Consider the following 144179-nt stretch of genomic DNA (forward strand, 5'->3'; position numbering starts at 1 on the left):
ACAGTGCCAAGGGTGCATAGTAATTAATCACTTACATGCACACTCAGGACAACCCATTCTACAGTGTGACTGAATTCCAAATCTGATCATATACTACATTTAGACAAACTATTTTCAAAAGGAAAACAATCTGATACATTAACAGTAAAGCCAAACAATGAGGTTTCTTCATTGGCAATGTCATTAGCAATTTAAATACTGATGGTCCAAAATAATTGTAAAAAAGTGCATGCTCCACATTTGGTCCAAGTAGGATTTTTTAGTATTTATTTATTTTTACATCCATTAAAAGGTAACAGTCTGGTGTACCAGATGTACTTGGAGACCAGACATGATTCTGAGGTACTGAGGCCATAGGAGTGCTTCAAATTTGTTTAAAAAAAAAAAAAGACAAAAAAAAACACAATGTATGATGACTAGTGCTACACGAACAGATTAATCAATTCAAGCTGTCCACAAAAATCAGGTGCCGATAATTGGATGAGAGTCATTCCTATTGATCAGGCTAAATTGACCATTCCAAGTGAAGCAACAGCTGCTTGGGTTTGTGAGAACTGCTGCTTTGCTTAACTCTGTGGAGCACAGCAATCCACACAAACCCAAGCAGCTGTTTCTTCACTTGTTTCATTTGGAATGGTCAATTAACCCAGTCAAAACCAATGACCCACACCTGTGGAGAGCTTGCTCTGAATCAAATAGCCAGTTTGTGCAGCTTTAGTGATGACAGAAACAGAATAAAAACATTTAAAGTACAAACACACCAGTGGAAAGAAGCCAAATATTTCTCACCACTGGCAAGCTGTTCTATAAGTAATAGTCTGGGTGTGGAGATTCCAGCTTTGTTACTCTCCACAAAAAAAAAAAAAAAAATACTATTCCTCCCGAAAGGACTATGTTCATCCTACATTACTAGTGATCTTACATTTGCAGTTAACTCAAGTTTTTGTAATGCAGGCCTTTGGAGGAATTAGACAAGTCACATGCAGTGTCCCATACTGTTTAACCAAAAACACAAGCCAACAAATTCCTGTCTGGAGGGCACCAGATTTCAGTGTCTCACAAACTGTATTGTTGTGGGTTGAAACAATCTGCCTTCAGATCCACCCATTACAATATGCTGTACCCATTGGGTTTATGTGGCAAAAAGCATGCACTAAAACACAATTAGTTTTTGCTTGTTGAGTTAACAAAACAAAATCAATACCATAGCACTGGTCTGTGGTGCAGGATACCCCAATGGGGATAAGTCACTGAACTACTGAAGCTTATCATAGGAATACAAACCCATTTGATAGTTATATGATTTATATTCTTGCTTGCTAAATGTATTATCATCATGTGTGATCTGTATGATGCTCTATTGTTTCTCTAGATAATTGCTTTAGAAATGAAAATGTTAGATGCTTTCCCACCACGTCCTGTTGGAAGAGGGTTTTTTTTTGCTAGAATAGTTTAGAAGCATTTACGATTTTAGTAGCAACAGCAGAACACAGTACATGATATTAAAACAGGTAAAAAATTAGACCGTAGACAAAGACTCAAAACTGCCAAAACAAAACACCAAACTGGCTCATCTACAGTTTATACATTAACACAAACCCACTGGATTGGATAAACCTTACTAGATAAATGGAATCATAACTAGGACTTGAACATTTTGGTTTTCATTTTCTAAATCTCTACCTCCCTTTAAATGTGAATTAGTGGTTGCCAAGCTGTCTGCATCTAGTTGTCACTTGCTTACTGCTGGAAACCAATACAATCTTGCTTGTCTTCAGCTTCCACAACAGTATCTAATGAATGACAAATATGCTCACCAGTGGAGACAGCAAAAAACAAGAGAGAAACATTTAGCATACTAGGCTTTCATTTCCCCAAAACAGAGATTCAGTTTGTTTGAACAAAGGTTATTAACAGTCACCCTGCTCCTATTACAAGGCAAACATTTTTTGCAGCTACATTTGAGGAGAACTGTTTACTTAAATGTTTACAGATGTTGTGTCTTGTCTGGGCTCTCAAGGCTTTTTCCCTTCTGCTTAGGTATTCACATCTGTTCTTCAACAACAAACCTTGCAAATAGGAACCAAATCTAATCAAATTGTGTAACTGCACATGAAACTACAGGAAAAATAATTCCAAACATTAATACATCCATGCACAAGGACACAATTGAATTGGCACACATTTTCTGCATGTTGGAAAATTCAAAAGGCCCGTGACATTTTCAAATACTTTGCTTGTACTGCCACCTTCTGGATCTGTTGTGCGTTACAATCTGAAACCTAATCACTTTTTTTTTTTTTTAACTATTGAACTTTTTTTGTTAAATACAAATTTAAAATTCTAGGACCCTTATGATTAACATTGTTATATTATTTCTCTTTTTTTTTTTATTACAGACCAGTGCATTGATGCTGTTAATATCTTTGAGGTGCTTTCCTTGGGCTGTGTCAATAGCTCCCTCTTCACCTTCAAGCAGCTCCAAGGTCCTTACCTATTTTGACAGCTACTTCTTTACATGGGACCAGTTGGGTGATGTCAGACACTTCCATTTGGTGTTCTGGATCTTCCATTCCATCTTCACCGTTGCCCTTTCTGCCGTACAGACGACGACTAAACAGGCCAATGGTGTTGAACCTCCAACAGTTTGAAATGAAGAGAGACATTGGTATCCTACAATGTGGTTATCAAAAATACAAGGTGTCATTAACAAAGAAAACCAACACCACAGGTGTCCATAGGTCGCCATGTCCCACTTCTATACAACACGTACACAAATAGGTTAAAAGATTTAAAACACAAAAGGAGTTTCTTTTTTTATACATAATATGAATACATTACATTATGTATCGAGTTTTTTTATTCGGATAGCAGATCTAAAATACAGTGAATAGAGTCACCAAGGAAAACACAGGCGATACATACGAAATTAATGGAAATGGATTGAGCCGCAGGTTTAAAAAGTAACAGCAGCCTGCTGTTCATTTCAAGTTACAGAAGACCACAACTATTCAATTTACAAGCAGTCAGTACAGATTTTCCATTAACAGACAAGTCATCAGGATTAAAATTCGTCGATATAGTTATAAATTCAACTTAGTGCAAACTGCAATAAAGCGCTTAATACACCGATTAAGTATTTCTTATCTTTGTCGAAACACTGGTATTAGAATAAAACACACGCGATTTATGTGCAGGGGATGGGAATACCAGAGTGAAAAATGAGTATCACAATATCTTACTTCAGTGTTAATGCCGTAAATTCCGGTCGGATACAGACAGGTTAAACCCTTAATTTGCTGAGGTTCATCATTCAAACATTTATCAGGAAATTCCATTTATTGTCCGGTTTCACTTTCCTCTCTGTGTTCCAAACACCCCCCCCCCCCCCCCCCCCCCCAAAAAAAGACAGACAAAAAAAAAAACAGGATGGCTATCCAGTTTGTATGAAATGGGAGCTACTTATAATATTATATTGAGGCGCGTAAAACTATCAGTAATCAAATGAGTCAAACCAGTAAGGCATTTCAACTAAGGGGACGAAGTGAAGCAGCTACCAAAACATGATACAAATGATACAGCCAATAATATATAAAACGAGCACTAATCAATTCAACGTGTAATTATAATAAAACATGCACGTGAGATAAACATTTGAAAGATAACGTGGCATGTTTTTTTCCCGTTAGTGTCAATAAACAGTTTGATAAAAACCAGCAACCAGATATAGCTCTGACAACCTGGTGTGACAAAGGACTGTCGTCTTTTTTGTTGTTGCCATCTCCATCTTCTAGTAAAATATATCTAATACGGAGGCTTGTAATTTGCTTTAGCATGTACTTTAATTGTATCCACACCACCGCTACACAATACACTTCATGCCAAATGAATTAACTCTGCTTAAACACTGATTACAGGCTGTACTGGCATCCGGATCTCACACACACATAAAACAATTTATATGTTTGTATAAACAATTTGTGAATGTCGGTGTATCACTCTAGAATAAGTAGCTAATGAAGCAGCAGAACTCGTATATTTGTAACCATCACTTCTTAGATGTATAACTGTTCTAGTCGCAAAGGTATGCAAAAGCTCATTAACACAACTAAATAATGTATGTGCGTAACAGAAGCGCGTAGAAAATTACTGTACCTGCTTCATCAGCGTTGCAGGTGCAACGAAAAGTTAAGATAATTCACAATGTGGCAAAGAGAGCTGACACATAATTGCTGGAGTTTGGCACTGCTACGTTCTCTACTTTATCATCATTAGCACCCCCCTCCTCCACTCAGCAACTCCCAGGCTGCACCTGTGTACCACGACAACCTTTGGCGCTTGCACTTGGACGTCAGTAAGCAATGTTGCACATGTACACATGTATAAGTTTAATTTGTATTTTAATTACATCAGTCGCTGTGTTCACACTGGGTATTCAGAGGGTTTGGTCCGCACTCACTATGGTTCAGTACTTTTGGTGTAAAGTGTTAACAACAAAATCTGCTTGAGAAACTAACCTGACATAGTCCACCTAAAGAGGTCGTCTCGGTCCGTTTGGGAAACGCACCAAATCTGGGTTGCTTGCTAAACCTCGATGTGAACAACAGCTGGACTCGGTCCTTTTTCACATAGGAAACGAACTATACTGTACATGGTAACCGGACTAGGAAGTAAACACTTTGCAGTTGGATCCATATTCTGAGGAAACAAGTAGAGCAAATACAGCGTACCATGTGGAACACTTCTGGAGGCGCTGCAGTACAGTACCATTACGCCAAGGGAGTAAAGTAGATGGTGGTAACACCCTCAGACACACCCTCAGAGACCTTGGAACCATTCAACAAATCCCGTTTGGAGGCCAACTGCTGCTTCATTGAATACAGCTTGATAAATACAGCCCTGTTCTGATCCATACTGTCATGCGCTACTTATTTATTTTGTATATTGTATTCTAAAGTATGTATATTTTTTTTTTGGGGGGGGGGGGGGGGGGGGGGGTCATAATCCTAGGGCCTGTGCTGCAGCCCCTAACCACCCTGGCCATAGTGGAATAACAAAAACAAGAAATGTTTTAACATCCACTTTTATTGGTCAACGGTACGTCAGAATTCACTCCCTTTTCTTATAGAATAAACAATGATAACATTTATGACAATGCAATATGAATTGCCAGAATTTACTTCCTACTTTTCCCCACAATTTTTGACATCTTAATTGTCAGAAATTAGGGAGAGAATCTGGAGTAGAATAATTGAGCACACTAAAAAATAGGTCTCTCTTATCAGTGAGAGGGTCCTGCTGTTGGAGATGTTAGAGGTATGTTTTGTTGAAGCCTTTGATGTTTGAGACTGGAACTTGCCTCTTGTCTGTTTCACAGTGTAAACGTTGACTTGCAGTAAACATTTCTGAGGTCCCTTTGTCAGAGAATATTTAACTTTATAACAGACACTGGCTGATCTAGCCTTTTACACACTTACATATATATATATATATATATATATATATATATATATATATATATATATATATATATATATATATATATATGTACACACACACACACACACACACACACACACAGAACCAGTCAAAAGTTTGTGTACACTTGCTGGAAACTAGTTTTTTTCATGATTGACAATGTTTTACATCATATACGTTTCTGTAAATACTTGAAAATGAAAACAATATACAAAACAAAATATAAGGAGTATCAAAGCAATGTTCAAGAAAATTGAAGATTGTCTCTAAATCTTATATAGCCACCCTTTGCCTTAATAACAGCCTCACAAACATAAGTCATTCGGTTAACAAGTTTCAGCAGGAAATCACTGACATGTCTTCCCAGCTCTTCTGCAGCAATTCTCAGAGATGTAGGGCACTTATGGGTAGCTTTGCTTTGACTCTTCTGTCCAGTTCGTCCCATACAAGTTCTATGGGATTGAGGTCTAGAGACTGGGCAGGCCAGGTCATTAGATTGAGTTGTCCTTCACTTTCCTTCTTAGCCAGATAGTTCTTGCACAACTTGTGTTTCAGGTCATTATTTTGCTGAAGAATGAGGGATTACCCAACTAGCCATAATGCTGATGGAATGGCATGCCTCTGAAGTATGCTATGATAGCCATGTTGGTTGAGCTTGCCATGGACTTGGTAAAGATCACCAACCCCAGACCATGACACTGCCTCCTCCATGCTTGACAGTGGGAACCACACATGCAGAACTCATGCGCTCACCCTCTTTTCCCTCTTACAAATACTCGGCGGTTGGACCCAAATATTTCCAATTTTGACTCATCGGTCCATAAGACTGACTTCCACTCCTCAAACGTCCAGTTACTGTGTTTTTTGGCCCAGGCAAGTCCCTTCCTCTTACTCTGCACTCTTAACAATGGTTTCTTTGCAGCAATTCTTCCAGTTAGGCCAGCTTCATGCAATCTCCTCTGAACAGTTGATGTTGAAACATCTGTACTTCTAGTAGCATTTAGCTGAGCTTGTATTTCGGGGGCAGTTAATCGCCGGTTTCGCAGACTTGTGACTCGAATGAACTTGTTTTCTGCCTGACCTTGTTCGGTCCTCATGAGTGCCAGTTTCTTCAAATCATTTGATGGTCTTGGCCACAGCAGTTACAGACACTTGCAAAGTTCTTGCAATTTGTCTTAAAGATTGACCTTTATTTCTTAAAGTAATTACATTTTTTTTTCTTTGTTTAACTGAGCGTATTTTGTCATTTTCTGCTCCCTTACATTCAGGATTAACAAACTTGTGCCTATGTTACCTATATTTATAGTAATCATGGACCCTCACCTGTTAACAATAATTGGTGACAAAAGGTTAATTAGGTAACATGCTAGTTAACTCAGAGAACATCTAACAAAGACACTTTTATACTTAGGCCAGTGTTCTAACACCCTGTTGTACACATTTCAGACTTTTAACTGACTTGCTTTGGGTGGCCATTTCATAGAAATTGACAAGATTTACATTTTCATTTAAAAATTCAATTTTTGAATGCAATTCACTTATGATTATCAGCTTATATAAGTACATGTATCATATAATGAAATATTAAGTGTTTATAGGCAAGTTTATACAGTTAAAAGCATAGATAATCATGAAAAACCTGGTTTCAAGCAGGTGTACTCAAACTTTTGACGGGTACTGTGTATATATATATGAGTGAATGAATGAGTGCAACAGAAGTATCTACTGTTTAAGTGTAATGTGAAAGTTAGCTAAGGAGTGAGAACAGGAGAGGGGAGGAACCATAGGACTGTCCAAGGGTACAGAGCACGCTCTTAGAAAATTATAAAAAGTTATTGAGACGTGAAAAAAGCCAAGCCCTTGGCTTTCTCTATCCCAGTGCATGTGAGGCTTTGTCCCTTTAGTCAGGGATTTAGAAAAGCGGTGGTTGGCATTGGCTAACCTGGCTCTGTCCTATTATGAAGCCAGTGACTCGCAAGTAATACTTCTTCTGGGTGTTGTGTAAATTCAATGGGGCACACAGCATCTTTGTGTCACCGCTGACTGGTGAAGTTACCACACTGCATTGTTTCACTGTTAGATTATAGCTTACAGTTTATATATATATATATATATATATATATATATATATATATATATATATATATATATATATATATATATATATATATATATACACACACACACACATACACACACACACACTGTTAGGCTTAATTGTTGTTAATTAATTCCAAATAAACAGCCTGTGTTTCCCAAAGCTCAATAGGTTGAAGCTGAAGTACAAAACAGAAATACAGCACGTATACAAACATTACTAGAGAAACATTTTAAAGTCCCCTCTATAAATACCATATTCATAGTGTTGGACTGAAGTTTGCCTTGTTTTTTATTTACTCATCATAATTAATTATACATGAAAAGACACCGCATCAAATGACTCCTGTCAATAGAGCATTGCTTTGTTAAAATTCCTCTTATGCAAACTGATGCAGCTGATGACGTGTGTATCATGTTGTGCATTTTTCTTTCAGTTTCATATTGAAAGGTAATAGCTACATTTTTCTGGTGCATTAATTTCCTGTTTCCATGGTAACTAAGCGCTTTCAACAGCATATGAATGGATGGGGCTTAGAATGAAGTGTGATATCATCACGTTTGATAAAGTGAACAATGTAGAAACAAACTAATGAGAAAACGGCACTAAAGCCACTTATTATCATTGTATTGTTACAAACATCACTAAAAGGCTGGTGCCACACAAATGAACAACAGGAAAACTGTCTCCTGGATTAGTAATCCAGCCCAAAAAAACAAAGAAAACAGACAGGCAGTAGTCAGGGCACCTGTTTCCAAATTGACTGATGCAAGCATTAAAGAACTATGAGGAATTCAAACGTTTGACCACTTAGGGGCGACAATGGCTTAAAGTGTTGTTCATGAAGTTCATTTTACACCAGTGGCACTTATCCCAGGCCAGGACCTCATTCAAACCATGTCCTTAATTATTTAATTGAGCATTCCTGAGCCTTGTGCCAGCCAGCTCTGTAATTATGCCTGTAATTAACTTTTTGGAAGAAGTATTAACATACTAAGTATATACTAACCGTATGTGTTGTAAAATGATTGCCTCACACTTCACTTTCTCTCTGCCACCATCTCCACCCCCCCCCCCCCCACTCAATAAATACTAACTGTACATGGACTGTTATTTACATTAGTTTCTAAATAGGTTTTAATTCAAGTACATATAGACAAACATTTATTCATATATTTTTAAGAACGAAGCAAAATGCCTGGCTTTTCATTCTGTCTTTAATACAGGCAGAGTTACAGTTCTTTGCTTGAATATACTACAGAAAGGCTGGAATATTGACAGATATTATCTACAGATCTGCTAAAAAATGTATACAAACAAAATTATGATGTAATTTAATCTTCTACCCTTTCCCCCAGATTGTATACATTTCACCCGATTCTCAGTTAAGTAAAGAGCCTGCTGTCTTGCCAACTCATTGAAAAAATAAAAAAAATACATTCTGTTATTACAAGCTGGCATGATTCCATTCTGCCCACCATTGTACAAACAGTAAGATTCAGGGGGACATCATTGATACTGAATCTATTTGGTTGTACTATTCCCAACAGCGAACATGGTTTCTACAGTTGGTATAATAGTTTGTATTTTAGTAAAAATAAAACCAATAAAGCAGCACTTTTTTTATTGACATTTAAATAAATAAAATTATTTTCATCCTAGCAGTGTAGAACCGTAACAAAAACTCAGTTTGTAAGATTTACAAAAGACCTATGTAAGAGACACTACACACTAGATACATTTCAAGACACAGCAGTGCTTACTGTTTACAAAGATCTGGATAGCAATGAACGAGTAGTCAGCGTTTAGTGATCGTCATTCGTTTGTAATGTAACAGAGTATGCTAGATGTACTGATGTAGGGAGCTCAGTGGTTTTGGGTTACCAGAACCCTTTATTCGTATATCTCGCATGACTTGAACAGTAATGGAGAATGGGAGAGTTTAATGCAATGAGGACTGTGATAAAGAGTCTGATAGCCACAGGATTGAAGTGATGCAACTGACTGCATAAAAACTAATGTGCCCTTTTGCAGTTTAGTACTGTGCTTCCTTGATACATTTCAATGAACTCAAGTGGGTTTATTCTATGCAATAGTTTACAGTAATTGCTGAAGGTGTGAGTGTGGTCATTAATCTGCTGAACTGTCAGAACAGAGTTTATACTTCATTTAGCTAAATATGATTTCTGATGTTTAATACCACTACATGGCTATATTGAAAAGTATAAAATAAATATAAGGTACTAAAAAAAATAAATTGCACTAGGGGTGTTGTCACTTCAACATTCTGTTGTCCTTTCCGCCCCAGTCTACAAGGAACAATCTACACAGTACAATACACGCTTTACAGTACATCTTCTGTAAGCATAACTATGGAATTGTATAGATTTATCCACAATAAAAACTTTAAAATGATATTAATGACAAGCAGAACATTTCTGAGATGCTTTCTTTTTAATGCTTTACTTTTTTCCCATTTGTTCAAAAGCCTGTGAAAACAAACGTGATTAAATTAACAGCAAAGCAAACTTCAAAGGATTAGGTACTACTGGCTGCAGTATAACGCAGGAATTACAGTATTAATGACCCCAGTGTCTCAGTGACCAAGGTGTTAATAGCAGAGCCCACGTCTCCATAGTTAACATACTTTCTGCTACTGTGATTTGCTAGCTTTGTGCCCAGATGAGAAGAGCAGATCAATGAGCTCATGAATGGAAAGAGGGCTGTTAGGAAGTTGCAGTGAGCTGAAATGTTAATAGGCAGAGCAGGACTGCAGCTGTTTCAACCACCATGCAAGAGTCTTCTTATTTATCACTGAAGGATGGAAATGAGAAAAATACAAAGTAAGAAATTATGCTGAATACAATTTAAATATGATTTAAAAAAAAAAAACCCTGATGCTTTGTTAATGGTGACACCAGGAAGAAGTGTTAAAAATGCAGTAATGCGATCTGAAATGAAAAGGAAAACTAAAATGAAAGACGGAACCTCTTGTGCTGTAAGAGGCTGACGCTGTTCCAACATGACATTACTTTTATACTTAACACAATTCTCGTAATTACGTTTAGTATTGAAAAAGCCTCCCTCAAATCCCATTAAATAAACAATTTTAATGAAATTCACCTAAATGAAAGGACAGGCTTTTCTTTCCCATTTGTTCATTTCAGTAAAGCACTGGGTGTGAAATCAAGACAAGGAAGAGACATAAAAGCTAATGGAAGGAAGACATGCTTAATGGATGGACACAATGCAAACTGGATACCATGCATAAAGGACTTCTACAGCTTTTCTCCTTTAAATCTGAATCTGCACTGCTTTGGCAGCACAGATGTATTTTTAACTAGGACGCATAGGAATACTGTCTTATAGTGGTTATAGTGTTACAAAGGCATTGGACTGATTTATCTATTGTTATCACAGAGTACTTCTAATATGGCTATTTTTATTTTTCATTTTGTATGGGCGGGCAGGCAGGTGTATTTTTTTTTTTTTTTTCCTACAATACAAATTAGGGGTGTGCAGATACTCATATTCTCTTATTAACTACCTTTAAGAAATTTGAAGTTGTTGGGTATTAATTACATTGAGTCAAATATGTTAATTAGTCAAGACAAAACAATACTGTCTCCGTTTCCACGACAATGGAGTTTCACTCATTGACAATCTGACAGTGTTATTTAATAAATAGCTTGTCATGGTCAAGCTAACTAAAACTCATTTATATTCTTAAGCAATTATATGTCTTACCTTTGTTTTATACTTTGGATATGAAATCATTTTTATTTCACTTTCCTTAGAAATGCATAATTTCTGCTGTGAATTGCAAGATTGTAGTCCTGGGCAAGATGCAATCTCTTTTAAACAAAGAAATACACATCCCAGTTTTCACAGCGGTAGCTCCTGAGTTTAAGGAATGGTATCACTGACTTGACGAATCAGTTGCATTTGCTAACTTTGCAACATTATTTCATTGTTAGTTTACGGCCCAGGTATAGCAGTAAAAGGAGGATAGTTTGATTCCAATCGCCTTTCAAAGCACTAAATGCGGAAGTTAATTGCCATTCAATGGTATTCATTTGTAAAGGTGATGGAAGGTTTGAAATCAATACATTAATGAATTTATTTAATACCTGCTGACAAAGGTAATTACTCAGGAAATACGACTATCAGCCCAACCCTAGTAGAAATCATCATTGATTATCCTGCATCAGTTTATGGCATGTGGGAAACAGGGGTATTACCGTCATACAGTAATGCTACTGCTGTAGTGTCTGTGGCAGTGCTGCCCAATAGGGAATAAACTGAAGTAATGTCCAGCTAACTTGATGTTCCAGTGAAATGTAAATCTGCTCTATAAGCATTCAAGCGTGCACACACTACCATTAAAGGGGAACAGTCTAGCACAAACAATCTAATCCCTTCACCTTGCGACTTACAGTGTAAGCAGTTATGACAAAATGTCTTTGGGCGTGTTTTTTGATAAAAGATTTGCACACAAGCAACACCCGTTTGTTCTACAAACAGCAGAAGAAAAAAGCTAGTCAGAAACAAACAAATACACACTTGTACATATCAACATACAGATGACTGTCATCCAACAAACCCCTGAAGACGCCTAGCATTTGTTTTTTGTATTAAAAAAAAAAAAAAAATTGATCAGAAAGCTCAGGTCACAATAGTCAATTCAAGTAATATGGCGTGAAGAACAGGGATGGGAATAAACCACTGTGGAGACGCTGGGCTCACAGACAAGGAAGGTTTGCAGTGCCACTGGCTACACAGTACCAGACTGTGCAGGACGTTCTTTTAAAATCAGTAGTACTCAGAGCCCAGGGAGAGGCATGGGCAAATATCTAGTTCAGAACAGTTTTATTGATCCTTCAGAGCCTAAATACATATTCCAGCTCTGTTGGTAAAACAGTGCACACGGTTGTATTATGTATTTTAAAGGCTTAGGTAGTGAAGTCTTGGTTAAACTGAGGTTTCCAGGCTTGACCCATGGTCCGAGTGGCTCGCACTGGAGTTGTGAGGGCTATCAGAAAAGCCGAAGAAGGAGTTAAAAGTGCAATAATCAGTGTCCCCCCACTGGGTACACATCATGCTTTTGGTAAGACGACCAGACCTCATAGGCTGAGGGTTCCTGTGTTCACTGCTTTTGTTTTTTGAAGTCTTAAATGTGGAAAGAGGGCTAAACTCTGAGACACTGACCCTCTTGGACTGCTTTAAAGCACTCTGTCAGGAAAAAAGAGAAAAAAAGACATGAAAAAGCGTACAGTATAATGTATTATTATACATGCTAACACTGTTGTGTGCTCAATGACTGCAACCAGTTTCTTTTTTATTACATTCAGTGCATGCAGACATGCACACGCACACCTGTAAAACTGTTATTCTCAGACTGATCACTGTATGTGCTACTGTTGAAAAGGCAAGGAAACCACCTTGCCTAAGATAATGCAAGTGTTCTTGTAACCGTTGTTCTTGGCTCAAAGTACGATAGCTGGACTTGGACTATGGCAGCTTTCTATGTGTTATGTTAGCCACCAAGGAAGGCAGCTCCGTTGTGAGATTGCCTGTGCTGGTGAACGTTATATCCAAGCAGCAGCTTCTGCTGTGGCATAACTGCTTTTTGAAACGTTAATAGGACATGGCTCAGGCCAGGCTTCAATGTCAGCACCTCCTGATATGTTTAACAAGATCTCACATGGGGACTTCAGGATAACTGTAAGCCAGCTTGTTAAATTGGGCACACACAAAATACAACTTGTATAGTGTTATGTGATAAGTAGAATGTTGCAACTTTAGTCTCTTTTACCGTAGGACAGAAGGAGGGAAGGGCAATGTAGGGTTTTGGTGGAGTCCAATATTTTGTGCTGGAAAGGACATCACACCAGACTGGCAAAGCTGATGTTTGGTTATAAACTAGTGCAGTCGCAGATTCTAAAAACAACCCCACAACTCTAGGTGGAAACCATTAAGGGGCACCGTGGAGTGCCTGTCTTTTTTGAGAGCGAACACTAAGTTCTCTCCATTGCAGCTGAACTAGCACATCTCAATGTGTCCTGGTGATGTACTACAAGCTCTATAGGCAGTCATCCAATAATGCAAGACTGGTTTACTTCCGATAACATCATTCAGGCATCAGTCTGGGAATTCAATAATCAGTCTCTGTGTGCGTCAGCGCTGCAGTCTGTCCATTGTTAATTCAAAGTACAAGGGTTAATTCCTCACACCAGCAGCACCCTCATTTCACAGACCACCATCTGTAATTGTCAACAGACACAAAAAAAGAGCTAGACACATGCATGAAAGCTTTTTGTTACACTGGCAAGCAACTTACCTGAAGCAAGGTGCAAGTATATAAACGCATATCAAACATTATACATATTTTTTAAAGATTTTACATAATAAAACACATCCTTCTATAGAAAAGCACAACTTTGGAAGAAAGGTCTTTGCAGCCCCAGGTGTTTATAGCACAGCACAGCATTTGAAGAAACTCCACATAGGAACCAAATGCAAGCCATTTTCTTTTTTTTTTTTTTTTTTTTTTTTTTTTTTTTTTTTTTTTTTTTACCATTCTTATAGTTATGCTTCAGATGTCGACTGGGATTCTTCAAGAAGTGAATCGTGGCTGTATGTGAAAACCCTTTCAAAGGTTTTATCTGCCCGAATCCTCTGCAATGATGAGGGGAAATACAGAGAACCAAAATATCTTTTGAGGGAAATGTTAAACAGTTTCAGTAAAGGAGAGCCAAAAATAAACTATACAGCTTTGCCAAGCATTACAGCTCAATAGGCTTACCTGAAAGGAATTTAAACCCATTCGTGAAGCTCCCCCAAATGTTTTAGAATCAAAATCTTGTTGTTACTGAAATTTTAAACCAAATGTAATGCTTGTGATGAGGCCTATCATATTGCAAAGAAGTTTAGGACTATCTCAGAAAAAGAGTCACAGAGAAAAAGGAAAACAGTGAAAAATATGTACTTGAGGATAACATAAAACCAGAGTGACTGTAAATAGTGGCACTTTATGTAGTCTCAATGTTAACCAAAAAAAAAACACACAAAAAACTTGTGCTGGCTTATGGTGTTAGGGCAGGGGCATTGGTACCCCTCTTGGACATTGAATGTGGTACCAGTCTTGGATGTCATACATGGGTTTTCCATGTGTGTTTTATTTTAGCTTGAGACATTTGCTCGAGAAAAATGTCTTGTGTAAAATGCTTTTTTGAGTTTCCTTCGCTAGGTTTATTTTACTCGAGTAAACCAGGCTTTTCACGTCATCATGCAAATGAATGGGAAAGGTGGGGGTTGATATGTAAATTAGCTATGCATAAAGTCCTCATGCTGTTTTTGAAGATTACTAGTGAAATTTTGTGAAAATGTGGTTTCCATGCGCAGAGAACTGGTACACGAGTGAATCTAAGCTGCTGTAATAAAGCAAAGTAACTCATGCCTGGTTGGTTAATAATGTGTTTTACTGCTCTTGCCCAAATTGTTTTTCAAATGTTATTAGTACACAGCAAAAAACAATAATAAAAAAGCCGCCTGCATTATCATTAAGGTGAACTACACCTCCGCTAACCATAAAATCGCCCATCAGTCATTACTTTCTGCCATCTTGGAATCCACAGTAACAGCTGACCTGCTCCCTTGCAATATTAACAGTTAAGGATAAACACGCTCATTAACATTTACACGTGAAATGCAGGTTTGCATACGAAGCTGGGCGTGGATTTTCCTGTGTGTTCGCCATTTGCACGAGTAAATGAGACTTACCCTATCCTTCTCTTTGGCCGTGTTTTTCAGCCACAAACCTGATTCACACAGGTAATTCTCCCAAATGTGTAAATTGTCCCATATGGAAATGTCATGATAGTTGCAGCAGGTAATTGTAGGAGGCGTTACAACAACAACAACAACAACAACAACAACAACAACAAACACAGCACATTTGAGATGGCTTGCTCATTAAAACCATTTGCATAACATTGTGTGATTGCTAAGATTATCACAGGCAGACTCCCAGTAAACAACTTGCTGTTGGTGAGAGGGATGGTTTTAAGCACGAGCTCATGCAAACAAAACTCATGCCCTGTTCAACAGTATATTGATGGAACCAATCAATGGCATAAAAAAAAACCCTGCATATATTTAACTCTTTGATACAATAACGAGGAAAGGCAGCAACTAGGAACACACTGATGCCAAGTGAGACAACAGCAACCCATGTGTTAAACTGTATTGAACTGGACTCTCAATTACTCTCAAAAATAACAATGCATTTAACCACCTGTCCCTTTTAGTTAGGCTGTCTTTTAAAATGAAATGCTTAATGGGATCAAAGAAAGAGGGACTTGATTCTCTGACCCGAGTCACCTGGATGCAGTACAAAACATTGTCAGTCTAATAATGGTTCCAGATCAAACTGTATTTATAAAACGCCTTTCAAAAAAAGGCATCTCAAAGTACTGTACAAGACAAAACAAAGAGAATCACAATAAAATACATCTATATAGAAGTCCCAAAGTGTCTCACATGCAAAAAATGAACAATTAAACCATTAACGTAAAAACTGACTAATACAGAATTTGTTGAAAACAACAATTAAAAAAGGAGATTAAAAATGTGGTTTTAATTGTAAAAAAAAAGCTAGCTTGTATCAATACAACAATTAAAATTAGTTTAAAGGACTTTTTTTTTTTTTTTTTTTTTTTTTTTTTTTTACAAAAAATTAGCATTTAAAAAAGGACAAAAAGAAAATGCAGTAAAATAGAAAAACTAACAAGGAAAAGCTATTTTATAAAAAATAAGTTTTCAATCTTCCCTGACAGAAGGCAGAGCATTCCACAATTTACAAGCTTTATAAGAAAGGTCCCTTCCTCCCATCTTATTTGTATTCACCCTAGGAATAACCAGTAGCTCTGCATCCTGTCTGGCAAAGGCCAATGGGAAAGTGGGGTGCTTTCAGTCTTTTTTTTTTAGTTGCAGTAGCCCGCTTTCAAGATATCGTTCAAGGTGGTGACAGAGGCTGTCAATAAAAGGGTACAGCACAATGCATGCAGAATAACTCCACAGAACCTGAAGAGACATCAGGCATTCCATAGAAACCACAGGGTATGCTGCACTGTGACAAATTGACATGATTGGTTACTGCGCTATTTCATGATCTGCAGAGGTTGACTCCAACAGGACTGCAGTCACACTGACGACAAATTCTGTTTCTTTACCTGAAACCAGGTCTCGACAGTACCCTGTGGTGTCTAACAATGTCACGACACCATGCAAAAAGGAAGAAAAATCACCTCCTGTTTCCATTAGAAATTTATACTTCTTGAAGTCTGAGAAAGCATAAAGATGGTAGACGGTTCAACAGAAAGGCACTGACGCTTTGCCTATGATTTCCCCGGAGACAGCAGGAGGCACACGTGATCACCCGTTATTTACAAGTAACAGGGGGTCAGTGTAGTGGGATCAGCAGGCAGAAAGGGAAAGGGAAAGAAAGAAAGAAAGAAAGAAAGAAAGAAAGAAAGAAAGAAAGAAAGAAAGAAAGAGACATGGGGAACAAAACTAGTTAACAGTGGCATCCACACAGGTTTCTATGTTCAATCAAACCCAAAAATTGCCAGTTTGCACTATCCTTACTATTCTGATGCATAAATAACAATAATAATAATAATAATAATAGGTTAAGAACATAGAAAAGATTATTACCATCTTTTGAATGCAATACTATTAAAGTTTATAACTTGCATAAATGTTTTTTTTTAGAACTTCTGCTACTTTGTGTAATGTACTGTATATCTGGTGGCAATGGAAAAAAGTAAAAATTAAATGTTTTTTGCTTCTTGTATCTTCAGGGAGCATTTAATATTGTGAGCTATCATTTCTGTTGACTCCACCTTTACTGTATCTATAGAAATTTATATCATGTAGAGTACAGAGTCTTTAACATGAAGCAAAGATTGCAGAAACAGTACAAACATCAGACAAGGTAATGTCAAGGGGTATTTTTTAGTACGATTAATTTCTAGGTTTCAAATATAAATGTAATTTTGCAGAAACTACTGGTATACAAAACACTGAATGCATTGTTTTCAGATAATCTCACACACCAGCTCTAACTTCATGTTTTGTTAGTATGATTGGTTCCCCACCAATTATTCCACTTCAACAAAAGACGTTGTCAGAATTATGAATACGGTCTTATTCTTGATTTAACAACCACTAGGGGATCCAATATAAAAAGGGTTAACAGATCACGTGCACTGGCAATTTTTTTCTTTTGTTCTAAAATGTTAACATTCAGTTTTTAGAAGGGAAGAGGAATTGAACCTTAGCTTATTGAAAGATTACTTTACTTAATGAGGGAGGTGAGGGTAAGGAAACTATGAAGAATTTCTTTAGGGTTATGAAAGGGAAACAGCTTCAGGAGGTCCCATCCTGTAATCACTTCTCAAACAATGCTGTCATTTTTTTAATTTATTATCCCCCCCCCCCCCCCCCCCCCCCCCCCCGACATACTTTTTCTATACATATGTAGATATTCACCATGTTCTGATCACTTCTGATTTCCATACAGTAGCGATTTAGCAGCTCGTAAAATACAACCACACCAAACCGATGACAGGGAAGCAAAATCAGACAGATAATTGTTTTAAACAACTTACATCAAGCATGCACGGCAATAATCCGTGACTTATGAACATCTGTGGGCCAATTAATTATGTGTAACATAACGTCTATATTTTCTAAAATGTAATAGGTTTTGAATTTTTTATAACGTTTTCATTCTGATGGTTAATCAGTGCAATCAGTGTACTGTAACAAGACAGGCCCGTTATGTGTAATGCTAGCTGGGCTCACAAAGGAAAGATGTGTTTGTGCCTTTACCTGGATTCTTTCTGCTGATGTGGGCCACAGCTGCCTGCATATCACTTTTTTAAGCAGGTCTGGAATGAGGCTGATAGTGATGAGCAAAATGATGCCTAGCCATGCAGGACCACTAGAGAGCATCTGCATAAAGATGTAGTGCAGGAAAGTGTAGAGCTCTCCTCTGATAGTTCAGGAAAGGCACTGTGTGAGACCATTTTTTATTTATTATATATATAGATATATATATATATTATATATATATATATATATATATTATATATATATATATATATATATATATATATATATATATACAAAATTGTTTTTTACTAATGTCTCTGCTTTGTAACGTAACAGAGACGAAACATTGCATTACAGTCAATTATCTTCCAAAAACCCATGAGACTATTTTCCCTCTGGGTGCGAGGAATTATGGGAGAGTACTTCTCCACAGACAGAGACACTGCTTCAGTGTCTTAATGTTAACATCACATGCAAGGCGCAGTGTAGAATTGCCTTTGGTGTTTAGTTTCAGGGTGTTCTACATCTTTCCTGGAAAATCTCTTTTATATGGTATATATATATATATATATATATATATATATATATATACTTATATATATTATATATATATCGTTATATATGTGATGTTATGAAGCAACTGGTTTAAAAAAATTATATATATAGATATATATATATATATATATATATATATATATAATATATATATTATATATATAAAACCAGTTGCTTCATAACATCACATTCCCCAGAAAAACCTTTTTAGTGATTTCTACTGTATCCTCACATGATGTTTAAAACAGTTTTCTTCAGGGAACATTGCAAGTATTTTTATTAGATTTAAATGTCTTTGTATTATTATTTTAAAATGTAGCATTTTATGAATGCAGTTGTCTGTCTTACAATTTCCTCTTTCTGACTAAAACTGCAAAGTGAAAGAATTGCTTGGTACGAGGAGCAGAACCACATGATGAAGGAGCCACTGGCTGTCATCAGTGCAGCTAATAAAATTACCCAGGTCAAAAATGTAACGTACCAAATGATGCCTCCCCAGAGAAGAGAGAAAACAACGTAAAACAATAACGAACCCCAGATTACAAAGTGGTTTATCCATGTCCAGTACTGGGTGTCTAGTGCAAGCTGGAACAAACAAAAACAAACACAAATGGTTACAGCTGATTATTTAGCTATGACTTGAAAATGATTCACTGGTCACTGAACTGTATAAAGCAAAACAAAAACAGCAAAATCCAGGTTCAAACTGCCGATTTTCTAAAAAGATTACAGCATAGAAATAATTACCTTTAGTGTGACAGTAAAGACCAGCACAGTGAACACAAGAGTGCCAAATGTCCAGTTTCCAAACATCTACAGAAAGGAAGTGACAAATGTCAATTATGTCAAGTTTCAATGTAGATGGATTAGTTGGGCCTGCTATAGTTGAACCACATTTCTAAAATCAGGAACAATTTTTTAAAAAAGTACTATTTTTCTTTGTTAAAATGATCTACGCATATGACATAATTTAGACAGCTAAGAATAAAAACATATGCGTATGAGGAAGAAGCTCGATACAAATCGAAAAAAACTTTCCACACACATACACTTACACTGTGTTGGACTGCCGCATCTCTTCTTAAAAATGATTAAAGTAATTGCTGTAATTGACATTACCACTATGCATTGCTGTAGTAAAATTAACAAACAATGAAAACAGCTTAATAGAATCAATGGTTAAAGGGGAAGACTAATTCAGGTTTATCTTGCTGGATAAATGACAAACGTTTTGACTATAAGACTAAAGGCCTCATGCTGTAAACAGTTGTAACCAGTTTACCACACAGTAACAGGCTTACTGCATGGTAAACTGGTTACCACTGTTTAGTGCATTTAACACCTGCTATATTCACTAACCAGCAGCAAATGACTTTGCAGGCGAAATGAATCGCGTGGAAAAAAATACCGCGTGCGAGTCATTTACATACAATTAATAATGATAATCCATGCAAATATATTCAAATTCTCTCCCCTAATACCGTGAGGGAGGGGCTTGATATAAAAACCATGTTTACTTAATGATGCTCACTTTCCTAAGTGTCTCCGCACATGTTAAGTTTACCGCTTATTGAAACCAGTCTGACTACAATTTAAATAGAGCAGACCACAAGTAGTGCTGTGTGGGAAACATGATATGCATTGTAGGAATAGACAGTGCTGTATGAATCCCAAGAGGTACTGTATTTTTTCCATTATGACGTTATACTGCCGAAACGGCCTAGACAGTTGTGCTCTTTTAACAAATGAATTACACTGAATTATTTCGGCCCTGAAAATATTAGCATTTTGTGACTAGCCTGTGCAGCATGTCAAAATCGCCGGATAAGCAGCTGGAAGGTTAAAGTTTCTTAAAAGAAAAAAAAAATAAGCCGCGCACTTGCAATCCCTTTAAAAGAAACACATTTATATTTAGCCAACATTTCAGTACCGGAGTACCTTCAAAATAAACCAGAGGGGGATAAAGGTGAACAAACAAATATTTGTTTTCAGTTAATTATTTTCTGTTTCTCCACTTTGACTCAAAGCAAGACATCTCAAAACAAGACATTCCTGATGTTACGCAGAATTCTGTACCCCGCATGATTCCATGCCTATACAGATGCTGTTTTGCAAAGCTGGACGTGTGCTTGATATTCCTGTCCCAGAGTTCCGCTGTGTTCTTCTGTGTTCTTCTGTGATACACAAACAAGATCACCTTTAGAAATGCCGACTGTATTTAGAATACTATGTAGCTTGTTAACACAAAGGTTTGATGAATACCCTACTTGACAGTGACGTTTAAAGAAAATCACTGCTAAAAGGCCATATTTTAATTAAAAAAAAATCACCTGATGCTGAGCAGTGTTACCAGCAGATCATTTCAAAACAGCCAATTCGGCAAAGCAATATAATAGCGGAGATCGATTTCACTGAACTTTGTACACTTCCCTGATTTTCTTTAAGCAGAAATATATATGCACACAACACCAGCCTATATAAAATAGGTCTTTTGTGTTTTAAACTGTACCAGCTGTTTTAGAGTGGCAACAAAGAGAAAACTCTCAGCTTTCTGATCGATTGACAATGCATTCAGAAGCCTACCATTAGCTGGAAATGACGTCAAGGGATTTGAATAACCTGCCTCAGAATCAAAGTCCACACGAGCAGTATGTTAAACAAAAGGGCATTGTGGGATAAGCTATTATTAACAAACTAATGCACACAGCTTCAATCAATTGAATCCCATTTTTGTCTGTCAAATACTCTGCAACTAACTACTAGTTTCCTTAAAACAATTTAATACATTATGGTGATTGATAACATTAGCTTTAATTGCACTGCAGGTATAGGTAAGGTGCTGTGTGAGCTTTCTTTTACAGCTTCAGTTTATGATCAATATGTGAGGAAAAATCAACTGTGAGGGTGAACAGATGAACTATTTCATAAGAGTTATGTATGTAGAGTAGTAGCTTTCGAGCGGTCATAGAGGATTCCACATGTACGATGTGGTCGAATTGTGAACCAACAACTGCGTCATCTCCAATAAGCTATACAGCTGCACAGAATTAGAAACTGAATTGTTTAGACTTTCCGTATGAAAGTTACACCAGTTCTACAATTAACTACACTAAGTCAGTGACCAGCAATACTGTTCTGTGTGCAATACTGTACAACTATGTCTATTTTTTAAATGTTACAGACTTAAAACTGTGATGGAAATACATTCAATCTAACTATAGTAGTAGCTTCGGGTTTAGTTGGGCTGTGTCCAGGTAAACCTTAATGTATCTAGGATTACAGTTATGTTGGGTAAATTGAAATAGTCTATTGTTGAGTTTATGTTGAATGGTTGCATTGGAAAGAATAGGTATTATATGTGAAATGTTGCCTTGCTCCAACTTTTTACCACAAATGTTACTACAGGTATAATATTCCATTTGACTGAGCATTACTATCCACAAGAGACAACACAAAGTCCTAAATGATCTCTTTTACCACACTGAAATGATAAGACATATGGGTATCTATGGTCAGTTTGGGAAATATGGGTAAAAAAAATCAGAAATGTTAAATTATAGTAAAAAAGTTATGAGTTGCAGGGAAATGAGGGAGTAAACAGCAAAACAAGGACTAAAACAGAATGACAGACAGATGAACAGGGTAGGCTTACCATGTTTGTGTTGGCTGTCATTAGCTGAAGACAGGAAGAGAAGCAAATAGCAAAAGAAAAAAAAATAAGACAAAAAGGAAATCAAGATGTTAAAACTGAAAATAAAAACAAAATCAAAAAGTTATTAAGATGCAAATAAACAATATACAGGAAGATGTTTGCAACTTAGCTATTGTGTTATACGTGTGAATGGAATGTCCCATTAATGTCCATTAAGCGATCAGATTTATTGCCTTGTCAAATCATCTAATTAAATAAAAAGATCAGCAGGGCTGGACAGGGAATTTAAATGTTACCCAGGCTTTTCACTGCAAACTGGAGCACTGGGAGATTTATGCTAGTGAAATTGATAAGGGATAACAAACGAAATCTGAACTATTCTCGATGAACTCATGTGCAGTCGTCAGTTACACAAGAACCATTTCCCCTTTGTTTTGTGAATGAACAGTTTGTAGCATTTTCCTTACCTGTCCGTTGCTTGTGAAAGTGGTATTATCAAACAGGAAATAAGCACCAAAGAAAAATACCACTGCGTCAAAGAGCCCCAGGAATGTCCAGTAAATAAATATCCGCCAGCGCAGTAGAGAGTTCTTGGCTATATCCCTGTGTACAATGACAAACAAATCATTACCTTAAATTTGATAGTATGAGATGATTGCACTGATTCACAGTATTACTTGCAATGGGAGGAGGCTGGCTGAGTACCATAGACAGGGTGTTCTCTGGGGCCCAGTTTAATTAGCATCCTATAATTATCCTTCTTATTTCAAGCAGTTTCTCTGGAAGGACTTCTTAGTTTTTTTAGTGGAAACAACAGACTCTAAAACAATTCCCGGTACATTGGGAACTAGTTATATTGCATTAACTGAAAAAATCTAAGCTAGTAATACAATAAAAAATGGTTACCTGTACAGTGACGGGTCTCTTTTAAGTATATCCATATTTACATGTTGTTCAATTAGACTGTACAGCAGTATTGGAAGGGAAGTAAAGCTGATATTATACAATGTAAGATATGCAGCATCATACAATGGCTGAAAAAAGGCAAAAGAAGAAGAATATGTTTAAAACAAGCTGAAAATAACAGTTGGCCAATAAGTAAAACAAATAACTGCGTATACATTCCATGTCATATATTTAAAGGTATTTAAACAACCTCACATTACGTTGTTTCTAGTGGTGTGACTACCAACCTGCTGTGAAAATCCACAGAAGAACTGGTACAAAAACTGAGGAAAGATGAAGCAGACATTCTGAAAGAAAAAAGAGTATTTATAACAATCAGAATCCATTAGAAATATAAGACATCATTTTTCAGTTCTGTCAACTCATTACCTTAAATCAGCTAAAACAACTGGCTTGGTGATGTGATAAACTTCAGGTCCAAACATAGAACAGTTTCAACTGAGGGTCATTAAACATAACATATTATATGGCTTCAGTCAAATTGCATGAAGAATTGCATTTACAGTATTTATAATTTTATGATTTAACTATCTTTTATATCATTAAAGATACTTTTATATCATTAAAGATATGAAAAAGTGGTTACGCACCTTGTAAAAGAAGTATTGCACCAGTTCTGATATTCTAATGTAATAGTAATGACCGTGCACCAGGAGCATCTTTTTCAGGTGCTTAAATTTAGGAATTGCATAGTCGCTGTTTCTAGCCGCTTGACGGCCTTCTTTTCCCATGATACCTGAAAGAGCCAGGTGTGTCGTTAACACTGCGCAAACACTGATGCTTCAGAAAGAATGCAGCAATAGTGAGAGATTCGCACTCACAAGCAACTTTCTTTAAATGCAAATGGTAGATTTAATAGAGACATTATAACTGTTTGCTTTGAAAAACTTATATATACAACAAACTTTTGCTTATTACGTCCAGGTTGATATCAACCCCCCCCCCCCCCCCCCCCCCCCCCCCCCCCCCCCCCCCCCCCCCCGAATTATGTCATTGCTTTCACACCTTGGTAACCCGCATATCACTGACATCTCATAACAATTATAATGGTTTGGTGTAAAACACCCTGACCTTGGGCTCATTACTGACCTAATCCAGAGGTTAACCTCTGATAATTCCTTGTGCTGGGTACTACAACAAGCAATGCTGTACAAACTGTTTACTCTGTAGCGCTGTCTCCTTGAATACAGTGCATAGACACATTGGGCAGATTAACAAGAAAAAGTGAAATTTTCACTACTGTTTGTGAATGGAAAAACAAACCTGAGGATACTCCTTTAAGGATTCAATAGCATGCCTAAAATGTTTGTCACTACAGTTGTAGCATTATAGTTTGGTTTTGAACTTGATACATCTGGCCCAGTATTTCATTTAATGTATTTCATTTAATGAAGGGAGTCGGGACACCGAGGACTTACCTATTCCCACATGAGCCTCAAGAATCATGCTGACATCATTTGCTCCATCACCGATGGCTAATGTGATTGGGTGCTCCTTTGATGTTTTAATCATTTTTACAATCTGCAAAATACACGCCTAACATCAGCATGTGTCTAATTTGAACCACACATACAGTAATGTACAAGTCATTCAGATGATAGATAACAGTTTTCTAGAACCTGGTACGAGGTACCGTACACTTCCAAATTATTGACTGAACCTTTGCACAAATTAGCAGCTGTATATAAGTGTTGGTTTAGAGTGACTGAACACATTCCTCTTTCTATTACAGTGGGTTTACCTTCAATTACCAATGTGTTGAATATACTCCAAGACGTATTCAAGTGGGGAATGGCAATCAGAAACGCTTTGCTTAAAAATCACAAACTTCCATTACAGAGTTACTGCTTCCTCTCATTAAAAACCTGCTCATCAATTTTCCATTTAGTGCTGAAACAGATGTCTCTGCAATTATGATTAACTTCTGGCATTTAGGGCCCATACTGCACAGTATGTGCATATTTAGTTACTCAGCTGTCATTACTAGCACCAGCCTTTATCACTAATGTGACATCAGTGTGAGGCAGTGAAGTATTTTATTTTACCTTGGGGTGAGGGAGTTATGTTAGCTTAGGGAGAATTAATGTGCAACATCTTCACAGCCTTGCAGCATAAACCACTTTTCTTTAATTTACCTTTAAACTGCACCAAAAGTATCTAGAGTCTTAATGTTAAAAAACAATTCTCCACTATGAAGCTTATTTTTCCCCTATGAAAAAAAATGCTTTCAAGTTGTCAGCCAACTCTGAGCATAATGAACTTTATATGCTCAGTTCTAAATTATAGCAACTATTCCTAAAAACATAATTAATTTTGAATAGTTTCTTTCTCTTCATAGATAGCAAAATTAAAACATGCCCCTAGTTAGGGCTAACTTATTGTAGCTTGTGCAAAGTGAAAGGGGTAATGTTTGCATCGGCAAGAACATTTAAAAAAAATGTATACATACGTATTCCTGGCAAGATATGTAGAGCAGTTACTTTTGTTTCTTTAGCAGATTTTCACATCCATCTATTTCTTTTATTTTTATAGGAGTGATACGTAAGGTTGAGGATCGATTGGTTCTTTGCTAATTTAATGTACTTAAATCCACCCCTACATCTGTCTTTTTCCCCCCTTTAAGTGACCTGTGTTGCTCAGCCTAATGTGGTCTTTATGACAAATGCAGCTAGTTTATCAAACCTGTGCTTTCTGCAATGGAGCCATTCGACAGCAGAGTACGGCACTGCAGTTTCTGCAGATCTCAAGGAAAATTTCCTTGTAGTTGCCAGAGCTGCCCTCTTCTGTTGGCTTCATGACTGAAGACAGCGTCGCTCCATCAATAATTAAACCATAATCCGGCACATCATGGGAGAGCCTAAAACACAAACAACATGGGATGGATTTCATTGAACTGCAATGCTTGGAACTGGGCTATTAATTTGGTCACTTGGTGTTTTTTCATTCCAGGTAGTTTTAAGTGCTCTAAGAAAATACTTAAAAGTTGGGGTGATTGATACATCTGAGAATGACCTGTGGAAACAATGTGGAAACAGTGCACTGTATACTCTTGAAATGGCCAGGTGAAATGATGGACAGATACCCTGACAGAGTGTCCCTGGTTAGGCTGCCGCAGTGTCTCAGTACGGTCTTGCTCAAGTCGAAGAGCACATCGTGGAGACTCTGCTCCTCTGTTCTCTTAGTGGTGAGCTCCAGGATCTGCGTGTTCCTGTGGAACAGCCTGCAGGCGTAGCAGGTGGCCGCTGCCGTCTCCATCTTGTCCCCCGTCAGTACCCACACCTTCATGCCAGCTTTCTGTAAGGATTCTATAGTGTCAGCAGCTTTATCCTGGAGTCTGAGAAAGAGAAACACATCAAGGGCCTTGAATACTCACCTCATGCTTAATACCGGTCGCGATACACCTGTTACTACTGTAGGTGAAAATCCATAGTCTATACTCTCATTTTATTCTCACCTTTGGTTAACATAAACCAGGAGATGAAGTTTAACCAAATCCTACTGCAGCATGCAGACAAAAATTGTATTACTTGAATATTTATTTACTGTGGCTGTCAAGACATCCCAGAAGTGCAGTGGCAGCCCAAATGTTATTAATTTATTACCAATGCAAAATGGCGGGCTGGGATGTTTGTTCTTCATTTTACCCACAAAAATGAGTTATAGCAATGGTGACTGCCAAGACTGGTACAGCACTGAATTTTGCACCCCACCTTTGTAGTCACTAATGAATAATGTACAATCCAGGTTTCACCACAATTGGATAAGTGGCTTTCTCTCTACATATATATAATATATATATATATATATATATATATATATATATATATATATATATATATATATATATATATATATACACACACACCATACAAAATTCTAAATTCATTTCAAGGATACTCATTTCTCCAAGTCACATGTTTATGTATTTTATTTTTTCTTAACTGAACAATAGTATACAAACTATTGATATTACATTTTCTAGGTAATGGCTGTAGCATATAAAAAACTGTTATTGCCAGAATAATGCGTACTTAATAGGTGACCCGTTATCATCACGTTAATTCGTGCTTAAAGACCATGACACAATATCGTTTGATTGCTCTTCAAATTGTGTATTACATAATCTGTATGAACAGACAGTAACTAAATATCCTTAAGCCTAATGACATCATTGGCATAGTGCCAGCACAATGAGGTCTCCAATTTGCTTGCAAACACAGTCCAGCTGCTGGGGGCAGATCAAGCAAATGTCAACAAGATAAGACAAAGCTGAAACAGTGCACATTATGCTGAATGCATGGTACAGCACTAATTGTGTCATGTGTCACAGTGTTTAAGTTGCAGTGAAAATTCTTCTCAATGTCACATGTTCCCAATGTCCCTTACTTATCATTCTGCAATTTCCATTGCTTCTGACAAGAAGCCATTGGCTTTTTGCAAGACACCAGAAGGAAATCTCTTGGTCTTGTGATCAGAGTTAGATTAAAAAATAATAAGAAGAAAAATAGCTAGAACAAAGCTGGGCAGCTGAAGGACAGCTCAGAACAGGGAGCCTTGGCAGCACCACAGCATTCGGCAGTTTCCTTTGCAGTTTGTATAATGGTAGGAATTGTTGTCTTGTTGGCTGAAGTAGTTTGTTTGCCTGCAGAACAGTTTCAGCTAAGCAGTGATTATAATGCTACGCACATTTGGCCCAGAAGGGATCAACCTCTCAAGGGTGGAAAGGGGTAGTTCAGTCACCAAGGCTCTTCAATCAATGTTCCAACAAAGGAGCAAAGCTCTTTTTTCCCTATGGCTTGAGTTGAAATGTGTTTACATCTTCATACTGGTAGGGGAATTAAAAACAGACACACACACACAACTAAAGATTGTTATAACAAAGCACTCCCCCTAAACAAATACCCACTGGCGAATAGATCTGTGTGTAAAAGCAAAGAAGAATGCCAACCTGTCCTCCACAGCAGTTGCGCCGAGCAGAATCAGATCTCGCTCTATAACATCAAAAGCCTCAGCTAACTTTTTATCCCTGTCCTGCAAGGCTAGTTTCGCAGTGTTTATCTGTTTGCAGACACTCTCGTATTCATCTTGTGCGAGAGTTTTGTAGGCAACACACAGTGTTCTCAAGCCCTCCTGAAACAGAGTAATACAAACAGGTTTTAAATATGTTGATGGGCTGCCAACTGGTGCTCAAGATCATGCTACCGAAGAAAAACATAAATAGGAACACGACTAAGAAGGTAAACCAGTGACTTCCAAATAGTAGATTTGTTCTATATACTGTACTCCATACCAGCCATTTTATCTAGCATTACACTAGCATTTGTCTGCTTGACTAAATTTCTGTCACATTTTTGATTGAGTTTCACTGGGTCAACAGAAACACCACCTTGCATGAATATCTATTTGTATACAATCCCAAGCTCTATCTTACCACAGCGTTGTGCTCGACTCTGGCTCGAACTTGGTCGACTTTGCCAATGATAACTCTGGGAAAAATGGAAGAATCTGCTCCTTTACAAAAAAGATAATATTCTCCTGCAATGAAGAAAACAAAAACAAAAATAATGTTAACCAAACCTACCTTAAACTATTTTACCATACAATAACAATATGCAAACGTTGAAAGAGACTCTCTTATAGGTAAGATTTACTGCATTTATTCATTAGCTTTACAACAAACTGTTATCACATTTATTTGCCTTACATACTTTTAGCATACATAAACAGTGTTTTACTGTTTAAATTAAATTATTACCCTTTCATGGGTTTTGGTATTGTATATACTTTCTGAAAATGGTTGGTGTAAAACACAGAGGTGTAAGATGTACCTGTCGTACTTGTTACTTCTGTGCATATCTCACTGCTTGTACAAATACATGCATGTTTATGCGACAGTATGTCGCTATGCATTGCAGGAAATGAAGCAAAACATTAGACATACATTTGAATGCAAGTGCATTTACCTGTGCTTGACTTCACAATGACACTCATCCGCCGTCTAACTGAATCAAAACTCAGTACCTCCATCAACTCAAACCTGGTAATAGCAAATAAATTTGTTTTTAGCTCCACTGAATAACAAATGTTAGCACATTTTCAGGCTTTACTAGGTTTGCAGAACTGACCCTGAGCTCTGTTAGGGATACTTGCCTTTCAATATCGTCATCCCTGTTTAATATCTCCATATGGTTGTCTTTGAGTCTCAGATATGTGAAACCAAGTCTGAAAGAGAAAGAAAAAAATCTGAACGAAAACATATCAGAAAGTAGTTTCCAGCAGCACCAACTCTACCTTGGCATTTTGTAATGTTGTGCCAAGTGCTTGACACAGGTTTTTAGAATACATATACTGTAGGTCAGCAGCATTTAAAGGGCACATAAGGACAACTACATTCCTCGTCATCCTCCTGCTCACACATGTAACTGAGATGGATTTATCAGTGAGCAGGAGGATGATGGGAAATGTAGTTCTAAAAGGTCCATGTGGGTACATGAGAAGCCATCTAGGCAGAGAATGCAATTTCAAAGTTTAAAAAAGTGGTCAAAATGTTAAAAAATAATGAATGAAAAAACGTAACAAAAATACGCACACCTTACGTAAAAAAATGTAGCACACATGGGAACATGTAACACAATAAAATAAAAAGGTCCTTATGTGCCATTCAAGTGGGATATGTTTGTTGGAAAGTGATAAATGCAATGGGGCATTGTCTTTTGACCTTCCTGTTGGTGAAGTGCCTGGGTTGATTTAATTGGCCATTGCTACCCCCATGCAGACATTAAAACATATAAACTGAAACTGATCAAGATGTAAGGTGTACAAGCTGAAACTTTGACTTATCTTTGGAAACCTTGAAATCTAATCTATTTGCCTCGATTATAGTCCAGTTTCAGACAGCACCAGCAGCTTATCGTTACCTCTTCATCCCTTCGACCAAGGCCACTTCATCTGGGGAGGACGATATGTAAACAGAGGAGGATTTTCCACACGGATGAAGACCTTTCTTTATCCCATCCACACTTTCTTCCTCCTTCACCTGGACTGTATGGCAAAGGCAGAGGGCCCGGAAAAACAACTCCTCTTGCTCCTGTGGTTCAGACACCAGCACAGAGTTAATAATCAACAATTGTAACTGGAAATATCCTTTCATGTTTATCTTTACCAACAGCAAACAGAATTAAGTCATTCAGAGCTTTAAAAAAATACTACCCTACAAAAGAGTCAAGCCTGCCTTGGTAGTATTTTAGTTCCCATGGCAATGTAACCATATAAATAGGATAATGGTGATTAGGATACATGTCCTGGTTTGGGTTCATCATATCTTATTGAAAACGGAAGTCTAATTTGGATGTTTTTAAATCAATTATAAAAAATATACAGAGCCTTGAGTGATGAAATTGCTTTGCAGAGTGTAAAAAAAAGCCAGGAAAGCAGAAAGCAAGCACAGAGATTTTTTTCTTTTGTTTGTAAAACCTGTTCCAAAAGGTTATTTATTTATTTATTTATTTTACAACTACGTGGGATGCCAATGTTTTTGCAATGTGTTCAAACTGATTTCTTTTATCTAGTTTAGAACCCCTCTCTCAATTTCAGCTGGTGGTCAGTCACAGTTTGGGGGTACTGAATGCATTACGCACATATTAAGAACTCCAATTAAAAATGTTAGTTTACCTTGATAACTCATATCTATCAGATTTCAGCCTGCATCATAATGCAGGTGTGACTCTCATATACAGTGGCTCTCAAAAGTATTCACCCCCTTGGACTTTTCCACATTTTATTGTGTTACAACATGGAATCAAAATGGATTTAATTGGGAGTTTTTGCCACTGATCAACACAAAAAAAGTCCATAATGTCAAAGTGAAAAATAAAATCTACAAATTGTTCTAAATTAATTACAAATACAAAACAGAAAATAATTGATTGCATAAGTATGCACCCCCTCGAGTCAATATTTGGTAGAGACACCTTTGGCAACAATTACAGCCATGTCTATTTGGATAAGTCTCTACCAGCTTTGCACATCTGGGCACTGCAAAATTGCTCAAGCTCTGTCAAATTGGATGGGGACCTTTGGTGAACAGCAATTTTCAACTCTTTCCACATATTCTCAATTGGATTGAGGTCCAGGCTTTGACTGGGCCACTCCAGGACATTGACCTTTTTGTTTTTAAGCCACTCCAGCGTGGCTTTGGCTGTATGTTTGGGGTCATTGTCCTGCTGGAAGATGAATCTTCTCTCAAGTCCTAGGTCTCTTGCAGACTTCAGCGGGTTTTCCTCCAGGATTTCTCTGTACTTTGCTGCATCCATTTTGCCCTCTATCTTCACAAGCTTTCCAGGCCCTGACACAGAGAAGAATCCCCATAGCATGATGCTGCCACCACCATGTTTCACGGTAGGGACGGTGTTCTTAGGATGATGTGCGGTGTTAGGCTTGCGCTTTGCGTTGAGGCCAAAAAGCTCTATTTTGGTCTCATCAGACCATAGAATCTTCTTCCACTTGGTCTCAGAGTCTCCCACAAACTCTAGCCAAGATTTGATGCAAGTTTTTTTCAACAATGGCTTTCTTTTTGCCACTTTCCCATAAAGGCCAGTTTTGTGAAGCACCCAGGCTATTGTTGCCGTACGCGTACGTGTGTAACGCTACTTTTTTTTATTAGAAGACATTAAGTAAATATCAAATACATTAGACTTTATCTACTATTAATGTAAAGGTGGTGCACCAACAATCCTTTAACATACAGTTAAGATGAGCTCAAAAATAACGGGACAGCAACAAGCATTAACCATTTTTGGTACTGTTTCTGACAATGGAGTAATTATAGCCTTAATTGTATACAGTAGACACCTTATACTCTTGTTTTCTGTAAACTGCAGGACTAAGCAGTAATACACAAAAAAGTGGGGTGTACACACAATTCTGCAATCATGAGTGCTTGATTATCTCAAATGTGGCATATACCGCTTTGAAAAACATGTCAAACGAAGTAATAAGTAATTTATAGTACATAGTCCATACAATGACCCAGTACTAATTTACTATCCATTATTGGCTTAATATGCAAACATAAAAAACAGTAACTACTCACAACTCGCATTACATCCCTACAGGATACCCTGACAGTGCATAACCTGTACTGCTCTGTCTCTGTCCCGCTACATGTGTTTCAAATGAATTATGCTTCAATCTCTTTTATACAGTAGTCTAACATGTTTGGTTTGCACTTCACAATTCCAAGTCCAAATGCAATACCCCTTCAATCCTCCAAACAGTACAATGAGATCACACACTTCAGTTCTTGATACTGCTCTCCTGTCAATCTTACCTTTCCACCTGCTCCAGGGGAACAGTCAATCATGTCCATACCAACAGTACCGGTCAGAATCTGTCCGTTACAGATGGCGTCAGGTACATAGATGTGTCCATCAACACAGCACTCAATGAACTCCATGTTATTTTCTGTTAGGGTTCCCGTTTTGTCTGTAAAAACATATTCAATCTGCAAAAAGAGCAAATCCATTCTATTACTTTCATTTCACAGGGGTCAACACCAACAGTGCAACTGAGTTGTTGGCATGCTGTGCTCCAGCCCACAAGGGCAGTTTGTTAGCTTGGCATGAGGAGATTGTCAGCTCAGTGTGAAACGTCATACCTACATGCTTTGCAGATATTCAGCTTATCAAGGGTGTTGAGCTTTGTGTTCTGGGGCAGATTTAAACCAACAAGACACATGGTCAACAGTTATACCCTGCATAAATACATTCACACAGATTTATTTTACATTCAGATACCCCTTTTCAGAAATGTCTAAAGTTTGCTATTTAGACAGGCTTCAGGTGGGTATTTACTGCTATAACATCCCCTTTGTGCTATGGCTGTTTTCCTATTAACCTTCCAACCCATTCTCCCAGTGCAAAGGGGTTTTTAACTTTGAGAACCACTGGAAACTGACATATGATGAACTGCAGCCTTGTCACCAATCAGACTACCAGACATAAGCCAACTGATGTTACGACCAAAAGAAAGAAAATATTAAATAATACAAAACAAAGTGAAACAATAAATCCAAAGTCCAATACTGCTGGTGCAACTTAATGTTTTACTCATGGAAATGCATAGATTATTAACCACCACATGCATTAAAGCAACCATTTTTCTCAACCCTTTACTCCCCCCCATGACAAACATCTCCCTATGCAACACAATACTCGGTCCAAATGTTCTATCTATAACAGGAAAGTGGGTCACAATGGATACATTTCAGCAGTAATGAGAAGAACATTTATTTCGGAAAGACCCTTGTATCCAACATTCAATGTGCTGAGCTTTAACATACCTGTCCCAGCTCTTCATTTAGATCAGAGGTATTAACTAGAGCACCTTCTCCGAGTTCACTGTCAAACATGTCATCATCCCAGGTTATGAAATAGGAACCCAGGAACTTCTGCATCTCTACGGTGACGTACATCGACACAGGGATGATGTAGTTGAACAGAACCATGAAGGCCAGAAAATCTGTAATCACTTTGAGGATCTGCAACAGAAACAAAAAAGCGTGTGTGACGACAGCCCACGTCTGTTTAGATAATTTGAATACACCCCCCACCACCCCTTATGTCGCCTAGCCAAAATCGTTTGAACCAAGGCTAAACGAATTAACTAGATACTACATATAAACCTTTGGCATGGGAACATGCTTTTCATTAATCAAAATGCACAAAGATAAATTTATTTTTGGGTTAATTTACCATGTTCCTTTGCCTTTCTGAATCTGTTTTGTGGTTGTAAAAAGGTTCATCTCGGTTAGGGTCGCTCTGCCAAACATACTTCATTACTGTATTGATCACAGCTTTACTGATCAGAATACACAGGTAGACAATCAGGTAGGTATTCATAGACCTGTGTGGGCAAACACAATATTGAGAAATTACAACTGCACTTTCTCATTCAACGTCAAAACAAAAAGTCACTAGAAATACAATAAGAAATGAAGTTTAAGTAAATTGATCAACAAAGCAGCCAACATCATCATGGAAAACAGCACTTTACTGCAATTAAAATGTCAAGAAAGGAAATTCAGTATAGATCTCCTTGCTCATGTTACATACTAGAATATATATGTTATTACTCATCACCTCCCATTAAAAAAAAAAGTGTTTCTGACTGGCATATAAAATGACTCTTTCATAGAGTAAAATAAATAAAAAAAACAACATGAACACAACACTAACATTAATTAATTCATACATTTGCAATCTGTGGACTATCACTTTTTGAACATCTCCATCACATCTCTCTTAATACTGAATGAAATATATTTACTACAACATCAAATTCTTCAGAAGCAATGCTTCTAAATGTAAGCCCCCTACTGGAACTGAGGAGGTCAGACTAGTTCAGGGCATACCTTTCAACCCCCTAAGCAACTAATTAGGAACATCTGCCCTTCAGTGAGGGAATGAATAACAACATTGCTAGGCTATGTAAGTGAAAGCACCTGTTCCTTGCTGCAATAAAAAATTGACAATACCAAGAATGTTCTGTGAATGCAGTGAACAATTTCTCAATCTCAACATCAGCATACAAGAGGGTATTTGTAATATGCATTCCAGTAAAACCCTCCTTTGTATTTGTAGTACATTTGACAGCATTGCAGATAGCAATTTGGCAGGATTTCAGATATCTTGACTAAGAGTACATGGAATACTGCAATTCTAACTGGAATACAGTAGGATTTCTTTGTCTTTCTACTTGCATACAACACTGAGAATTGGAGGTCAAAATGGGTTTCTGTGGAATGCAGATCACTAGAGAGGCTGAAAGCCTCCCTGACAGCCAAGATCATGTGCAAGTCATGCAGTCAGGCACAAACTATTTGGCACCAATTTCTCAGTAATTCCCCTCTCTTTCTCTTTCCAGGACAGCTTTTAACCTCATCACTGAGCAGAGTGACTTTCTTGCCTGCAGCAGGAATGAGTTGCAAAGTCGTTGACTTGCTATCAAGTCTGTTTCCTATCACCACAAGATCAATTCATGCAAATTTCTATCTGACTGCAGGTCACATTTAAACAATGAGGCACTTGCTGTCAGCAAAATGTCTGGTTTGAAATATTTCAGTGCTGCATTATTAACAGAGACATTAATGAATACAGTATACGGAGCACATATCCTGCTTTTCAAGTTAGGGAAACAAAACTACTTTTAGAAGGTAACCTTACTTCTCCACAGCAGATCTTTTCTGTGACTTCGACTGGTAATTCAAAGCCATTTTTGTCTCCATGCCGGTGTATATGACGACAGCTAAAATGAGAGGAATGAGTTAGTCCAGACTGACCATGTTAATTAAAAACTAACAAGAGGAATACAGTAGCAGGTAAAACTAAGTAAATAATGACTAAGAACAAACTATAAAACTCTTACCAGCATCTGCACAACATTTTTTTAAACAAATTTTAATTATTATATTGCACTAGGTTATTACTATTTTAAAGCCATCTTATTGGAAAATACAGTATCATTCGTAATACTGCATTTAGACTAGAATTTCTTGTTAACTGTCTAGACTCTAGACAAAATTTCTGCATCATACAAAAATGAATGACATTTGTAATTAAACATCGTAAGCCAAAAAATAAAAAAATGATTTAAAATTACCAAAAATGTGTTCTGTGTTCTTTAAGGTAGCTCCTCTAAGAAGTAGATTTTCGGATCCCAAAGGCCTGTAAACATGTATCAAAACATAATAAAAGAATTATCCAGTTTCTTATGAAACAAATGAAATGCAAAATATTAGTTAGTGGATAGGGCTGAGCAGGGCATGCCGATTTTGCTTACAATTTGTGGTACATAAAAGCAATTTATAAGCAATTTATAAAGCAATTTATAAAGTACCACCACAAAACTGCAGAAACATTTCTATTTTGTAAACTGAACTAAGTTCATTATACCAATGCACTCTGAAGCTTTTAACAAAACCACATTGCTTTCCTTAAAGAAATACAGTTGTGTTCTTTTGATAAAAACAAGAAAACATGGCTTTCCACTCGATCTAGTCTAGAAACAAGACTGAGGAAGATAAAGTGATGTAAAATAAGATTAATTTGAATCATTATGCATCACTGGAAGATTAAGATTTTATTTAGAATTTTTTTTTTTTTGTAATTTTTGAACTGGACAAACTCGGAAAATGAACATAAAATAAGTGTGACATTTAACTTTCTTAACTTAACCATGAGACTAAAAATACCAAATTACCTGGCAATAGGCTCATCCCGGTCTTGATGAATATTTATGCGGCCAACGAATCTGCAGGCAACAAACAAACAAAAAGAGCTTAGTCTGGCTTCGCAGCAGCAGCAGCAGCAAACAACATCATTTATTGAACATCTGATACCTCATAGGGGAAAGCACAGGATCATATGCTACTCGGGAAACAGGGTTTTATAACAAGAAAATGCAATAAATATCCACGGTAGTCTTAATAAAGAAGACGGAAACTAATACTGTTGAGAAATACATATTTTTCGATATTCAATTACTTCTTCATTAAGCTTTCTATCTGATTCTACCCATCAAATGGCCCCTCTACTGCAGCTGCTTCATCCTTTGCAAATAGTATGAAGATCTGAGATACTCTCACATGGCCCAGGTGATAATTTGCCCGATCTGTGGAATTCAATAAAGTAACAGATATTTCCTTCAGTGCCTACCCTGATGTTACTGTTAATGCAAGCAATACAATATAATTCACTATCATATCTAATGGATGGAGCTTTTCTAGAAGCTTGACATCCACAGCAAAGCCATCAGACCTATAGTGCCAGAGGACAACACAGATCTGAATGGCTCCACTGCAGACCCACAGGCGTCCTATCAGCCTCAGGTGTCGCTCGTGCGCGATGAACCGTGGATTGCCCAGCCGACCTAAGACATTCCCTACCCGGGCGGAGCTCGGACAATTGTGTGCCGGCCCCCGGTCACGACTGGCAATGCCTGGATTCAAACCTGTGATCTCCAGGCTATAGGGCGCATTATATTATATTAATAATCTGGCAGAATATACGAAGGAAGAGGAATTTTTAGTGAAATTTAAAGTGTCAAAAATATGCAAAAATGCAGAAAATCAGACAGGGGGCAAATATTTTTTCACGGTACCGGGTGTATGTGTGTGTGTGTGTGTGTGTGTGTGTGTGTGTGTGTGTGTGTGTGTGTGTGTGTGTGTGTGTGTATATATATATATATATATATATATATATATATATATATATATATATATATATATATTAAAAAAATATGTGAAGGTCAAAATTACAATCTTTTTATTATTATTACATGTACATACAAATCACCTGATCGAAACTGGTTTAACTTTTTGCTGTGCACGATAAATTACGTATTGTTATGCTCGGGCTGTATCCTTTCAATCAAAACCAAAGCTTTCAAAAAGGAGTGTTTCTTGACAAGTCTTTCATACAAAACATTTCTCTATGTGCCTTTCTTATGAAGAACAACACGTTTAGATGTTTTGAATTTTTATAAATAATGTCTATAATATTAGGCTTCTTTGTTGTGAACCTCTTTTAAAAAATGTTGCATCTTAAGGTAGGGGGTGGCAACTCCACATTCACTGTTACATCTTTGAAAAGTCTCCAGGGCATTTTTGTACCGAAACGTTACATTGTAATAGCCAGAGCATAAAAAAATGGACAAATGACTTACTCATATGCACCTAAACAGACATAACAAATGGCAAGACATTTTCACAGATAAACCGAGCTGACAAATTACACTTTTGTCTTAAATCCTTCTCTAGACATTTTAGCTCCAGTAACTTCAGGACGAAGATTAAATTGTGTAATGTCTGATAAATTAAACAAACACTGCTCTATTAACAGGCTATTGTGCATTCATTGATGTTACAGCTTGCTGTGCTTTGAGGGGCTTTGTTACTTAAAAGCACTAGCTGGGATAGGCTAATTGGCAGACTTCTTATTGATCACAAAGGGTTTGCCAGGAAACTGCCTGAATTCCTTCCAGACTGCAAAAACTGTGAATGAGACGTATCAGTTCATTTATGATTCATACAAACTTTTATTTTTTCGTGTTGCTCTACAGGCTCTACAGCTTACATATTTGCTTATGACCCTCAGACTCAAGTATGTACCAAACTCAAGTGTTGTAATCTTACTTGTAAAGGTCAGACTGGGGCTGTTCACATTCAATGGTTGCGTTTATCATATCCACCTCTTGCTCTGTATGGAATGCCTTTGTGTCTTGTACAGCGTAGTAGGTCTTGGAAGAAACAGAAAAAGCAAACATTAACATGAGCTATAATAATCCCATATTGATGTAAGGGATTCCCAAATGCTAATAAATTCCCATGTTTTGTTATTGGAGGGAGAAGGTACGTTTTTAACGTAGGTCTATATTAGACTACTGAGTATAATTTGATGCTCATGCAGCTTCACAGACTCTTCCAACTTCTGTCTTCCTTCTCAGAGCCCCAGTGTTATCCCTTGCATTCTGAAGTGGTTAATAAAGTCTGTGTTTTCTTTCTTTTTTTTTTTTTAAAGCAGTAGGTATTGTCTGGAACTCCTACACCTATATAATTTGCAGCACAGTTTTGAGTGTTTAATCTTTTGGCAAGACGACTGCTGTGACGTGCATAGCATGAAAGATCCTGCATTGCTGTAATTCCTAGGTGAACTTCTCTAAATTTATGCTCCAAGGTCATTCTGGTTTCACTTCTCCCTCTAAAATGAACCAAAATAAATAAATAAATAAATAAAAATGTACCTGTGAAGCTAGTTAACATTTCCAAGTCATCAAATTATTTAATAGGATGTGGCAGGATATTCAGATTATGACCCAAACAGCCCACAAACATCCCGCGTGCTCTATTATAAAACCATTCAATGTTGTCATGCACTGTTTCTCATGCACTCATTCTTTCATGCTCTTGTGTATTTGGGTCTCTGTTTTAAGGTTTCTGTTAAACACAAACAGATGTATAACACACCTTGAAAAAGGTCAATATAGTGTAGATACAATAGACACCGGGCTGATTTAAAAAGTCTCAGGTTTTAACATTTTTTTTATTTTTTATGGAGATCTCTATTTTCCCTGGTCTTTTCACATTAAGCACATTTCTTTACCTTATGGCTGGATTCTCCATCCAGACTGGCAGTTGTTACAAAACACGTCCCATCCTCCCTGCTTGATGACAGGAAGATTAAATCACATGGGAAAGTTTCATCTTCTTTAACCAAGACGATGTCTCCAACCTGAGAGGAGAACAAACACAGCAGACTAACAGATTGGAGTGTGAAAATGACGACAAACAAGAGAGGCTGGAAATACTGTTAGTCTACCCAGAAATAAAACAGATGTTTCAACTTGTTGAAGGTATCTCAATGAAAACATCTTTAACAGAAGAAAAAACAAACAAAAAAAAAATCACAAAGTGTAACATAATGTGTAAAAAAACCTCCCTAGCTATTTATTTTGTGATGCACAACAACACACTGTACATTACATGGCATTATGTTGAAAAGGCAACAGAAATGGTTCACAGTGGGTACTTATTTTATTTAGTTTGCAAACATAGGGCATGAACCTAGCAGGTCAACCCGACTTGCACCACCTGCATCAGTAAATGAAAAACCATTCCAAAAGATACAGGAAAGCAGGACTCCCCCTTAGGTGGACAGCTGCTGATGCAGTGGGCTTATTCAGGGTCTTTGTGCTTATGGGGATTCTTAAATCAATTTACATAGGAAGCTTATCAGTCTCTACTGTAATTAGCTAATCTTAATGGCAGCATAAATAATACATTTCTTTACTTGTTAAAGTAAAAGGTGGAGCAATTAAGCTTTTCAATTTCATAGCTTAGATTCTAATTTATTGTTGATCTGGGCCATCACGTGGATGTGGCATGAGTCTAATGCACAGGCTGCATGGATTTAACTGCTTTTATATAGAAAGCTTAACAAGTTAAAAGTACTTCTACCAGGATTTGAATTCAACTGTCAATCAAAGGAAGATGATTAATTCCCTTTGCACCCTAGCCAAGAAACTCCATTTAAAAAAAAAAAATCTATAAGTGTCTTAGTGGACCAATTCTAGGGCTGTGCATAATAAGAACACAGAGGTCCCTAATGCCTAATATCCACTTACAAGCTGGACCAAGAACAGCTTGGGGATGGTGGATTGTAAGGGTTATTTTCAGTTTAGTACATAAGAACATAAGAACATAAGAAAGTTTACAAACGAGAGGAGGCCATTCGGCCCATCTTGCTCGTTTGGTTGTTAGTAGCTTATTGATCCCAGAATCTTATCAAGCAGCTTCATGAAGGATCCCAGGGTGTCAGCTTCAACAACATTACTGGGGAGTTGATTCCAGACCCTCACAATTCTCGGTGTAAAAAAGTGCCTGCTATTTTCTGTTCTGAATGCCCCTTTGTCTAATCTCCATTTGTGACCCCTGGTCCTTGTTTCTTTTTTCAGGCTGAAAAAGTCCCTTGGGTCGACACTGTGAATACCTTTTAGAATTTTGAATACTTGAATTAGGTCGCCACGTAGTCTTCTTTGTTCAAGACTGAACAGATTCAATTCTTTTAGCCTGTCTGCATATGACATGCCTTTTAAGCCCGGAATAATTCTGGTCGCTCTTCTTTGCACTCTTTCTCGAGCAGCAATATCTTTTTTTATAGCGAGGTGACCAGAACTGAACACAATATTCAAGATGAGGTCTTACTAGTGCATTGTGCAGTTTTAACATTACTTCCTTTGATTTAAATTCAACACTTTTCACAATGTATCAGAGCATGTTATTAGCCTTTTTTATAGCTTCCCCACATTGTCTAGATGAAGACATTTCTGAGTCAACAAAAACTCCTAGGTCTTTTTCATAGATTCCTTCTCCAATTTCAGTATCTCCCATATGATATTTATAATGTACATTTTTATTTCCTGCGTGCAGTACCTTACACTTTTCTCTATTAAATGTCATTTGCCATGTGTCTGCCCAGTTCTGAATCTTGTCTAGATCATTTTGAATGACCTTTGCTGCTGCAACAGTGTTTGCCACTCCTCCTACTTTTGTGTCGTCTGCAAATTTAACAAGTTTGCTTACTATACCAGAATCTAAATCATTAGTGTAGATTAGGAATAGCAGAGGACCTAATACTGATCCCTGTGGTACACCACTGGTTACCACACTCCATTCTGAGGTTTTTCCTCTAATCAGTACTTTCTGTTTTCTACATGTTAACCACTCCCTAATCCATGTACATGTGTTTCCTTGAATCCCAACTGCGTTCAGTTTGAGAATTAATCTTTTGTGCGGGACTTTGTCAAAAGCTTTCTGGAAATCTAAATAAACCATGTCATATTTGCAATTATCCATTATCGATGTTGCATCCTCAAAAAAATCAAGCAAGTTAGTTAGCACGATCTCCCTTTCCTAAAACCATGTTGACTGTCTCCCAGGACCCTGTTACCATATAGGTAATTTTCCATTTTGGATCTTATTATAGTTTCCATAAGTTTGCATATAATAGAAGTCAGGCTTACTGGTCTGTAGTTACCTGGTTCAGTTTTGTTTCCCTTTTTGTGGATCGGTATTACGTTTGCAATTTTCCAGTCTGTCGGTACCACCCCTGTGTCAAGAGACTGCTGCATGATCTTGGTTAGCGGTTTGTAAATTACTTCTTTCATTTCTTTGAGTACTACTGGGAGGATCTCATCCGGCCCAGGGGATTTGTTTATTTTAAGAGCTCCTAGTCCCTTTAACACTTCTGCTTCAGTTATGCTAAAGTTATTTAAAACTGGATAGGAACTGGATGACATGTGGGGCATGTTGTCAGTATCTTCCTTTGTAAAAACTTGTGAAAAGTAATCATTTAATATATTTGCTTTTTTTTCTTCATCTACGATTTTGCCATTTGTATCTCTTAAACATTTAATCTCCTCTTTGAATGTTCGCTTGCTGTTGTAATATTGGAAAAACATTTTGGAATTGGTTTTAGCTCCCTTAGCAATGTTCATTTCTATTTCTCTCTTGGCCTTTCTAACTTCCTTTTTGACTTGCGTTTGCAGTTCTGTGTACTCTTTCTGCGTACTTTCTTTTTGGTCCTTTTTTAATGCTCTGTAAAGTGCCTTTTTTCGCTGAATATTTTTTTTAATTGATCTATTAAACCATTTTGGCAATTTAGTTTTACATTTAGATTTGTCTACTTTAGGGATGTAATTGTTTTGCGCCTCTAGTACTACATTTTTGAAGAACAACCATCCTTCTTCTGTGGGTGTTTTCTCTATTTTACTCCAATCTACTTCTGTTAGTCTCTGTTTCATACCTTCATAGTTTGCTTTTCTAAAATTGTAAACCTTAGCTTTAGTCATTACTTTTGGGGTTTTAAAAAACACTTCAAATGAGACCATGTTGTGGTCTGAGTTTACCGGTGGTTCTCTGACCTCTGTTTTAGTTATTCTATCTTTGTTATTTGAAAAGACTAAATCAAGGCATGCCTCCCCTCTAGTCAGTGCCTTGACAAATTGTGTTAGGAAGCAGTCATTTGTCATTTCCACCATTTCTATTTCATCCTTCGGCAAAGCACTCCTTGCAACAGCATGAATGCAAATACCCCTTCAAAATTATTACCATGTAGTGGTCAGTATTGTCTTAATAATAATAATAATAATAATAATAATATATAATAATAATAATAATAATAATAATAATAATAATAATAATAATAATTTGTGAGGAATTAAGCTGATGTAATTAAATCAATGTGGATGTTGATGTGATAGTGATATTACAACTGTATTATCCACAGCTCCATAGAACAGCATAAGATAGTCTTCTTGCTGAATACATTTTGATTTTGAAATGACTACACTTAAAATTGAACTGAACAGGGATCTATATTAACTGAGGAGTCCAGGGTGCTGCATCCTCTCTTGTCTCTTCCAGGCAGTGGTGATTCTGGATGTCTGACATGTGGTGTCATGTTCCTGCAGATGGTGCAGCGTAAACTGCAAAACCCCTTGGCTGAACAATGGTATGAGACGGTTCTGAAGGACAGCAATGTAACATGCCAAATTGAGATGCCCCTCAATGAACACCAACTCAGTCTTTCCACTGAACCAAATCACACCACAGACCATGACGTTGCTGCCCTGTGCTTTCTGCACTGTACATTTGTATGGGTGTTTCTGCTGGCCACTCACCCATTGCAGCCCACCCTATGCAGAACCCTTTGTGCCATGCATGGGCTCATATTTGCAGAGTTGCCAATGTCCACAAGGCTGTCGTGGGGTTGGAATGAACCTGGTGAACAAGTGCTCATTGTGCACGGTTTTTGAGGGCCGGCAGGCTGACGTTGTGCAGCGGTAAGACTCTACTGATGATACGTCACAATAACGTTATGCACACAGCCATTAGAAAGCCCTTCACTCCAGACAGAATGCCCAATCACATGACCTTGTGTAAAAGGTGAAATATCACGAGCACCTACTCTCCAGGGCATACTGTATACTTCTGAGCTCAACAATGCAGGTGACTGATATTTATACCACAGGTGTGAAGGTACTGTGAATATTTTGGATGCTCATTTTAATACACATACATACATACATACATATATTTTAGAAATGACCCAACCCTAAATATAAATTGATGCACAAGGTTAACATGTTTCAGTATTGTTACCACATCTGCCAGGGAACTTATTTTCATCCTCTGTTTTGCTCACAGGCCTAAGCCCTGTGTTGATTAAGTAAGGCCATGGGGGTAGCATACATTCACAAGTAATATAAACATAAAACACAAATTCAAACAGCTACACTCGATTGGCATTGGTGTGTGACCATCTTTCTTGTTTGAAGTACTACTCACCTGCAATTTTCTGCTTTGTTTCCTCACCACTTTGCCATGCTGAATGATGTGGACAGGACACTGGTTCAATGCATTGTCTGCTTTGTGTCTGAGCCAGTCTTCATAGCCCTGGAAAATAGTGGAATCAGCACAGAGCAAGATGCATTTGGATACTTTTTTTTTTTTTTTAATTCTTTGGGTACAGTATCTATTTGAACAATCAAAACTCTTACAAAGCTTGATTGTATGCATTAAACAGAAACGTGGCTTTGGGCTCTTAGCTGATCGCTGTGCAAGACTACACACGTTTACACTGATGCTCCAAGCTAGTAAAGATAAAAACAAAAGATGCTTCTTTAGAAGGTACTTACTAGATCTTATCTTTGCACAGGAGTTAAAATGCTAATCTGTGTTCAAACCTGACAGCTTCACCACAGGCTAAACCAATTGATGAAACATTTTGTCACAAGTTATGAATACGCTTTGTGAATCATAAACGCAACAAATACTCCTTGCATTACATATATAGTTTTACTTTATCACAGTTCCAATTTTGTTTATTAATATCATTATTCATATTTTGACTACTAATTATATGACTGTTACTGGAATTACTACCATTTTTAATATTGTTGTTACTATACTATACTTCAAAACAATGTTATTATTAACTTCACTTTTTTTAAAAGTTATTATATGCTAAAGGTGAACACTAAATAGGGAATTAAATAAAGGTGTATATAGCACAGGTGTTGCTTAACAGTTCTATGACAACATAAAGCCACGGTATACATGTGTTTCAAATTAAATGCTTTTAGAATCGGGGATCGTCCTCTTAGGTCATGAAGTGTCATTAAACAGCACCACAGGGAAATAACGTGGCTTGTAAAGGGATGTTGTTATTTTGACGGCATCTACACCATAAGTAGTAAATATTAGCTTAATGAAATATGCATATTTTCTGATTGAACTGTTACACTGTTTAATGTATTACATATTTGTAGAAAGTTAATAGACAAAGGTTTCAGCTAATGCTTTCATCAAGCTTCTCAGCAGTTTTACCATAAATAATACAACAACTGGACACTTCTATCCCATTGTCTTCTATGGAGGTCAGTCATTCTGATATTACTCAATAAAGGAAAAAAGGACACTAATTAACACCTGTTCTAAAACCACTGCTTCCTGATGAAACGCTTCCCAGGGACGCTTGAGCCCTTCTCTCAGACAGTGAACTCTTTTAGTGGACTATATTACAGACAGAGGTAAAGAAATAAATACGTTTAGACAGTTCTGGTATAACACTGACAAAAGCATTCCTCAGTAATAATGAAACTCCCTCTTTCAAATAATGACTCAGTTATATTATTATCTTGTAACATGCCACACTAATGCCATTATCCCTTAATCATATGATAAAATGTTTGGATGTTTTTGTATCATATTTGTATACAGTGTTATTCTTAAATTCCAATATACAGTATCGGGGTCTCTTTTAACGATGTGGTGGATTTTAATACCACCCCTCTTTAATCCTATATTAATTCTGCAGGTGTTTCCCCCAGGGCTGATTTACTGAAACACTTAATAATTATTAATATAATGTAGGGGAGCAGTATTTAGATCTACCTCTGTTTCGATCAGTAAAATAGAACCCATTACCTTTTTGTACATTCTAACCAAAGGAATTGTCTTTGATAAGTATTTTATATTCCCGTTGTTTCACTCTGTTGGCCACTTCCTCTGCTGTGAGCTACATATTTACAGTACTGCAGCTTCAGCTTAAGCTCAAGCTAATGCAAGTGTCAATATAATGAATACTTCAGAAAAAAAAACTGCATAAAAACTCCTCCTAAGCATAATCTCACTGGAAGTACAATTTGAAATTCACACTCCAAAGCATTACAAGACATAGCTCATTGCTTCATGGCTTTGTAATATGCCTGTTCCAGTCATATCTGCATAACAGAGGTCTATTACAACACTATGCATCCATGAACTCTCTCAGGACCACACCACATTGGAACACAGAAACGAACCACACCTTCCTCACTACTTTTTATATACTTTTTTTTTATTGTATTCAAGCAAGTGATCTGCTGTGACGATACATTGAAAGGTTTCTTTAAATCCATGTATTCTTTCCTGAAGTATGAATTTTAACAATGTTGCTTGTCCCAAACAATTGCATGGGGCTTTTGTCAGATTTAAACAGTATAAATCACATTTCACTGGCTTGTTTGTGCACGAGTCATTCAGCCTATTGTAATGTAATGCTTACAGCATCCTGACAGTTCAAACCCCAGCTGTAGCCACTTAGAAGAAACTTGCACACAACAATATGCAGCATCTTTGTTGTTATGACAGTACTTCTATATGAAGATGTTATCTCTGACATACTCTGCAGTAAGAGAGGAGAACAGAACTGTTTATGAAGAATGAAAGAAAAAAAGAAAAAAGAAAGAAACCAATCTTCATTAGTTTGTGAAAAACACAGCTTCCCTCTCAATTAAATCTCTGAAACCCACCAGTATCAAAGGCATGAGTGAGTTATTTATAACCTGGGCTCTCAGACTGCTGAAACACAATCACCTGGCTCTGCAGCTGCTGTGCCAAACCATTTTATTTTCATATTGAACCATCTGATTCCACCAAATCATTTTGTCCCAGAAGGCAGGGATGTCAAACACCGCACTATCAGTAACAGATGTGGCACAGATGTGGCATGTTTCAGATTAGAGGCAAGACAGTAGAGGACAGGTGTGTGGAAATGTGCCTTTCTCTTGCACAGCAGTGCTCCCCTTTCAGTTCATCATAAAGAACACCCCAAAATCTCTGCTTTGACTCACCTGTTTAACAGCTGTTACTGTGATTACAAAGAAAAGTGGGAGTCCACTTGTAACTGGACTGGTTGGGGTATCAATTATTAACTGAAACAATAAGAAAAAAAAGATTGCATAATAAATTATTAAGTTTAAAAAAAAAAAGATACTTTAATAGTGAAAAAATGACACTGTTTCAAACATATTTAAAGGTCAATAGAGGAACTTCAATAAAAAAGTCATACTATTAAAAAGGTGCAGTGTTCCATAATCACATTTTATAACATCACAAAACACATTGTAATATAATATAGAGCAAATCAGGTATTGCTTACATCCTTTATATGAACTTAAAGATAAAAAAATAATGATAATAAAAAAAAAGATTACTGTATACCTTACCTGTACTAGAAAAATGATTAGGAAATAAAAATTGGCAATTCTTCTAAATTGTTCAAACATGTTTTTGGGCACAAAGTTCCAAAAAGTGTACTAGAAAAAAAGAGGAAGAAAAAAAAAAGATTGGTTATTATAAACTTGCAAGATAATGAAACTTTACATATACCAATATAGATATTTTCAGACCAACTGGAATGTTCAATCTGTTTTTGCAGAGTACAATTCTAAATGAGTGATTTTCTAGTTCTTGGCTGAAGTTAAAACATTTGTTTAGAGGCTTGCAATGCATGTTTGCCAATGTACTGACATTTTCCACTTTGACAAAAGTCCCGCAGGCAAACTAGACAGTCTACACATGCTTAATAAAGCCTGACATGAAGAAAAGTGCACTTAACTTTGGTGTACTCAGCCAAGAAACATTCCCAAATATGCTGAAACACATTGATACACTTAATGCTTGAACCAGCTGTCTACCATATCTGTGTATATTTTACACTTGTATTTTATGTTATTGGCTACAAGGACAGTATTTAATGTATTACTAGCTTTAATCTGGATATTGCTTACTGAGACAGTCCAATTCTCAGAGAGGCTCTGAGAGTGACCTAATTTTACAAAACTGGTATAATTAATATGTAATTCCAGAGGCTGGCATCTGAACTATGACTTTAATAACAATAAAAACACCACAAAATGAAATGTGTCTATTGCTTTGTTTTTATATAACCAGGCTCAATTGCCTATACAGCATATAAGAGATTATGTAGACAAGCAAATTAATTAGTCAGCCTTCCCCCACCCCTACTTCTAAATCGTTCACTAAATGGCAGTCTAGCCAACCTAACTGATAGATTTGGGTGGATGGTAAACATCCCTTAAAATAGAACTGTCAAATGTTACACAGTTTTGCAGAGAGCGCAGCTGGTCAAACAATGAAGCTTTTTCCCCTTACATTTATTTTGCTTTTATGAAGGTCTAGAGCAACGTTTCTCAAATGCAGCCACCAGCTGGGTTTTGAACTGTGCTTTCATTCAACGAAGTTCATGCTGCTCGAATTCTGATTCCTCATATAGCTTCAGTTTCTGTTAGCTGCTATTGGCCAGCATTAATGTCAATTTAATCACTGCATGTTGATTGGCCAAGCTTTCAGTCTGATCACATTTCATTTTGGCATGCATCACAAATCTCTGCCCATTTTGCTTTGTGTCAGTGCTCATTAATTGATCAGTGAGAGAAGACTTTAGTAGCGAGACGTGAAAACAACAGTATGGAGTAATATTATTTTCTTTAGTGCACAGAACAAAATAGTGCTACACATGAATTCAAAGGCAAAAATCCATGTCTGTCTAAATGACATACAGTACCTGTAGCTGATAGATATTAGAAATACGTATCACAATGTATTTTGCCTTGTACTGATTTACCATTTTGCCAGAATTTGCGCAACAGTTTTTGAAATGGCAAGTGGTGTGTGGGATTAGCATAAAAAACAGTGCAGCCTCAGATTTGGCGAGTCAGAGGATATAGATGCTGTTACAGTGCATCACTCGAAAACGCTTTGCATGCTCCAAACACTGGCCAAACTTGCAAGGTAAATATTACATATAGTTAGCAGCATTTTCCACCTTTTCCACAATTATTTTATGAAGAGTTTATTTGTTTGAGATACTAGAGAATATCAATTTTGTACAAACAGAATCAATGAATGTGGCACTGGTGGTATTAGTATTTCCTTTGTTATATGATATACATCAGGCCTAGTCTGCACACTTCATACACGATGTATTTACACAGCTCAGTGTATATTGTTTATTACAATATCTCTAATTAAGAACTCATATTTACCTCAGAATAATAGGACAGAAAGTGAAGTATGGCCTTCATTTTTCAATAACCAATAGTATGGTACGTAATTTTATGCATGCAGGATATAGGGTCCTTAAAAAGACAGAATTGCCTGCAACTTGACACTATGATTCTCCGATCCAATTCTTACTGCTTACTAAAACTGCAGTTGAACAGATTTTTAAAAAATTAAATGTAGTGACAAGTTTATACTTACATTGTCAAAAGCTAGCTAGCTATAAATAACTTTATAACTGAATTAAATAATCACTAGGCATTATCAACAGAACTGGCACCATCAGATGTTTCCTCCTTAACTCTGCAGAGGCTCAAAGGCTGATGCAGCACTCTATGGGTTCCCAGTCAGACCAGCAACATAGCATGGGTGGGATGCATGACTCACCCTGAACTCCAAACTGAGCTTTTACTAGCTGAACTACAGGGGACCCCAAAAGACAATTTCAATAGCAAATAATAATGACCTTGATTTACATAGACTAATGACTTTTTGAGAAATACATAATTACAGCTGCCTGTAAAATATTCATGGGATTGATCAACACTCTTTCTGAAAAGGGAATATTAAGAGAGATCAGAACGACAGAACGACAGCAATGTGATTCCATAATTGTTCGGTGCAATAAAAATGATTTGTCTGATCCCATGTTAAATGTATTCAATTATTGATTGCTGGGGGAAAGGGAGGTCAGATCTTAGGTGAATCTATATATACTGATATATGTTCATAATACCTGTGATCCTCCTTACCTTTGAAGAAACAATCCTGTTGTCTGGATATCTCTGTGGTATGTAAACATCTGCGCCTGAAGGGGGTTCCCGGTGCCCAATGTATATTGTCCGACTGTCCACCCAATTCTCTTCTCCTGCACACTACAAGACAAAAGACATCACCTCAGTTTAGTGAACCGTATTGCCTGCTCCCATAGCTATTGCAAAGCTGCATGGCTCGCTGAAGGCACCTATGTCAATTTTTTTTTTTTTTATTGTTCCAGAGAAACCACATTTGTTTCCTACTGTATAATAATATAAATATATATATATATATATATATATATATATATATATATATATATATATATATATATATATATATATATATATATATAAAATCAATCTTCTATTTTTGCTCATACCTACATTCTTAATACCCAAGCTTCTTCAAATCAATATCCCTTTAATGAGCTTTGCAGTATTAAAGAGCTACTTATAATAAATAAACAACCAGACAGGTGAATAAATGTGTCCCACAGGTAATAAGTGAAATGAGCAAGCAAAGACTGCCATGCATGACATATACTGTATTGCAGTTGTGACATCAGAACCGAAAACAACAACTAATTTAAAAGTGCATGCACAGTAACCCAGTCTGTCACTTCTAATAGACAATGCACAATTGTATTTGCAAAAAACAAAACAAAACAAAAAAACTTTATTTTTACCCAAACAACCCTAAACAATGCACTTCTTCAACTACAGTACAGCAGACAAGAGACACTAACAAAAGCCAATGCTTCTCTAACGTGCTGCAGTACAGCACATCGGTTTAGGGAGTCAGAACACTAACAGCTGGTATAATATAGTTTGGCATTATTGAATCCCAGAAATTGTCTGTAATCCTATCCGCTTAGAGTGCAGAAGGCTCCACAGCACCATTTCTCTGTGAAGAAGAACATAAAATATTTCTGTACAGTACAGTACGAGGACCTGCGACTGCATCAGCAACAGTTTGTCAGTTTATTTGATTATTTTTGTCTTAAGTAAGAATTTGTAACAAATTGCCTAAAAAGTGAAGACTGTTCCAAAGATGTCCCATCTCATCTAATCAATACTGACAGTAATGTATTACTGTACAAGGGCCTACTTCAAACACTGCTCTGCCCCAGTTTTAAATCTGTCTCTAGGGTTAATTGTTAAGCTCAGTCATTTTACAGGTTTAGCATTCCTTAACCCAACATACTGTATGCTATAGTACCACAAAAAAAGGTTACGTAAGACCATTCATCTGTCAAGAAGATATGGATTTAAACAGTAATGAAATCAGACACGACAGACCTTATACCTAATTGACTGCTTTATAGACAGTCAAAAATAAATCACATGTTATATGTGAATTGGTCAATAATTCAATTACTTATATTATATAAGCCCCTAGATTATTTTGTTGTTTCAAACAATCAAAACCCACATACATATACACATACTGTCTCATTATACCCTAGTACTTCTTGCCAAATATTAAGAATAAGTAAAGAAACTAACACAGTCAATTATTTAATGCAATAATTGATTAACCTCCCGCTGAACTTACTCTAGTTTAAGAACAACCAAATAGTAATGAGAATTGTTTCCATTGTGCCCGACTTGGTAGGAAACATAAGGCAGAGGCCACTACTGCTTTAAGTTCTAACTTTCCAAAGAGAGTGTACTGTCAAAACACAGTACAGAAAGCATTTTGGTTTGTATTTACAGATCTCGTCAGCCTACATACTGTCATCCTTATCTTATGATCTACAACATTTACATTGGGCTACATTTCACAGTGAAATGAGCAGGAGGAGTAGATCCCCCTTCACATCAGGATTCAAAAATCAGCATTTTGAAGTAAAATTCGGTGTTTGTTTTTCTCCCGTAACATTCCTACCATTCTAGCGTGCAAGACAGCACCGACCACATGCTCACATCAGCAGGTACAACCAAGGATACAGTAGCAACAGTGAAGCCTCGTCAAACAAGAATGTTAGCAGCATGCATCCCCCACCACAGCTGTGAAGTCACAGTTAGAGCTGTTATCAGTATTTATGAAAAAGCTAATGACCATGAAAAATATCAACAGTAGTTACAGAATAGTATAAAATAAGCTTTAGCGTCTTTCAAGAAAATTTGATAAGCGATTATCCAGACATTTGCAAAATGTAAGTGTGACAGAGACGTACGTATGGATGAACGGGCAGACAGATAGACGCATTGCTAGGCAACCAATTGAACAGTTAGACTGGCCCGACGCCGAGCTGATCGGGAGGTCCTGATTGGCTGGGGGGGGGGCATGCCTGAGAAGGCTGCGCGCAGCCCAAAAGGCATCTGTGCCACAGCTCAAGGTGGCTGCACTGCCTCGCTACACAGAGGGGAACTTTGTTTACATCCAGGAGGAGAGTGTCGGCTCTGCAGGATAACTACTATAGAACCCTCCAACTGCAAGAGGCTGCCTGTGAAGGCTCTGCTCAGCCAGAACCGGCACAACGACCCACAGTCGCTGGGAGTCCAGGACTTCGGGAACAACAGCAGTAGGTTAGTTTAGGGGATGTTGATCCCAAACAGGGTTGTTATAGTGTAGTAGGTTCCTGGAGTGGGACCTCTCTTTTAAAGAGGCTAGTGCTTGCCTTTCGTGTCAAACTTTTATTTTTAGCTGTTTTGTTTTCTTTATTAAATCTGACATTAGGGCTACCATTGTTGGTACCCTATTGGTAGCATATGTGTGTGTTGAATAAAATCTGCGCACCTGTGCGGCATGTTAACACTCAATGCTCTATCTGCCTCATTATTATTCAGTGACGACCCACATATCTAACGCTTCCCCCTGTTAAAGTGACTATCATCTTAGCATGAATAATGAGGTCCCTCTTTATATAGCTTCCCTTGTTGCAAGCCTACAGATGGAAGTCTCAATTTTTTATTACTAGTCCCTATTTTAGTGCTCCTTTAGGACTGGTGCCTTACCTAAGGCGTTACTCCTGACTTAAATGCTGAAACACTGAGAAGGTGATCAGTTTGAATGGTTAGGACCTGGGCTGCCACCATTATTGTTCTTACAATACAAATCTCGACTCACTTCCTGTTTCCCTCACAGACTCCAGAAGAGACACCCTTTTGCCACGCCCTTGCACATTCTGTACTGTAGTGCACTGAACAGACTTACTTTGGATTCTAAATGCAAGTACATACGCATATCCTTTGAAAGCAATTATCTCCCTGTAGCTATTACATATATGTTCCGTTTTGTAACTGCACACATAAAAAAAGCAGCATAGTGGGGGGTTGACAAAATAACTCACAGCATGGTAATATGGGAAAGGGAAACACAAACTATGCTTTCACAAATCAATCTCTCGAAACTGCTGTTATGAACCATCATCAAAGTATCTTTCCTTATTTTCTTGTTTCAAATGCTGAGTTGGGGGGGCAGCTAATTAGGTTTTTGGAAAGTTGTGTGGATTTAAACAGCAATGGCAACTGCTGTTGAATGCAATTCAATTACAGTTCAAACTGTGCTGGTGCATTTCTTGAACATACTAGACTATCATTATTATATAATGGTATGCCAGCTATTATTCTTCAGAATTATCCTGTAAATGTAAAGCTGGCTGCATCAGAAACTTTGACAATCCCATTAAAGTCCATTTATAGACACAAGGCCAGACCCCTATGAGCAAGGAAATCAATAGTTCTGCCTTGCATTAACCAATGTTACAGTTTTGTATTGTGCTTTTTGTAGTAACATCCTGCTTTTTACAGTCTGCTTTCCGGTGACATCATGTCTTTCCGTTCAAAATACTACTGTACACCACAATTCTTTTGTTTCCCCTGGGAAAGCTAACCATATTACATGACTTAAGAGGAGCTTAAGCCCACATGTAGTATTGAGATTCCTTCCCCTGACACTAGTCTCAGCACCCATTCTTAATTGCAATTGCGTGAACAATGAATGAATATTTTATATAAAATACTATATGAGGAATAGGGCAATGTTACCAACTGTGGTAGGTACACAGGGAAGTGAAGATTAGATTTCACGAACACTCTTGAATTTTCTGGCTCAGCTGTTTTTGTGTAATATAATCAAGTTGGCGGCAAAAGGTGATTATCAAATACCCAATCCTCTAATGAGGCTTGGGACAGATAGGGGTGGTACAGATGTGACAAGGTATTCTAAGTATCATCAACATGTTGTCATTGCAGGACAACTGCATTGATATTGGAAATTAAATCTACCACATCCCGCCAAAAAAAATAAAAATAAATAAATGTATGTGTGTGTGGCAAAGTGCCCCGCCCCTGTGTGTATTTTGTGATTATGTGTTGTGTGTTAATGTTGGTGTATAGTCATTGGTACACAGGATATAAACGGCTCTGTGTAACACAAGTGTTTAAAATGTATATTTGTATCTAGGCACAAGGATTGCACAGCACTTCACGTGCAAGAAAAATGTAATAATAGGTGAGCACAGGGAATTGTACTTTATTAATTCATATGCAGTTGTACCGCGACTCCAATTGAATGACTGATTCGCAATCGAGTCTCAGTACAGCTGCATAAAAGCAGCATGTTTTCACTCACTCGGGGTTGTGTGTTGGGTGAGTGGAGAATGGGATTGGAGACGGAGGTTATAATAATAATAATAATAATAATAATAATAAATAATAATAATAATAATAATAATAATATCAGCTCACCGTGTTTGTCTGTGTAGTGCGTTTTGTTTGTCTCTTTGTTAAATGCTGAGCGAAACCAATCGCTCAGCTCCACCTCTCTGTTGTTTATTTCCTGGTTCCTGTTTCTGGCCTGACGTCACCCACTACAGCCGTCTTTGTGACAGTGTGTAATTCCAATACTGTGATGAAATTAATTTCGGTCTATGATTTTCAAAGATTGCTAGTGTACCAGTATTTGTATGCGACTCTTTTGTACCGGTGTTTGTGACTTTACTATTATCAAATGTAAAACCCATTCATTGTTCTTTGTAATACAAGTGCACTATACTGTTCAGTCCTGCTAGCTTTGCAGATCAGTCTAAACATCTGGTCTTGAAAACATGATGTGATTTAAAATGGCAATATATGATTCTACACAGACAACAAAAATGGTTGAATAAAACCTTTTTTCAAAATCCTATTTTTCTTGTTGGTAGTATACAGTAAGAAAACGACACCTTTAAATGTTGTTGTGTTGTTTAATAAAATAACTTACAATATAGAAAATGACTCCCTGTCTCCATCATCTTAAAACAAAGTATGCATGTTTAGCTCTTGGCAGCCATTTAACTGTCAGCTCATTTATTGTATTAAAGCTTTGACTTATATACATTTTTTTTGACTGATAATTGGATATGGCAAAGTTCTACTGTATTAACTCAGATGAAGCTACACCATTCAATGTTTTCTTCTTAAACACCAAGAAAAGATTCTAACTCTCCATCCCAGCTCCCACTATTTCATTCTGGACTATTAAAACACAAATCTGTGTCAGCACAGAGATAGAAATAATAACACAAAAGAGGTCTGTGCACTCCACCTGACACATAATGGCTCTGGAAGATAAGAGCAATCGCCACATCCAGATGTCTGAGGGGAACGGTGATAAATTAGGCATGGCTTAAACAAACTGAAAAACTGTCCCAGCCCTAGATGAGGAAAATAGAGGAACAGATTTTCCCATAATTTGCCGAAAAAAACCTTTTCAATGGCTCCAGCTTAAGAACAATAAAGAAAGAAATATACATCTGTCGAAATGTACAATACAAAGCAAATCTGCTGTCACTATCAATTACAATGAGTGCTGTAGCTGTATTCTATGGATAAAGAAGACAGGTATGTCGGCAAGAGGTTCTTCTGTTAGAAACAATTTGATATTAGGGTTACTAATATCTGTACTTATGGCCGTAACTAGATAGGACGACACAGAGGTCATGTCCTCGGTTGTTTTTTTCCATCATCAATGCTGATGCTTATGTAAAAAGTCTGGTAAAGTACAAAAGACTCTGTTGGTTTGCCTTGTAACACAGATTTGGAGGTTGAATAGTAAATACCAAGCAGTCATATAAATACTGCCAGCTATAGCTTGAAACCTGAGTATGACCTTGGTAGAATGCCAGCTCTGGTTACGATGCTGTCTGTACTATATTCTTATGCTACAGTACATTTTGTGAATAAAAATAAAATGCATCTTTTTATTTGGTACGTTTAGCAAACTATATATGTTGAATTAATGTATTTTATGCACCTGTTTTTTGATTTCCAACCTTAAGCTCCTTGTCCATTGACTTTCCTGTAAATCAATACCAAAGAGATCAGCATGTCGTAAATAATTCCACACCTGTAGACTCCATTTGTAAACTGTTTACACTTACAAAAATAAAGACACTGGTGGCTGATGCACACATATTGATCCATCATTTCGAAAATGGGCTTTCCATTTTCTTGTGCTGCACGTACTTACTTTGTACCGAACATGATACAGCACCTGTATAGTATCTGGTTAAGCACATTCACCTTTATGGCTGATCTGTTATAAACAAAACAAACATTGCGTTTGAGATCATGTTTTAGGTAAGTGAGAAACAGGTTTTCCTCACAATACTTTCACACAAAAACATTTTCCACAATAGTTCCAAAGCGGTTCTGTGTACTTTATATCTTCTGCTTGTCCAAAAGTAATACATGGGTGTATTGAGGTACCTGCTATACATCTGCTGCCAACAAAAGCTTCTTTATAGTACTGATTGGCTGCATCTGGTCCCTCTGGATATTTTTTTTATTCTAAGGAAAGGGGGAGCCAGTTCGCCTCTGAGAGAACATTTAACAACTTAACTGTGGCTGTCATGCATGACGAGTAACAGTATTAGAGCCACAGTCTAAACCAATGTACCAAGGTTAACCTTCATTCCATTTGGATAATTGGTCAGCATTAGCCTAATGAAGAAGCTGTTCTCATACAAACTTCTAAAACTATAAGTATGCTGTCCTTGCAAATTAAACTCCTTCTACTTGACACTTTAACCTGAAATATTACTGTTTTGGCAGTCACTGAATAGCCACCATTAGTTACCTACTGTGTATACGCGCACACACACACACACACACACACACACACACACACAATAGGCCTATGTTATTTGAGGAGTAAAGTTTTTGCCATATAACACCAGATATATTGCTTTGCAACAGTATGTTGGTACTTTGTGTGGAATTGTGACAGCAATCTTAGGATACCAGTTAGATACCAAAGTTGCAAAGGAGAAGGGCACAAGACACTATTTATAAGGAACCTTTATTCATCTATAAATGCTAAGTGCTTAAAACCAGTAGTGTATACTGTAGACTGTAGGTCCTCTGCACATCCCACTAGGTGTCATGTTGTACACCAGACAACACACCATAAGCAGCCAATAAGTGTCTAATGTATTATGTTTGTGAGGTCTTAGTTGTTAAAGCAAGGAGCCAGGAGAATTTGGGTTTCAATTCAAACACAGCCCCAGACAGACGTTGACCTTTGGCCAGTCATTTGTCTCAATCCCACCCTCCACCTCTGTGTAAAACAGCATGTTTAATCTCATTTAGTCTATTCTGGGTAATATTGTATTTAATGCACAGTAAATTTGCTGCAGTCCAGGAGAACTACTCATCCTATGTGTAATTGGTTTGATCTTTGAGTACTCAACTGCCTGCTTATCTTTCATCGACAGCCATTCATGTGAATCTTCCCATGCGTTTTTGACTAAAGCTTGTAATGAAGCAGGGGTTACTACTATAGTACTTGCATGTTTCTTTTGTTAAGGGGCCATGTCCTTGGACTGCCTAACAGCCAATGGGTGTTGTCCTCTCATTTACATGTAAAGCATGTCAAAACCTGATGCTAAAAAACGCACTTTTTTTTTTTTTCAGCTGTTGTCCTTGCTGTGTTTGAACTGTGTGTTAATAAACTAATATGGGGCAAAATATAAATCATATATGATGGTGTCTTTTTTTTTTTAACACCCGATAATTGGATATTTCCACTCTCAGTTTTCTCACAGAACTGAGGTTATAGTTTACAATAATCAGCTGCCATTCTACCTTTTTGTATTCTCATGAAAACACTGGCTCTGTTCAAAGACCTCAAGTTTATTTTTTGTTTTGTTTTGATGGATCACATAAAACTCAGTTATGATTCTAGACAGTTATATATTATTACACTGTAAACCTACTAAATCCTAATTTGTTTTATTTCAACAAAGGAGAAAGAAAAGTGTAATGAAACCCATAATTTATCTGTTTTACATTAATACAATTCTTCAGTTATCCTGTTGTGCTCTATACATTGCAATCTAAATTTCTGTTCTAGATTATCTTATGTAACATTTGCTTTCAAAACAATAGACAAGGCAGATTCATCATTTTCTTCACTGACTTGTATTTGCTGTGCTGCTGTTTATTGCCATTTACAAGGACTGTTCTTCTGCTTCTCCACTTTCTCAGGCGAGAATTCAGGCACATGTAAAATATCTTCTCCTGGTAACAATGCGTCTAAGAAACATAGATACTGGAGTATATAATATGCATTTTAATGCTGATCTTCCAGTGTAAAGTTTAATCTAGGATACAACTATATCACATCACAGCATCTCCCCCATAGTATGTCCTTGTCACTGGGACCTACTGTATATATATAGTGAAAATGATTTCCAATAGGAAGTAACTAAGAGGTTTATGATAATGTGTATTTCTTTCAAACCACAAGATTTGCATATAGAATTCCTGGGCACTAAAGATAAGAAGCACAGAAATAATGTATTAGCTCTGTGAATTACAATAACGTAAGCCTGTGACATGTGTTAATGCTCCCCTTGTGAAAGTGAATCTATCATCAGGCACACTAGCATAACACACACAGGAGAAGTAAAGTGTTTTAATGTTTTCAACAGGATTTATGAAACAACCACTGTTCTTTTTAAGAAAACTCTAGGAATTACAGGTATCAAAATGTTAAAATGGGTGCAGAGATGTTTCAAAATATCTCAGGAAATGGGCTGTCAAAGATTTACTGCAAGCTGAAAAATCAGCTGCGAGATAAGGAACTTGGCTAAACACAGAACAATGTTCAATACAGCATACACAATTCAAAGTTACCCATTTCCAGTTTGGCAGTGAGTCAGTTTGCCTGCCAGCAATCTAAGGCATTTAAAATTGTTCAGTAGTTTCATGAATATTAGTTTTTTCCAATTTGCGTTGCTCAGTTACCAATTGCTATTCCACAGGTAGAAATAATACTCCCACTGCATAGCAGTTTCACCCACTCCAGGTTTTAAGTCAATCTTGATTAGCCACAGTGTATAAGAACATAAGAAAAGTTACAAACGAGAGGAGGCCATTCGGACCATTTTGCTCGTTTGCCATAAGAATATAAGAACATAAGAACATAAGAAAGTTTACAAACGAGAGGAGGCCATTCGGCCCATCTTGCTCGTTTGGTTGTTAGTAGCTTATTGATCCCAAAATCTCATCAAGCAGCTTCTTGAAGGATCCCAGGGTGTCAGCTTCAACAACATTACTGGGGAGTTGATTCCAGACCCTCACAATTCTCTATGTAAAAAAGTGTCTCCTATTTTCTGTTCTGAATGCCCCTTTTTCTAAACTCCATTTGTGACCCCTGGTCCTTGTTTCTTTTTTCAGGCTGAAAAAGTCCCTTTTTGTGTCTTAGTATGCTTAGTATACAGAATCTAAGTCATTAATGTAGATTAGGAAGAGCAGAAGACCTAACATTTATCCCAGTGGTACACCACTGGTTACCTCGCTCCATTTTGAGGTTTCTCCTCCAATCAATACTTTCTGTTTTCTACATGTTAACCACTCCCTAATCCATATGCATGCATTTCCTTAAAGCCTGAGTTGTCAGTGCTGTCTTCACTAGACCAGCACCCTAATGCACCTGGCTTTCCAAACACAAGAGACACACACAGAACAGTTAGGGTGTAAAATGACATTCAGTAAACTGTTAAGCATGACTGTACAAGTTCCACAGTTCAACTTGACAAAAAAGCATAATCATATAGAAGACTTAATCGCTACAACTAGAGTTTTATTAAAATAGCTGGAATTGTAGAAGAGGAGCAAAAGTCATTTTTTCTTAAACAAAGGTTACTGCATTCTGCATGGGAAAATAATTAAATAGAGGGAACGCAAAATAATTTTGAGAAATTATGTCAGGAGTTAATAAAGGAATACTCCCCTTTTTCAAACCCAGGTGTAGGTCTAACTAAGACTTACAACATGAAAGTAGGGAAAAGGAAAATCCTCGTGATTTTTTACGATGAGCTTAAGCGCACATACCAAGCTGGTTGTGGTCCAGGTGAGGATCCTGGTAAAATGATACAATTTAGACAGTTGTATTTGAATAGCTTGCATCCAGTGATAGGAGAGTTAGCAAGTTTGGTTGTGAACTCTGCATCCCCAATGCATGCGACAGTGGATAAGGCACAAGAAATCGGGTCCTGTAAAATAGGGAGTTTCCATAGGAAAGGCACAGCAGCTGCAGATATGATTTATGTAGTAGCAAGCGAGGAGCAGTCCCTGCAGACAGAGGGATCAGTACTGCCGGCCACTAAAACAAATAAACAACAGTACCAAGTAAAGGAGGCAAGACCTCAGCAGTCCAAGAATAATTAATTATAGTAACATTTCAGCCGGGAGGAACCAAGCTAGCCAGCGCTGGAGTAATAACAGAGAACACCATAAGAATAGAAATAACGGGGGTAAGTTTAAAACCACTTTGTATCAGGAAGAGTACCCCCAGGCTAAATCAGAGATTAAAGAACAAAGGGAATCGCTTAAGCAGATACAGAAAACTTTGAAGTAGCTGACTACTATGCAGCCCTTAAGTGACACGGGTGTCAGCACTACCCAAAGACAGAACACAGGCTACAGCACCAACAGCTACCTCCACATGACTAGACAGGGAACAAACACAGCTTCCCCAGATTAATACAGTCAGGCAGAGAAGAGCCACTGAAACAGAAAGTGAGGTGGGAAGCATGGAAATGCATAGTGTCAGACCAGGACGGTGTTACAATACTGGGAATAAAGTTGGGAGACATCATAATCAAAGGTAATCGACCATATTTTTCAGTTGTGATTGAAGGAGCTGTAACTTGCGAGGCGTTACTGGATTTAGGTGTGGATGTTACACTAATGAGTAAAGAGATGTTTGATCATTTCAATCAGGTAATAGGAGATTCAAATAGACAGGTGAGACTGACACCCAGCACGGAGTTTCACAGCTATATCCACCCCCTTGGAATTAGCTGGGTCTGTCTTGAGTTTGGGAAACTCTGAGTTACCCATCCGGTGTATATTACAAGCGCAGCTGCAGAAAACTTGTTGATTGGGGCGAATCTATTGATGAGAGTCTGACCTTTGATTGACTGTATTGCTAAGGTGTTGTGGGCTGGTGTAAAGAAACCAATATCCTACAAGAAAACTCAATTTCAATACGAGCAGAGTCCGTGGACCTGATAAGAAAACAGCTCAAGCAAACCCCCCTCCCCCAAACCTAAACAAACAGAGCCCGCAGGGGCAATTAAAGTCTCCAGTATACATAGCTGAAAGGACTGAAGGCAGTCGTGGGGTTGAAGGAGGCTCGATGCAAATGCATGTCCTTCGTGACCTTAGAGCCGAAAGGATGTGTGTGTGTGTGAAAGTAGAAACCACTGAAGTGGCTGGTGCTGTTGTAACTCCACAGTATGAGAACACTTTGGTCAGTGACTATCTGTTTGATCAGATTGAAGAGAGTAACCCACAGCTGGTATAGGTAAACAAAAGAGATATGTTAAATGATGTCCCCTACAGTAAGCACCCCTTCCTAAGCATAGGTACTAGTGCTATTTGTGTTGGGATTGGAGATGTTTACACATTATGTAAGGATAGGGGCACAGATTGACTTTAGATCATTGTAGGACCTTGCCCTGAATACTTGGAAAGGGGGATGAAAAGGTTAATTATACTAAACCCTGTCAATGGACTTAAGTACAGTATATTAATGAGAATCAGTCAAAACCAGGTCCTGTTCTCTCCCCACAGAACAGGATCCCGTGATGACTCTCACAGCCATACAGCAAGCACCACAAGAAATTGTACAGCCCTTGCAAGTGCATTTAGCGTAAGGTTTAGGAAGTACCGTCCCAGAAGTTGCCTTTTTGGTTAATTTGCTGGTGGTGAAATCCACAAATATCTGTCGATTGAAAGCTGTCTTGAACGTTGGGTTCTGGCAGGGTGATAAGCATGTGCAGTTAGTCACATCACCTGTGGTTGCATATAAGATAGCAGTCCTAATCTCTATCTGGTGCCTAACTAAGAAATGTACAGCACTATTCGGGACATTCACTGGCTCTGCCCTAGCAAACCCTTTATTAGGGATACAGCTCAGATATTGTGTGGTTTGAGGAAAGATGCTACTGTTGAGAAATGAAAAGTTACTGTGACAATGCTGAGGGGAAAGGCGAAAGCCTAAGCAGAAAAAGCTAATGCTCAGTGGCTCATGAGCACCCTGGAACAAGAGCTTATACTGTGACATGACCAGCACGATACTGTTATTAAGCTACTGGCAGTCCCTGTGTTACCCACAGTGCTGAGGGGGACGATTGCCCACATTGGAGATTTAGCCCTTTATTACTTGGAGACTAATTTTCATGAGGCAGAAGTTGAAATACTGGATGTCTTTAGAGGACATGAGTTTCAAATGGATTCTGCTATAGAGCAGCTCCTGAATCAAAAGGAGCTCCACACAGTGAAAATTACCGTCACTCCAACTGGCCTTCAAGTCTTGGATTTGAGACTGGGACCCAGAGACAACTTAGTTATCCGTAGGAAAGAGTTTGGAGTTATATTCTCTCTGAGCATACTGTTTGGGTTAGTGACTGCCTTGTTCATAAGAGTGTGGTTAATTGTCCAAAAATATCTGGTGGTAAGGAGAGAGGTGATATTTCTGGTTTTGCCTCTTGTGGATGGTAACTGGTGATCTAAGACAATTCATTTAATGAAAAATGAAACTGCTGTGTCTTGAGAAGAGGGTCTCCCTCTTGCAGACATACTGAACTATGTAACCTACTGAATGAGGTGACTGGGGCTAGGAGGTGCCTGAACTGGATTATGCTGAAAGGACAGGTGAATTATGCATAGAAAATTCTCACATGCAACAACAATCGTTTTGATGCAAGGAAGACATAAACTAGCGATGTCCCAGTGGAAACGGACATTGAAACATCAAAGGACTGGGAGTTTAAAAAGACTATAAAAATCAAAGCGGAACTGAACATGTTGCGCTCCACATCGAATGCTAATGAGGACCAACGTAAAACTTACAGTGACTGTTATCAGACAAACCAGTCTAGGTGTGCTGTACACCTAAAACCACAGTATCCAAAAGAAACCGTGCCCTGCCACCTGCATAGCTACAATATTCAGTGAAGAGGACACAGCAGACAACCGCTGTCGTGGATCCTATACCGAGGACTGAAAACTTTGCAAACCAGCGGACCAAAAGTCTAAGCTTCAAGGAAGCGTTCAGTTTAATTCCAGTTGCATTTTCCTTTCATTGAACTAAATTAATTGTAACACATTCACATAGAACTGAACTGTTAATTATTTAGTTTGCAGTTTGTGTGTGAAATAGCTTTTAGTGAAACTTGATGTAGCTATAAGTAATCTACCTCATATTGTTGTATGAAGAAGGGTAAAAAATTGGCAACAACTAAATTTATAAAAAATAAAAGTAAACTTGCCACCTCCTTAATCTATATTCCATTAATAAGCTTAATGTGATATATTCTAAGATTGTCTGCATCGTTTCAGTTGAGGCTGTGCTTGTATGTGTGCGTGTGTGAGTGCTGGCAATTTACTAGCTACATCACAGCTTGCTTGAGCTACTGCAGTGGCTGCTGTGTGTGTGTGAGAAGACAGGCGCTGTCATATTTCAATTGCCTGCTAACCAGAATGAGTGCAGTGAGAGTTTTTGACTTGGTGCTTAGAGACTAAGAGACTTACTTTCTGACTTTTCTGATTTCTGTTTAATATTTGTGTACTTAATAAAATACTACTATTGATTAAACATTCCTTGTGTCTGCGCATGTATGTGCGTTCACAGTAAATCCTTGATCTTTGTAACATATCAATTAAATTTTATTAATAAAAGAAATAATCAACCCAGATAAACATTAAATGATCAATTATTGAATTGTTCCTACACACAGATATAACGGATAGGCTGTGTTTACTGTGTAGGCCATAAGTAGCCTAGCTACTGCACACATAGACAGGTAGATGACATCCAGTATGTAATGAGTAGCCTATGTATTTACATAGAATGCACTCGCCTCACAACATATCCTACTGCAGGCTGACCTTTCCAGCTGCAGGCCTACGAATAAGATTATAATTTTTCACGGATTGCGCAACCAGCTTCATCAAGGGACGATAACTAAGTCCACCCAGGTCCAGGAATAACTAAAGAAATAATCAGAATGAAAACATTTTTTTCTCCTGAGTTTGGTTACCTATTAGTTTTCATTCTGATTATCTGTTTAGGCTACAGTGCGTCCGTCAGCTCAACAAAGCCTCACCAAAGGCTAGCGAATGTCAGTGCAGTGTGATACCATAAAAATGAGTGGCTGGATTTACTGTCAATCAACCCATGCTTTTTTTTTTTTTGTTAGATCAGCTGTTCGTACATTAAAAAAAAGGCACTGAAGTTATACAATGTAGTTAATGCAACTGCGCGCCCGACTCCTTCCTTCCCCGAACCTCCAGAAGAGTGGTGTCTTTTTGACTAATCACAATAAACTAATGCAGGAAGAGTATCACTCGGTGTGAAATATCACTGCGTCCGTTCCTCTATCGATCCTATAAACCAGACTTTATTATCACATTGAAATATTTGCGCCGTTTCAATGTAAATGCAAATCCACTTGCCGTGCCAGTGTGAATGAGCCTTTACCAAGAAACAAATGTATATTCACTATACCAGAAGTAGTTTAAAAAAAGGTCTTGAGAAATGAAACGCATGCTCATATGTCTTGCAGGGCTAAAGTTGAATTCATTTTCAATTGCTACAATTCCAATCTGAGACCTGTATGTAAATCAGTGTTTTTGACGGATTAAAGATTGACGGCAGTGATTTTAGACCTACAGTATATTTGTGCTATGTAGGTGCAAAATCTTAATGCAAGCTTCCCAACATATTCTTTCATATGTAACTAATAACTGTCACTTTCGGTGTGTCAGAAGCTTCTCAAACACTGCTGAAGTTAAAGTAAACAGAACTACTCAAGTGTTTATCAACCTGTACCCCAAGATAAGCCACAGACAGATTTTTTTTCCAGCATTTTACAGTAACCAGTAATCCACCTGGAGTGCATCCAAACAGGTGGCTGATGAAATCCAGGCAGATTCCCCAGTGCTGTAAAATGCTTGAAAGAAATCCATCTCTGGCTTATCCCAGTGAGGAAAAGGTTAATCAAATTTACCCCTAAGTAATACGGACAAGTATACAGTATGTACTGGAAGAAGTGGAGTGGCTCTAGACATATTGTATGACGGCATATTACATACAAGTAGTGGCCTTTGAGTTTGTTTGCATGGGTTTCTTGCACATACAGTACTTGTGAATGCCTCATGCATGCGCCATGCAAGCAGACTCCAGCTCTGTCAGACCAGCATGTGCTGTGTGTAATAGAAGCCAGCTATTTTTAAAACAGATGTCACAAAGATTCTCAAGGCTCAATATTCTCTTCGCCAACACCCTCACTCCCTGTGCTCTAAGTTAGTTGGAACTGAAGTCTCTCTGTTGCTTGGCTGGGATGGAGGAAAGCAGATCAAACTGAAGGGAAGAGGTGGGGAGGAAGCATCTTTTAGTGATCCTTTAATGCAGTTAAACCAGCATGAAAACACTAGAGAAAGAAGACAGTAAAAAACAACAAAAAACACCTACAATTTCTGACATTAAATCTCAAGAGTTTTCAATCCATACCTTGAGTTTTCAATCCATACCTTGGTACCATTTAAATGTCAGTATCATTCCAAATGAGTTTCCCGTCAGGAAATCTTAACTTTACCACAGTATAGTCTTTTAATTAAACCTATCACTAACATAGTCAGATGGCATATACTGTTAATCGAAGGGCAATTGGAGACATTTCAATGGGTAAAAACAAATGGCTTACCTTGATGGAACAGGTCGATTTGTTTAACCTGAAAAAGTCTTGACGCAGTCTAAAAGAAGTGACTTTTCTAAAACACAGTAAATGTTAAAAAAAAAAATACGATAAGAGGTTTGTTTGTTTACGTGCAAGTTTTGCACAAATGAAGGCTGACTAAAGCATCTGTTTTGTAAAGAACAGAAGTTCTCTTTTTTTCCTTTTTGTTTAAAAAAAAAAAGTGTTTGCCTGTACATATTCAACGAATGCTAAGCTTAAATTGCTTTGTGAAATAAATAGATAGCATCGTTCAATGGGGGCTAGTGTCCAGCAGGTTTACAGTCGTGCCGCAAAAAGTAAAGTTCAAATGACCAGTACAGTAAAATGTCACCATACAATAATTGATTCTGAGTTTCAGTGTTTAAAAATAAAATATCAAACAGAACGAAATTTCAATATACCATTTGTAATTCAGTAATATGAGAGAATTGGTCAGGGGTCTGAATACTTTTGCAAGGCACTGTATATATATATATATATATATATATATATTATATATATATATATATATATATATATATATATATATAGAGAGAGAGAGAGAGAGAGAGAGAGAGAGAGAGAGAGAGAGAGAGAGAGAGAGAGAGAGAGAGAGAGAGAGTTGTCTTCAAAAGTTTACATACCCTCTATTTGCAACAATGTGTTATAAATATTGTTCGATACATGATACTTGCACGGCAATGATGCCTCTTGTGAATGCGTTGAACACTCATTCGTCTTACCAAGTAGTTAAACATCTGGTGAATTAACTGAGTTAAGGCACAGGGTATCAATATTTATGACTCCAACTCCAACTATGAAACTCAATGTTTGTATGGAAATAAACAGAAGTGCCATAATGGTATGGAAATAAACAGAAGTGCCCCTAAACTTCTTCTAAAATGGCTAATAATAAACACTTTTCCCTTTGTAGCATGCTGTGGTTGATCACGTAGAGTGGAAGCGACAGCGTGGGAGAAGTACAGGCGTGGAAAAATGCAGAGCAGTTTAGAAGCAGTAAGGAGAAATTGCATCTTTAATTGCTTTAATCAGAAAACACAGGACATTGGGGAAACACTTGCAGCTCAAAGGCAAACAGCAGCGTGTGTTTTTCTGATAACAAACAAGCTGAAACTTGGAGCAGCTGATTCAAATTCAGCGCCGTTCTGAGACACGGGCGAGGGGAGGAGCCAACAGCACAGCAGAACAACGCAGCTAATAGCGAGGCAGTCTTCCCAGTGACAGCGAGTGGAAGTGACAGCGTGGGAGAAGTACAGGCGTGGAAAAGTGCAGAGTAGTTTAGAAGCAGTTTCAAAGCAGGTTGACGGCTGCAGAAGAAACTAAACTTCAAAAAAAAAAAAAAAACATCAACATGGTCTTCAAGCCAGTAATCTGTGACACCTGCATGATGTGGGAAATCCAAGAAAACCCAGCAGAGCTAAACCAAGTGTGCTTAAAGTGCCGCGCGATCCAGGACTTGCATAAACTAGTAAGTATGCTAGAAATGAAGCTGGAAGAAATTAGTCAGCAACAGGATCTTGAGGAGCTGGCACACCCACAATTCATGGAAGTCTGCATCACCCCTAACAGAATGAAAGCCACCAGGATGATAGAAGGTCAGAACAGCTGGGTTCAGGTAGGCAGAAGCAGGGAAAAAAAGAAACTTTGTCAAACATAACCACCAGAAATCAAAACAACCAACAAATTTGAGTCACTTCAAAATTCTGATGAGCAAAACCAACAACAAGAGAACGAAAGGAACAACATCCAGGACCCTATTGACAGTGGTGACCAGACAGCAAAAAGAAGGGAGGTCATGATTGTTGGGGACTCCATATTGAGAAACACAGCAAGTTCAATTCGCAGTTTGGACCCCCTTACTACAACAGTGTGCTGCCTTCCAGGAGCCTGGGTCAAGCACACCACTGAGAACGTGGTCAGGCTCCTAGAACGAACAGGAGACGACCCGGTAGTAGTCGTCCACATCGGTACAAACAACATTGGAAGAGACAGACCAAAATCCCTGCAAAACAAATTCAGAGAGCTAGGAAGGAAATTAAAAGAGAAAACCAAAACTGTGGTATTTTCTGGTATACTACCGGCACCTTGCAAAGGACCATATGGACAGCTGGAAATAATTAATCTAAACACATGGCTGAAGACGTGGTGCACACGGGAAGGCTTCACCTATCTTGATCATTGGACCACATTCTACAACGAGGACTATCTGTATAGACGAGACAGACTGCACTTAAATAACAAGGGAACCAGTCTACTTGGAGAAAAGATCCTCGAACAGGTTCAGAAGCATTTAAACTAGAAAGGAAGGGGGGAGAAATCAACAAAAAAACAGAAGGGAGACCGCATCAAAACAAGGACAACAACTCAGGTAAGACAACCATTAAATGTATTTATCTAAATGCTAGAAGTATCAGAAACAAAAGTTTAGAACTTGAAGCTACTGCACTAACAAGTAACTATGATGTGATAGGTGTTAAAGAAACTTGGTTGTCTGAGAGTGATGGGGACGAATATAATATTTGTGGGTATACACTGTATAGGAAAGACAGGCAGGACAGAAGAGGAGGAGGGGTAGCGCTATACATAAGAAACGGTCTATTAGCCCAGGTGTTAAACCTGGACAAAGAAAACAAAGCCGAATCAATATGGGTCAGAATAACTGACAAAAATTCAAAGGGCATAATAATAGGAGCATGCTATACACCGCCAGATTCAGACAGTGAGCAAAATAATCTGTTATACAATGACACTAGAAATGCGTGTAGCAAAGGAGAAGCCATGCTAATGGGGGATTTCAACTTCCCCCATATAAAATGGGAAAACCCGGTGGGTAGCACGACGGATGAAATTGAAATGGTGGAAATGACAAATGACTGCTTCCTAACACAATTTGTCAAGGCACCGAATAGAGGGGAGGCATGCCTTGATTTAGTCTTATCAAATAACGAAGACAGAATAACTAAAACAGAGGTCAGAGAACCACTAGCAAACTCAGACCACAACATGGTCTCATTTGAAGTGTTTTTTAAAACCCCAAAAGTAATGACTAAAGCTAAGGTTTACAATTTTAGAAAAGCAAACTATGAAGGTATGAAACAGAGACTAACAGAAGTAGATTGGAGTAAAATAGAGAAAACACCCACCCGAAGAAGGATGGTTGTTCTTCAAAAATGTAGTACTAGAGGCGCAAAGCAATTACATTCCTAAAGTAGGAAGTACATCTAAATGTAAAACTAAATTGCCCAAATGGTTTAATAGATAAATTTAAAAAAATATTCAGCGAAAAAAGGAACTTTACAGAGCGTTAAAAAGGGACCAAAAAGAAAGTACACAGAACGAGTACACGGAACTACAAACGCAAGTCAAAGAGGAAATTAGAAAGGCCAAGAAAGAAATAGAAATGAACATTGCAAAGGGGGCTAAAACCAATTCCGAAATGTTTTTCCAATATTACAACAGCAAGAGAACGTTCAAAGAGGAGGTTAAATGTCTAAGAGATACAAAATGGCAAAATCGTAGATGAAGAAAAAAAAGCAAATATATTAAATGATTACTTTTCACAAGTTTTTACAAAGGAAGATACGGACAACATGCCCCACATGTCATCCGGTTCCTATCTAGTTTTAAATAACTTTATCATAACCGAGGCAGAAGTGTTAAAGGGACTAGGAGCGCTTAAAATAAACAAATCCCCTGGGCTGGATGAGATCCTCCCAATAGTACTCAAAGAAATGAAATAAGTTATTTACAAACCGCTAACCAAGATCATGCAGCAGTCTCTTGACACAGGGGTGGTACCGACAGACTGGAAAATTGCAAACGTAATACCGATCCACAAAAAGGAAAACAAAACTGAACCAGGTAACTACAGACCACTAAGCCTGACTTCTATTATATGCAAACTTATGGAAAATATAATCAGATCCAAAATGGAAAATTACCTATATGGTAACAGGGTCCTGGGAGACAGTCAACATGGTTTTAGGAAAGGGAGATCGTGTCTAACTAACTTGCTTGATTTTTTTGAGGATGCAAAATCGATAACACCGTGTAACAATTTTTTTTTTTTTTTTGTGGTTCCTGGGTAGTAAGTGTTATTTCCTAATTGCTTATGCCTCAAAAGTATAGAAAATGGCTATTATTCCCCACAAACTTTGCTTTTGTGACCAGGACAGTGACATTTTGAAATTTACCTATTTTCCAGAACATTCCAGATAGATTCAGTGCTGAGTAAACTTGGAGTAACTTCTAGAACTTTCTAGAACTTTCCAGTAATATAAATAGCAATATAAATACAGGGGCCTTAAGCCCACCATTTCATAGTTCCAGCTGCCTAAGTGGATACATATCTGCATTTTTCTGAGATGGCATCAAGAGGCTGCAATGGTGGCATTCCTCATGAGTCTACAAGGCGGTTTTACCAAGTTTCCCTGCTATCTTTGCCTTTGGGACAGCAGGGACACCAAGGCGCACTACCTCTGTGGGGAGGAACAACTTCAAGTGGAAGCCACTGGTGGACCCTCGGAAGGTGCTGATGCCACCACTGCACATCAAATTGGGCCTTATGAAACAATTTGTCAGAGCTCTAGATAAGGAGTTAGCAGCCTTCAAGTACCTGCAAGACTTCTTCCCTAAGCTGTCTGAGGCAAAGGTCAAAGCTGGTGTCTTCGTCGGACCACAGATAAAAAAGATCCTGGAGTGCAATGAATTCCCCAAGAGGCTCACTAGTAAGGAGAAAGCGGCTTGGAACAGCTTTGTCGCAGTGGCTTCCTGGGCAATCACAAGGCCGAAAACTATGTGGAACTGATTGAGACTCTGGTGAAGAACTACGGCACAATGGGCTGCAGGATGTCCCTCAAAGTCCATATCCTTGACGTTCATCTTGATAAATTCAAGGAGAACATGGGAGCGTACTTGGAGGAGCAAGACTACGCGGCAGCCTAATTCAAGCATTCAAAATTCTAAAAGGTATTGACAATGTCGACCCAATGGACTTTTTCGACCTGAAAAAAGAAACAAGGACCAGGGGTCACAAATGGAGATTAGACAAAGGGGCATTCAGAACAGAAAATAGGAGGCACTTTTTTTACACAGAGAATCGTGAGGGTCTGGAATCAACTCCCCAGTAATGTTGTTAAAGCTGATACCCTGGGATCCTTCAAGAAGCTGCTTGATGAGATTCTGGGATCAATAAGCTACTAACAACCAAACGAACAAGATGGGCCAAATGGCCTCCTCTTGTTTGTAAACTTTCTTATGTTCTTATGTTCTTAACATACACTTCCAAACCATGCATTTGCAGTATGTTCAGACAACAGCTTCCTAAGATATAGCCCCTTCATTAGCACCAATCACAACCCACGTGTTTTGTGATATCACATTAAGAACTTGTGCATTATAATAAGTTTATAATTTCTCGTACAATAGAGAACCTCAACTGCAGTAAATGTATAACTGGACTCCTTCATCTTATCCACAAGTTTGGAAAGCTCAATCACAAGGATATCGTGTGACCAGGCCTGGAGTTATGTACTATAATCTCCAACCCTGGTCCTTGAGACCACAATCAGTATTGTAGCCATATGATGAACAAGAATGAAACACATTCCAGTGCATGCTTAGTTCAGTCTATTTATTCTTTGAAATACAGAACATGCTGTGCTTAGTCCAAGGGATCTCTGATGAGAACAACAACAAAAAAAAAGAGTGCAGCCACTATCAGCCATCAGCCCCTTTGAAAGCAATGCCTGTGACATTCTTGTGTCAGATATAACAGCTGGCTGGTATAAGAACCCACTGAAAAGAACTGGCTTCCACCTTTCAGCTATTCAATCTCTCTGAAACAGAGACCGGGGTAAGCCAAACTGAAATGAATATTTCAAATGGGGAGAAGGGGGGAAAACTGAGAAAAATATTCAAAAAAACAAAAAAGAGAATATAATAATGGAGAAATTGTATCTCAGATGTATGCATTCCCCCAATGATGAATAATTGGTAACTGTATTAAAATTCCCCACCAGCTGTGTCAATGCAGCCACCAGCTCGTACCAGAAGAATTTTGCTGAGGGGCAATTAGGTTGCAATCTTCTGTCCTTTCTTTATTTCATGTGCTAATTATTGGAAAAACAATACCATGCAAAAATACCTAGTTGTGTACTTCTGTAGCAGTTGTGCTGGTATAGTTTACTGGCTTTTATTGTTAGTTTGCCTAGCTGTAGAGTTCTAGAACATCAGATGATTGTCATTGTTGTGCAGTGCGATAGCACTGATTAACTAAGGAGGGACCGTGCCTGTGACCAAAAAACACTGCACAGTATTTGAATCAGCCATCTGCATGTCCAAGCACTGTACAAGTATACTGCTTTATCAGAAGCACATGTGCAAATAACTTTTTCTAACGTGACAGATGGTTTATTTATCCAATCCATTATTGTTAGATAATGATTTCTTTTTTTCAACTTATTTTAATTGGGTATATACTTTGAGCCTGTGGGTCATTTCCATTACGCTTACTGCACTTTTTAAAAATATATGTTTACAAAAATACACATAAATGCGACAGCCTTGATGCTTAGATAGCTAATGACTTTCCACATGGAAAAAAGGAAAACATTTTTTTTTTTAAATGACAAGTATGAAAAACAACTTTGAGAATTTAAAATAAAATAGAAAAGTTTGTAAGATTATTATTTTTATTATTAATCAGCACTGAATTTCTTTATTGTAACTTTTAATTAATATTTGGAAATATTAAACTAAACTAAAAGTAATTTTTTCATATTACTGCTATGGCAATGAACATGCTTTCTCTGGCAGATATTGTTCATTTAACAGTAAGTGTGAAAAACAATCAGCCTAGCAGTGGTATACTTGCTTTCTACTTTCCATTGGTGCAGCCCTACTCCTGGCTTCTCACTGTCACAACGTTATCAGAGCAAAAGTAATCTGGCCTTGTCGTGATGACTGTAAATCAAATGTTTTTACATAAGAGTCATTCTATGCTCCAGTTATTTTGCAAAAGCAATGATGAACACAAATCCAACTGACCTTGGATGAAACAGGGGCCTTTTATTAGAAGTTTCACCTTTGATGTTGTCACACTGGGTAAAATACTGGCCCACCCTTTTGCCCTTCATTAACGTCACCGTCAACCATGAAACAAGTTAGCTCAATGAGTGGATCAGGGATCAAGACTTCTTTGTAGCCACAGGATGTAAATTGTTCGTGTTGGTGTCTCTATGCCGCATGGGTTCTTGCATAGCAATGAGGTTAGCTCGCATTTGAACAAGAGTTAAAGGTTAGGATCCTCCTTTAATATTCTGCAAATACTCCAGCAGGGTGACTGTTTTAGGGTGCCAGTTATGATGTTAGCACTTGTTGTGGTCCATGGTGCTGAGCCTAATGCAAGTTACGTTATTGGCAGCACTGATTCAGAGATTCATAAAGCATTTTAAGCCACACTGCACTGCAAGCATGCCCCATGTATGTGACAGAGACACACCAATCCTGTACTCTGGCTGTCAAAAAGGTACCTGGAGACAAATTATCAGTGTTAACCCAGACTAAACTACTTAACATTTTAGTCCCTTACTGGAAGTCAACCCATTTAAAACCTATTTACCACAAGCAGCAGCATGTCTAAATGAAATGTACTGCTCTATGGTAAACTATGCTGCTTCAAGGCCAACAACTGTATTACGCCTTTAATTTGTCAATAATTTAGGAAGACATAGTAACTTCCTTTTGATCTTCAATACTCCCCTTTTAAGTACAATGTTTAGAGCATTAAATATTAACCACATTGTAGCCACAGCACAAGCAAAACAGCAGACTGTAAATGCAAAAGAAGTCGATGCAGCACAACCTTTATAGATTTCACCTTAAATACAATTTTATGTCTTCCTGAAAAAAATATTGGGTGAACAAAAAATATATACAGTGATGAGAAAAAGTCTCTGAACCCCTTAGGGTTTTTCACATATTTCAAACCTAAAATGTTATTAGATCTTAATCTAAGTCCTAGCAATAGATAAAGACAACCTGATTAAACAAATGACACAGACATATGATACTTTTTCAACATTTATTTATCCACAAATGATTCAACATTCAATATCCATGTGTGAAAAAATAAGTAAACCTTTAGATTCAGTAACCGGTGGCACCCCCTTGAGCAGCAATGACTTCAACTAAGCGTTTCCTGTAACTGTTGGTCAGTCTGTCACATTACATTCTTCTTCTGCAGCCATTCTTTTGTAGATCTGTTTGTATGTTTAGGATCATTGTCTTGCTGCATCTTCTGATACAATGCAGAATTCATGGTTGTGTCAATGATGGCAAGCTGTCCAGGTCCTGAGGCAGCAAAGCAACCCCAAACCATCACACTCCCACCACCATGCTTGACAGTTGGGATGAGGTTCTTCTGTCCGAATGCAGTGTTTAGTTTTCACCAAACATAACGTTTCTTATTGAGGCCAAAAAGATCTTCCTTTGGCTTGTCTGTCCAGAGAACATTGCTCTAGAAGTCTTGTGGATCATCTATGTGCTCTTTGGCAAACTTCAGACGGACAGCATTGTTCTTTTTACAGAGTAGTGGTTTCCTCCTGGCTATCCTTCCATGAACACCATTTTTGTTCAGTCTTTTTCTGATAGTTGAGTCAAAAACACTCACATTAGCCAATGTGAGAGTGGCCTGCAGATCCTTGGATGTAACTCTGGGGTTCTTTGTGACTTCCTTGATCATTTTCCAGTTTGTTCTTGGAGAGATTTTGGTAGGACGACCGCTCCTGGGTAGAGTGACTGTGGTCTTGAACTTTCTCCATTTGTAGACTATCTGTCTGACAGTGGATTGGTGGAGCCCCAAATCCTTAGAAATGATTTTGTAACCCTTTCTAGACTGACAAGCATCAATGACTCCTTTTCTGAGGTCCTCTTTTGATTGTGGCATGATGTGTTTCCACACACCTGTATGGTGAAGACTAAACTCACAAAGTTTCTGATCTTTATATCAGGTGGGGCCTCCCAAACTCACCCCTAAAGATCTACCTAATTATTTAAACACCTGATTCTAATTATCCCCTTAATTTAGCTGATAAAACCAGGGATTCACTTACTTTTTCACATACCCTGAATCTTAATTACTCGGCGTTTGTCTAATTCATACATCATTTTGTTTCATATATATTCCTGTTGGATATTTAAGAAAAGGTTTTGATTCAAGAAGGCTATTATGGTAAAACTATGGAATTTCCATAATTATCACTGGCGTTCACAAACTTTTTATCGGCACTGTATGTATATGATTCAAATATGATAGACAGGAAAGGAAAATATACTACTACACACACAACTGTTGTGTTTATGGTAATGGCAGTGGACAGCTCCAATTTAATTTAAATAACATTTCAACATTAAGCAAATATTAACGGTATTGCAACTTAAAGTGATATAGATAATGGAATAATTCCTTAAATATATCATGCACTGCCATTCACTATAAACTGTACTAGGGTTCACCTGTTCAATCGGTCTCTTACTTTCAGGTAGTGTGATATTGTTTCACCTCACTGGTCACTTAACCTCAACAGTCTCTTTGGGGTCAAAGCATGTTACTAGCTGCAAAAATGTCTGTCAATTCGTAGTTCATTGTATTCTGTCACATGTTAACATTGAAATGAATGCCACCCTCACTGGTCTCCAGAAGTAAGGATAAAGGCTGTTCTACTCCCACCCCTCACCACCCCTTCTTTGAAATTAAAAAAGAAGGTCTCACTTTTAAAATGTCTGGGACTTGCAAGATAACAAGGGTTAGTTTTACCTCAAGACCAGCCTTTCAAAGTGGCTCTACAATGATCAGGCAATTGTCTAGTTTCAGTTCCATGAGACAGTTCTCTCTCATTGTATAATGTAACAGGGATGACAGGGCTACAATTCCACAACCTGAGACTCACATAGCAACCTGCATTAGAGTGGTAAGCAGATACATGGGCTACAATTAGACAACCTCTGACTCACATAGCAAACTGCATTAGAGTGGTAAGCAGATACATTGGTTAAACAAAAGCACAGTACACTTTGAAGTGAAGGCAAACACAACAATCACTGGGTGCATTCTCCCACTTATATTTGAAGTGCAGTAAATATTGTTCAGGTCGTGTTTTACAAACAGAACCTATTATTATAAGAGAAACTTTATAACACAATAAACAAGGTATGCAAATAAAATACACCTCCCTACCAAGTATTGATAGAGGACACTCACCCGCTGAGCAATGTGGCGTGATCTGGAACAGTGCGATTGTCAAGGTCATTGGGTTGTTAAATTTGAATGAATGCAAAAAATATTTCAAAATCAGATCGGGTACACTGTATATATTGTAGATGCCACAAACAAAGTTACTCATAAATGCCCCTGTATAACCTTCCATGTATCAACAACCATGTCTTACATTTTCAAAATAAAGAATTTCTTAATAAGACTACCCAAGTTTCCAAGTTAGCACCAGTTCCCAGGCTTCATTAGCCCAACCAATGAGAAGAAAAAAACTCCTGATCAAGATTTTGATCTTGACTTAATTCAGACACTGTCAAAAACCGGTGTTCAGATAACGTATATATATTGCTGGGCATATGTCACCGTTTCATGTTCATTTGGTTTTTTTTTTTTCTGTTAAGGTTCTTGATGTGAAGCATCCTTGAATAAATGTACTAAAACTCCACAGACTGAGACTCCAAGGGCAGACACTGATTAGTCAGATTCAAGACTGATTAGCAGACAGCTAGTCTGAAAACCACAGAAAGAAAGCTTAGTTTAAAAAAAACAATTATTCACACTTGGTTGCAGTCTTTAAAACGGTTTGCCATGGTTCTGAAATTACACTGGGTGTATTCTTTTCATTTAAGCTATACTTATATTTCACAACTGATTTACAGGTATTCAGGGTCACTGTATAATCAGCTTTCGTTTGTCACATATTATAGTTATTGAAAAGCAATTACTGGTAATCACTGAACCGTTCACAGTATAATTACCTTTAACTTTGTTACTTCAGCAAAAGCTAACAAGTCCTTATACAAAGAAACGGACATTATAAATCTTGAGGGTTTCATGCTTGAGCAAGGTTTTGTTCTTCATTTATGTTCCTTGCACATGAGGGACTGAATTGATCAACTTATATCCTCAGCCGGGAAAAGGGACAGCTGGAAACACACTTGTTACCGATAAAAAGCATTTACATTTTACTAATGTGAATACAAGTTAAGCAGTTGGGACCCACCATACATTTTGCCTCAAAGCATCAGTGTCACACTGTACCTCTGATTTTAAGCATTTTATGATGCCTACTGCAATGGGGGATATTCATGTTGCAAAGTGTAATGGGATAAAACATCATTGTTGCATCACTGCCTACAAAAAAAAAAAAAAAAAAAACACAATAGATCTATACTTAAAACGGTTGGGTACAGTAGGTTCTGTAAGTAGAAATGTTATTATCCCCACCCCTTGTTTAGCAACATGACATTTACTGAAGTATCTAGTCCAGCCTTCTTGTATCTTAAAATCTTCTGTGTGTGCTTACAAAATTATTTTTACAGTAGAAAGGTTTTGGGGCCATATTTTTTCAGTATATTTTTAGAAATAGAAAAATTATGGATTTATTGTATATAATTTTAAAATCATCCAATGCCACTTTATTACAGGTCACAATTTATATTCTTACGTGTTGAAAGTTTAAATGTTTACATTCAGATAATGCCCTCATGAGGAAGTTTACTGTTTTAAGCACATGCACATTACTGTTTTTATTGTTATTTATTTCTTAGCAGACATCACATGAAGCGCAAACAAACTTCTCATCCTGCTATGCCATGTGAAGAGCATTGAGCTGGCATGATTTTTTTTATCAGAAACCAGACGCTGTAATTAAAACCGTGAAGTTTTAAAAATAGTTTTTGCATAAGAATGTCGTTACATTATAAGGGGGTGTTGAAAATAGCACCTCTGTTTTCAATATCAGTATACAGCCAACCACCACTTTGAAAAAAGGGGCATAGCAGAATTCATGCATATAAATCAGACTATAAATGATATAGTTATCAGAAATTATATTTTAGATGAACATCATCATCAGCTTCAAGACCTTCTAAAATACATCTAAAATAAAAACACTTTTAAGCAAATGAAGGACCAAATACATAATTTGTTTGACAATACACTCAAACAGAGTTACCAACACTTTTCCTCCTGTGCAGTTTACATAGAACTGCTAAAACTAAAAACTGGAACTAAATGCTTCTTCCTTTTTGATAAATCTGCAGAAAGTTATAGCTCTAGAGGAAAATACTGACACAGCACACGATGTAAATGAATAAATATTGAATATACTGCACAGAACAGGCTCCATTTGCCTTAATTACAACTTGTGTGTGCCTGCAAATCTGATTAATCTCTCAAAACAATTAAGCCCATTTGTATGAGATTGCAACAGCATCTAATTTAGCTGAGAATACCGGTTACATGTTTTCTCATGTGACTGTTGGACACTGCTTTCTGATATAGTGCACAAAAGGTTAAGCTTAGATAAACTCTAGCAAACATACACCAAGGAATTGCATCTTAGCACACTGAGAAACAGCAGCGTTAAGTGGGCTCATTGAATGCCTGATACAATTTGAATTTCAATCAAAGAACTGATACTATACTGTACACTTTCCATTTATTGTATTGCAAAAAACAAGCTTTTAAAAGGGCTATAAACTGTGTAGCCACAAAAGGCAATGTTAGCAGTACGAAGATTACAAAATATTAAGGCTTACATTCAAAATCTCAAAAGCAGGGTATGTGTGTGCGTACTAATAGGGTAACAACAAAGCCATTTCCACTGTCACAGCAACAGAATGTTACACAACCGTTGAACACATTAAACATTATGAGTGTGAGCTCATGTTATGCTCCTTTGGAATCATTTTATAACAATAACGTTGTCATCAGACTTTCACTAAGGCTGACATGTATTACAGATTGGCGATGACAGAAACTGAACAGGCAACTTTGTTCTCAGAAAATAAAGTTGCACTGGAGGTGAAAGAGGTGCCTCCTTGCCAATAAAAAAAGTCATTCAGTGCCTTTCTTCACCACTGTGTTACCTTCTATTTGCCTGACATAATAACATATAGAATGCAGTGCCCGGTCAGTGTTGATGGGCTCACTCTGCAGCCGCCAAATGTGTTGGCCTGAAAACCACTGTTACTGGACTAATTTAAAGAAGCGAAAGAAAATAAAAATGATCTTGCTAAACTAATCGAAAACTAACCATCATTTAGTGCAGCGACAGTGAAGGGACAAACATTCACGTGGGTTTGATGTAAAGGGAATGGTATCTCTGATGGAACAGTTTGTAAGTATAAAGAACAAATGGTAAAGTGATTGTTTATACATTGCTGCATTATCTCCATGCACACTGCAACATACTGCAATACCCAACACGCTGAAACAAAACACATGGATACTTTATACAATTCAGTGGCAAACTTACAGTTTTAAAAATTACGCTATTGCTTTAAAAATCTAAAAATATTTTTTACAAACCGGTTTTTAATTTGAGTAATGTGTGAACCGGTAATGTGCATCAGGAAATGGCTGGTGCTTTGTTCCGCAGTGCCTTGATTAACACTATCTTGCCCTCTTAAAATGCCCTCAGCTACTGTACCATACAATCATCAGCTTAACAAATACTGATGCAGGTCGTTTTTAGATGTCCGTTTCACATTGTCTTCATGTGATAAGCATTACTAGTCATCTCCCCAAGTGTCAGAAAGGGCTAATTAAATCCGAGGACATGACTGTACAGTACATGTGCAAGTCCCTTCTGCAGAACATTGTGGCAAATCACTCAATGCCCTGCTAGTCAGCCTGGCTGCCATGTACTAAAACAGATTAGATCAGTGCTTACAATTGCACATTTCCAGAGCAGTTATTTTTATTACCATCTCTACAGATCAACATTTTCCAAGCAGTTGCTTACAGTTCATTGGACTTAAAATGGCCACTCTCAACTCTCCCTACACTTCACACTAGGATTCACCTATATAATAGCATAGAGTCCCACAGGGCCATACACAATAGAGCTGAGTTGAGCTAATACCCCCAAAGTGTACTGCTGTAGAGCTACAATAAATATTTGATGAATGATATATCAGCTTGAGATTTCAGAAGACTGGTCTGTGGGATTCTCAAAACTGTCTTACAGAAACCATTGTACCATGCTGTTTTTAAGAGCCAAAACAATACAAATATTTATTGATGACCATAAGTGGAGCTGAATTTATCAGACGCTCACTAAACCTTACAAAATCAGGGCGATTAAACACAAAAACTGTTGATAGCCCAATTATGCCTATTTTACTGTGTTCATATCCAAGGACAGTTAGCTAATTAGAGCATGTATTAGTTTATTAATCGGTCAATAGGCTATATTTTTTCGTACTGACAGTGTTATTGTGTATGTGTACATTGTACATTGCTTATTAAATATCATAAAACTTTAAAACCAGACCTTTTCAGTTCTACACATCTATGTCTTATACTAACGTGACAATATTTCAATACAGGTATCAGCTTAAGTAACTGTACTAGCTGTGGGTTGAAGTTTTAATAAATGGGGTGAACATCCCCGAAAGTTTGATTGATATTATCTGGAGTGTCACAATAATCAAAGTGATGCAATGAACTGATCATCTGACCATTCTGGTCGGTACATTTCATTTTTATAATAAGCAGAGGATGGCACTGATGGGATAGTAAGCAATTGTTTTAAAAAATGTTTAGCAAAGCAGTTACACAATCCACTCCATACACTTCTCTATAACCAGACAGAAAGACTCTTCCTGGCACTTCATCTACTATTGCACTCCATATCAAACTAATGTCTGTTCATGGATCCTCAACCGTTGAGTGCCTGATTAAACATAAAACTACTAGGTTAGAAAATGTCATTTAATTATAAAATAAATTGTGATTTGATTTTAATAAATGGTAATTAGAGAATAAAATGAGTTAATCTAACCACAGTTAAATACAAGCAAACTTCAGGCTTGAAAAAGTAGAAAATCTCTTCTCACAGGTGCTGAGAGGGAAAATATTTTGGTATTCCCCGCAAACAGCAAAAACGCCTTCAAGTTATTTTTTACAAGTTAGCTGGCAGCATGTCGAAAATTTTAAAAAATTCTGTAAAAACGGGTTGGATCCTCAATAGATCAGGTTGGGTATTTTTTATTATCTCCAGACAGTGACATCATACTTTCAAACAGCTTTCAGATTGTCAGGTGTAATAAAAAAACAAATGCTACAAATGTAAATGTTGACAAACGAGCTGTGCACTTCAGCACTGCCTGGTGAGTTTGGTAGTACAATTGCCACAGAGTCCCTGAGTGGCTCACCTGGTAGAAGCACAGCCCCGTGGTGCGCAGGGCAAGTCATACAGCACAGGCTTGTGTCCTGGCTGTGCAAAGTAGGCTGGTCTTTGCTGGGGACTCTGAAGGGAGCGTAGCATTGGCTGTGGTGCTCCCATGGGTTAGGGAGGCAAAACTGGCAGGGACTGTTTATCCTCATCACACTACAGCGAAGAACCCTCCTGGCCAGGCGGCCAGTGAGCTCAAAGGCGGACACCTGAGGTCAATTGACATCCACTCTTAAGTTCAGGGGTGAAAAAGGAAGCTGGCAGGGTCGTAAGTTCAGAACACACCCACTGAACCTTCAGGTCTCCTGAGCCATTTGGGGAATTGCTGTGGTGCGGGGAAAAGCGACTGGGCAATCCAAATCGGGGGGGGGGGGGGGGGATAATAATTGAACACACTAAATTAAAAAAAAAAAAAAACAATTGTGACAGATAGAATTCTAATTTATTTCTTAATATAATGCATAGCAATTTTTTTTTCTTTTCAATGCACAGTATTTTACTGTATGCCTCTGTCAGTCCTTTTTGAAATGAGCAACATTCTATAGAGTTATTCAGGGCAACTCTGATCCTGCAGGGTAAAATCCAGTTTTCAAATCTATTTTAAGTACTGTCAGATTTACCCCAGGGATCACACTTACCCCAAATAAACCCTACATCCTATGGTTAAGACTGTTTAATGTACAGATCATGATTCTACTGTGAAAAAGCAAAATGGTCCTTAAGCAAAATGATAAGGGAGGAAAAATGTTTTTCCAATGAGAAATCTGGTATGTTTTTACAGTTGTAGTTATTACCCCCTTTAAAACAATATTGTCCTTCCTCTCCGTTTTTCAGTCAAGATTGAAAGCATATTTTTATAAAATAACATTCCTGTTTTAGTCCTCCTATTTTACAATCTAAACTGCATTTTTAAATTCTAATATTATTACATTTTTGTGTTAAACTCTTTTTATTGTTATAGTGATACAAACCAGTTGTTTTTACAACTAAAACCACATTTTGAATTGCTATTTTCAACATATTGACAGTTTTTTTTAATGTAATGGTCTACTTGATGGCAGTTTTGTGTATGTTGCACGCCTTGGGATCCTAATATTTTGTGATTTTCTTTGCTTTGTATTGTATAGTTCTTTGAGATACTTTTTGTATGAAAGGTGCAATAGAAATAAGAGTTGATTTGAATTATGTTTTTTAATGCAGAAAATCTCATCACAGGAAAAATCCAAACGGTGGAGTGGTTCAAGCTTCCAGACCAATTCTAGAATGGAGTGGGTTCCCCTCAACCATTCTGGAACAGGTATGAAGCCTTCTTTAACTGGCCACATTCTCAATTTGCGCTAAACAAACACACCTGCCGACTATTACATTTAATTTACTTCTCTATTTTAATTTTCCTGAATGAATGTCCAGGATTCCACCACTGAACTGTTCATCTTTTGGAGGGTTTTATATTCTTAGAGTTATTTGATAGAGGCACACACTTGTTTTACACCTTTTACAAAACAATGCTACCTTATATTACATCGCATATTTCTAAAAAAAACACATCGATGTAAATCTTGCAATAAATTACACAGTAATAGGTTCAGGTTGACTTTCTGCTGAATGATGACATAAAATTGGCTTAATTGTGCTCTTCGTTGAATAAAACAAACAAACAAACAAACAAAAAAAACTTAGTTCAAAAACTAATAATTGAGCTGTTTAGTATATCATATACTGCACACGTTAAGCGATAAATCTGGAATCCAGGTAAACTCGTAGCTTTAACCCTCCTATTAGATTTCGAGTCTATTTGACCCGACTCTAGTTTCCAATTAGCTTAAATGCTATTTTTCTTTTCATTTTCTGTATAATATTTTATGACTTTTCCTAAGTTGGGGTTATGAACTTATATACAGAAAATAGAACCTTTCACATGTTGATTTGTTTTATAACTGGTCATGTATACAAATAAGATGTTTCTTATCTCCGGAAATGGCTGCACCTGTCTGAATCTATTTCTAAAGAAAAAACAATCTCTCTCTCTCTCTCTCTCTCTCTCTCTCTCTCTCTCTCTCTCTCTCTCTCTCTCTCTCTCTCTCTATATATATATATATATATATATATATATATACATACCACACACACACACACACACACACACGGCAGAGCCTAATTTTCTCTGTCAGTATTGCAACAGCATCCCACTGGTAAAGACACTTCAAAATGAGGTGCTCCCTTGTTGTCAGTCAAACAAGTTTTATTGCAGTTCCTGGACTAAAAGAGCATAAAAGAGTAACACATTTGCAAATAAAAACATTGCATTGGGTCAATATGAACCAAAACATAACAGCTGTACCTCAAGTCCTTCTTAATAAACCTTCTCGGAACTACAGGTTCATCGTGTAATCCGCTTTACGAGGCTAGTCTGCACGATGCTGTGTTGTTGACACCTACTTAAAATGCTGTGTTTTCTTACTTGCAGTTAAATATGGCCACCATTTGATGTTTATAAACACAATTACTATTTTACACACCAACCAGTTTAAATTAAAAAAAAAAAAAAGATTAAAATAAAAGAAAATATTTTTTTAAAGAAAATATCTGCCATTGGTAGCCTACGCTTACAAACTGGACCGTTATCATTAAACTAAAATGTAGGATACAATACCCAGGTTAGGAATATCAACATGTGGGTAATACAACATAGTAGACCAACAACTTTGACATGATCTACTGCAACACAGAAGCAACAGATGCATGTGCATTATACTTACATATCTATTAATAAGACTCCGCAACAGGCTGCAATCCATTCTTATTTGACAGATCCCACTGATTTCTATAAATATATATTTTCCAAATGTTCTTCAAACGCTGAAACGCTGAAACGCTAGCTATCTTTTCTTTGTTCTAAGATCCATGAGGCTAATGTGGCTGGCAGTACACCGGTATCAATGTGAAGGAGGAGAGACTTTACAATTTTCTTTCTCAAATCTTTTTTTTTTTTTTAACTGTGGGTGCTGGATAGGTAATAAGTCTACTCATAGTTTTCTCTCGTATTTTGTCGTGCGTAAAACCCGCACTGTTTTCGCGTGTTGTCTTTTTTTTCTTTCTCTGTCTCTGTTGCTTTTCTTTCCTTGTGTTTTTCTCTTCTCTTCTTTTTATTTTTATTTTTCGAGTCCTGCCCTCCCTCTCATCTTCCCCGTGCCTGTGTTATCCTGTCTTGTCGCTCCGCTCTGGGAGCTTTTCTTCCAGCTCACGTCAAAGGAGGCGTGAGCGCTTGCGCACTTGCGCATTTGTCAGATCCACTGTCCACGGGAGTACTGTACTGAATACGCGTAACAGCATCGACTTAAAATACTCGGCGGAGTTAATACTATGTATCGATTACATCTTGCAGGAATTAAATTTAATGCTGATGTTTTGTTACCACAGTCGGGAAAACAAGAGGCAGATAGACTGGATGACGTACTTTGTGTGCTATAAACCTGTAATTCGAAACGACCGATTTTTTAAATGTTTTGGAATCTAAATATAATATATATATATATATATATATATATATATATATATATATATATATATATATATATATATATATATATATATATATATATATATATATATATATATATATATATATATATATATATATATATATGCATTAGTTCATTAGACTATATGGTCTCAGCAAGTGCAAACTATAAAAACGTTTAGTTAATGTACACAGTTGATGTAACAGATCATGATTAAGTACAATTTAGATCAATCAATAAAAACAATTGAAATGTTTTGGAAGTTACATTTTAGAAATATCATAAATACATTATTAATTTAAAAAAATAATATACATCGGTATTGGATATATTATAGTTACACACATATTCACGCATTTTGTAGAATATACATTTTCATATAGCTCGTAATATTATAAACCACCATTGATTCGTCCATTTAAAAGTGTATTAAAGCACACCAAAGCATGCTAAGTACAAGTAATTGTAGTACAGAGAAACGACGATATAGTAAAAACACAGTAAATGTATAGCAAAATTGGAAAAGCAATGCTAAATGCCATGTCATCTTGTCCTGGTAAGCTGGAAGCTAGGCCTGTGTCTTATATTTTCACAAGGTTCACTCACACCGCGTTATGATTGTTTCCAACTTGTTTCAATGTTACTAATTTACACCGTTGTATAAGATTGTTCGCAAAATATAAATCACGTCTTTTCAGTGTTTTCATGTTTGCTCTCTGTACTACACAGCTTATTCACTAGTGATGTACTGCATCATTAGTGAATAAACTGTATTGCACAAAGCTTATTAACTAGGTACTTTTGAAGAAAGTAAAGGCACAGTATTAGAAATAAACTGCGGTGTTACTGGGGTCAGTAAGGTTTGGGTTCTGCACTTTTTAACTGCATAGTTTGGCACTTTTACACTGGCATTCTAGCACTGCTAGTCTAGTGTAGCACAGTGAATGTAGTAGCCTAAGTGAAGTACATAATGGTATTTATAAACTGCGATTATATTTATAAACTGACGTGTACAACCACTGCAAATATCAGAGGTGGTGAGCGGTTGCTGTTTCCTCTAATTTTTTTTTTTTAACTGTTCTGTAAGGTGGCATTAAAAAAATAAATAAATAACAAAAAAAAAACAAACAAACAAACAAACAAAAAACTCCCCCGACTGCTTACTTACTGTCAGAGTAACATTTGCTTTGCACTTGCGTCCTGAAAAAAAAAAAAGAAGAAAAAGTTTGGCAATGAGATGAAGAAAACGTTGCTCTGTGTGGAACAGTGTGCCTGCTTTTTAAATATGCTTAAATGCTGTGATAGACCAATAGAAGGAGATGTGATACGTTTTATTGGACTAAATAAACACAAATTACTCACAAACTTTCAAGGCCTCAAAAGTCAATTCTTCGGGTGAACGTAGGAAAGCGAGATTGATGTTTACATTCTAAGGTGGCATCAGAACTTTAACAGAAATAACCCATTTTGAATCACAACAATTCAATGCTGTGAATTATATACATTGTTCACATAATCTTATTTCTACCTGTATTATTGACAGTAGGTTTTTATAGGCTGACTTAGCTCCTGTTTACTGCCAGATCAATATTGGTTTATAAGATTATTATAATCAGGCTGTCTGGATGTGCTACTGCTGTTTACACAGCACGTTTTTGTATTTTTGCTACACCTTTCTACATCAAATATGTTTATGTAACATGTTTAAAAATAAATAAATACAATTTAAAAAAAAATAAAAAATACAAAAACACACACAAAACTCTGGAATGGATCTCAGTCTCTTTTTTTGCAAGCACATCCGTTTAATGTATTAGCCTTATAAGAGTCTGGGCCATCGGTTTAACAAGTTATATAGAAAACAAATGTTAAACTTTGCATACTTTGGTGACTCGTGGACACACGCCACCTTGGCAGATTGCTATTTTTGATACCAAGTAAAACAATCTATACAAATAGAACATAACCATTTATTTACTGAAAACAACCACCAGTATATCAATGCTTCTGCGCGTGCAGTCAAAGTAAAGTAGGAACTGTTCTCCCCTCGGAACCTCTAGTGCGCTCTTTGTTCGCTGGAAGGCAGTGTTTTCATTATGTTTGCCCGTGTCTTTTCGGAGGATTGTGGGTCCACTTTCGGCGGGTTAAGTTAAAATGGCGTCGTTGCTAAGAGCGGATAGTGAAAGCATGAATAACGGCTGCAGGTAGATTTGGACACCGAACCGTAACGGTATTGCACATAGCAGCGCAATGGCAGGCCTGGATCAGAAATCACCTAATGTCTTGCTTCAGAGCCTGTGTTGTCGGATCATGGGCAAGAGCGAAGGTAAAAAAAAACCAGCAAGTATATGTGATCTGATGACACACTATGTTTAGCATAGTGTGTCATCATGGCTGTGTTTACTCTTCTACACAGTGTAGAATGAGGGTAGGCCTTGCATAGGCCAAACTGTCACTAGTCTCTTCTTTTTTCATATCAGAACTCGTACGGTGTTGCTTTGTAATGCATAGCAAAAGTGCTCGCTCGGTCAGGCTGACAAGTAAAAGTGGAATGTACTGCACACAAAAAGAGACTACAGTACACTTAACTGTATTTTTACAAACAATGGTATAGAAGATATATTTCAAATACGTTGTTACACTTTTGCCAATATGGCAATATTCCTGTACATTTTAACGATATTATCATTACCTTCAGTGGTTTTTACGACTGATGGGGTGCGCGAAGTACACTGTATTGGATGTCAAGGCAGCAGGACAGAAGTCGCTACTATAACTAATCAAATTAAAATGGTAAAGTGATTTGCTGATCCTGAGTGACAGAAATCTATAGGAATCCTTGCACAAGTTTGTTCTTTACTGATCTGTGGCAAGTAGCACAAGGATAGATTGGGCACTAGCTGTAAATCACCTTTCTCAAAACCAAATACAATGCCTGCATTAATCCAACTCAATTCATAATTTACAGCTGTGTAGTAGTCAAACTATATAATCTACTTTTTATTTTGCACTTGTCAATATATTTATACTAACTTCTATGAGTACGTTTCAAAATGTAGAAATACGTCTGCAAGGAATACTAATCATTTAAATAAATTTTTGAATTGGTACGGTATATTCCCCTTTGTAGTCTGTAATCTTCACGGTGTTATTAATTATATTAGCTGTGAAGTGGTTAGACGCAAAGGTTTCCTTCTACTTGGATGGAATGGCACACTTGCCAGCAGACGATTTGTTTTACTTGTGGAGGTGGCATGTGACACCTGAAGGGGTCAGACAATGTGCACAGTAACCCCAACATTGACTGCAGGCAGTGAGCCATTGGTATTGACCGGAAACGTCTGCAGTTTGTTTTGATACCACACCCTACACCCATAGATCATAATGCAAATAGCAATAATGAAACACCCCTTACAATGACATTCCCACAACACAGTGTTTGGTTTTGTTAGTTTAATCACTTCAATTTAGAATTCGTATAATTTCGATAACAAAAAAAAATACATCCAGTTAGTAAAATCTAAACAGTTTAATTTCTTAGTTATGTCAGTGTTTGTTGCTGCAATATCACTGTGGTATGTGACCTGACCACTCAAGTGTCACTCCTGACTCCTGGTACTAGTTGCAATGACTTAATTATGGAGCCTAATTTCTTAGTCTCAGCCAAGGTAATATAAGGTAGTCCACGATAAGTGCTTACTGTATACCAGTTACAGTAATAATCCTCTAAAGTATGTCATTGTTTTGAAATTCTAAGTATTGAGCGATATCATGAGTGAATATTTTAGTATTCATACTTTTTTTTGGTTTGAATTTGTTTTTTAGTTGATGTTGCACACCAGTTCCAATATGCTGTTCGAGTTGTTGGAAGTAATTACGCTCCTACAATTGAACGGGATGAGTTTCTTGTTGCCGAAAAGATAAAAAAAGAACGTAAGTTAACATTTTTTTGATGTTTTTAATGTTTATTTTTGGCAGATTAGCTGAAACTGATGTGTTTCGCTTTTTTTTAATGCAGATTTGATTCCCCATTGCAGAATTTATATTTAAACCTTCCTAGTATTTAGTAATTTATCTTATGTCATTAAGCATCTTCAGGACAAAAACACATCAATTGTACATTTTTGTGTGTGTGTTTTTTTTTTAGTCTGTGACGTTAAGTTAAAAAAGCCTATTCTTTCAGTTGTAAAGCAGAGAAGAGAAGCAGATGCTGCACTTTTATCGGAGCTTCACAGAAAACTTCAGTCACAGGTTTGTTTTTAAAATTCATCTTTTCTAATGCTGCAGTACACAGCTAATTTAACCTGCCACAGTTTCACTTTTACATTCTGGGCTGATTATGTATAATGTAATGCTCTGGTGTATACCAGTATTGTAATCATCTGGTTGGATGCAGTAAAACATTTTGTAGATGTATACGTAAAGTATAATCCGTATACTGTAGCTGAATAACTTTATACAGGGTGGCTCAAAAGTCATTGAACAGTGTATCATTAACTGTGACTTCTACTGTAAATCACCCTCTATACTGTAGCAGTATGAGGGTGGGGAGAGGACGTGTGCCTTAGAAATGCATTCACAATTTAGGACCCCAAGGCACTTATTATCCAATTAAACACATTTTAGCTAAATTCAAGACAAAAACAAAATTAAGTTGGCTTTGGTCAGAAATTAATTTTGTGACCTCATAATGCTGTTTGGCTGGTCATTAAACATATTTGTATTACATTGTAAAATGTAGTATTTAACTTTTGTTTCCCACACAGGGGGTGTTAAAGAACAGGTGGTCCATACTCTACCTCTTGCTCAGCCTTTGTGAGGATCCACGTAAACCACCCGCCAGGGTAATAGCAGGATTTAATTTATGCGTTTATTAAGTCTGTGGAGTCTGATCAACTGTGCTAGTTCATATACAGTACAAAATGTACAGCAATGATTACTTTTGGTAATATATGTTAATGACCACAAAGTTTTCTTCTTCAGGTGAAGAGTGGAAACTTTATGAAAACTATATTTTGTTAGATTAATCAAGGATGGAAATAAGACTCCCATTGCATAGCAGTTGAATCCATTTCTGGTTTTACCATGAGTTTAATAAGACACACCTGAGCTTGTTACCTGTACACAGTGGCTAATCGGACGTGTAGTAAAAACCTGGAATGGATGAAACTGTAATACAATAGGGGTCTTGTTTCTGTCCCTGTTAACTGTTTAAAAAGTATCTGCCCAGTAACTGGTATTAGATTATATTTTGCATGTTAGTTTTAAATATAGTAGTCCTTTTGCAATTTAGATCTACACATCTCTCTTAAATTATTGATGTATGTAATATTTAAAGTCGTCCCTGCAGCGGTAGAAAATTCCCCAAATCTTAACATGCCCGATCAGGCATGTAGCTCTAAATTCTACATGCCCAACACAAAATTTTGCACGCCCAGGTGTAAAACTGAAAAACACTTTTCTGCCGCCTGTGATTCCACACCGATAGAGGACTCTAGGACTGCATGTCCTGCGGTGTTTCTAGTGCCAACAGTCTCAGACATCCAATGTTCCACTGCTGCATCCTCTTAGTTGACATTTTTTATCATCAAATAAGCATACCAAGTGCTTAATTTGTCATATTCCCGGTACCTCTAGTTAAAAAGGGGTCAGCAGAATAGCTTAACCAATAGCAGCTCAAAACATTCGAGCATCAAATTCATGCAGGTGCACAGGGATGCAACACTACAACACATGCGATGCTGGCTGGAAGGGAGGTAGTTAAAACAAGAAGGTGATGTGGAAGCAAATCTGAAAGTTTAAATCTGTAATAAACTAATCGCTTGCTTTTGTTTTAGGGCATTGAAAAATTGTAGGTGCCCGACTCGGGCATCTAAGCAATTTTTTTTACATGCGCCACCGAAAATTGTACATGCCCCGAGCATGTCGGGCAATATAATTTTCGAACACTGCCCTGTAATGAGGAGGCCTTTTTAGGTTTGCATCCGCCTTTTCTTCAGCCCTATTTGCTGATTTTGCAGGCTGTGCAGATTATATAAAAGATGCAGTCGAGTGGAAAAAGTGAAATTGTTTCCTGCTTTGTTTTATTACAGAAGATTAACCACACTGAAGCTGTTTGCTATAATGCGAAGTGCGAGATACTGGTGTTTAATTAGGATAGTTATTTTCTAATTTTGAAGTGGATGTAATGGTGACCTGTGTGGTATAGTATTGTTAGAACAGAAACCAATTTAGAGATAGTCGTAGTTTCACACTAAATTAATTCCTCATGGAAGACTTCTAATTTTCGGCCTTAACACAGTTAACTTTTAAAACATTAGTAAGTGCAAACTTGTCACTGAAGAAAAGCTTAGAAAATACAGTAGGACTTGCAAGAGTAGTCTGTTAAATGTGTTTTTTTTGTTTTTTGTTTTTATTTTAAATCTAGAAGATTCAACTAGATTTTCTTCTTTTGTTATTCTAGGTTGGCAATTATGCAGCACTATTTGCTCAGGCTTTGCCGAGAGATGCTCAATCTACCCCACAATACTACGGTGCCAGGCCACAGAGCCTCCCGCTAAGCTATCCTGATAGGACCCAGTCTGCACAGAGCTCTGGTAGTATGGGCAGCAGTTGGGTCAGCAGTCTCAGTGTATATGCAACGAATGGGCCAACACCTACCCCACAGTCTCTGCTTCAAGGGTGAGTTCATGGTGTTTTTGCTATATGTATTAAGTATGTATAAAATATGTATCAAGTCCTAAAGGATTTAGAAGGGAACTTGCGCTTGAATGAGGTTGGACAGTTTGCATTTGACAAATGCAGGCATCATTTGTGTGCTGTAAATTTCCATACACAATTAGACAGTGATTCATCCATTATGTCAAACTCTCAATCATAAAAAAAAAAAAATGTTATGGCTTGTGCCTTCACAATAATGAACTAAGACTAAACATTGTAATAAAAAAGTACACTTGACCTGGTGTTTTCAGTAGTTTAGTATTTATTATATTTACTTGTTTTTTTTTTCAGTTTAAATTACAGTGGTGTACAGTGTGTACAGATTTAATATTTATGCAAGTATTAAAAACCCAGCATAACATTGAAAATTATGTTTTTAGTGGTATTCTGGGATTAAGATAGTTATATAAAAATCAAATACCAGACTTCAATAAAAGTGACTTGTATTAGAATCCAAGCCTCATTTTTATATTTTGTTCTGCCACAGTTTGCCACAGTTTGTGTACAGGTACTACATTGATTAGATAGATACACCTTGAGCTCTGCGAAATGGGATAAATAGATTGTTTGTTCTGGGCAGTGGTGTACAAGATACCTTGAGCTCTGGGCAAAACAATTGAATGTAGTCCAGATAAATAGGTTGTGTGTACTGTCTCTATGATAATGGCAACATGGAAACAAAGGGAGCTGTAACTATGCCATCGTATTCCAGACAAAGTGTTCCGAAAACAAAGTGAAAATGTGTTCCACTTTCTTATTAGTTTTTTTCTGCCCAAGTTGCCGATCATCGTGGATTTTAATATGAAAAACCGGAGTGTTTGTTTTTATTTTATTGAAAACAAAACATTAAAATTCAATAACAAAACAGTTTTATGAAAAGCTGGCTGGTGTTGTGAAAAAGTGTACAATATAATGAGGATAGGCAGGGGCAGTCTATCTTATCCAGAAACTTCAACTTAATGTTGCTGGAATCTGGAGTGATGTTGATTTTACACTATAATTAAATATGGATGTGTCAATGGACAAAGCATTTAAGTATTGCGTTTACGAGCAAAATATATATTACTGTTTGTGTTGATGCTACACTCTAGTACTAGCATGTGGACAGTAAATTGTAGAATGTGAGGATTTTACACATCATTAAGTTTTAAAGAAGCACTCTGGTTTCACTTGCGGCTGTTTGAAGCTGACATTTTCCATCATGCAGTTAGGAGGCTGTTGCTTAAAGTTTAACAAAAACATTAATTAGGCTTTTATGTTTGTGAACTGGCTAACATTAAACTGTCGGCCTTGAAAAATATTCCCTTCATGCACCAAGTTGTTTTTGGTTTTGAGGGTTATGCAGTTGAATTGTCTTTTGCCAAAATTCCATTTAAACAGAGGGGTATGTAGATGTTCAAGTATAAATCTAATGACAAATTAGGATAAAGTGTACCTTATTGCCACATTAGATTTCATATTGCTGTAAGATCCCAGTATCTTTTTTTGGAACTTTAAAGTGAGCTTTTACAGGTGTGCAAGTTTGTCGAAACAGAGCTTACCTTTGTTTTGTTTAATATTCCTATTACTTTGATTAGGCCTAGTTTCTTTAGAGTCGTATTTGCAGTTTTAGCATAAAAATATTTTAAGCATCTTCTCAAAAACTGTTATAAAAAATCCCCATGAATAATGTGCGATGCTGGTTACTCCAATGTAATTTTTTTTCTGACTAGTAAAGCCATGGTGGTCAATTATAAATTGACCCCTTAGCGAACAGGTGGGCATGCTCAAAACACTGGTGCCATAGAGGTAGAGTTTTGACACACAGGTAGGCTAAACATTCCATCAGTCATGTATCATGTAAGGGCCTTCAGCAAAGCCTGTGCTACTTATATATATTTTAAGTTACTAAAGCACATTTTACTTTTTTTTTTTAAGGACACTTGAGTTCATTGTTTAACAGGAGAGTTTGAATATACTTTATGAACACACGGAACAAGACAAGTTACACAGAACAAACAGCATGATTTTGCAGTAAGATGTGAAGGCTAGAAAATTAATTTAGAGAATATATCTATATATATATATATATATATATATATATATATATATATATATATATATATATATTCTATTATATATATATAGATATAGATATATATATATAGATAATATTTCCCGCAGTGGTTGGAAAAAGAAGTATATTTATAGTATATATACTCTAAATATATAACATTCAATTATTAATTTTTAACATTCATGAATAATTTCTTATCCGAACAAAAAAGTCACCAACCATGATAATTATTGTGTACGAGATCAAACTCCTCCATGTAAGTGGAATTAGAATATTTCTCTTGGTACTGTATTGAGGTTTTTATTGGAAATAGGCTACCCACTGAAATTGTCTACCACTGACACCTGAATCTTCCGGATCATGGAATTTTGAGAACTGCCTATTACTCATATATTGAGGTAAATGTTTGTATTCATTAATAACATTGAAAAAAAATCAGGAAAAATTAAACTCCAGAAAAACTTATTTTTTTAATGTAGTGCCTGCTCTGCAGCCATGTAACGGTATATTTTTCAAAAGCTTGGTTACATGTCAATGTTTTTAACACTAAAGATCATGATCACATTTAATTTTAACGTTTAAAAAAAAAAAAAAGTCATGGGTGCTGAGCATCAAGTAGTATTTAAAATGTTTTATGAGGAACCGAGTTATGCAGTGTGACAGCCAGATCATTTGAAATGTGTAAAAAAAAAGTTAAACTGGAGATAGACAGGAGAAACATTTCATTTTCATATAACTAAAAATGTCTTGTTTGCTGCATTTTTTGTTATCAAAAAAACACTGCATTGATTAGGGATGGGAAGTTTAAACGTATACAGTCTAAAGAAGTGGTAAAATGTCTAATAATGTGCTAGACATATAATCGGTCATGTGACAGATGTCACCAAATGCATATTTTTTTTATAGGCATTAATTTTAGTAATTTATCATCAGTAGTCTGTCGCGAATCAGACTGCTCTAGTGCCACAGTAAGGGCTGACATTATAAAAAGGAAGGGGTTTGGCAATTGGCCCCAAGTAGCTTTTCTAATTGGTGCAACAGAAAGATTGACACTGGGGCGGGTTTTATTCTCAGTCGATCTGGCGCTTTTTTGGTGCACTGTGTGTGTGCCTGTAGTAGGCGTGTTGTAGCATAAATTCCACAATGGGGTTAAATAACATTAATGAAAAGTGTTTTTTCTGAGTTTGTTCTATATTTAAAATGGATTCTCTAAACAAAGGAAGCCACTTTTTTTTTTATTTTGAAGAACCGGACGAGAAAACCGTGGTATGTAAATAATTATGCCAAACAAAACTGCAGTACCATAAAAACACAAGTTCAGTGCTTCACAGTTTGAAATGAAAACATTCAGATATATTGTGGATGGAGCTACTGATGGCAATAAAAAGCACACATCCATAACAACATTTGCTGTAGATTTGGCCGAACAGGGTGTTCACATTATCCCCTATGAGGACAGTGCGTGTGAATCGTGAATGCAGCAGTTTTGAAATCAATGTAAGATTATCCCAATACTGTGCCGAGCCATAAAACAACATCAGCGAGGCTGGAAAAAGTTAAAGAAAATTGTGCTGCAGCTGTTCATACAAAACTTTCAAAGAGCGAAAAAGTTGAAATTACCACAGGCTCCCCTTCCCCAATCTTCCCATAGGTGCAAGGCTTTTTTCACTTGAATTTGTTCTTTAAGCTTTGGATTAAACGGCCATTTAAGTTTAGTACAATTTTTATTTGTATGTTGGAACTGCACTAAAGTAAAGGACCCCTGAGACACACTTCAAACAAGTAGACAAGGCTTCTCTTTTTACAACTTAATGTAAAGTTACGTGGATACAGGAATTTGAATACTTTAGTAATACTTGACCATATGCAATTAACTGCACAAGAAGGCAAACATTATATTAATTAGGCCTTCATAAATGTTTACGTTGTCTGAGCATTAATGCAGTGTTCTTGTTTCAGACAAACTCAAGGCATGGGAGACTCTCTTCGCCAGCAGTTGAGCTCACGGCTCGCGTGGAATCTCTCTGCCGCAGCGCCTTCAGTACCAACTTCTACCTCAAGAGGCCTTGCAAACTGTGTGACACGCAGTGTGCCAAGATCTAGAAGGGAAGGGGACACAGGAAGCGGTGTGTAGTCTGTTGACGGCTGAAAAACTAGTTCACTGCCAATCGAAAACATTCCTTTTATTGTGCTATTCAAAGAAGGGTTTTGAATCATTCCCTTTCTGTTATTCTTGTTCACATCGGACTGTCTGGTCTGTTGTGGATTGATTAAAAGTATCTATGCTTGTACTTGCCAACTCGGGGTTGCAGGCTGCTGATATATCTGTCTTATCTCTCCTTGCAAGTGAAAAATAGTAAATACATAACATACGTTCTGTGAGGTAGCACAGAAAGCCTGCCAGTTTCACGTATTGCCCTTCAGTTTCCCCAAATTGAAACATTTACTGGTACTTAAGCTTTCAGCCTTTAAAAGAGCATGGTCCATTTTAACTATTGACCATTTCCAAATTGTAAATTTTAATGTTCCAGTGAAACATTGTGTTTTTTCTTTTTCTCCAGGATCTGTTGAAATAAGTGAGTCTGCCCTCGTAAGAGACATTTTATACGTCTTCCAGGGAATTGATGGAAAATGCATCAAAATGTGCAGTTCTGAAAGCTGCTATAAAATAGATGGAAAGGTAAGTCTTCTGTGAAATATAGTGTAGTGATGTCTTTCTTATACATGTTGCATTTTTCTTAGAACATGTTTTTAATGTATTGTTAAAAAAAAAAAGTTATTTGTGTAACTTTGACAGATTGTTCTTTTAAGAGGGGCCACTAACACATATCATGTGCTTTGCCAATTTTGCATAAGTAGAATGTGTCTGTCTAGACTCTCCAGTTCTAATGAAGTGCTCTGATGAAGGCATAATGATCTAACATATGTTACCTGAAAATGTAACAAAAGATTAGCCAGGAACAGTTTTAAGATTAAAAAAAAAAAAAAAAAACTGATCCAGTATTCACAATATACAGCACAGGAAGGAAATCCACCTCCATGACTTATTTCTTCAAATTAACCTAGTTTTATCAAAATTCTACAACTATGGAGCCTCTGTACTGAATTCTTTTTATAGTATGTTCAGCATTTTTTTTCTTGATTGCCTCCAAACACTGCGTGTAAGATTGGTATACTTAAATGAGAGGCTATCCAATGTATGCAGGAGCCATATCATATGTTAAGTTTGTATATATTACTATTGTCTAGCATTTTCCCTCAAAAGTTACTCAATGTTAAACAATCTTTTCGCTACCTTAATGGAAATAATTTATTCGATGTAAACTCATTTGAAAATAACCTAGGTTTAAGCCAGTGACCTTCAGTTTGAACAGTTAATACTTCTAGTATACCAAATTTGCCATGTCCTTCCTTGATTCAGATTTGGAGGACAAGATAAGAGAAAGGCAGTCAGTAATTTGCAGAAATTGTTTTCACCAGCTGACATGGTTCACACTGGGCATACGATTCATATGAATGTTACGAATGCATCACCTTGCGTTCAAATCGTAGACGCTGCGGACGAGTTAGTAGATTTCAACTTCTCAGCGTCAAGTTGGTGACGTCACTCGTGTTCAACCAATCACACACCTTTCTCTTTAATAATTCCATTAAATAAGTTAAATGCGGCTGTGTGCACGACTCCCCGAACCTCCAGAAGAGTGTTGTCTTTTTTAAACCAATCAGAATGAACTAACGCAGGGAGAAGATCGCTCAGTGTGAACTACAGCCTGCGTCTGTCTGAATCGTATGCCCAGCGTGAACCAGCCTTAATAATCAATATACTCAGGCAGACCTTGATTTTTGATAGAGTTTCATATTTGAGCTCCTCAAATTCTTTTGCCACCTACAATGTTTTGTTTTCAGACTACATTGCAAGAAATGGCCTAAATGTACATATTACAGTTTTCTATGCTTTTTATGATAAATAATATATTATTTTAGGGTTTCGGATTTCAGTATTTGTTTTTTCAAAATTTGTCGTTTCGATTGAAGCAGAAACAACTCCATTTATATTTATATACTATTTATATTACATTACAGTAATGACATTGCACTAAACAGATTATATAATACATTGTTACAATTAACTACATTTTCTGAAGTGATATTCTGCTTGGTTTCCTCTAGCATTTGTACCTGGTGGTGTCACTGCACTTTATACTACTGCCTGTTCCGTGCTACTGTGCTATTATCTGAAAATGAATAAAACTGTCACTGCAAATATTTAGACTAGTACCTTTATTAGCTTACTTCTAGAAAATGTCATTTACCAAGTCAGCTTTCAATCAAACAGTAACATGTATACAGTAGACTGAGTAGAGAGAACTTCTATTTATAGTTACTGTTCCAGCATATTCCCATATTGCATTGGTTGTATTGAATAGATAATTGTCTCTAAAAGTAGAGACCAAGGCCAAATCTGCTGATGTCCTTCTAACCATTTTACTTTCACCTTTCTAATTGGCACCAATCTTCCTAAAAAGGACAACACCGTTTCAAGGTGAGGGCACATTTATAATTGTGCTTCAAGGCTTTCATTAGTCTCCTTCCTGAAAAGCAAATATTGAAATGACCCTGAAGTGTTGTGTTGCAGCATGTTCCCTTGGAATTATTATTGTTGATGATGCAGCTAATAAAGGGGATGGCCATGGATGTTTTAGCACGAGTGAAAGTTACATTTCATGTTCTTTGTGCCTAAGTGCAGGTGTTGATAATGTATTTTGCTATGTCTTGTAGATTGCAATATCTAAGTCGCTGAGAGACATCACAAGCAGGCTAGCAGAATTGGGGTGGTTACATAACAAAGTGAGAAAATACACAGATCAGAGGAGCCTAGACCGGGCATTTGGACTTGTTGGACAGGTAACATGCTGAGATTCTCAGGTTTTATTATTGCGTGTTAGTTATTGATTAATTTAAGGGGGAAAAAAATCATGCCAGTTTTCTGTATCTGGCGAAGCTCCGTATTGCAGTAGCAATTGCAGGTCATGAGTATTCGTTAATAAATGAGAAATGCCAATAGGTCGGCCACTATAGAAATGAAGTTCAGTAAGTGCTTTGTCAAAAACAAGAAAACCTAATGAAACAGTAACACAATCATTGTGGAAAAGCAATACACACAACTATTGTTAAAGAAGAAAATGCCCAACTTGAAAGGATAAATATTAGTCACTGCAAAAGTGAAGAAAGATGCACTGTTACTGCTGTGTGGTATTGTATTCATTTCATTGTACTTGTTTCAGAGTTTTTGTGCTGCTTTACATCAGGAACTCAAGGAGTACTACAGACTACTCTCTGTTTTGCATTCCCAGGTAAGAATTTATGGAGGAAATTAAATCAATTACCTGCTTGCTAGTATATATCTTAGATCTGCCTTTTAGGAAATCTGAAGTAACTGAATTTTATTTTAAGGAAGGTATTTAGGTACTGAGGAACCTATTGTGTGTGTTTTATCTCATTCAAAATGTGGTCCCTTATGCACTGAATGATCCTGTTCATCTTCAGACTTTCATCATAGACACGTAACCTCCAATAGATTTTCTGGATTTCATTGGGGGTATAATCCAGTAAACTGTCAGTTTTTGTTATACGTAGATTTAAAAAAAAAAAAAAAAAAAAAAAAAAAAAAGTTTGATTGTATTTACACAATAGTGAGGGGTGGATGCACCACTGTTTGTGTTTTTAGTGAGTTAGAAATGACAGCGAGTCTAGTCTACAGTATGTATGTATGTATTTATTTATTTATTTATAATCATCAGCTGCAGGTTGAAGATGACCAAGGTGTGAACCTGGGGGTTGAAAACAGTTTGACACTCAGGCGCCTTCTTGTTTGGACTTACGATCCAAAGATCAGACTGAAAACCCTTGCAGCACTTGTGGATCACTGTCAAGGTTGGGATATTTTACATAGCTTTCAAATGTACTGTACATTTTCATTGAGTTTTTCTTTTAAAACTTTTCATTTAAAGATACTATTTTGTGTCAAACAATGTAAATATGACTAAGCAAAACTAGCAGCTGCTGTTGCATAACTTGACCCCAAAGAAAGCAATAGATGATCACCAGGTAACTGTATCCTGTTTGTGTGCTTACATGCACAGCTAGGACATTGTTTGTCTGGGATAATCAGTTTATTACAAATAGACAAATGATTTATTCCCCATGTATTGTCATACTCACAACTTTTCGTTCTAATTTTGAAATATTTTACGGTTTAAAAATTTTACATGTAGACAATTTATTTATAAATCCACCCCTCGATATATTGCCCCTCGCTATACTGCGGATTCGGATATATTGCAGTCCTGGCGTTGGCTCCCCATTTTAACAATCTAACTGTGCATGCCCTAGTTCCAATATGCATAGAAAGTTTCACTTAGAATTACTGTTCATTTTATTTCATACTGCACATCACAAACAAAAATATACAAAACAATTAAGAACAAAGCATTAATATCATACTGTCGCATTGCACAATAACAGAAAGCAAATTAAATATCTACTTGCTGACACGGTTTGTATTTTAGCCAACAAGGTGTTCTTGTGGCAGCAATGCACTAGCAAAAGTCACAGGGCAATGACGTCAGCTCCCTAGCAACAAGCCTCCTGTGTTGGGAATGGATTCTTTCAATGCAGCGGGTTTGTACATTTGAGAAAGGAGAGGAAGTCTCATGAAATTAATTGGAGACTTAAGTTGATGAGAAGCAATTACCCACCACAGTACAAATTAAAACAGTGTGCTGCTTGCTATATGAAAAATGAGTTAAAGCTGGTTTACATAGAGGATTTATATTGGACCCTGACGCCCCTGATAAAACGAGGGAGTGGTTGTGCAGTATTTGTTAGCCTATTTGTTTTTCTGTGGGTCTCTCCCTGTATCGTTGCCCTTGATATATAGCGGATTTATATTGGACCCCGACACCCGAGATATATCAAGTGGGTGGTGTATTTATAGGACAGTTTTACTACCCCTCCCTATGAGCTGTCTTTAGGGACGATTCTTGAGGTGCCATTCCTATTTTATCTTTAATTTTCTTGTAACTAGTGACATTTTGTTTTATATAGCCTATGGTGATTTACAAAATGAAAGAGAAACGGTCAGTTTGTTGGGCCTGAATAGATTTTTGTCCTCTTGCTTACCCTGGTTAACGATGTTAAGTGGCACAGAGTAGACAGCAGCATTAGCAACAGGTACATTTCCCCTCTCTCTTTCTTTTACATATAAACTATGTATTGGTGTTTAATGTATATACTTTGTTGTTTCAGGGAGAAAAGGGGGAGAGCTGTCGTCAGCTGTCCATGCTTATGGAAAAACAGGGGACCCGTACATGAGGGCACTAGTGCAACACATTCTCAGCCTAGTGTCCCATCCCATCCTAAATTTTTTGTACCGCTGGATTTATGATGGGGAGCTGGAGGACACGTACCACGAGGTAAGCGCTTTTTGTTATATCCTTTTTTAATGGGTATTGATTAAAACAGGAGTGGGATATTAGTAAAAATGCAGATAAGTGTACTGTATCTGTAGTGAACCTGGTTATTAATGTGTAAAATTTTTATTATTTTCTCCATCTATTTAAATGGAAAGGGACACAGGAAACTGTTTTGTTCTGAATACTGAAAAATAACCTTTGCTTTTATTGCAGTTTTTTGTAGCCTCTGACCCAACAGTGAAGACTGACCGACTCTGGCATGATAAGTATACTCTTAGAAAATCGATGATCCCTTCCTTTATAGCTATGGATCAGGCCAGAAAGGTATGTCATTTGTTTGATATTCTGAGTGTTCACAATATCGAAGGCCTCTTTGCTTTGGATCATTTTTTTTTATGATTCCCAAGCAAACTTTAGAAATTAAAGAAGGTAAACTTGAGGCATCCACCACAATGCTGTATTTTTCACAACACATTTTTAGATAATCCTTGTTCATCCTATGTAGTATTATTACTATAGTAATACTGAAACCAGTCCTGACATGCAGTGACAGAACTATGCATACAGCACTTCTCCAATTGTGATGAGCCTGGATAAGGACATTCTTTAGGACAATTAATGGGGGATTAGAATGCAGAGATCTAAGGAGATGCCTGTCTTTTATCTATGCCACATCTACATGTTTAACCTGTATCTAGAAAACAGCTTATCCAGCTGTGAAAAGTCTTACATCACAATTTTAAGCACTCATTCAGTAATGCTGTTTACAGTAGGACTGTTGGCTGAAAAAAGCTTTTTAGCTTGGATTCAGGCTTCCAGTATAATTTAAGTAAATGTGCAATGTTTTTCATCACAGGTGCTTCTAATTGGAAAATCTATTAACTTCTTGCATCAAGTTTGCCATGACCGAACTCCTCCTGGTAAAATAATAGCTGCGTCAAAATCTGCAGATTCTCCCAAAGATGGTACGACTCAGTTGTGTTTTTATTTGTTTGTTTAAACTGGGAGGTTTTAACTGTTCTTTATTTGAGTTAATGTGTTGGTGGTGGTAGTAGTAGTCGTAATGGTAGCAGTGCATGTTTTACTTCTGAAAGCAAATAAATATTTACCATTATTTTGCATTAAGTAAACAATGTTGACTGACTGCATTCCATTACATTTTGCACACATACCTGCAAACGACTTAAAATACCACATAAATGACCCCCAAGTACTACAAGTGGCTTTGGAAAAGATAAGGAAGTTAAAATAACATGCATATTAAAATGCAAATTGAATTTTTTTTCTTCAGTTTTTGGCATTCATCACTGTTTTCCATTTGTCTCCAATGAAGTAAACTATTGCTGTTGCTGATTTTGTCACAAATCGATAAAACATGGAGAATGGTACTTCAGTTATTGAAATGTTTGGCCTTGCATAGATAGTATGCTATTTCATTTTTTAAATGTCAGTGGTCAATTTTGTTGTTTCTAGCTGCCGAGTTGTTTACTGATTTGGAAGGTTCCTTCCAAGGCAATATTGATGCAGCCTATTTTGAGACAAGTAAATACCTGCTTGATGTTCTAAACAAGAATTACCACCTGCTGGATCACATGCAGGCCATGAGAAGATACTTGCTCCTGGGTCAAGGAGATTTTATACGCCACTTAATGGACCTGCTAAAGTAAGTGTCCCAGGGAACCGCAAAACCCCTTTTATTTTAACAGTGTTCATGTTAATACATTGTGCATGTCTTTTATAATAAGACTTCCTACACTAACGTTTAAACTTACTATAAATACAACATTTGTATTTTCTATTCATGGGATGTCCTTTGTACACAAGATAAGCTGTTGTGGAACAGGTTAACAATGATTGGTTGATTTTTTTTTTTATTTTTTTTTTTTGTGTGTGTGTGTGTAAATAGTCCATGCAGTAGAATCTATCCTATATTTAATCTGAGTTTGTAGTTGGCATGGCTTGTTGAACTCAAATGCACTTCCATTACAGTTTGCCTGAAGACAATTTACTGTGAACCAGAATCGTCTCTTTTTTACCTTCTTGTTTTATGCCGATTTGAAATAGAAACCCTATTGTCATTACAAATTTAGTTTTTTGGTACAGTAGGCTATTATTTGTTCAACCATACAATGATCTAATATAAAAATGTTTTGTGCTTTTAAAGTACCTTTTGTATTAAATCAGAAATCGCATATCTTCTTTTTTTCTGTCGTCTTAAACACCCTCCTCAGCGCTGTGCTGTCTTAACCTGGTGAAAGTGTTTCCACTTCATAGTAAAAAGCTTATTTGTACAGCAACATTGGATTAGAACTTTGGATTCAGTTTTGAATTAGAAGTGGTTTTCAGTTAAACGCACATTTTTGGCTTCTTGCTGTTTTATTTTTGGTTTGCATATTGTCACAGATGCAAAATTTTCCCTGTACATCAAAACACACATTCAGGTTAATTTACGTCTTACTGTACTAGTTAATTCATGACTCGCTCTACTGTATATTAAGTGGCATTTAGAATTGAAGCCATCTGTGCACAGTCAGTACATGTCATCTGCAGTTATCAAAGTCTTGCAAGCAAGTGCCACTGAAGTTACATGTGTCAAGTTGTCAAACCCCTCTGAACAGTATTTATTCTTCCAAGTCTGATCAAGATCCTGTTTAATTCATTACAATTTAAAATGTGATTATCTCCAAAAGCTTAATACTAATGCCACATAGTTTAAATAGAGATATACTTATTTTAGACTCAAAGGTAGTAACCTTGATCTAATTTTGATGTATAAGATGGACTGACTATTCTACACTGCTTAGCTAGTATTAGGCTTCCAGACCATAAGTTATGGTTCTGTTTGGTGAATGTTTGTTCTTAACTTGCAGGCCTGAATTGGTGAGGCCGGCCACTACCTTGTATCAGCATAATCTAACAGGAATCCTTGAGACGGCAGTCAGAGCAACCAATGCCCAGTTTGACAGTCCTGAGATTCTCAAACGACTTGATGTCCGACTTTTGGAGGTACCATTTCAGATATTGTTGTGAACATGTACAAAAAGCATGTTGTTGCAGAATCTATTTAATGAGAGCTTCATAAAGCATTGTAAAGTACTAACAAAACTGTCTTCTGCTAGGTATCCCCAGGTGATACAGGCTGGGATGTGTTCAGTATGGACTACCACGTCGACGGGCCAATTGCAACGGTATGTTTTACAGGAGATTTGTGAGAGTGTCTGAGTTTCTTTAAATAATGAAGGTACTAAGCACTTGGATAACACATTCTTGACTCTTTAATCTCACTAGGTTTTAATTATTGACATGAATGAAAAGGTTTCTTCAGTTAAGTGGCTTTAAATATTACATGTGCAGACCGAATCCTAATTTAGTTGTTAAGTAGCCCAGTTAGTAAAATAACATCATGTACGACAAGCTAACATATATAATGTAGTCAGATTTTAGTCTGACAGTTCTGCAATTGATAAATCCTTAAACTCTTGTCCATTATGTAGATTATTTAAGTGTTTCTCAAGTGAGTTATACAGGGCCTTTCTAGAGAGTAGGGCTTTCGCTTGTTTCAGAAGGACTTTGTTTTTATTTCTTGTTGCAGTCCTGTCCTATTATGTTAAACAATTTTTCTTCATCACATAGGTTAGTTTTCATTTTAAATATATTTTCATCTTGTGTGATATCAAGCCTTTAAAAAATAATTAAAAAAATATATATATATTTTACAATTTTATAGATTAAGAATACAATATACCATTGCGGTTAAATACAGAGCCACTCTTTGTTTTATTTATTTATTTAAAAATGTTTACACAGTCAAACGTCATTTCCCAGAGAGGTGTGTGGTCATTCTGAGTCTCCAAGACTCAAGGGTAATGAAAATATATCTTGACTGTTGTATCTGTAACCACCTTGTTTTTGCCTTTTTATTTTATGTTTTAAGTTTCTTTTTTCAGTGTATACTGTCGTTTGAAGCTGTCTTTTCACAGATTAACAACAGTAAAACTAAAGTATTACAGATTTGTAATGTATTTTTTTTCGGTTTTCACTAAATGTGACTCCGTACATTAGCAGTTTGTAATTATTTGACGAGGGAGTCAATGTTTTGATTTAACTTGGGCCCTTCTGCTAAGTATTAAACAGAAATAATGAAACTCCTTTAACTTACGTTAGATAAGACATATGGCTTTAATGTCACTTTGTAAATAAGTAAATCGTAAATAAAATAACACCGGAAACGAAGGACCATCTTTGTATAGAGCTGTAATAATAAATGTATTCAAGCATGACTTCATGGTTATTTTTTTATTATCATTCTTACTAATTTTAATCTAGAAAGTTCATATTTCATGCAAATGTTTGAACAACAAAGCATGAGGAAAAAAATGACCTTTTTTGTCATACGCCTGCTCTCTATCCTCTGTCACTTGGCATATTCATTACGTGTGACGTCATTCGGTCGGCTGGGCACTTAAGTGTAAAAGCAACTCAAGGTACCCTAATCATACCAAGCTGGCTGGGCTTGGATATGCCAGTATAAAAAGGGCAAATGGAACAGGAGAGAGTTCTCAGGGTGTCTGGATGGTGTATTTTAAAAACTTTCTTGTCATATGATCCCTAATATGTATCTTGCCGGGAGACTTTTTTTTGTTCACTTTTGAATATTGATTGTATTTGTAGGTATTCACTCGGGAGTGCATGAGTCATTACTTGCGGGTGTTCAACTTCCTCTGGAGAGCTAAACGGATGGAATATATTCTTACTGACATTTGGAAAGGCCAAATGTGTAATGCCAAACTCCTCAAGAGCATGCCAGGTAAGCAGCTGAAAATACATAGAAAAAGATTTAAATCTTAAATGGACTTTTTCACCTTTTTTCAGAATGTGTAGTTGTGCACATCATCTAGCATTTGACCCACAAAACAAAACAAAACAAACAACACCACCACCAAAAAACTAACTTAACTTTTGCTGATGCAAAGCTAGTTCTGAGTGGATCCTGTTCATTACTATGATTTTAACATTTTATTCCACTAGGTGGCGGTATTATACTTGCGTAAATCGTTACTTTTGTTTGTCAGTGTAGCAAGACGTAACTTCACTACAGTTAAGCAGAGATCATGGATATGGGATGAAATATGCTTGTATACGCAGGCATCTGGTTGCAGGTTCAGAGCTTCTCATGTTAGGAAAGAACGCACAGTAAAGTTGCCCCGTTGTCCTAAGAGCCGAACCAATGATATGTTTCTGACTGATTATGTAGGATCATATGTGAAGTGTCAAAATAGTTTCCAAGTACACCACTTGGCTTTGCATGCTTTAATTGAACTCCTGACCAATACATTAGTTTTAAACAATAAAAAATGCAAAAAGCAAGATTAATAGATGTATTTGAAATGTTTTGTGTTTTACATTCAGAAACCTTTGGTTTTCTTCACAATCTACATATGACCATTACTGTGTGTTTGTTTTATTTATTTATTTTATTTATTACTTATTATTTCAGTACAGATGTAGCCTAGTTATTTTCCAATCTCCCACCTGTGGTGACTAATTAGTAAGGTGTAAAAACAGCAAGTATTGGGTCTTGAAGGATTCAATGACCACCCCTGTTAATAATCCCACATTCATTTACAAAGGTTTGATAAGCTGCAATGAGCCTGGTATTAATAATGCATTGAACAGTACTTTCTATTTTTAGCACACAATATAGTCTGTGTAGGCTTTGTAGCAGGATATCAGGGTGAAGGTCAAGAGCTGATAATTGGGTAAAGTCTACAACCTCTGAAGGTTTGATGTTTCCTTCTTTAAGGGGAGGCTAGAGACGAAAGGGCTTTGAAACAAGTGATGTGGGGTCCCAGGGTTACCCAAATTAAATATCGGTTTGCTTTATCTTTTAAATGTTTCATGTGCTCTGGACAAATGGCGGTAGACTCTGTAAAAACACCAATTGTTTGCAGAAGGAGTCTAGGTTGAAGACATACAGTGTAAGATTTGAATGTCTAAATATTGAATGTAAAAGCGCTAAGTTTCATTTGCTATGCTATAGACATAATAGTCGGTACTTTATGTGCTGTGATAGCTCTTGTAACGCTAACCAATTACTTTGCTTACATGATGGATCACAGCAAAATACACTTGCAAATGGCTGCTTCATACAGTAATAATATCAAGTGAACAGCGGCAACCTGCCAGCCCTCTAATGTCATGTGTTTGCCTTTTACTTTGTTATTATTGTAAACCATTTCCATTAGCTATAGATGTCACTTTACTAATTAGGTTAAGGGTTCCTTCATTATGACTTTGCATTCTTTACAGAACTCTCTGGAGTGCTGCATCAGTGTCACATCCTGGCATCTGAAATGGTCCACTTTATTCACCAAATGCAGTATTACATTACCTTTGAGGTATGTTCCGTAGTTTGTATTCAGTAATGACGCTTGCACTTGTGCATTTATCCATGTTGATTAGCGATCACTGGGTTTGTAGGTGCTGGAATGCTCTTGGGATGAACTCTGGAACAAGGTGCAACAAGCGCAAGATTTGGACCACATCATTGCAGCTCACGAAGTGTTCCTTGATACCATCATTTCACGGTGTCTCCTAGACAGTAACTCGCGAGTAAGTCTTTTTAACCCAAAAATTGTATTGTTTATTACGGTTTCCGGTAAGATGCTTTTGCTTCCCTTATTCTTCCTATCTTATTTTTCTCTCCTATAAATATAAGTTTCTTCAGTATTCTGATGCACAATGACTGAAAGTGTAAATGTAAATAAATATATTTGTATACAGCGTTTTAAAGCTGGCCAAAAATTCAACCCTGTCCAAGGATAAACGTTTTCACATGAACACCTGTATTGTATTATTTAAACAACCTTTAGAATTTATTTGACTAAAGTTAAAAACATGTGGTGTATATCTTGGGATTGCATTTCTGTTTCCTAGTAAACCGTTTCTTGTTCTTGTGCTCCAACAGTGCACATTTCTTTTTTTGTTTTTATTCTTGAAATTTTTTTTTTTTTTAAATAAATAAATAAATAATAATTAATAATACTAAAGTGTTGATAGAATGCCAGAATATGACCGTCATGTGGAATTCACAGATTGTCATCTGGGGCAGATCATGAAATTTGATCGATTTGACTGCATTATTTAGTTTTGTTATCTTAACCTACATTTATGCTATTTAAATTAGATTGTCTTCTGGCTTGCCCCAGGACCAGCAAAACATGTTTGTAGTAGTATATATTTTATTTTAACTGAGATATTTCTGAACCTACACGCGCACAAGAATCCACACTGAAACAGTTAATACAAGTAATAACTAAGGTAACCTCTCCTGAAATTGAAACGGTACTTGGAATGTTTCTTTTTATTAGGCTCTTCTGAATCAGCTTCGAGCCATCTTTGATCAAATTATTGAGTTCCAGAATGCACAGGACACCTTGTACCGGGCTGCACTGGAGGAGCTCCAGCTCAGACTGCAGTTTGAAGAAAAGAAGAAACGGCTCCAATCTGAGGTATCCTTTACAGCTGCATTTTATATTGTAATCTATCGATGATCCCTAGGGCCAGTGATACTCTCCCAATCAAGAAGTATAAATATGATTCAGGGATATTGTGCAAGGGTTTAAAAAACCCGTCAAGGTGCCAGTGTATCCTCTCTGTCTTGCCCTCTTCAGAAAACTTTAATCCACATACTGTACACACAGCTCCTGTTACATTAGACGTCATAGAAGAACTTAATAGGAAGCAAGTCATTCAGGCAGACATTGTTAAAAATATGTTTTTGCTATTTGAGCAAAGGTAAAACAAATCAAGTGTTTTTATTTTGTACTCTGCATTGCTGTACTGTACTTTAAAGATTTATTATTTACACGGAATGGGAAAACAAGTATTTTGTAGAGCAATTCACACTTTAAAACAAAAATGCAATTGCTGAAAAAGGTTTTTAAATAGCCATTTATCACTGTATTTAGAGGGGAAAACCCCTTCCACATTTAAATTAGATTTAACTGAAGCTATAAAGGAAAAATAAATACAATTCAAGTAATTTATCCCCATAAAGTTGAAGTGGTATATGGTTCTCATATACCATTCAAACGACTGCAGATTCTTCTTTAATACTGCAGTAATACAAATGCAATGCTGGACCTGCTCATGTATTTCAGGGGGAATGGGGAGTAACAGCAGCAGATGAAGAGGTGGAAAACAAACGAGTTCAAGACTTTTGTGAAACTGTACCAAAAATGCGCTCTCAGCTACGAATACTTACACATTTCTACCAGGTATGTCACTACTTTGCAGTAAGTGTGTCTTTCTTGTTAGCCTTTTTTTCTTCTAAGACCTTTCATTAGCTTTGAGTCTGTCTGAAGAATTGTAAGTCCTGAAACTCAGTTACTTAGAATAGCAGAAACCAGCAAACATGACATTTTAAAACTGCTTAATTATACTGAAGAATGTGTACTATATTATTTTGACAAATACCTTTTAAAGGGAATAATCAAATAATCTGTACCCCTTATGATAAACGGTTGGTAGCACAAGTTCCTGATCTGCAGTTTTTTTTCTTCTTTATTGTAAATATTTCTCTTTTGTTATGCATTATGTATTCTAGTTTTAAAATAATATCAACTGCCAGATTCTCATTCTAGCCGATTGGATAACTGTGTTATATTTCAGGGTATTGTGCAGCAGTTCTTGGTGTTGCTGATGACGAGTACGGATGAAAGTCTCCAGTTTCTTAGCTTCAGACTCGATTTCAACGAGCACTACAAAGCAAGAGAACCTCGGCTGCGGATGTCCTTGGGGACCACTAGGGGGCGACGAAGCAGCAACATGTAAAACAGCCAGCAGCATTTTATACAACAACTCAATAGGGCTACATGAACATTTTAAGTGTGTCAGATGCTGGGTTTCTGTGTTGTTGCCAAACAAAACCTAGCACCCCAAAACTTCTCCATTTAAACCATGTGGCTAAATGATGTGTCATTTAATTGCACAAGGTCAATTTCATTTTTTTTGGTTTTGTTTTTATAGCTGACTTTTAGAAACTAAAAATGGCAATTAATTCTCTTAACTAGATGACATCACATCAGTGCTAGTGACTTGCATACATTATGCTAGTATACATTGTTTGCTAGTAGTTTTTTCTTAATCATTGTGTAAAAAGTTGCTTTTTTTCTCCCACTGTAAATTCCCACATTCTGCTACTGTTGCACTTGGTTTGTGTACACATTATTTTATTGTGCTTATGTTTACAAAGGATTGGAGACTACAATTGCAGAGACATTTTTCTTGTATTACAAAAACTTTATTATTCTGTCAGGACAGGAATAGACAGATGGACTCTTAACATCTTAAAAGCAATGACAACATTTTAACATCACCATCACTTGTCAGTTTAAAAAATAAATAAAGAATAATCTGTAAGTATACATTTGGACAATCAGCAGCATGTAGCAATGCTGACTACTAGCTGATGTCTTGAGTATTTGCTATTATGACGGTCTTGCAGTGTCTCATCTACCAAGACTACTAATCAGCACTTTGCCTTCGCTGTTGATGATTAGAGGAATTCAAGTTTTATAATTTCAGATTTATTTATTTTGGCACCATATTACTATCTAGCATCAACAGAACAATGGTGTTAAACATAACTTGAACCAAGAGATATGCTTAACTTTGGGACAGTCAACTTGCTAACCTAATTGAGGCTCCACTAGCAGTCAAATTTCAAATGACATTGTCTTTTTGGACTGAATAATGTCTTTCTTGTTGCAGCTTTTGATAACCCAGTATCACACATAGTGTAATTCACTTATCTGTTAATGTCTTAGCAATTGACACACCACAAGCCCAGGCTTACTGAGCACCTTCACTTGGGGGTGAAGTTGTGTTTAACAGCCTGAATGAATGTATGGCTCAACTATGATTTATTCCCTTTTAAGTTCTGCAATAGTGTATTTATTCAGTGTGACCGCAGATCTCTCCTCCTTACACCATACCTCTCCACTTGGATCAGATGCTGTTTCTCGACTATAGCATTATGGAGCAACACATCAGGAGAATATTTCAGCAGATTTATATAGGACAGATATATATAGCAAATACACACATTTAAAAAACAGTTGTGCCACATATTCTTAAATAAAATTATTTCTTGATTTGTATGCATTTTTGATGAAAAGGTGCTTTAATGAAAGAGGTGTTTTATATGAGTGTCTAAGCTCATGATTTTTATTTTTTTTTTAAACCATCAGTTTGTGGTTTGAGATCCAAAATATTTTAAAATGCCTTTGCTCAAGTGAGCTAGTGGTGATTGATTTTTGGGAACTCCTCAGATTTGCATTGTTATTGATTTATGCACTGAAGTATGCTCATGTTACTCAACTTGTGGTTATTCTTTAATAATGAATACTAAATGTGGGCAGTAGTATTTATGTGTTGTCCATGTTGCTATCATTACACCACTCTAAAGACTAGTAAGCTCAAAACTGACTCCTAAATACAAATACTTCACATTTTAGTAATTCATATTTGGCCACAATGGCCTGTCTTCTTTCTTATTTGAACCATGTTCAGTTAGTAAGCTGAAGATGCTGATCTAGTAAATACTTTTTTTTGTGCCTCTGTGTTAGAATTAATGTATTTTTTTTTTTTTTTTTTACCTTGTTTACAGAGTAATAAACCATGCATACATACATACAAATATACTACCCATAAGACTGATATTTATTCAGCAAGCAAATACTTTGGTGCTTTTTCTTTCTTTTTTTAAAACCCAATACATTTAACTGAATGAGATACCGGTGTTGGATTCTTGCATTTCACAGGTATGATGTGTTGTGTTTACATTCTGTACCAGATTTATATTGGCAAACAAGGTGTTTGCAAAGATTTTATGACAATTTTACTGTCCAGTTTCAGAACTTTGCTTTAGTAAATCAACTTGCTGCATACAAAGCCTTGTCTAAAACCATAAAAAGGCAGTAATCAAGATGGTGGATATCACAAACAAAATATTAAACTGAAAATAATGATCTAGTATAAAGAGGTATAGCACTGTTGGTGTAACTGGTGTGCAGCGTGTAAAGTATGTTCAACTGAACAAAAAGTATATACTATGCAAAGCAAGAGCAGAAAAAAACAGTTAATGTAGGACAGTAGCAATGTAGGACAGTGCACAACACCAAGTACCCTGTTTAGCAAAAAAAAAGTGACAGACTTCAAATTAAAAGTCAAATTTCCTCAACATTAGTAGTCAGGGATTGCTGCAAAATTGCATTATTTTATACCACTGGCAGTTAACCTTCATCCATGGTTATCAAGAATCTCCTGTTAGTAATTATTGTTGTTTGATGTATATTGTGATACAAAAGACAATACAAGAAACTTTGAGGTATTGAAATCTCAAGCATGTGCAATTTAGGCTTCTTGTGTAAACACTTTGATATTTCATTGGGGTGACCCTGGAACCCCACATCTTTCAAAGCCTTTTTTTTTACTTTAGCCTTCCCTTAAAGCAGAAGATTAGGAAACATCAAACCCATGAAGATAGCAGCCTCTACCCAATTAGCAGTGCTTGACCTTCAACGTGATATCCTGCTGCACAGCACATTGTGTATAAAAATGGATAATACTATTCAATGTATTATTAATAACCAAGCCACTGTTCAGGCCATGGCCACTCTTATCAGCAGAGGCAAAAGAGTACAGATATTCCATCTCACTGAATCCAGCAATTGAGACCTTGTATTTAATTAGTGTATTGAACGATGGATTAATAGAGCAGGTTCTGGTTAGTCAAGGTGATGGAAACAGCCAGCAGTTTGGAGATGTTTAAATGCTCACTATAAAATTGTAATTGGCAACAGTTTTGCCAAGTTTTTATTTCCTTAGAACATACATTGATATGAAATGAAAATAAGATTACATTGTAAATACATGATAGCTGTAATGTGTTCCTTTTTAAAATCCACTATAAGGATAGCAGCCCCCTAATTAAAATGTAATCCTAGCGTAGATTCTGGTTTGATAGCTTAAATCTAGAACATAAAAATAAAAAATCTGGGTTTACAATATAATTTTTTATTATTTTATTTTTTTTATTTTAATTTGAGGAGTCTCCTCATAACATGTGTTATTGAACCTAATATATTATATATCTATAGATATATATAGTATATGATATATATATATCTATATATGCGTATGTATGACCATGTACGCATTCACATGTAGAGTAATGTATGACCAATAGCAATAATAGTATGATTAGCATTTGTGCCAACAAAGCAGGTTGACCTAGATTCTTTAGAATATACAGTATATCATTCTGTATGCAGTGAATCCTTTTGAAACCAACACAGTGTTCCTTGAACATGTCCTTAAAATACATAACACCATGTATTTGCATCTGATAACATGTTTACAAGAGCCCACACCCGAATACCAGGTTCTGCTTGCCAGTGGATTACTCTGAAAGCACACTAAACAGTTCTATTCACTTCCTTAATGTAAATACATCTAATCTCTAATGTAGTCCAAATCTGAAGAACAAGTAATCCAGGAATCTGAAGATGAAGACGGTATCTTTACAAAGGAACCTGCAGAGCATACGTTGGGACACACTGGAGGGGGAGCAGAAATGAAGATATTTTCCAATTCACTGTTTGTTTTTTCTTCCCTGCTGTTGTCTTTAACATCGTTTATTTCATAGCCTTGGGTGACATTGTTGTTCTTGTTTCTCCATCTGTCTTGTCTGAAAAAAACATCACGTATACCAAATTAAAAAATAAATCATAAACTCTTGGCACTTTGCACCAATCAAGTTGCAGAAAAGGTATGAAAATATATAATTTGTGTGGGGGTTGGTGCATTTACATTGTAATTCAAATTACTGTAAACCATTAGCCTGTACCTATTTTTTTTTTTTTATTTCAACATAAATGTTATATGCTTAGTTTATCGTGTAATGCGCATACATTATAATTTGTTTACAGTACTTACACATTTTTTTCATACACTGATAAAACAGCACATGCCTTCACGAGCACAGTGACCACAGTCCCAGCAATCAAAGTGCTCTCAAGCAACGAGTTACCAGCCACTGCAAATAAAAGAAAAAAAAGAAAATAAATTAAGACAGACCATAAATCATCCATTAAATGGCCAACCCAAAGCCCTGTCCTGACCTGAACCCAATATGAGACATCATAGGAATTCCATAATTACATTGAGATTATATGGTTTATCAGGATCATGTCTCTATGTGTTGGTCCAGTGTTCTGCATAAGAAATATAATACAATAGCACCTATAATCATATTGTGGAAAGTGTTCAGAAAAATACAGGCTGAACTATACTTAACCCTATAATGCCCATTTCTGTATCACTTGATACAAAATCACACATCTGCCTGGGGCTGCTCCCTCCCGGTCACCAGCCTTCTCTCCTGACGACCCACCTGTGTTGACAGGGTCCCCCTTGGTCTCTTGGTGGAGGCGCCCCACAAGAAGCCACAAAAATGTGTAAATAAAGATTGGGTATGTTGAATGTATCCCATACCTGCCAGAACCTGCACGTGAAATATGGCCATTCCCTAATTAGATAATAAAATGCTAATTTGAGATTGGCTACATGTGTACAATGGGATGGAAAATCCTTTGTTTGGTGGAGGAGTTTGGGGAGAAGATTTGTAAGGAGAACCTTTAGTGAAGGCTACAGCCCAGCCCAAAGGTGACTATTGTATTGTTTAACTCCTAATTTTGCTCCTGTTTTGTTAGTTCTCCTGTTTTGTAAATAAATGTGCCCAAGATCACTTTCACTGCAGCTTCCTGACTTTGAGTCTCCTTCCTGATTGTCACAATCACCATTATATTTCTTTCTTCTTTATCATCGTCTTCATCATTATCATGGTTCATCATTATGGAGCCCATCACCATAGTCTTCATCATCATGATCTTCACCTTCATGGTGTCACTCATAATCATGGCCTTCGTCATCTTCATCATCATCACCAATATTCTTGATTGTCACAGTGGCCTTCATCATCATCTTTATCATTATCTTCATTCATATTTTCATCTCCACTGTTATCATTACTTTTTACATATTGCGTCTTTTATCGTATATTGCCATTTTCATCTCTCAATATTATTTTTTTAAAATCTAGTGACATAGCACACTGACCCTAAACAAAATATTCACTTCGATATCCTATGCCTGTTATTTTTTTTGAAACGATAATAATGACCTTAAACATATTCTGTCGCCACATATTTATAGTGTTTCACATCTTTGGAAATGCGATCTTCCAATTTTTCTTTATTTTTTTATCTATCAGTTGTATACAGTAATGTATGTTGTATTAAGTGGTCTTCTTTGTTCAGACTGAATAGATTCAATTCTTTTAGCCTGTCTGCATATGACATGCTTTTTAAACCAGGAATAATTCTGGTCACTCATGTTTGCATTCTTTCTAGAGCAACAATATTGTTTTTGTAGTGAGGTAACCAAAACTGAACACAATATTCTAGATGAGGTTTTGTTAATGCGTTGTAAAGTTTAAACATTACTTTCCTTGATTTAAATTCAACACTTTTCGCTATATATCCGAGATTTTTGTTGGCCTTTTTTATAGCTTCCCAGCATTGTCTAGATGAAGACATTTCTAAGTCAAAATAAACTCCTAAGTTCTTCATAGATTCCTTTTTCAATTTCAGTGTCTCCCATATGATATTTTTAATGGACATTTTTATTGCTTGCGTGCAGTACCTTTCTATAAAATGTCATTTGCCATGTGTCTGCCCAGCTCTGAATGCTGTCTAGATCATTTTGAATGACCTTTGCTGCTGCTACAATGGTGTATGCCATTCCTCCTATTTTTGTGTCATCTGCAAATTTAATAAGTTTGCTTACTATACCCGATTCTAAGTCATTAATGTAGATTAGGAAGAGCAAAAGACCTAATACTGATTCCTGTGGCATTCCACTGGTTACTGCACTCCATTTTGAGGTTTCTCCTGTAATAATAAGTACTTTTCTACATGTTAACCACTCCCTAATCCATGTGCAAGCATTTTCTTGAATCTTTTATACGGGATGTCAAAAGCTTTCTAGAAATCTAAATAAACCATGTCACATGCTTTGCAGTTATCCATTGTCGATGTTGCATGCTCAGTTTTGAGGAAGACAGTAGAAGTACAGAACAGTTTTTGTTTGTAGTTTTTTTTTTGTTTTTTTTGTACAGAGCTATTTAAATGTGATAAGTTGTTGGCATTTCTACTGGAGTTCAAAATGAACCTCTAGATGGCAGCAAAGTTCTGTTTAGGTGTTTGCATTACACTGTACAACACTACATTCTACTGGAGTTCAAAATGAACCATTAGATGGCAGCAAAGTTCTGTTTAGGTGTTTGCATAACACTACAGCACTACATAAGTTTTTTTTTTTTTTTTTTTTTTTTTTCCATACCTGTAGATAGACTACATAGAGGATTTAGAGACAAATCAAAGATTTCTGTTACATATTCTTCTGGTCCAAATATAGCTCTCTTATTTAAATAAAATTTGAGCAACGTAGTGAATTGGCAAGGAGAACATATTTAGCTTGTTGTGTGGCTCAAGTTCTCAGTAGTGCTCATTTTTCTTCATAATGATGTGCAATCTTTGTGTCTCTGTGCTTTTTGAACTGGCTGTCAGAGAGGGTAGATCAGTGTAAAAAGGAGATTGATAATGTTCCCACTTTAAACCGGCAGTATGATTTATTCTTCTTATAATATTTGGAATGCCAGCTATTATTTAAAGAAAGGGGTTTAAGTTTGTGAAATAATTCCATTAATCTTCCCTACTGTATACTTCCATTCATTTTGTAGGTCTCACATGCACAGTTTTTAACCACACTAAGGTATACAAGGAATCAAACGGTTGTTCTTCTTACAATACATTTGAGAGTGACTCAAGTATCACAAGGAAACTGACCATGTGAATGACCAGATCCGACCTGTCAGTACATTTTCAACCATACTGTGTGTGCCTCGTTGCAAAAATAAGAACGTTAGCACCACTGTATTTGTGGTGCACATATGTCCCTTGAACCGTAAAGGGTTGCATGTTATAACACACTTCTGTTTTAATAAACATATGCATTTAACTCTCTCAGTTTGAATACGTTACTTTCAGGTAGTCTGTCATAATTGCTCTTCCTAGACCTTAGGCCCTTTCAGCACCTTGCTTCCCCTTATAACTGACATGCTGACACCTGAAAGTCCCACAAGCAACTTAAGAGTTTTCTTATCTAGTATTGGACCAAATATAATTTTTTACTATGACATGTGCTAGTGTCAGAATTACATGTGATTTACTTATGTAACGGACGGAAATGCACAACAGGTAAGATTTTTTAAATGGTTCCTGAACTCCTTTCAGGACTTCCTATAGGGGAGTTGTGGTTCAGTAAAAAAAAGGTGCTTTGTTCAGTTTAATGGCTTCCTGATTCAATGAAATGGTGCCGCTAAAGTAACAGGTCATCAGCTTTGTTCTCATCGAATTCATACTGCTATTCAAAAAATGACAATGAATGTAAAATGCCATTTTTAAAATCATTGCCAAAATCGATATTAAATTGCATGAACTTTGATTATTTTATTATTTATTTATTTATGTTTTTAATGAACTGCAGGTGCCTTTTTGGAAGCCAGTACCGAAGATATAGAAAGGATTTCAAATATTTTTTGTTTTTTTTTCCTGAGCGGTACTGCAGCGATGCAATTTAATTACATATTTTTTAACTAAACAAACGACATTTCTCAGTTTGTTTAAAGTGGACACTTTGGAAAAAAAAGCATAGAAATGGGGGCCAAATACTCTCACTTCAGATGCTGCCATTGATCATTTCTGAAACATATGATTGCAGGCAAAAGTCTTCATCTGTACAAAGTACGAAATGGTACATCTTAGTAAAACTGTGTCATTAATTGACATTGAAAGATTCCTCTCATGAAAATAAAAACCATGCAGAAGAGTAAGGAAATCGTAGGAATTCAATGCTACAGATGAGGACTGTTGAGATCTTCAGAAACGCCTGCTTGGCACCATGTGACGGGATTTTGGAGAATCACATGCTGAATAGAGAAAGCCTGAAATAATGTCTGCCAAATCAATTTTTTGGATAATTTGTTTTCAGGTTTTCACTGCGGCAGTGGAAGCATTTACAACAGCGTCTTTTATAAGGACAGCTTATATTAAAGAGAGTGTATTAGGTTGTTACAAAAAGATATGGTTTTGAAAGCACAGTTTTACTGTAAAGAAGCCACAGGATTGTCAGGGTGGCCTCACATTACAGGCATGTGGTGCACGCACAGTGATTGATGGACCCTTCATATATAAAGGAATGCATGTGGGATTCTATGTGTACCTATTCTACCACACAAGAGACCCAATAATGAGCTTCAGCACTTTTTATAATTAAGCTGCAAGGTTATTTCATAAAATTGGTAGTAAGTGTAATAATATCCAATAAAAATGAAACACAGAATAGCAATTGGAATATAAAGAATTCCATGGATTAAATGCGGTGTAATTAGATGTGCTCTTCAGGTCACATCCAACAATTTCCCATTTCAATGACTTCAAGTAATTCAATCTAATAAGTATAGAAACAGTAGCTAATACGATGTTTCTTTTAAAAACATGGTATGAGTTATAATCTTCATCTGTGGGTTTACATTGAAGGTGTTTAATGGGGCATGCCAAGGTATTCAGTTGTGAAATCTTTTTATTAGTTTTAAAATTGCACTGTGATTTGCTGAGATTGTTTTTGAATCATTTCATCGCAGTGCGGTCCGTTATTGCTTTCGATGAAGGGAGGGAGCTGTAAGGTACAGTAAACAATATCCCATGTCCAAGACTTTTACAGATAATGATATAAATTGCTTTTTAAATTTACGAAACAGCTTTTTTTATAGCATGGCCTTTCTCGTATAAGAAACAAAGAGCTTGATTTTGAAGAAAAGCACAAAGTTTTCTGCAAGGATTAAATAATTCTATGTATAGAACTAGGGAAATAAATACTCTGAACAATAACTTCACTTCTGTTTTTTGTATATCTTACTGATTACAAACCTTTCTTCTGTTATTTATTTGTTTTTGTGCTTTGTGTTGTTCATTTCAATCAGAGCAGCGTGATAAGATTTATGCTTCTGCTCTCTATAAAGCATTTAATGAGATCCTCCACTGTTTTGAGTCCAATGATTCTCATGAATATGTAGAATTATATAAGTCCATGTCCAAACTTTTAATGCTCTGTATTATTTAATGTTTATTCTGCTTCCTCCAATTCATCATTTAAATAAAAAAGATAGGCTTCCTGGGATTTTTTGTTCCAGTACCAAATGGAGGTGGGGGTGGAATCTTGTGTTTGTATAAGCAAGAGAACAAGCCAACAAAGACAAAGTCAAAAGAAACCAGAACTTGGTAAGTATCTAGTGTTAACTTTCTAGGAACAGTGAAACCGATACAGTCTTCTCAACACAAACTTAACAGCAAAAGCTTAGGTGCTGAACAAAGGTGCCAGCTTGAGATACAAATTTCAGACAAAGTGTATCAGTGGATGGCTGGTAAATAGTATTCATACTGAAAGTGTAAGGATATCTTTTTCATATGTGCCTGCTGCATCCATTGTAAGCAGTGGCTGTATTGTAAATCTTTTCATTATACGTCATTGTTAGCTGTTTAACAAAAATAATGATAATACTACGTAGCATGACCTTCCATGGGACACATCACACCAGTGGCACTGGAACATTTTTTAAAGTGGGGGTGCTGTAAGATGTTGAACAAAACTGTAACCCGTGTATATGATGGAAGCCATGCAAAGCCAGCACCCCTAGTTCCAGCGCCCTTGCATCACACTTACTATTTGAATTGTCAAGAAAAAGACACCAGCAAACCAGCTGCTTGGTTGTAATGTGAGCCTGGCTTCCAAAAATGTTTGCTGTAGGAAACAGATTTGTGATCTGGAGGTGGATAAGAGAAAGGGAAAGATGGTGCCTAGAGATATATAATCCTTTGAATAGGTGTACAGTGTGAAAAGTCAACAGCCTGGGGTTAGAAAAGTTGGACCTGGGACCTGAAGTTACTCAATTAAACACACAATTCAGTGGAAAGGACTGCAGCATAATACTGTACTGAGCCCACCAGCATAGCTGGTTAAAGCATAGCACTGAGATAGTGACTGTTTTGTGACTCATCAGAGACAGCAAGTCATCATATTACACAGTGTATGTGGGTAAAAAGCTCCTTGTTCTGCTATACCTTTATACATGATCTTATGATTCTGTGAAAAATGAGAGTGTGAGTACCATGAAAAAAGAATGTGAAATTATTATATATGCAGGGGATGTTGAAGCTTTGATTTCAAAACGCTGCTCCTCATTTACAAGGCTATTCGTGGTTCAGGACCTGCCTGTCTGCAGGAGTTATGCATTCCCTACAAACCGGCTTGCACTTTGAGATCAAACAATGATGGCCTCTTGGTTATTCCAAGAACTTGATTAAAAACTACTGGTTCAAGGGCTTTTCATTTTAAGCTCCTTCACTTTGGAACTATCTCCCAAAAGTTCTCTGGAATGCTGAGGGCTTCCACTAGTGGGCAGTGTGGAGCTCTTCTGGCTGGCAGCTTATTTTTGTAAAGCGCCCTGGGATGCCTGCACACGAAGGACGCTATTTAAATGAATGTGGAATGGTGCAGTATTATACTGTCAATGGGGTGGAGCACTCACTACAGGCAGTCGGGGCAGCAACAAGATTTTACGCCACAAGTCTGCAAAGGGTTTAATTTGTTCTGCAGGGATACATGACCATTTAGTGATTACCATTAATTCCTTCAGGGAAGTTGGGGGTGGGAAGTCTGATCTCCAGAAAAGCACTTAGACTCTGTTGTGAGAGGCAGTGACTTCTTTGTGAAATTACAGTCATTTTAACAACACTCGCCATCTTTCATATCAATAATAAAGTTGCAAAGATAGATATTTGTAAGTCAAAAACTTAGATTAAAAGTGGGACTAGTCTCTAGTTTACAGTGTTGATTTACATACTGCAGCAATAAAAGGTCTGGACTAAAGAAATACATTTATACTCTGATAGCGCTATAATTAAGCAATATTAATACAAAGGGGATTACTGGAGCTTTTATCTGAGTCAGCGTGGATGGTATCATATAACATACACTTAATGTCATTGTATGGCTATTAGACCACAAAGGAAACAATAAGATATACTATACACAATATACTATACATATATATATATATATAATATATATATATATATATATATATATATATATATATATATATATATATATATATATATATAATATATATTATATATATATATATATATATATATATATAATATATATATATTTTTTTTTTTCAGGTATATTCTGTATACCTGCTAGACCTATCCAAGAAGCAATATGGGAGAAAGCTTCCATTCCTGGGTAGTAAAGCATATGCATCCTGGCATGTAAAGACAGAGCAACCAAGATATTTGTATAATGTTTCTTCATTTGACCCAGCGTGGGGAGATAAAAAGCACATCTCGGTATTTCTTTTAATAAAATTTTGTTATGTTTTTAGTTATTAAAAACACACACCAACATCATTCCAGATTCACAAACTAAAAGGTGAGAGGACATCACTGTAAGCTGCACATAGAATTTCAGTCTTCTGAACATGGAGACAAGTATTTTTGTTATTCACAAGGTATTCTACTGAAGCGATAGATTTTATGCCTCCACTTATCAAAGGTAACAGCCACAGTCAATAACAATATCGTCTGGAATGAAGGCTGATTTTCGTAAAAGGAAAGAGACTGCAAGAATAAAAATAAATAGAAGAGCTAATAAAAATATTTGTAAATAAAATCAATAATTGTGCACAGGTAGTCAACAACTTAAAAGCAACAGGGGAGAAATCGCTGTACAAAGTAGGGACTGGAATGTGGCAGAACAAGCTTCATTAATCAACTGCAACCTGATTTATGATTCATGTAAAATGTATAGGAATTTATCTGTATTTACACTGGGTGTCCGAGTGCATGGTTACTAAACAGCTTGATACTGAATTCACATATATGTTTTATCCTCACTAATCAAATTTCAGAACTGAATCTTATGTAGTCTAGATAATAATATCGAAATGCTGTGTACAGTGCCCTCGTTGCTTTTTAAGTTTGGTGTAAAACAACCTGCATATAATAAGAATTTAGCTACAAAGGACATGTTTTCAGTCATGCGGGCTCTCCTTATACACAGGTTTCTTTGTATGTGACAACACTACTCTATTCATTCTGCTGTTCAAGATTTAAAGGTATTTAATGATTTAGGTAAGCGGGCATCTTTAGTTGAACAATTTCAGTTTGAGGCGTACCAACCTGAACAATGTGACTCTGAAGAGCGTTGGTATAATTCCCAACAGTAATTGTGAAAAGTTGTTAGTTGTGTTGCTATTTTGGAACATGTTTACAGATATCTAGAACGTGCATTGTTCTGTATTGTGTTAGGAGGCAGTTAATGAAGGCAAATAGAAAATACAATAAGTGGATTCACTGAATTTATTTATACATGGAGTGCACAATTGTTTTTGTTATCAAAATATTGCATTCCAGGGTGAAGTACATGGATTACAGATCATCTACATTCCATTGTGCCTCTTCCTTTTGTCTTACATTACATGACTTCAATGCATTTATTGTGCAGTTTTTTTTTTTTTTTAAACATGTATGCCCTTTTGTAAAAAATAAAATAAAACACAGTTCTTGTTTAAAAACTTGACCTTTTTTACCATACATTTATAATTAATGGGCCACACTAGCAACATGTTTTTTTTTTTTCTCTGAAAGAAACCTAGTCAATTAAGGAAGGGATAAATAAATAAATACAGGAATTATAGCTAAATGTGAGGATAATATGACTCAACTGTCAGAAATTCAAAAATATTGCAGTTTCTTTGTTTTTTTTTTCTTTCATGCTAGACCATAGAATTTCTAGACAATTGAGAAAACCATAGATGCTTCCATCTGTGGCCTTATTGTCTGGCAATACAATAATCTAACCCTATATTCAGCAGTGTTGATTTGAAGCAATAATCATTTTTTTTCAGTCCTCTGTATAAAAATACAATCTGTAGAAATATTTCCTATAAACAAGAGTAGGCTTTCTTGCTTAATCATATAAGTGCCTCAGCTGCTTTAGTTTAGGTTTGAGTTAATATCATTTGCCTGGAAATGAAAGAAAGGTGAATTTGTGTTCCACTGCCCAATCTATTACTTCATCCATGCATTAAAAGGTTAATATAATTAACACAACCTATAAGTTATAAGGTTAGAGGTTCTGTTTCAAGCTCTCCCCCCCCCATCCCCACCTCTTAAAATAATTTACAAAGTTCAATAATGTTTTCCCTCCAACACATGAAAAGTGGATAATCCAAAACGCAGTCCAAACAGCAGTGAAACCCCAGTAAGAGCGGAGCTTCAAACTGGGATTCAGATCTTCCCAAACAGGGTTAAAACCATGGCGCTTGCATCACATTACTGCTGTCATTCTGCTTCAATTCATTAGAAGAGTTTATGGCCCTCTAATATGTCTGTAATATATAGCCTGCTTACTGACATGGTTTAATGCTAACATCTGTCTAATTTGCCAAGGTTATCTCGAGTTCCGTTCATCTCCTTCACTAACAATATGCCTCTGATTCCATGCTTCATGGATGAGGTACATGCGGTTTCATATTTAGTGCTATCGATCACAGGTAATTGCCTCAATGTTCCCTGCCTCAGTGTTCAAAGTGATCACTCCTCAATGTCTGATGATTGATGGGAGGTAGTTTCATGACCAGAGGAGGGCGTTGTCCTACAGTCTTAACAGTAAATAACTGAAACAGCTGCTGTGTGGAGTTTACAAAGCAGATTATTCTTCTGTGGCTTATGGGCTCAATATTCTCTTCTTGTGCTTGCAGTCTTGTGTTAATTGATAGCTGAAAATGTACTCCCTCATGTGCCATCTGTGATTGTAAGAAAGACTTAAAAAAAACTGTAGCAAAATGAAAGCACACAAGCTGAATATGAAGATAAATTAATAGGCATGTATTTTTCAGACTTGTTATAGAAATTGGGCCGAACAGTTTGATCTTAAGCTGTGTCTCAATTATCCGTCACATGTTCTGCTGCAGTTGTATCTTGCAGATAATTGTTTTTTTTTTTTTTTTTTATAAACACAGTACAAATTAGGTTCATTGCTCTGGCTTGAAGTGGCTAAATTTACTGTGACCCAGGTTTACTACGTTCACCCAGCTGAGATAAAAAAAAATGTCAGGATTAATTAGCAAATGCTGTAATTATGTTTAGTTTATTATGTTAATGTGTTGACTGATCAATTATAAATTGACCTGTAAATTCTTACATTTAAGTATGCCACTCAGTATGCTAATCCTGTCATTTGTCAATTAAATGTTGCTCTTCAGTATATTATTACCTGTTTATAAATATGTGACATTAACATCTAACAACATTGATGTAAATTGCTTTTTTTGTGGTTATTTATCTATTTATTTATTTTACATTTTTCACTTGCTGTGCATTTCCAATATATTTCATGTTAGCCTAATCCTAATTCACTGTTTGAAACTTTTATTCAGAAATGCAGGGCCATTACTCAGCAGGTTTAACAGATAAGATTAGATAATAAACTACTTCTAGGTCTGGGTGGAGGTTTAATTGGTTCAAATAAACAATTTAGAAAAAGGCTAGAACAAAAGCTATATGGAGACTAGCACTATTACAAATAAATGTATGTCCAATAATAAAGCATAAGTATGTATTTTAAATATGTTATACAATATAGCCCTTAGTTTTGACATTACACGAGCTTGGTCACATTTTAGAATGGAGTCCACAAGATGTTGGGAGGTCTCCCAATGTATCATAAACCATCCATCTTCCAAAAATTCAACCCAAGTGTAGTGTTACAGGTTTGGGGTAGCTTTTCCCAAAGTTCATGCTAGACATGTTCATCCTATAATTGAGATCCAGTGAGTATGCAGGAGTGGGTTATGAGCAGGTCGCACTATGTCAAATGGGCTGTTGGCAGCACAACATTTCTCTTTTGATGGAGTGTGATCAATGATTCGCATTATAAACACTTGATGCTATACTTTCAATGTGTTTACTTCAGTCTTTAATTAACTGCTGCTTTTCAAAGGAGAAAAGTGCACATTAGTGTAACAAAATAAGAAACAAACCACTTGAGAGGGCTTAGTGTTTAAGAGAAAACATACTCCAAGTTTTGGAAGACTGGCAATGTGTACTTTATTTTGAGAATATAAAACGTGGGGTCCTCCTCTAAATCTTGACCTCACATTAATCATGTTACTTATAAATCCCACATGATATGGAACTGTGGTAACAATATACCTCAAAACAAATAAACTAGCCATGTTTAAAGAGATTTAAAAATGAATAATGAAATCACATAACTACATAACATGTAGTGTTATTTATTCATTGCTTCTTTCATTCCACTGTTCATGAAATACATGAGTCAGGACTCAACTAATTAGTGGCCAAAATAACTAGCTGGGCTAAGGTAGTCTTTCTTTCAACGTTGTGATTCCCCTTTCAGTGGACTACTGAGTGGCTGGAGTGGTACTGTGCTCTGGTTAGCAGGGACCTGCCCTTTCAACCCTTTCAGGTTTGGTTTATTACATGGCTAATTAAGCAGGGTCACTGGGCTCCTGCTTAAAGATGTCAGCTGCAGCAGCATTTGTCATACACACTTCAGCAAGCCTGTTCATTCGCTTCCTAACCACATGTTACAAACATAAGGAAGGCAATTTAAAAATTTAAAATATAGGCACTATATTTCTACTGTACCTATGTGATATTACAAATAATGCACTTATTCCAAATTGATGTAAAAAGAACCCCATAAAACACACACAAAAAAAACAAAAAAACAAGAACCAACATATTCCCAGGATAATAAAAGAGAGACCAGTTATATAGTATAAATTAAAGATAGAAACATTGATTTTAAAGCATGGTTTAGCATTCTTTGTGTATTTTATAAGGGTGGGGTTTATATTAATCACCTGATAGGTGTTGAATCACCTGATAGGCGTTGAATCACCTGATAGGCGTGAAGCTTTTCAAGAAAGTAATCATTTTAGGTTTGTTGTGTTGTTCTCAAAAAGTTGTTTCAGAAAATGGATGTTAAAAATGTTACCATATATATATATATATATATATATATATATATATATATATATATATATATATATATATATATATATATATAGGATCATATTGAGAGTAAATCAGAGCAAAACAATGACTGATGAAATAATTGGGAAGCAAAGAATACAATTTACAGGAATATGGTGGCCAGGAATTAGTATTGTTAGTCAATCTGTTTTTTTTTTTTTTTTCAAGCATAACAAATTGTTCCAGCAGGTTCCACGAATCCAAACAGTGACCTTGCACTTACCAGCCAAGATCCTATCCATAGAAATACAAAAAAACAAAAACAAACCCCCCCCCCAAAAAAAAACGTAATAAGTAACTACAAACATTTTGACTAGAAGTCTTTCTTAGTGTCTTCAGTGATCTTAACCGCTGTACAAAAGAGGCAGGCATGTTTTAGTCAAACAGTAAGGATTTTTTAAAAAATTAATTACTTACAAGCTTTTGATTTTCAGGTTAACATTTAATTCATAGACAGGGAAAACACATCACAGATACATTTCATTCCCTATACATTTGTTCTGTTTACATTGTTGAAAACCATACCTTGCATTATATGTTTTAATTGGCCTGCGCACATGCACCACCTGTGCAATCAGAACTGGCCCACTACCCTCCAGCAGATGCTGCAACTCTTTTGTTGATATCCCATTAGTAGCCACTTTGCAGATTGGGCGCTCAGTATAGCTTTCTCTGAGCTCTTATCAATAAACAGCAAACATTCTTCTTTTTGTGGGAAAAGGGTCAAACCGTTTTGCCAGCCAGTAAAGCTTTGCCAGATAATTGCTAGCGATTAGCAATTTTAATTACCAGGTGCTTGGGGGTCACGGCTTGTTTTTCATAATTGAAAGAGTTTTGGTCGCAGATATAGCTTGGTCCTGCAAACAGTTTTGTATTTTAATGTATTTTACCATAAGAAAGAGGTCTTTATTTACTTAAAAGATATTTGGTTTTCAGGAATAAAAGGGAGAAGGATCTTTGACAGAGAAATTTGTCAACACTGGGGTACAAATATCATTGAGACAAGGCAACGATTTCTAAATCTTTTCCTGTACCATAAGCCATGATAGGGCTACCTTGTTGGTTTTGCATGTAGATTTTTCGTTTTTTTTAATTTTTATTTGTTATCTTTGGATAACTAATACCAAGCAATACAATTAGCTAATCTCTTTCCATCTCCTGCAGCTGAAGCGGTTGTAAGATAATGCAACAACAAAATGCAGGTTTGCAAGCTTCCACTTCATAGCTTACATGTTGTAAAGATTTTTCTGTGAGATTTTTTCTTCAGGCTTTTTCAACAAAAGAAGAGACAGAACTCAGGAATTTAGAGCCAAAGTGCTTTGCCGCTAATTTGTTGGCCTTGAATATGAATATGTTTCATCAGGGACGACTGCGTTACTGTATTTTCATCTGGTTGAAAAGGTGAAATCATGTTGCCAGACCATTGTATATCCTTGTTTCTTTATGCCTATAGCTACTAACTTGCACTTGTAAACTTTGCATGAAAAGAGACCTGTAATAATCACAAATATTATAGTCAAGTCTGCATTTCTATTGAATACATACCCTGAAGCCTTTATAAGCCAATAGTACTGTTGTAAAAAATGGTATCTTTTAAATAAGGGCTCATTAAGTAGACACTGCTTTTTTGGGTATACAGTAGTCTCCGTGTTAGGCACTCCTCCTAAGAGAACACTTTGCCTAAGGGAACACTGTTGTGGTGAAACAGATTTTTCCCTTGTAAAGGCTCTGGCTAAAGGAACAGGAACTTGGCTTAAAAGAACTCCTCTTGGCACCCACAACAATTTGTTCACCATGGATACAGTACTGTTTTGTTAGTCGGAGACTACTGTATTTGAAACTGCAAGTGGCATATTCAATCTGTGAGAACTGATGTCTGGTATTTTGATTGAATAGCACTGTATTGTTTTATTTAATGTAATAGTTCCCATTTAATATACTTAATTGACAAAATAATATCATCAGAATGTACCTTTTTTAGACCTCTGCAGGTAACTACAGTATTCTACAGTAATTACAATAATATTGTTATTACAGTTTGTGCAGTATTTAAGAAATGTACCTTACTATACTTGTGTATACTGTAGTAAACAGCAATAACTAGGTAACTATAAAACGTATCTGCATTTTTATTACAGTATATCAGAGTTTGCTACTGCCATTTTTTAATTATTTAAGATATACTGTAATTTAGAAAAAAGTAAGCAACTGTTTGGTCACGCAATATAACAATATAACAATTCAGAAAAAATTATATAATCATTGTGCAGGTTTTAATAGCAGTAGAAGCTTGTATTAATACAATGGAGAATTAGAGTGATCATCTGACTCCCAAATTCTAGTCTAAATAAGCCAGCTAATGGATGATCAATGATATGTGAGATAAGTTCATTGAAACAATCCTATAAACCAGTCCAGCTTGGTTTTAGACCCTATATGATATTTTGATGTAGTAAATACTAAAATGAAGGTTGCAGGACATTTCCTTTAACGGGATCAGTCAGTGCCTCCTATTCTCTTAATAAGGTTCTAAAGATAAAACCGTTTAGCATACATGTAAAATAATACCTGACATTACAGCTACGTTTGTACTATGTTTTGTTTCTTTTGAATCTTGATGAAACTGGTTGTTATATATATATATATATATATATATATATATATATATATATATATATATATAATATATATATATATAATATAATATGTAACACCTATTGATAACAAGCCCCCCCTGCTGATAAGTTCTTTACAGAGCTGTACAAAATCTACAATTGGCTTCATGAAGGATCCTAGAATTTGAAACACTTTCTGAACAGAGTATGCTATTAATACCTACTATTAAATATCTTTAAAAGTAAAGTTAAATACATGTGCAGAAACTGAAGAGAAATAAGAATGGTACAATCCAAAGTGAGCTACGATGCTAGTGTCCTTATCCTATATTCTTATAGCGCTGGTATCCTTGATGCATTCAGGAAGTAACAAATAACAAAACAAACAAAACATATGATCAGCAGCATTTATGCTGTTGGCAATTTTCACAGTTTTGGCACAACAAGTCTCTTCATCACATATTTTGTTACAGTATGTCCATCAATCGTAAATTGAAACAATATGACTCAAGTAGACTTTTTAGAGTTGTCAGAGCCTCAGAAAGCATTTGAGGGGTTGACTTCATATTTTCAGGGTTCTATAAACCCGCTGTGGTAAATGTACTGGTGACCAAGGCATTGACCTCTGACCTATTATTGCTGCTGTCTTGAGGTCATGTCGCTTTTTAAGTTTCAACTTTGCAGAGACAGCATACTTCGAGTTATGATCCTAATGTTTGAAACCAATCTATACGATTCCCTCGATAAACTTCCAGTGAACATTAACCGTTTCAGTACCACATTCTTTTAACCAGTGGCCATATTAATGAGCCAATACTTTTTTCACATATCCTGTAGCAGCAATTGGCCTCTGGTTGCACTCTGTGATGTGTACAGATTTCATTAGAAGTGAAATTAAATAAAAACATTGCTAATGAGGATTAAATATATACAAGTACTTATTTTTGGACATTTTGTGAAGTGCTCTTCTCTCACTTTATTGTATGTGTGCATTTCTTTCTTCAGGTCAATAAAATGAATGAAAGCAAACATTTTGTGAAAAACCTTTTGTACTTTTAGTGATACTCAAAACAGAAAAGATTTTAACAGTTGGCGATCATATATAACCTGCTGTGAATTATTACAGTGGTAAGAAACCCCCAAATGGATCGGTAACCAGTTTCAATTTTGACCTTTTAGGTCTCATGCTGTACACTTCTCAGTACACTAACTGAATTACGAAGGAAAATTGCAACCACTAGGTTTTATGGAACAGGTGATTCCTGCTTATGGCAATATTGGATAATGGCAATTTATGCTATAGTATTGTGCAATAAATGTATGTAATTAAAAGACAAAAGGAAGAAAAGCATATATTTTGTATTGTTTTTTTACAACCAGCTGAAGGGCTGGTGGAGGTTTCTCATGAAGTGTTTCCTTTCAAGAAATGTTTCGGTTTTAAGATGTTTGCTCTGTTGCCTTTCTGGAAAGGGTGCACGTGGCTGATTAGGTCTGCCTCCACCTGACAGAGTGAAACCAAATGGGTGCATTGCTCTAGGGAAGACCTTGATGTTTAAATGCCTTATTCCTTAAAGTGATCTTCAAGTTTTTCTGTTTTTTAGCTGGCATCAAAGCCCTTTTCCAGCAGGTGCCCGGCAATGCTACAGTTCAGTGTCCTTCGCTAAATGGTGTTGCTCTTTGTTACAGCGGAAAATGTTTTAAGAGGACGCAATGCTTCCCTCATTGCTCCATGACATTACTTTCAGCTTCTTTCAAAAGAAGGTTAATAAAGGCAGGCTTCTCTCTGAGTTTAGCTAGCTGTGATCTTTTTCTGATAATATCATTTGTTTTCAGTCTGGATAGCAGAGGTCCCGGAGGACCTTCCTGACTCAGTAACGTACCTGGCAGCAAACGACCTCCCTGTCACCTGATCCAAGATGAAAGCTGCCTCCTTCTCTCTGACGAGCTATAAGAAAACAAACACTTACTGGCCTGAGGTAGACGGAGGGGATTAAGTGAACGATTTTGCTGAATTCAATATTTTTACATTCGTAACTATAGTGTGGCAAAACTATATCACTGTCTGCATCTGTTGTTTGAAGCCAACCCTTTCAACAGTATAATGAGTTGCAACTTAGAAAGAGGCACAGGTTGCTTTCAAATAAATACTGATACAAATTGTGCAACATGAAACTGTAACCTTATAACAGGGGCATAAATTCTATAGTATGACTGATTTAGACTATATGATATATTATATAACACAAAATGGTACCAATTGGTACAAAAAATGACACGAACAATGATTTCCCATGCACATACATATATATATATATATATATATATATATATATATATGTGTGTGTTGTGTGTGTGTGTGTGTGTGTGTGTGTGTGTGTGTGTGTGTGTGTGTATATATATATATATATATATATATATATATATACACACACACACACACACACACACACACACACACACACACACACACACACACACACACACATCATCTATCTATCTATCTATATATATCTATATATCTATCTATCTATCTATATATATATATATATATATATATATATTATACGACAGAAAACTTCATTTCTATCTTATTTCTTTTCGAAGAATAAAGAAAAGCTTCATTTTCAGAATGCTTCATTTTCAGAATATTCCTGATTAAAACTGCAATAAGATTATTATTATTATTATTATTATTATTACTATCACATTACAAATCCATTACTCTATTTAAGGTTTAAGCTCATAGCAACCTGACTCCTGGTTGGAGTCAGCTGAGGTGCTGATGTAGCCAACTCTATTTTGCACCTGCTAGTGTTATGGGGATCTCTTTGAATACACCCAGTTTCAAGGAGGGCAGATATATTTTATTTTAAAAGCTGAACACAAAATGCTTATATTTGAACCAAAAAGTTTACTCTATTTTACATAGTAATGCAAACAACAATTTCAAATATTGCCAAAGCCAGACCCTAATGGAGATGGCCTACAATCGTACATTGTTTTTAACCCTGGCTATCAATGGCAGGGCTATTACCAATAAAAGCAAGAAGGGCAAACTTGGTTTCTCCTCTTTTATTGTGAGGTTGATTTCACAATCCAGGCTCTTAACACCCACTAAGCAACATAGGCTTGTAATCAGCATGCTACTGGGCTTCAGCGGTACTTTGTTTCTGTTATACGACACAGTTCTTTGCAAACTAGATTATCTGGTAAATTAGAAGTAGTGCGCATGAGAATGTTGAAGTCGAAGCTGTAAATTGTGTCGGCAGTTTGGTGCCACACGGATTCACTGATCCCTTCTTACCTGAACATGATCCCAGTCCCTTCTTCTGTTCTTATCGGATAGGCTTACCTTTAATTGACAGGGTTTGGCTAAACGCCAGAGCGGCAGTAATATAGAAACAGGGAATGGTAAAACCCTGAGAGAGGATACATTATATATGTGGCTGCCAATACCATGCCATGTTCAAAAAGCAATACCCTGTCCATGTGTGTCATTGTTATTCAGCTGTATTGTTTTATACATACGTACACAGCAGAAAAAAACCCCACGTTCAATTCTAAGCTCCCTATCAATCTTATAAATTAATAACCTGACCAGGACCAGGTTGTATTATTAACAGTCTGGCTCCTGCCATTTGACTTGTAATCTTGCCTCTGTTATCTTACACAGGCATTTACTAATTATATGTTGTATACAGTTTCACTGTTGCTTTATAAAAAAAAAAAAAAAAAAAAACTTTGTTATATGTTTATCAGCCCTGTTAATCAGGCCATTAGCAAGGGCATCACTAAAGCCTATAGGGATGAGACGAAAATCTCATCTTAAAATGACCATGACAGATCAAAGCCACTGAGGCAGTTCTTGCAAAGGTCTGTCTCCCTATAAATACCATTTCAAAACCTGACCTCGACCTTTAAGCACAGCCACAGAAGACGCTCTTAACTAGCAAAGGTAAAAAAGGCAATTAATTACAATACATATTAGAATCGAAAACCCTCCCAAACATTATGAATATGATCAACTCAGTTGAAATAGACATTACACATACAAAGGAAATTAATGAAGACTTTTCAAATTCACTTTTTTACAGTGCCTTTTTTCTTTAAGTTTTATATAGTTCTACATCAGGTTTAAAAGTAGGACTGTCGCATATAAACTTGAGAACTGATGTTAAGCAGTCACCGATGCATCAAAAATTATGTGATTTCCAGCCCCCAAAAATAAGAATGCTGTATTCTTGTGCTTTATCAGTTTGCTGTTTAATCATAATGTTATTGTTGCTCAGATTAACATCAGATTAACAGCTCTTAACATGTCTGTGACATAAGATCCATCTGAAATAACTTACAGGGCCCTATTCACAAAGCTTTGCTATCCATAAAACATTATTGTATACATACAGATTGAATATATATATATATATCTTGTATAGTCCACAGTCCCTTACATTGCGCTATAATCAATCTGTCTGGAAGACCAGAGCAGGAATAGCTGCAGGCTGCCATGGACCCCCTTATTAGCAGGAATGCCGTGTAGTTGGTGGCAAAGCAACTGCAATGATGTCCTGCTTTTACATCCCTCTCCCTATGTGCACTAACACTGCAACAGCACAAAGTGGGGAAACACTTGTGCATCAGTGTGTTGAGCCAGTGAGAAGGCTGCCCTTCAGTTTTGCAATACATTACTGGATATAATAATCCGATGTGGAATTCATTGCAAAACCACAAAGATGCCCAGCTATAATTTCTTCACTGTAGACGTTCTTATAGCACTCTTTTTCTGATAATAAATTGTATTTTTTGGATATGTAATGCAATGGTTTATTTTATTTTATTGTCCAGTGAATGTAATTATCTGAGCAGAACTGCTGCTAAATCTGTTTAAAAGAAATACACCAGTTATTGTGCAGTTCTAAGGGCAGGAGATAATGGGCTTTACTTAGCTTTGGAGTGCATTTGTTCCTTTTCAGTGCAGCCACTCATTTTGTGTCAGAAAAGTAAAACACTCTGCTGAGTTTGAAGTTGCACTACGAATTTTTCTAAAAGCCTTTTCTTTCACCCTGACAGGAAAAGGACTAAATACAGAAAGACATAATTCAATAGCGCACTGGGGCTAGGTGGTATGTTCTGAATTATATAATTATATATAATTATATATTATATTGTGCTAAGCTAAAAAAAAGTGTCCATGTTTAATATGAAGTCAAGCTAATATTTTAAATAGAGATAGAATGTTTGCTGGATGTGGAAAATGAAAAATTCCATCTTAGGGAAAAATTGAATGTAATACAATGCCTTTACAAAAAGGCAGTTTTTAATTTAAAATAAATTCATGAAGCTGCTTCTGGTCATTTTTGGTAACATTTTAGGCAATATTTAGTTGCTCAGCTGTAAAACTGGACAGATGTGAAACCTAACTGAAAAAATGCTGCATTTCAGTTATTTCTTTTAAATAATTTAAAACAAAGAAAATATAAAAAAATTCACTTATGGGTAACACACCATCCAAATGTCACATTCTAAATTCCAATACAGTGTTTAATTAATGCCATTGATGCAACAATAAGCTAAATCAATTTTTGATTTAGACAAAATGACAATTGGTTTCGAGTAGAAACATCAATAATCTTCGCATTAAGAAATCATATTCTGAGCATATATATCTGCTCAGCTGTGAAAGATAAACAAAACACCACTTTTATTTGAGCTTAATCTGTCAAAACCAGCTTTTGAGCGGAGATACTGTAAAAGTAAACATCACAGTAAATGATTTGCTGTTATTATTTTTATTATGTTGAGGGGCTGGGTGAGAGAAGTTATGTAAGTAGGGTATAACTGACAAGCCTGTAACCAAATAGCATAACAAAATACATTTGTAAGGACTAAGGTTTATAAAAAAAAAAAAAAAAAAGAGAGGAATAAAATGTATTCACTAGGAACACAAGTACCTATAATCTAGTTTGAAATGTCATCAATACTTGATAAATGCAAAAAATTATTTTAACATTTACAGTATTCTATTCCTATTCTTGTGTAGAAACAAGTACTGGAAGTCTGTTCTGGTTTGCTTTAGTTTTTTGCAAGTTCTTATTTTCTATACAGTCGAATGTTTTTTCATTAAAAAAAGTTCAAATAGGTCCAGTGTTAAACTAGCTGTCTTATGAGCAAGACTAAACATGGATACCAAACAAAGGGAAACTGATATTTTTTCTTAAGAAGAAAATTGATATCTAGAAAAAATGGCACATTAGGTACTGTTTTGTATACACTTGTATCTTGGTACAGATGTCTGCCGCAGTACTTGAAGTGAATTCACAACCCAGCCAAAGGGCTGTCTCAGGTGAGTAAAGTTTGAGGATACAAGCCCGCCATCAGTTTGTTATTCTCTGTTCCCACCCATTACCCATACCTGTCTTTTGTCCACAGGACAAAAATATATATAATATCCCTTTGGCTAATATCCCTTTTTGGCTAATTTCAGATTAATAACGAATGTCCAAATGGAAATACAAAACATGCTAAAAGGGTTAACCTGAATCTCAGATAACACTATGTAACACAATTTTTGTTCCTGGGTAGTAAATGTTATTTTCTAATTGCTTATGCCTCAAAAGTACAGAAAACTGTAAATACAGTATAATCGTAAATCTCGAAAAACTACTCACTTCTAAATCTTTTGTAGTCATTTTTGTATTACTTTAGTATAAATACATGTTAATTTGGATTCATATGTTGTTTTTTTCTGACTTTATGTGAAAGAAAAGACACACATTTGCCCGTTTTCCCATTGGAAATAGTGATATTTTGAAATATCACTGTCCTGGTCACAAAAGCAAAGTTTGTGGGGAATAATAGTTATTTTCTATATTTTTGAGGCATAAGCAATTAGGAAATAACACTTACTACCCAGGAACAAAATAATAATAATAATAATAATTGTTACACGGTGTAATCAGGGAGATATGAAGAGGCTAAAAGGCTGAAGACACTTAGCTCACCATGCAAAAAGGGTGGAATTGGCCCTGCATTAACATGTGTTTGAAACAATAACACTTGTAAAGCAAAAAAGGTGAAAGTGATACTTCCTGTTAACGGAATCCTTCAACCAGCATGGCAGCCTTCAGGACCACATGGTGCATCAAGCTGACTCCTAATGTATGTTTTTACTTTGGACATTTTTAAGAAAGATCTGTTATCAAATTTGGGATTGTTTATAAGATTGTAAATTATATAGTTAAAGTTACTTTTGATTTAATGTAAAGGGCAATGCTTTAAAAACAATATATAGGACTGTATTTCTGTGGAGTTTTTAGTTGTTTTCTTCAAATACATTGTTCTATTTGTTTGTGCTTTTTTTCCAGACAGTGAACATTTAAAGCTGTTTGTTGAGTCAGGTTGTAAATAATCATGTCTGGGATAGGCAGTGAAAGTGAAGGGACAAGCAGTCAGGAATGTGTTCTAGCAGATATAGAAAACAAATTGAAGACCAGCCATTTCAACAATTGACTGCTACAGAAAGAAATCCCAGAAACAGGAGCTATGTTAGAGATAAGAATTTACCTCTGACAGTAATGAAGTTTCTTGAGAAAGGCCACACACAGATGGAAGGTAACAACATGCATATTGCAATAGGAAATGCAGCAGAATTTTTTTGTAATATACCATCCATATGGCTGGCCAGAAAGAAAGGATCTCCCTTCATTGCTAATCTAAATGTTCTGTAAAATGTTCCACCCTATTAGCAGGTAAGGAACAATAAATACTTGTCTTAACATTATTGATAATGTACAGTATAGTCTTGAATAAATTTCTGTCTGAAACTGACCTGAAATGGGTGGAGTGTGTGTGTGTGTGTGTGTGTGTGTGTGTGTGTGTGTGTGTGTGTGTGTGTGTTAATTTCTTATGAGGCGTTTGGATTAATATAACCAATATAACAGTGCATGGATCGAGGGAGAAAGGTGTTCTCTACATGTACTGCAGAGAGTTAAATGCAGGCTGTGACACTGCAACTCCAGATCAATGATTTCCTCTACACATTCTTCTGCAGACGACATTATGCAGGAACCTTTTGCCTTATGCAGAAACACCCTGCTGTGAGCATGCCTATCAAATCCTCTCTTTTGGTCCTTGCCAGCTGTCACACTAAAAGGCAGGCTTTACATTTTTAAGGTTAAAAGGTTCAAAATGATAGCTGTTTTGACTGATTGCTATCTATTATCTAAAAAAAAGCTTGAGTGTCTTCATTTTTTTCTATTTCTACAAAATTCGCAGTATAGAAAGGTGTGATATATATATAGATAGATAGATATAGATATATTAGGATAGGACATGGGTTTGACCTGCTGTTTTGCCTATAATGGCTAAAATGAACTTACAGCAGGGAGGTAAAAAGCAAACTTTGCCTTAAAAAATATTGTATTAATTATTGAATTGACTACAATAGTGTTGTTAATTAAAATACAAACAAGCAGTACAGTCTAATATACTGTACATGTACAAGTCTGTAACCCTCCCTATTACAGTACTTGGTATGATAGACTGTGCTATTTAGTTACTGTTTGTACTTTCAAATCTTATGCTTTTATTTCCCAGAGTGGAAATCGGTGGCATAGCTGGTAAATGTGACTGATATAAACCAGTGAGGTCATATTTCTTGTGCTATTGTCCCTATTGATTAATTATATTACAATTTGGTGATAATAATTAGAGGAGAACATTACAAGGAATGCTTTATGCATTGCATATTACACAGTTATGAAAGGGCCAGTCTATTAACAATATTTTGCCCAACTTTTCTCCACTGTTGTTTATTTGTTTTAACAGTTTTGAAAAAAAATGTGACCTATTCACATAGTTTAACTTTTTTTTTAATGTTGCTATTAATGAACCAGTCCAAAAATATTTCATGCAAACATTTCAAAACATGGGTGACTAATTAATTGTAATAGCATATTGTAATAAAGATAAAAGATCAGAAACTTTGTACATTCATTTGATTTTTAATTGGTGCCTGTGACAGAAAGACAATGATTCTTGGTGGTAAATCTCTCTCCCGACCTGTGAGGGCGCTAAGTAATGGGAACAGAGTACCCTGGACTGTTTGGCCTGACACTTCATTTCCAGGGTTAAAAGGAAGTTGGTCATCTAGAAAGGGGGTGTAGCTTTGGTGCATTAACTCATCAACCCGGAAGGGAAATGATGTGATAGCCGCTGATTGGAGGAGCAGCTGCATTCGTTTACCAAGGGGTCATATGTGATGGTACAAATAAGGGACGAAGCGACGTAATCTGTTCCTTTGTTTTGGTTAGAGAACAACCTGGAAGGACCTGTGTTTGTGTGGAGAAAATCATGAGTGTTTTGTTTGTTTATTGTCATGTCGGAATAATACTGTTTTTGATTATTTAGACGGCTAAACACGATCCAGGAGCTGTCGCTAAAGGCCAGCACAAACCTGGACAACACTGCACCACTAAAGTACTATATTTTCACCACGATCACTAGAGCATGCACTGTGGATGGGTGTTTGTGTTTGTGTATGTGTTAAGTGTGGGTGAATTAAAACGGGACTGTTATTATTTTGGGGCAACCTGCGGATTACAGATAAACCATACACGCCGCTGTATTGCTTCTCATTGACATTGTTATTATTTACTGTTGTTAGCCATCAGGCATTTGGATTAAACAACCAAATTAAACAACATCGCACCTGGATTATAATTGTCTGTTTGTTGATCACCTGCACCTGCACACTGTTAACCACTTTGCCACAGTGCCATGTAGAGATTGTTTGATGCAGGACTTTTTGGAGTTTGTTGATTTAAATTTGCCAAAAATAATGAGCCTGCATGTTCTAAAAAGCTACTAAATACAGCAGTCCATTAGGATTACCATTTCCCTTGCACTTGTTGCTAAATATTTTCTTCCAGATTTTTTTTCTTCTAATTATTCTTAGAGGAAAGAGTAACTGGAGGAATACAAGAAAATGGTGGGATTAAGTAGTCAACAGCATATTGGTATTTACCAATTTTAAAATGTACCATATCACTGTAATACATCAATGCAGAAAATCTCTCTTTATATTTGTCTTCCAAATGGCAGAGCAAATGTGAGGGACATCATATTAGATTTTCAACTACAGAATCTGGATGATAGTGTCAGCATTCACACAGCCAAATAGGTATAATATATACAGTACCTAAAATGGAATATCAACATGATTCTGTTCAAGAGCTGGTGGAGAGTAATGAGGTCAATGGCAGGTGAATCATAAACTGGCACCTGACAGGAATAAGTAAATGTTTGTACAGTATCTTACCCATAAGGGATACACATCTAGCCAATACAATAAGTTCAACAAACCTTACGACAGCACAGTTTATCGTCTTGTCTCTGAAAACATCCTTTGAGTTTTCACTTACTGCATATGCTCCCTCAGGGGATAAAACCACTTTCCAATATCACTTTCACTTAGTGTGATGGTATTTCATGTTGGATCAAAGAAAACTGCCCTTAAAAATATGTCTCACTTCAATGAATAAGAAATGCATAGCTATGCCAAAGTAGAATAACCTTAATTTAAAGTTTTGGAAGATTAGTTTCTGGTTTTTTTTTTTATTATTATTATTATTGGATGGAATTTCCATCTTTAAAAAAAAAAATGTGGCAGGCAGAGAATGGCATAGATGTCTATGGGGGTATGATTGGAGTGATGTCAGAAGGCCTCCAGCTGGGGAATGCTAAAATCTTCCCTGGTCAGTAGCAGAATGTGCCCCTTCTAAGCCTATTTCTCTACCCCCACATTCTCCCCCATCCGTTCCCACAGAAATACAGTGGCACAAGAGGTCAAAGTGGGAGCAAACAATGGGGGACCCCTGCTGCCAGGCCATCGTGCTGGGCTGTCACTACCACTGATTCATTACTTCACCTTTAATCTCACAAATCCATGATGGGATAAATTGAGACCCATTGTCCAGCTGACAAGATGGGGGGGAGGGGGCGGGGGGGGCATCTGAAGTTTATATCCCTTTAGCCACCTGCTAAAAACATAGACCCTTGGATTCCCACATAAATATTCAGAAGAGCACAGAGTCCAGTGATTATAACAGGAGCTGAGTAGGAGGTGGAGCTGGTTACATTGTGTGCAATGAAGTGGGGAGGAGGTAGTAAGAAATGTGAAACAGTGTGGTACCTATGGTTGATCTGTATCTGTTTTCTTTTCCTAAAGTGCGAAAAGTTCTTAGCGTTGATGCTAAAAACAGAGAAATCGAGCACCTAGAGCTGCTAAGTGCCTCTGCTGGGTAATGACTGCATCCTGACAGCGTGCAGATTTTTTATTTATCAGTTCTTTATTTCTCTCTTCCAGAAAGACCAGGCTTTATGTAAATGGATAGAAATAACAATTAATAACATTGAGTCAAATGTACAGTTTCTTTGATCAGCAGATTCCTGAATATATGTAGGAAGCACTGGCTCGTTATCCTGTACCTGTAGTCTTGCATATCTGTATATGATTATACAGTGTTTCTGCTTTATGTTAAGGATAGCAAATTAATTGTTATAAACTACTGAAAGAGGATCTGAAGCTGTTTGTGGCTGACAGATTAAACAAGGAATAAACATACTGTGGCTTCATTTATTCAGTTAATTTCTTATATGAAGAATATTATTAAGCCATATTAAACAAAACTTAGGAGACAGACAGCAGCAGATACTACCACCCTTATAATGTTAGATATATATTAATCTTGCAGATGTCGACCCCCATCACTAAAGATGAAAATACAGAGGAATGAGGTCAGAAAACAAGGAGATTGATTCATTTTGGGTATTTTATCTGCCGCTGTTCAGATTAATACTATATATATATTATGGTTCTCAGTGCGCAGCACTAAAGTAGTGAGTGAAAAAAGACATTTAAACTGAGCCATGATTACTGCAAAGATGCTAGCTGATGTCCTGTAATGGTAATTGCCCATTTAACGAAACTAAGGTGAAACTAAGTTACCAAGCATTGGGAATAAGCAGGGCCCCACTTAGTCAATTCAAGTAAAAAGTTAACTGTACGGTGTATTCAACTTTATTAGAGATATAATAAAAATGCTTTTCTGATCCTGTAACGCATTGGTAACACTGCTCGAAAAACCATCCAGTATAAAGTTCAGAAAATATGCTCATAGACAGTGTGAGAATTCCAGGAAGTATCTGATGAGCTACAAAGATTCACAGTCAAATCATTTAATGTCCAGGGAAAAAAGTATTTGTCCTTTGATCCTCCCAAGGGTCTAATTAACACCCAAGACTCAATTGAATACCTCCCGTTTTCATATTCGTACTTAAAAACATTATTCTGTTGAATACAGTTTGTTACATATTCTTTTCTAAAACTAAGTTTGCAACATATATGTTTTTTGACAGTAGGGCTATCCAAAATGTAATACACCCCAAATGTATTTATTTGAAAAACTATTATGTGGTTCATTATTTATCTTACTGCATCCTCCAGGGTGCTACGATCAAGATGCCTTAAGATTATAGCCCACTTTCCCTGTTTCCACATATCTAAGTTCAAGCTCTCTGTTTCCATCATTTTTATGAGACTATTAACCCTTTCTCAACACACTGTACCTATACATTTTGATGCTTGAATAGGTATGCTGAGAAGACATTGCTATAGTAGGCTGGATCGAGGGCACTGGAAACTCAAGTCCCAGAGAAGGTAGAGCACAGGCACCAGAAACATGAGCTTGTCTGTGACAGACTGCCTGCAAAAGTGATGTGAGCATATGACCACCAGAAACTGGACTGACGACCAGCAAAATCATTTCCCATAACCCTCCCTCCATGTTCACCACATCGAAAGGGCTTCACACCACACCCTTTTAGGTCCACTGATACTTAGAGGTGAAAGGCTTTATATTCCATTTCTAACCGATTTGCTCAGTCTATACCCCGCTGGGACAAGCCACCAGGATTTTATTAGACCATTTTACAAAACTGAGGAATCCTCATGCGTTTTATATACAACCTATCCTTGATTACCCTTGGATTGCCCTTTTGCTATCCAGAAGGTTTCAATGGTGCTTAAACATATTCTAATAAAAGCCACCTCTGACTGATTGGCCAAACAAACCCCTAAGCCTCCCACACCTTACATTAAATGTTTTATAAAAGCCTTGCTTAGTTGATTTTTTTCATTCTTAACTGCACCGGCAAATTGCACAGCAATTTTCAATTGAAAATTATTTGTTCCCCATTAGTTATACCATTCATTACCGTACCTTCCCATTTTGTATTATCCTGCTTTACCATACTTCACTGTAATGTATCTTGCTTGTGTGTGCATTACCATGCTATCACTAAGCTTTACTACACTTTGCTATTTTAAAAACATGAGCCCAAGCGTTTTTTTTTTTTTTTACCTAATAATAATTGGTTGCTATCTGAAGATAAATTTAAGCAGGAACTTTGTGCAGTATATGCAGAGTAAATAGACAGCTGATTACACTGCAAGTCTCTGTGATCCTCAATATGGTGGGTGCAGATCTGTAACTGAGGTGACTGTATTTAATACAAAGAAAACATTGGTTTCACTCTGAAGGTTTCAGTAAATCATTTCAGCAGTAGCCAAATTTTCAAATCCCCTGATGGATAAGGGCCAAATCGCAATGAAGTGGGCTTGAATCTGTAAAACCATGGATGTGTTAATATGATTTCATTGGAGAAAAAGAACAACTAAGCCATTTTCATTAACTCCAGCATGCCAGGCACCAGTCTACACAGTTTCTGAGCAAGCTTAATTGGCAGTAGACCAATTTAGGCTACTAATGTTCCATAGTAAAAGTTGATGGCAATATTGGGCCCTTTATCAATATTCTCAGAGAAGGGGATATAATGGAGGTGCCCATACATACATACTGTACATGTGTACCTATGTCACAGTAATATATTTAGATTTTAGCTTCTTATTGAATTTGGATGAAACTTGGAAAAAGGACCAGCTCTATTTGTAGTTAAGTTGTAGCTTAATATAATATTTATGTTAATATAAGGCTACAGCATATAATCTGAAAATGTAAGCAACTTGAAAACTGTGCCCTATACAGCAGTGGCATTGAGCTCTGTCACAGTTCAGATTGTTAAAATAGCCCTCCACATGTTAATCTCCCAAGCTGATCCAAAACAAGGTATCAACTTTCAAGTTGTTTTTTTTTTTTTTTTAACTTTTATTTTTCATTGCATTGTAAGAAACAAAAATAAAGCCAGTGTGAAAACAAATATAAGTGCCCATGGTACAGATGTTTGAAGCATGGCACCATTTCACTTTTTTGTTTTGTAAAGCTTTCTCCATTTGATCTAAGATGAGAAGGCTGAATAGGGACATGTTAATTTAAAAAGCAGAAGTAATT

General features: G+C 36.6%; 2 protein-coding genes across 7 annotated transcripts; one reads left to right on the forward strand and one right to left on the reverse strand.

The window, feature by feature from the left end:
• Positions 1–9183: 9183 nt before the first annotated feature.
• Positions 9184–85352, reverse strand: LOC121327563 (phospholipid-transporting ATPase IH-like). Of its 6 annotated transcripts, none has more exons than XM_041271650.1 (28): positions 84828–85352; positions 50364–50486; positions 47754–47843; positions 47379–47459; positions 44551–44658; positions 39806–39934; positions 38839–38942; positions 36906–36956; positions 36306–36370; positions 35870–35951; positions 34400–34550; positions 33988–34185; positions 32977–33150; positions 30566–30735; positions 29799–29870; positions 29612–29685; positions 29080–29183; positions 28597–28778; positions 26731–26982; positions 26331–26505; positions 25067–25169; positions 24239–24384; positions 23876–23935; positions 23589–23716; positions 23150–23285; positions 22683–22706; positions 19778–19843; positions 19230–19615 (listed from the first exon to the last, which is right to left on the reverse strand). In XM_041271650.1, exons 1-28 carry the CDS (start codon positions 84864–84866, stop codon positions 19334–19336), a joined length of 3369 nt encoding a protein of 1122 aa, XP_041127584.1. In that variant the 5' UTR covers positions 84867–85352; the 3' UTR covers positions 19230–19333. The 6 variants fall into 6 exon arrangements, with proteins under 6 accessions (XP_041127585.1, XP_041127586.1, XP_041127584.1 ...); XM_041271654.1 differs by lacking the exon at positions 19230–19615 and adding an exon at positions 21107–21204 and having other exon boundaries at positions 84828–85351; XM_041271651.1 differs by lacking the exons at positions 19230–19615; positions 19778–19843 and adding an exon at positions 9184–12808 and having other exon boundaries at positions 84828–85351.
• A 2348-nt stretch (positions 85353–87700) lies between these two features.
• On the forward strand, positions 87701–112000 carry LOC121327915 (gamma-tubulin complex component 3 homolog). Its single transcript, XM_041272249.1, has 22 exons — positions 87701–87915; positions 89415–89522; positions 89773–89840; positions 90356–90433; positions 92053–92270; positions 96325–96491; positions 96927–97045; positions 99145–99270; positions 99651–99719; positions 100167–100299; positions 101674–101840; positions 102054–102164; positions 102697–102805; positions 103314–103503; positions 104711–104846; positions 104960–105028; positions 106512–106647; positions 108150–108238; positions 108321–108452; positions 109211–109351; positions 110003–110119; positions 110514–112000. The coding sequence occupies exons 1-22, from the start codon at positions 87840–87842 to the stop codon at positions 110673–110675; spliced, it is 2721 nt and encodes a 906-aa protein (XP_041128183.1). The 5' UTR covers positions 87701–87839; the 3' UTR covers positions 110676–112000.
• The last annotated feature ends 32179 nt before the right edge of the window (positions 112001–144179 follow it).

Source organism: Polyodon spathula, chromosome 15 (genome assembly GCF_017654505.1).
Source record: "Polyodon spathula isolate WHYD16114869_AA chromosome 15, ASM1765450v1, whole genome shotgun sequence".
Taxonomy (NCBI): Eukaryota; Metazoa; Chordata; class Actinopteri; order Acipenseriformes; family Polyodontidae; genus Polyodon; species Polyodon spathula.

Excerpts from the sequence above, each read along its gene's own strand:
- LOC121327563 (XM_041271650.1), bottom strand. The coding sequence starts at position 84,866 with ATGGATTGCAGCCTGTTGCGGAGTCTTATTAATAGATAT. Across the intron at positions 36,957-38,838 it reads CCCCAGTCTGACCTTTACAA|ATTCGTTGGCCGCATAAATA; the intron begins GTAAGATTACAA and ends TGTTGCCTGCAG. Across the intron at positions 24,385-25,066 it reads TGAGGCTCATGTGGGAATAG|GTATCATGGGAAAAGAAGGC; the intron begins GTAAGTCCTCGG and ends TGGCTCTTTCAG.
- LOC121327915 (XM_041272249.1), top strand. The coding sequence starts at position 87,840 with ATGGCAGGCCTGGATCAGAAATCACCTAATGTCTTGCTTCAGAGCCTG. Across the intron at positions 89,841-90,355 it reads ACAGAAAACTTCAGTCACAG|GGGGTGTTAAAGAACAGGTG; the intron begins GTTTGTTTTTAA and ends TTTCCCACACAG. Across the intron at positions 102,806-103,313 it reads TGCAGATTCTCCCAAAGATG|CTGCCGAGTTGTTTACTGAT; the intron begins GTACGACTCAGT and ends TGTTGTTTCTAG.